We start from the raw sequence: 136,609 nt of genomic DNA on the forward strand, positions 1-136,609 counted from the left end.
AGCTGCCCTGGGCACTGACCACCCTCCTGGTGGGTCTTGCTCTTATGCTCCCCATAGTGTATCCATCATGGGGAGCCAAAGGACCCCTAGAACCAGGCCCAGCCACCCCTAAGCAGCTCCCGTGTGCCCACACTTCAGCCTCCCAGTAGGACTAGAGTCCCCGAAGCGCCCACGGCACAGGCCACTGCCTGCCCACCTCAGCTTCCTCCAGCCAAACCCCCTGGTGCTGCCCCAGGACAGGGCTTCTCTGCCCGAGCAGCGCAGAGACCAGATCCCACAGGCCTTGGGTTTCTGCTAGGAGCCTGCGCTGTGGGCACCACGTCCCCTGGGCCCTGGTCAGAGCCGCCGTGTGGACACCGCACAGACGTGCTCATGCCTCCCCAGCCTCACCCGGTGGCTGCACCCCAGGCCCGGAGCTGGGCAACCCCACGCGCAGGGCCCAGCGCCCCAGGGCAGTGGTGATGGAGGGGACTCCCTGCAGTCCACCACTGGGGCAGTCAGGCCGTTTCGGCTTGTGAGGCCCCTCCCAGATACGTCCGTGTGTCTGACGCCCTGCTTTGGGGTCTGTGTGGGGGGGACACCACACCTGCTTCCCTTCTCTGACCCACATGGGCCCCCGCCAGCACACGAGAGGCAACCTGTGCCCGCCCCAGCCCCTGGAGGGCCAACCTTCTTGAGGGTGGGGACATTATCTCACTGCTGGGTACCCAGAGCTGGGAAGAGGGCTTCCCAAGCAGGTGCCCCAAAAATTGTTGAGAAAGAGAAAAGAGAAAGAAAGAAAGACTATGGACTGAGTCAGCAAGGGCAGCTGCCCCGTGCCGGCAGAGGAGGTGCCTGCTGGGGTGGGCGTGGGGGAGGGGCCTGGCCTGCCCCCACCCCCGGGGGTGGGGAGAACTTGGAGGAGGTGCTTCCATCGCCGCCGTCCTGTGACCCCAGGATGCGCCCTGGCTGGATCTCAGCTCAAGAAGGCAGGTACCATGGGGAGTGGTCCCTGGTCTCCAAGCCCGTGCACCCTGGTCAGGTGTCCAGCTCTGGCCTTCCGTCCAGCCCCCTCATATGGAAGTAATGCTGGGCCCCGTACAAGACCCTAGTTCTTGCTTCAGCTTATGAAATGCCTTCTCTCTGGGTAATACCATGGCGGGCCATGAGTGAGGTTTTGAATTCCAGCTTCAAGAGGAAGTTAAATTAGTCCTAAATCACAGCATGTAAGTTTGTAATAAATTGGATGCCATCTTCTGCCGCCAATTAAAAGAAATGATTGGATTCATTCCTTTGAATTATTTGAATCTCTGTGCACATTGTGCCCTTTAGAGCCTTCAAGTCATGAACAAAGTGTGAGCTTCAACAATAATTAATGCAACTTGAAACAATAAATAAACTTCAAAGCCCTGCAAAACCGCAAAACTTCATCAAAGCAGAGAAGACAAATCTGTTTCCAATTGGGGTCTGAAACCCGACCAGCAGCCCAGGGTCTAATCTTCAGGGGAGGCTTGCGAAACACTTTGGAAGGAGGCCACCCCTGCCCTCCCCGCCTCCACAGTCAGGACACGGCTCAATGCCCAGAAGGACGAGAAGGATGGCTGTCTACTCTGTTCCAAGAAGAGAAATTCCCGCTGCTCAGAGCGGAGGCTGCCCAGCACCCAGCAAGACGCTGCCCAAATGGCCACTTTAGGTAACATCACTCCCTTCTCCAGCTCCAGCCCTTTCCAGCAGCGTGACCTCAGGGCGTCCCTGCTGACCTTGGGCCTCCCTGTGATGCCTTGGAAATGAAAAGCAGATGAGTATAGTAAATCTGCTACAAACGAGTGAGTTCCCTTCCGAGAACACATTAATACGTCCAATGTGTTTGTAAGTCCAGCAAAGTTAGCCCAGGGGCCCAACGGACACAGTTGGCTATGTGGTACTATACTGTAGTGGATTTGGAAGACTTTCCACACAAATAATACATGAAAAAAAAAAGCACGAAAAAATAACAAAAACATTTTTAATCTTACAGCACAGCGCTTTGAGAAGTAGAGTAGTCCAGGACAACAGCGGGCACCCAGGGGCTGGCACCCGTGAACAGGCAAGAAGGGTCACGGACTAGAGGAGGGAGCGGGGGACAGAGCAGCAGATCTGAAGGGTCGTCAGCAGTGGGCACGGAGGGCCAGCCGCAGCGGCACTCACGCCGAAGTCGAAGGCATAGGTTTCAGTCCCTTGCTGTGTTCAACCCTATCTACTGTCTTGAAAAAGTAATCCAGTGATGTCTGGGTAGCAGCGCTTTTTTTCTCGCCATAAATGACACCCTAGCGCTGGGCTGTGTTCTGAACGGCTGCTACAGTCTTCTGTACTCTTCTCCCATTCAGGTTCTATGCCTTAAAAACCAGCAGTGCCTCCTCGGATTCCTTGCCATTTCCTGTGTCCTGAACCTCTTTGGTTCTTCAGTTACTTCTGAAGAACTGAACCAGTTGCTTCTGGACATCCTGCGCTTGAAATAAGGGTCCTGAACCACCCCACGCCACTGCTGTTGTTTGCTCGCCCAGTCGTGTCCGACTCTGCGGCCCCATGGACTGCAGCAGGCCAGCTTCCTCGGTCCTCCACTATCTCCTGGACTTTGATCAAACTCACTTCCATTGAGTCGGTGATGCCATCCAACCATCTCATCCTCTGTCATCCCCTTCTCCTCCTGCCTTCAATCTTTCCCAGCATCAGGGTTTTTTCCAGTGAGTCAGTTCTTTGCATCAGGTGGCCAAAGTATTGGAGTTTCAGCTTCAGCATCAGTCCTTCCAGTGAATATTCAGGATTGAATTCCTTTAGGTTTGACTGGTTTGATCTTGCGGTCCAAAGGACCCTCCAGAATCTTCTCCGGCACCATTGTTCGAAAGCATCAGTTCTTTGGAGTTCAGCCTTTTCTATAGTCCACCCTAACTGCGCAGCTTCTGTACACAGGGCTGTAAAGACACAAAATGCAGCCACTTGTGGGTGACGCACGCACGTGACCGTGAATCCAGACAAGTGAGCTGACTTGCGTGATTGCACGCGCCGACACACATTTGCATCTTCTAAATTTCACAACCTGAAGGCTCATATGTAGGGGACTTACTGTACTCACTAAAAGTTAGTCTGTCAAAAAGATGAGCTCCGTGTTAAAATGTGCAGAGGTGGCTTCCCTGATGGTCTAGTGATTAAAGAATCTGCCTGCCAAAACAGGGAACACGGGTTTGACTCCTGGTCCAAGGAGATGCCGCATGCGTGGAGCACTAACCCCGTGCTCCACAGCTATAGAGCCTGTGCCCAACAAGAGATGCCAGTGTGGTGAGGAGCCCTCAGACTGCAGCAAAGAGCACCCTGCTCACCGCAGCCGGAGACAGCTCACAGCAGCACCCAAGGCCCAGCAGAGCCAAAGCTGAAACGTAAATACATGAGCACGTCTCTTGAAAAGCTTTAACAATTGGTACAGCCTCTAAAAGCAAATAAAATAAGACGCACAGAGGCTGACTGTGAGTGTCCATCACAAGCCTTACTGTGTGCGAGCTAGTCCTCGGCTTCATGAGGCCCCCACTACTCCTGAAAGCATGCACGATCCTTCAAAATGTACCCGCCGATGCTGGCTCACACTTCAGCTCTCTGGGGTCCAGAAGGCTGGAAGCAATCCTTGTTAAAGACCCAAACACCCTGCAGAGTCCTAGGGGCTGGGGGCCAGGGGAAAACAAAGGCTTTCTTGGGAATCTGTTCTTAAGTTTAAGCTCCGGCCAGGAACTCATTCTTTGTCAACGTCTCCACAACACCACCATGTTGAGTCAATTAAGGGAAAAATAGAGTCGCCAGCCCTCTCTGTGGACTGAGCTGATGGGCTGTAGGACGTGACTGTGGCCCTGGACGGTCCATTCCGACCTGTGTGCCTTTGAGGTCATTTGGGCCCATGTTTTTCTGCCAGTTCCCAGCTCAGGAGGCGGCGGGTTGGCTGCAGGAGGCTCCTCCACCTCTAGAGCTGCAGGGCGGCCTCCCCGTGTCTCCTAGGAGAGGAGGAGATGGCCACACTGCCCATCACCTGCTCCCTCGCCTGGTCTGTGATGCCGCCTGCCCAGGTGAGGCAGGCCAGCCCTCTGTGCCCTGTTCTCCTGCAGAAAGGTTGGCAGACCCGAGCCTGCTCCCTACCATCAGTCCACCGTGGCCCGGAGCTTGGGTGAGGCTGGGGCCTCCCACAGGCCCAGCCCTGACGGCTCACCGCTCCCCTGAAGTGTCTGCCGGGTCCCTGCTGTGTGCAGGGCACTCAGCTGCTGTGGGGGCCTTGGGGAGGCGGCTCCTGTTGTGACGTTCTGGAAGCCTAGAGGGGAGGGAAAGTGACATGGAAGTCACTCAGTCGTGTCTGACTCTTTGCGACCCCGCAGACTATAGAGCCCATGGAATTCTCCAGGCCAGGATACTGGAGTGGGTGGCCTTTCCCTTCTCCAGGGGATCTTCCCAACCCGGGGATCGAACCCAGGTCTCCCGCATTGTAGGCGGATTCTTTACCCGCTGAGCCAGGGAAGCCCAGAGAGGAGGGGAGTAAGATGCAGACAGGAGAGAGAGAAGGGCGGGGGCTCCTGGCGGCACCCCGAGGAAGGACGAGGCCCCCCCCAGCCATCGCTGCCTGCGCCCTGCAGAGCCTCTCGTCCTCCCTGGGTCCTCCCTCCCACCCCAGAGCCTCTCCCGACGATCTGGGGCCCGAGAGGCTGCTCCCAAGACCCAGCAGAGCCAAAATTAGAATATAACCCATGAAACCACGGAGGATTCAGGGCCCCTCCCCCAGCATGTGCGCCTTCTCACCAGAGACCACGAAGGGTCAGGCTGCAGCGAACCCTTCCCAGCCGGACCACAAGCCTTAACCAGGTGCCCAGCTGGCCTCCTCTGAAGCCCTTTCTCCTCACACTAAAGGCTGCAGACTCATCACCCGGATGGCTCTCTCCACCCAGATCAGCGTCAGCCAGGCCACCAGGATAAATACAGACCTTCAAGCAGCTGTATTAAAGAAATCAGAAAGAAATGGATGATACTAATGCTAACAGTATGTGTTATTTAATCCCAGGCACCCTCCGCCTACAACAACAGCGAACGTTGTTGCTGAGCTGCCCTGCATCCAGGCCTGGCGCCTTCACACCCGCAGCGCCTGTCTCCGCAGGGCTGGCTCCGGGTGCCCACAGGCCTCCAGGTCAGCCGCTGCACTCTCACCCCGGGTCCCCTGAGTCAGCTTCGATGCTGCACTTGGTCTACATGGCCAGTGGGGGAGACTGTGTCAGAGCAGTCCCTTGTGGGATCAGGGTCGGGGGGACATTCGGGGCCCAGGGCGGGACAGGGGCCATGTGGTCAGGACTGGCGAGGACCCAGACTTTCTGCCCTGGGACCCAGAGTCCCATGTGGGTGGTAGATGCCCAGCTCTGAGGGCAGATGCTGTCCTGGGCCCGGGGAGACCACTTTCCCTGCCCCTGGGGAACACCCGTCATGCCCAGGCCACAGGCCAGCCTCCCGGGGACCCCCACGCACCTTGTCCACCCTCAGGACACTTTCCCTCGGGCCTCGTGCTTGTCCATTGAAAAGGATTGCTCTCCAGGAGCTCCCTGGGAAGCCTCCAGGGGGCTGAGCGACCCGCACCGCCCTCTGACCTGCTGCAGTGTGAGGGGGCGGAGGTGAGGGATGATGGCAAAGACAGAGCAGGCCTGGAGGGTGGGGTGGGGGGTGGACTCGGCCCCCAGGTAACAGGAAATGCTGCCCTCCAGCTTCTCCCCAGGAGGGTGGGCAGTGAGACGGTGGGTCTGAGTGACCAGGGCCCCAGGCAGGGGGCAGGGGCCCCGTCCCGATCACTGGGGAGGATTGTCCTCACCCTGTCCTCTCGGCCACAGCGTGACCCCCAGAGGACTGAGGTCACACAATAGGCCACCTCCCTGGATCTAGAGAGATGGGGGTCGCAGACCAGGGGGCTCCTCCAGTGGCAGACAGACTTCCCCAAACCTTTGTGGCCTTACCTTCAGAAACCCCACCAGGTTCTCATGCTGAAGATCCAAAACCATCCCCTCTGGGTGCTGAAGAACGGCAGCGAGACAGCCCAGAGAGCCAGTCTCCACGGAGGATGAAGTTTGATCACAGGGTTATGGGTGCCTGCCACTGACCACCACACCATCGGGGGCCCACTGTGACCCAGGGGTCATAGCTGAGAAAGCCGCAAGATGCAGACTCCACACAAGGAAGGGCTCTGGGGATCCCAGTGACCAGGGGAGATGGACGTCAGGACCTGGGAGGGGCTGCAGCCAGAGGACCGTGAGTCTCGCAGGAAAGGCCCATTCACCACCGTTCCCATGACCCCATGCTGGTCTGTCTGCCAGCAACTCAGTACAAGGCGGGAAAGGTCCGAGGGAAACACAGTCAGGAGAGCAACTGAGCCATCAGAGCCAGACCCAACAAGATAGAGCAGAGACTTGAGGACCTTGAGAAGAGGATTCAGAACACCTGTGATGACCCATGAAGGCCCCAGTGAGAAAACGGACAAGATCACAGCACACGGGTAGGGTCAGCAGAGACAAAACTCTCAGAAAGGTCCCAAGGAAATGCTAGGAGTCAGCCGCTGCAGGAACAAAGACAGGCTCAGCAGTAGTCGCCACGGCGAAGGAAGAGTCCGCGAGCTAAGGCGGGCTGACATCACAGAGAAAGGAGGACAGGACACCCAGGGGGCCACAGGACAGTCCACCCACAGGTCACCCACAGGACAGTCCAGCAGCGCAGCAAGTGTGCCCCCGGGGCCCCGGGAAGACACGGGAGAGTGGGCAGGGAGGAGAATTTGACGCAACAACCGCTGGGAACTTCCGGAAGTAATGACAGGCACCAAACCACAGAGGCAGGAAGCTCCTGAGGGCGCAGCAGAGAGAGTAAATCCCCCACATCCACACGTAGACACATCCCACGTGAACGGGGGGAGACATAAGGGACAGGGGCTCGCGGTGATCGGAGGCGGGGGTGCTTGCCTCTGCAGGGGCGCAGCCTTCTCTCCAAGACAGTGAAACAGGAGGGGAAGGGAGCTGTACCTGGTGGTCTTCCTCCAAAACAGGGAGCCCAAATCTGATGCCAAAACACTCAGACCAGTCATACTGTAGGGACAGCTACGAAACACCTGGCCCATCTCCCTCGAAGCAGGCCACGTCTGAGAAGCTGTCACGGCCGAGAGAACCAGTGCTGGGTCACCCCGGACAAGGTCCTGGGACGTTTGGTAAACACTGAGGCAGTCTGAAAACACCGTGGACTTTGGAGAATAGTAATACCCAATGTGGCCGGTAGGCAAACACCCCGCACTAGCCCATGTGAGACACTAGCTCAGGGAAGCGGTGCCTGGCCCAGGGATTCTCGGTGCCACCTCAGCAGCTTCCCTGTAACTTCAGAACTATTCTGAAATTAAGTTTCTTTTAAAACAACAGAGAGTGAGTGAGAAAACGGTGGAATATTTTGGCAGAGAAATGAGTGTGCTCAAAAAGAAACACACGGAAATTCTGCAGGTGGAAAGCACAGTAAACAAGAAAGAGGTGAAAGCGTTTTAAGGAGACGCTCCTCCCTGAAGGCACTCTGAGAGTGTGAGGGGGCTGGAGGGGGCCCTGGGTGGGCACTGGGTTGAGGGGGCAGGTGCTAGGGCCCTGGTCCAGCCGTGTGAGGCGCCCCCATCTGGAAATAATCAGGTTAGCTCTCCCTCGGCTGGCATCCAGCTGGGCCCCACATTTTCTGGGCGGCCCCCAGACCCGCTGGCCCACAGGGACCAGAGAGGTCCCTGCCCCCGACGTCACCTGCCCCCTTCAGTCAGGGTTCCCGTGGTTCCCAGGTCAACTCTGGGGAAGCAGCTGCTTCGCCCCTCAGCCCAGGACACGGGCATCCCTCTTGGAGGTTCCGCAGGGCCAGCTGGCCCGGCCACGTCTTGGGCAGAGGCCCATGCCCTGATGACCTCGCAGGCTTCCCCAGCCCCAGCCTCCCGTCCTCAGCCGCCCAGAGCCCGAGGTGCCTGTTCCAGACAGGACTGAGGCAGGGCGCCCAGATGGCACGGCTCCTGGACTGGCCAGCTAGGGTAGGGTGTGAGCTCGTGGGTGCGCCTTCTACAGCCCAGATGAGAGCCCCTGGTGACTGTACCGTCCCCACCTCCCGAGCGTCAGGGGCAAGCAGAGACCCCCGGTTCCGGGTGCATGAGAGCCTCAGTCAGGGGCAGAAACCTCCCACCCACATTCCCCACCCTGCAGCTTGTGGTAAGTCATCGCCCTTGGGTGGCACAGATGCTTCAAGACCAGCCCTGCCCAGGCCAGGCTCCTGACTGTGTGACCCCGGAGAAGTCACTCAGCGTCTCTGGACCCCACTGCTACCAGCAAACCGGAGTGTTTGAACTGAAGAGGCCTGTGGTGACCTCAGGGTCATGAAGAGGAGAGCGGGAGAGGGCCTGGGTCCCCGCGAGGCAGCACCACTACAGACAGCACCTTCGAGGTCACGGAACTTGGAGCCCAGGGCTTTGGGCCGGGTCCCCGCTGGTCATGCCTTGGTTGTGGGAGGCCTGCCCTCGAAAGCTCAGGCGGGGGTCAGTGCCCCCGTGCTGGTCTGGACTCTGTGAGCCCGACACCTGCCTTCAGGAGCAGGCAGCTGGACCCTGGGACGGCTCGGGGTGGCCAGAGCTCGCAAGGCTGGTCACTGTGGGGGCCGCACCCTGGCCCGGGCCCTGCCCTTCCCCTCCCCTGCTGGCCTCTGCACCTGCCCACGGTGAGGGCAACTTGAGGACAGAGGCCCTGGTGACTCTGAGTCTGAATGAGGCAGAAAGGACACGTGGGCGGAGGCTGGCATGCAGAGCCTGAGGAGCTGACGGCTTCAGGGCTGCCAGCAAAGCCAGCAGAGAGAGGCACAATCCAGACGCCAGCCTCCCCGGGACTCAGGAGGAAGGGGGACCCCGCCGGGTCGACACAGACCGAGCTCAGGCTGAGCCTTCCCAGATGGAGGGGCCCATTCAGTTAGAAACGGCCTTGAGGGGGCTTCCAAGGTGGTCCAGGGGTTGAGCGCCCCCTGCCAGCGCAGGGCACAAGACTTCGATCCTGGACTGGGAAGACCCCACGTGCCTCGAAGCACTGAAGTGCGCGCACCACAGCCCCTGAGCCGGTGCTCCGGAGCCTGGCAACCGCTGACCCTGGGGAATGTGGAGCCTGGGCTCCACACTGAAAGCCGGGCACTGCCTCTAGAGGGGAGCCCCGGCTCCTCACAGCTGGAGCTCGCAGAGACCCGGCGCAGCCAAGACAACAACAACAACAACAAGGGGCCCTCCTGGATTTGTTCGGGGGAAGAGGCTGCGAACCGTGCAATTAGAAATGGGAGGCTGCCTTCCTGGCGCGATTTCCCTGACCTGCAGCCGCTTGGGGTGCCAGGTGGCTGGAGGGCTGGTGGGGCGCGGGGCGCGGGGCGCAGAGTAGGGGCCCTCGCACAGCCCAGCCCCCGTCTGGTCGTGTGTGCCCACGTTCGCGTCTCTGAGCGGCCGTCTCCCCAGGAGGAGCAGGGTGGCCCAATCCCCCGGATTGGCCTGTGTGGATGCAGGGCCTGGGCTGACTGAGGCGGCCCTGAGGCCCAGGCGATCTGAGGCCCATCCACACATCCTGCTTCACGCAGGCCAGCTGTGAGCGGGCCAGATGCTGGACACAGCCACACGCCCCACTGACAGTGGGGGGGCGATGCGGCGTGCAAACCACGCCCCGTGCCAGCTGTGGTGCAGGGTGGGCAGGGCGCCAGTGCTGGGGGCAGGATTCCCACGCAGCATTTTTCATCTGATGTCTGGCAGGAGATGGACAATGTGGGCAAGTGAGGCCAGGCCCACCCTCCCGCCTGTGCAGAAAAGAAGGGGAGACAGGCTCGGCAGGTGGGGCTGCCGTGCCCCCGCCCAGGGCCAGAGCAGAGCCCACGAGGCCAGCGCCTCCATGCCGCCCGAGGCCCACGAGCCCTGGTCATGCTGGGCTCGGCCGCCAGCCGCCATGTCCACTCACACCCCTCCCTGGCCTCCAGTCTCCGAGGAGTGTCCTGATAACAGGCTGACTGGCCACGCCAGCAGTGCTCTGTGTGGCGAATTGAGGAGAGGGTGGACTCCCTGCTTGTGGAGGCTGACGAGGGACCAGTGGCTGGGGGTCAGTGGGAGTGTCCCTGGATGCCTCCGTCTCAGCTTCAGCAGAGACCTGCCCCCTGGACCCCCAGGTCTGTGCCCCGATCCCTGGCTTAGAGCTCGCACTTTCCCGACAACCCGAGCTCACACTCTGGTCCTGGCACGCAACCCTTTGACCTGTGTTCACACAGTCACTTCTTTGCGAAACTTTCGAAAGAAAGACGCTCTAAATTTTGGTCAAGGCCACAGCCTCCTTCCTCTCTATGCTGGCCTCCAGGTCACCGCCGGGGGCCCTGGCAGGGCTAAGACCGTGGAGGTGGGGTCGGGAGCACCGGCCATCTGTCAGGGGCCCCGTTTAGCCCAGACACCTTCCTGTCATCCTGGACACAGGCCAGCCATCGTGGGATGGCCGGGAGTCCCAACATGGATCAGCGTTGTTATGAAAAGAAAACCCTGGGTCAAACAAAACATAGGTCACGCCTGGCGTGTCCACCCCTGGAGGCTTTGACACCTGTGTGCTGACTGGAGCTGCCCCCTTGAACCCAGCACGGCTGTGGGCCGTGACTCCTGCCCCCCGGGGGGCAGGTCACTATCACTCCGGGTCCCTGTGGGCCCACCTGGCTGTCAACACTGGCACAGAGGCCTCAGTCTTGGGCGTTGCTGCCCTCTGACTTTGCCCCCTTTGCCCCACTCTTGCCTGGCTGGGTTGGAGGCCCCTGGGTCCCTGTGATGCTCAGGTGGCCTCTGAGAGGCTTTGACTCTGGGAGAGCCTCTGCCAGGGGAACGCGGGGCCTGGGGTCTCCGGGCTGAGCCCTAAAAACTCTCCTGCCTGCTCAGGGGACCCCAAACGGCCTTCTGTTGCCCCTCGATGTGGGGGAAGGATTGCAAGCTCCTGAGAACCCTCCGCCCGCCTCTCCGGGAAGCCAACCAAATGGTTTTCCTGGAAGCAGTTCCCCTCCCAGCCCTCCCTGCTTTCTGGACTCACCCCGAGCCAGAGAAGGAATTCGTCCTTCCTGAGGGGACCTCACAATGGGCCTGGGCTCCCGCAGACACAGCGGCAGGGAGCCCCGGGAAGGCTGCAGGGAGTGGGGGTGCACAGAACCAGTGCGGGACCTGGCGTCCCACCCTCAGCCAGGGGAGCTTATTCTCACTGCTTCCACAGACAGGGCTTTCAGCAGAGACGGCTCTTGAGGGAAACTTCCTGGAGTTTCTAAAGTCTGAGACGTGCTGGATGGATATGAGTGGCCGTGTTCCGGGCCCAGAGGAGATCTGGCTCCTGACCCTAAGGTCCTCACTGTGAGGGTCTGCTGGAGTGGGGTCCCCTGTGAGGGTCGCTGTGTGGGTCTGCTGGAGTGGCGGGCGCAGCCCCTCTCCCCAGGCTGTCTGAGTGGAACAGCCACCCCCGGGGCTGTAGTGAGCCTCTGTGGGGCAATAGGTCACACATCCGCTCTGATCTGGCCCCCAGGTCACCGCCGGGGGCCCTGGCCGGGCTCTGTAAGATCGTGGAGATGGGGGTGGGGGCACTGGCCACCTGCTCAGGACCCCGTTTAGCCCGGACGCCTTCCTGTCATCCTGGACATGGGCCAGCCCCCCCCCGGGACTGCGGGACCCCCCCCCCCAACCACGGCCTGTGTGCACAGGGAGCCTGCAGTGAGTGTGGCCACACTGCGGTGGCTGCACAGAAGTGAGCAGCCGCATGACGGGCACACGTCCAGTCCAGGACGCCGGCCCGAGGGGTCAGCAGCCACAAGAGGAAGGGAAGGAGCCGCTTTCTCAAGACAAACACGGGGAGCCCAGAGGAGCCGAGCCTGTCGACCGGTGAGGCCCCCTCCCCCTGAGGGCACACCTCCCTGGGGCCCAAGCTCCGCCCCCCCGCCCCCTGGGGCACACCTCCCTGGGGCCCAAATCCAGCTCTGGCTCTTCCTGTCTGGCAGCCTCAGGTGGTTATTTCATCTCAAAAGCCATGTCTTCCTCTGTGTGTGTGTTCAATACGTTACCCAGACCTCCACCCCCAGCTCCCTCATGCCCACCACAATAGGTTTGCCTGGAGTCGGGGAAAGGACAGACACAGGGGCCACCCTGGCCCGGGGGTTCTGGGGGTCCTGCCCCCGCCTTCCTGTGGGCCTGGAAGCCAGCACTGAGGCGGGGGCAGGTGGGCCCCAGGCTGAGCAGCTCAGCCCCTGTGGACAGACGCTCCAAATTTCAATAGCAGGACAGTCGACAGAGTAGGCTGGACTCTGCCCAGAGAAGAGTCAAGGCCCACACGTCCCTCGTTCTGAAGCCAAGGAGACTTTCCTGACTGCATAGGCACAGAGCCGCCCTCTGGAGGTCAAACGGAGGGCGTCACCTCAGAGTACGAGGTAACCCACCCACGAGCCCCTTCACTGGAGCCCATCTTGGCTGAGAGACAAGCACACACCTGGGAGGACCCTGAGATAAACCAAGTATCCAAGTGTGGACTCAGAACCGGGCAGAGCAGGAGGACTCTCAGAGGAGACCCAGAAGTGGACCCAGAACCGGGCAGAGATGGAGGGCAGGAAAAACCATAGCCTTGACTAGACGGACCTTTGTTGGCAAAGTAATGTCTCTGCTTTTGAATATGCTGTCTAGCTTGGTCATAACTTTCCTTCCAAGGAGTAAGCGTCTTTTAATTTCATGGCTGCAGTCACCATCTGCTGTGATTTTGGAGCCCCCAAAAATAAAGTCTGACACTGTTTCCCCATCTATTTGCCATGAAGTGATTGGACTGGATGCCATGATCTTTGCTTTCTGAATATTGAGCTTTAAGCCAGCTTTTCCACTCTCCTCTTTCACTTTCATCAAGAGGCTCTTTAGTTCTTCTTCACTTTCTGCCATAAGGGTGGTGTCATCTGCATATCTGAAGTTATTGAAATTCTCCCAGCAATCTCGATTCCAGCTTGTGTTTCATCCAGCCCAGCATTTCTCATGATGTACTCCGGATATAAGTTAAATAACCAGGGTGACAGTATACAGCCTTGAATTACTCCTTTCCCAGTTTGAAACCAGTCTGTTGTTCCATGTCCAGTTCTAACTGTTGCTTCCTGACCTGCATACAGATTTCTCAGGGGGCTGGTGTGATGGTCTGGTATTCCCGTCTCTCTAATAACTTTAGTTCGTTGTGATCCACACAGCCAAGGCTTTAGTGTCGTAAATGAAGCAGAAGTAGACGTTTTTCTGAAATTCTCGTGCAGCTGAATACCCTTCTTTGTCCAGTGCCTACAAAAACGAGCACTCAGTGAACAGAGCAGTAAGGCTTAAAGTCATAGATTATAACCGAGGTGACAGAGAAAGAAAACACAACTTCAAAAATGATCGTCCATGTGTTTGAGGCTAAAGTTCCAGTCATAAATAATTCAGAACGGTTTCCAGTCATAAACGGCGAACCAGGCGTTAGGAAAAGGGTTCTAGTCGCCGATCATAAGTAAGGTGATAGTGGTCTCCTGCCAAAACATACCCCGGTAATGGAGAAAAACCGATGTCCAGTCAAAAGGGCGGCACGGCTGGTAGAGGGAAAGCTTGCCGGTCGTGAACAGTAACTCAGATGACAAAGATTTCCTGTCAAAAGTGTTACCTCAGGTGATAGAGACCGAAGGCCTCCGAGTGTAAATGGAAATGTGATTGAGACCAAAAGTTTTTCAGTGACAACAGCTCCGGTGGCGGACACGAGTCCACTCACAGTGATAACCCAAGTGCTAGAGAAAGCAGGTTTCCGTCATAAATGCGGAGGCAGGGGATGGATGGAAAGGCTATTCAATGATGAACGAAAAATCTCGTGATGGAAAAGGTTTCCTGTTATAAATTATGATGTAGACGTTGGGCAAAGAAAAGCGTTCGGTTGCAAATGATAATTCAGGTCATGAAAAATGTTTCCTAACCACAAATGAAACCAAGCCATGCCCGCGGGGCCACCCAAGATGGGCGGGTCATGGTGGAGAGGCCTGACAGAATGTGGTCCACTGGAGAAGGGAATGGCAAGCCATTTCAGTATTCTTGCCTTGAGAACCCCATGAACAGTATGAAAAGGCAATATGATAGGATACCAAAAGAGGAACTCCCCAGGTCATTAGGTGCCCAATATGCTACTGGAGATCAGTGGAGAAATAACTCCAGAAAGAATGAAGGGATGGAGCCAAAGCAAAAACAATACCCAGCTGTGGATGTGACTGGTGATAGAAGCAAGATCCGATGCTGTAAAGAGCAATATTGCACAGGAACCTGGAATGTCAGGTCCATGAATCAAGGCAAATTGGAAGTGGTCAAACAGGAGATGGCAAGGGTGAATGTCGACATTGTAGGAATCAGCAAACTAAAATGGACTGGGATGGGTGAATTTAACTCAGATGACCATTATATCTACTACTGCAGGCAGGAATCCCTCAGAAGAAATGGAGTAGCCATCATGGTTAACAAGAGAGTCTGAAATGCAGTATTTGGATGCAATCTCAAAAATGACAGAATGATCTCTGTTCATCTCCAAGGCAAACCATTCAGTATCATGGTAATCCAAGTCTATGCCCCAACCAGTAACGCTGAAGAAACTGAAGTTGAATGGTTCTATGAAGACTTACAAGACCTTTTAGAACTAACACCCAAAAAAGATGTCCTTTCATTATAGGGGACTGGAACGCAAAAGTAGGAAGTCAAGAAACACCTAGAGTAACAGGCAAATTTGGCCTTGGAATGAGGAATGAAGCAGGGCAAAGACTAATAGAGTTTTTCCAAGAAAATGCACTGATCATAGCAAACATCCTCTTCCAACAACACAAGAGAAGACTCTACACATGGACATCACCAGATGGTCAACACCGAAATCAGAGTGGTTATGTCTTTGCAGCCAAAGATGGAGAAGCTCTATACAGTCAACAAAAACAAGACCAGGAGCTGACTGTGGCTCAGATCATGAACTCCTTATTGCCAAATTCAGACTCAAATTGAAGAAAGTAGGGAAAACCGCTAGACCATTCAGGTATGACCTAAATCAAATCCCTTATGATTACACAGTGGAAGTGAGAAATAGATTTAAGGTCCTAGATCTGATAGATAGAGTGCCTGATGAACTATGGACTGAGGTTCGTGACATTGTACAGGAGACAGGGATCAAGACCATCCCCGTGGAAAAGAAATGCAAAAAAGCAAAATGGCTGTCTGGGGAGGCCTTACAAATAGCTGTGAAAAGAAGAGAGGCAAAAAGCAAAGGAGGAAAGGAAAGATATAAGCATCTGAATGCAGAGTTTCAAAGAATAGCAAGAAGAGAAAAGAAAGCCTTCTTCAGCAATCAATGCAAAGAAATAGAGGAAAACAACAGAATGGGAAAGACTAGAGATCTCTTCAAGAAAATTAGAGATACCAAGGGAACATTTCATGCAAAGATGGGCTCGATAAAGGATAGAAATGGTCTGGACCTAACAGAAGCAGAAGATATTAAGAAGAGGTGGCAAGAATACATGGAAGAACTGTACAAAAAAGATATTCAAGACCCAGATAATCACGATGGTGTGATCACTCATCTAGAGCCAGACATCCTGGAATGTGAAGTCAAGTGGGCCTTAGAAAGCATCACTACGAACAAAGCTAGTGGAGGTGATGGAATTCCAGTTGAGCTATTTCAAATCCTGAAAGATGATGCTGTGAAAGTGCTGCACTCAATATGCCAGCAAATTTGGAAAACTCAGCAGTGGCCACAGGACTGGAAAAGGTCAGTTTTCATTCCAATCCCAAAGAAAGGCACTGCCAAAGAATGCTGAAACTACCGCACAATTGCACTCATCTCACATGCTAGTAAAGTAATGCTCAAAATTCTCCAAGCCAGGCTTCAGCAATACGTGAACCGTGAACTCCCTGATGTTTTCAAGCTGGTTTTAGAAAAGGCAGAGGAACCAGAGATCAAATTGCCAACATCTGCTGGATCATGGAAAAAGCAAGAGTTCCAGAAAAACATCTACTTCTGCTTCATTGACTATGCCAAAGCCTTTGACTGTGTGGATCACAATAAACTGTGGAAAATTCTGAAAGAGATGGGAATACCAGACCACCTAACCTGCCTCTTGAGAAATCTGTATGCAGGTCAGGAAGCAACAGTTAGAACTGTACATGGAACAACAGACTGGTTCCAAATAGGAAAAGGCTGTATATTGTCACCCTGTTTATTTAACTTCTATGCAGAGTACATCATGAGAAACGCTGGGCTGGAAGAAGCACAAGCTGGAATCAAGATTGCCAGGAGAAATATCAATAACCTCAGATATGCAGATGACACCACCCTTATGGCAGAAAGGGAAGAGGAACTCAAAAGCCTCTTGATGAAAGTGAAAGAGGAGAGTGAAAAAGTTGGCTTAAAGCTCAACATTCAGAAAACGAAGATCATGGCATCCGGTCCCATCACTTCATGGGAAATAGATGGGGAAACAGTGGAAACAGTGTCAGACTTTATTTTTTGGGCTCCAAAGTCCCTGCAGATGGTGACTGCAGCCATGAAATTAAAAGACGCTTACTCCTTGGAAGAAAAGTTATGACCAACCTAGATAGCATATTCAAAAGCAGGGACATTACTTTGCTGACTAAGGTCCGTCTAGTCAAGGCTATGGTTTTTCCAGTAGTCATGTATGGATGTGAGAGTTGGACTGTGAAGAAGGCTGAGTGCCGAAGAATTGATGCTTTTGAACTGTGGTGTTGGAGAAGACTCTTGAGAGTCCCTTGGACTGCAAGGAGATCCAACCAGTCCGTTCTAAAGGAGATCAGCCCTGGGTGTTCTTTGGAGGGAATGATGCTAAAGCTGAAGCTCCAGTACTTTGGCCACCTCATGCGAAGAGTTGACTCACTGGAAAAGACTCTGATGCTGGGAGGGACTGGAGGCAGGAGGAGAAGGGGACGACCGAGGATGAGATGGCTGGATGGCATCATGGACTCTATGGACGTGAGTCTGAGTGAACTCCGGGAGACAGTGATGGACAGGGAGGCCTGGCGTGCTGCGATCCATGGGGTCGTAAAGAGTAGGACACGACTGAGCGCCTGAACTGAACTGAGGGCATCTGTTAAGACTGAGCGCCTGGACTGCACTGAGCTGAATCACCAATGATTAGAGAAAGAAGGACTTCCCATCAGAGGTGGTAACTCAGGTGATTGAAAAGAAGGTGCCAGTCATAAGCTAAAGCTTGGAAGATTTTTAGATGTCAGTGGTATCTCAGTAATAGATAAGGAAGGGTTCCAGTCATAAGTAATGAGTCAAGTAATGGAGAACAAAGATTTCCTGTCATAAATCATAAATTAGTTCATAAAAAAATAAGGTTTCTAGCCATAAGATACCTCAAAGTGTCTCCAGTCACTAATGATAACTCAGCAGATAAGAAACAAAGTTTCCAGTCACCAATTTTACCCAAAAGAGATACCTACAAATAAGGAGGGTCCAGTCACAAATAATAACATGGTCACAGAAAAAAGTGCTTCCATCAAACATGATAATCAAGACATAGAAAAAGAATCCGACTCATAAATGGAATTTTAAGGGAACAACAGAGGATGAGATGGTTGGATGGCATCACCGACTCGATGGACGTGAGTCTGAGCAAGCTCCGGGAGATGGTGATGGACAGGGAGGCCTGGCGGGCTGCAGTCCTTGGGGTTGCAAAGCGTCGGACACGACTGAGCGCCTGAACTGAACTGAACTGAACTGAACTGGTAAGGTCATAAGTTTCCCAGTATCACACGATGACTCAGGAGACAGAGAAAGAGGCTTCACGTCATAAATGAACAGTGAAGTGATGGAGAAGGGAAAACCGCAGTCATGAAGGGTGAAACACACAAGAGAAAGAGGGTGATATAGAGGATTCCCAGTCACAAAGGAAAAGTCAGGTGACAGAAAAGAAAGTTTCCCAGCCGTAAATGATAACTCGGGTGAGAGAGAAAAATTCTGTCATCAATGATGATTCGGGAAATAGAGAGAGAGGGTCTCCAGTCACAAATGGTAACCGTCAACAGTGGTTGACGACAGAAAACTTTCTACGTTTACTTGATTGCGCAGGTGATAAAGAACGATCCAAGCCGTGAAAGATAAACCATGTGATGGAGTGTTTCCAGTTGTGAATAATCACTCAGGTGACACAGAAATCTATCAGGTGAGAGAAAATGAAAGCTTTTCAATCAAAACTTGTAACTCAGGCGATAGGGAAAGAATGCTTCCAGGTTTAGGCCATAATTCATAGGCTAGAAAAGAGGGTTTCACAAATGAGAACTTATAGAGAAAGGTTTCCAGTCATGAGTAATCATTCAGGTGATACAGAGAGAGGTTTCTAGTCCAAGAAGAGAACTGAGGTGATAGAGAAAGATTTCTGGTCACAAATAAGGCGGGAAAGAAGGTTTCCAATAACTAATGATTCAGGTGACAAAGAAAAAGTGTTTCACTCATAAATGATATGTCAGTTGAGAGAAGGAAGCTTTCCAGGCCTAAATGTTGCCAGGTGATAAAAAGACAAGGTAGCTTGTCATAAGTTATGGAGAAAGAAGATTGTTCGGCCATAGATGGTCACTCAGGAGAGAAAAAACTTCAGTCATGAATGGCAATGAGTCAATAGAGAAAGAAGGCTTCTAGTCAGAAATGGCAACCGATATTATAAAAAACCTTCCACCATAAACAACAACTCGGGTCACAGAAGAAGACTTTTCGTCACAAAGGTAACAGGGGTCACGGAGCAGGAAACGTTCCGGCCTTGTGTGGCGACTCAGGTGCCGGGCCAGAAGGTGCCTGTGGGAAATGAGGGTTCGCGCGCCAGAGGACGAAGGGAGCAGTCACAAACGGCAGCTCAGGCAGCAACGCTGAGGCTGCTGCTTGACACTAGCAAGAGAGCAAAGTCTGCCCCAGGACTGGTGGCTCAGGAGGTGGTGGAAGACGGCTGCCAGCCACAGCGTCAACGCCGGGGGCGGGGAGAGAAGGTTCAGCCACGGACGCTGAGCCGGGAGCCGCGCAAGAGCGGCTTCCGACCCCAAGTGGCAACTCCAGGGACTCCGGGCAAAGTTCCCGTCGCAAATGGTCACCCAGGTAACATGAAAGGACTCCAGTCATAACACCCAAGTCGGGTGACACGGAAAGAAGTTTCCTGGTCATAGACCCTAAGTCAGGTGGTCCAGACGGAGGCTCGCCCATCACAGAGGCACGCCGGGTGACGGGGAAGGTCATTTGCAGCCACAAGCAGCCCAGGGGACACGAAATGGAAAGCTTCCTCCCGCTCTGAAGTGACGATTCTCTGGAAGAGAAAACAGTTTCACGTTGTGAATGACGTCAGGGGACAGAGGAAGGAGGTTTGCGGTCAGTAATCAGGACTCGGGCGACTGGGGAGGAAGTCTCCTCGTCCTAACCTATGGTGAAGGCCACAGGAGACAGGCTTCCAACAGCAGAGCCGACGGCCTCAGCAGGACGGCCCGGGGCACGCGGTTGCAGGGACTGCCAGGGCGAGCGCCACAGCTCTGGACCGTAAGGAGTTAGGGTCAGAAATCAGAGCTCAGGGGATGGAAAACCCCTCTCCCCACCCGAAAGGACGCTTCAGCCGGGAGCCGGGCTGCCGCGGGGACAGGAGCCCCCTCCCCGGGAGCGGCCCCCTCGCTGGGGCGAAGAAGCTGCCAGGCGGGAGCCACAGCCTCCGCAGCAGGGCCTCCGCGGTTGTCGGCTCTCCGGGGGCCTTTCCGCCCCGCGTCGCCTCCATGCCGGGCAGAGGGGCTGTAGCTCAGCACGTGTTTCCTCCGTGGCATGACCCTGACGCTCACCCTTGCGGTCCCTGTCACCTCGGCCTCCGGGTTGTCCTGCCGGGGACGGTTGCTCCGTCGGGCCGTGTCCTCGGCCTCTCTCATAGGTGCCCCTGCCCGCGGAGGGGTCAGACCTGAGGCCTGTGTGCTGGGCTGGGGACTCAGAAGCCGGGCAGGCAGCACCACACCCCTGGGCGTCCCAGGCTGGCACTCTGGCCCCTTTCCCGCCCGTGCCCACCCAGAAGCCTGCCCCCGTGGGAGGACAGCGTGCCCCCATCCTGAACCCAGGGCCCAGCCGTGGGTACCTCGGGCTTTCAGCCATGGCCCAGAAAGTGCCCACAAGCCTGTGCCCGCCTCTGGTTGGGGGCCCAGGTGCGACCCCTCCTCCTACCAGGCCCAGCCCCAACCCAGAGTGAGCTGGCACCGGGGCAGCGGTCAGAAGAGCCACGCCCCACCACTGCCAGGCATGCGTGCTCAGACCTCCGTGGGGCATGGACGCCTGCTGCTGTGTGGGCGGGCCTACCAGGCCGGGGCGGGGACGCAGCCAGGCGGCTGCCTCTGCGGACCACTCCTCTGCCCCGAGGCCCCTCCTGTCCATCCCACAGAGCAGCGCTGCCCCCTGGTGTCCGTGGATGGCAGCATCAGACACCCCCCCCCACTCTGGGAAAGGGCCTGGAGGACGGGCCACCCCTCAGATTCGAGGTGCAGGCCTCGCCCACCCGCCCCCAGCCTTCTCAGGGCTGCCCCTCTGGGCTGCCCCCTCACTCATCTGTCCGCCCCTGTACATGGCCCCGCCCTGGGCATCCCCTCCCAGACCCTCTCTTCCCATCAGGACACTGGGCTCCTCAGCAGCAACCGTGGAGCATGGAGCACCCCCCGTGTGCACAGACCTCTCTTCTCACACTATTTCAGGGTCTTGAGGAAACCACAGAGCCGGGCCCTGGCCCCCAAGGCCGTGCTCGCTCTAGCCCTGGACCTGACCAGAGCCGAGGCTGGCTGATGGCCCAGGGGTGGAACCCTGGGTCCCCCACCCCAGCCTGGCCCCGACCCAGGCTGCACGACCACGTGCAGACAGCGCACCTCCACCCCGACGGGTTAAGACAGGCTGAAGTTATGTCATCGTGTGAGTGACTTAAAACTCAAAGCATTTGGAGTGTTAAGAGAATCAATATGAGAAAATTTTGGAAAAAGATTTTTAATACTTAAAAAATTTTAAGACAAAAGGTAACATACTCTTAAAAATGTTTTATAAAACAGTGATATGAAATTTATTTTAGCACGAGATAAAAGCAAAGCAAGGTTCTGTGGAATACACCAGTTATTGGCCAATTCACTTTAAATCTGTTATTGGGAATCTTCGTTTAAGCCGTGACTAACGTCCCTCAACAAACGTCTCACCGGGAAATGTCGCCATGAGGCCGGCCACACTGGTCCCCAGGGAGGCAGCCCCGTCAGCTGCCCCTCCCTGACAAGCAGAGCTGCTGTACCTGCTACCAAGAAGTGCACTGCCCTTAAACTTTTCTCTCGATTCCTGTAACACAGGGACAGGCCCCTATTCACCGCATGCTCTGCAGGACGAGCGCACTAACCAGGACGAGCTTGCAGCAGGAAGCAAATGCTGCCTCGTCTTGAGCAACGTGCACTTTTTTTTAATGCTGTGATTATATTTTTCTTTAAGGCAATGCAGTTTCTCTTTTGTTTCTATAAAACTTACATTAATTATCTTTTTAAATAAAATGTCAGCATTTTGGGTCCAATCAACCAGAAGCAGGATAGAATCAGGACATCTAGACAGTTCTTTATAAAGAGACACTGAGCTCAGATGATCGTCTTTCAAAACAGAAAACAGGCTGTTTTGTCTTCGGACACGCACTTAAAGCACATGAACGCAACACACTTCTTGAGCAACACCGTGTAAGCACAACACGCTTCTTGAATCACACCAGCCTGCAGGTCTCAGCCGTGGCCTCAGCTGTCCTGGGGCAGCCGCTGCTTTGAGGAAGCGACGGCGCCTTCCCGCGGTGTGCTCAGCGAGGACGGGGGTGCCAGGTCATGCGCACGATGAGAGCTTCTTTCTCTCCTCAAACTGCTTCTCCACAGCCAGAGACAGGGCGTGGAGGAAGCCCTCGACGGTGACCGTGGGGGCCTAGGGATACACGGTATCGCGGCGGTCTGCCCTCGGGGTGGGGGTGGTCTGGCAGCACCCGCCTCCAGGGCACAAGCACTCTGAGGTGGCAGGGAGGCCCTGGGCGTGAGCTTTCCACACACCAGTGAGGTGAGCAGACACACGCCAGCCCTCCACTGCCCCTGGGCCCGTCACTTCAGAAATACGGGAGGCGGCAGAAACCCCAGGGTGGCAGGTGGGACGCTCCTCGAGGCCAGCCCTGCAGACAGCGCGGGCAGCAGGGGCCCGGGGCCCAGGCACTCACCTGGACGTACAGCGCGTGGGCCAGGGTGGCAGGCCAGCCCTGCGGGCAGCACGGGCAGCGGGGCCGGGGCCCAGGCACTCACCTGGACGTACAGCGCGTGGGCCAGAAAAGGGAGCTTCCTCAGGACGCGGCCGCTCAGGCCCTCGCTCTTCCTGTGAACATGACCACACTGCTGTCAGCTCCACAAGGACCGCGGTGCACTTCAGGACGAGCCCCTGATCTCTCCCCAGAGCCCCTCGGGGGGTGGGCAGTCTCCCGCACGCCTCAGCTACTGCTCCGGGAGGGGCACGGTCCCGACACCACCCATGGCCTCGGCCGGGGCACCGTGAGGTGGGTACAGGCCGGCTCACACCTCTGAATTCTTGCACAAGTCTGCGCTGCTGCCCTCTGTCCCGCCTTGACCACTGTAACTAAGTCTCCCCAATGCCCCGCCAGCGTGTCTGGCCCTTGGCGTCTGCCCCACAGCCCACCTGAGGCCCTCACACAGTGGACGCGGCCTCCCTGACCTCCCCAGTTTATCCAGAGTCCAGCTGTCCTCAGAGGCTCTGCTCTGCTTCCCGGCTCGATCCCCGGGGGCCACCCCGGGGCTCAGGCAGGTGTGCCGGTGACCCTCCAGTGTGCCGTGGCTCTCAGCAGCCAGGCAGCGGGGTCACACACTGTCCTTCCCACAGCACCAAGGCCTGGGCCCTGACTGTTTACCTGTTTACTCTGCTCATCAAAGAAAAAGCCTCCACTTTCCTTTCTTGGCCATTTGTAAAAACTCAACAAACGTTGTTTAAGAATCACCGATGCTACAGAGGGCCTTAATCTGAAAGCCTGTCCTGTACTGGCGCAGTGCTTTGCCGGCTGTCCGTGGGCACACGGGGAAGGCAGCTGGCCTCACCCTCCCATCCAGGAGCCCACGGTCGGGGAGGCCGGAGGGCATCTGCTGTGTGGGAGATGCCCTAGGATTCAGCCCCTGCCACCCAACCCACGTCACCACCTCAGGTGCTACTGGCAACGACCACCCCTGTGGCCAAAGGGAACGGGCTTCTCTAGGCTGTAGAAGTGAGGTCACCTCAGAATGGGAGAGAATGCTTGCAAGTGAAGCAAGTGACAAGGGATTAAATTTCCAAAACATACAAGCAGCTCATGCAGCTCAATATCAAAAAAACAAACAGCGCAATCCCCAAACGAGTGGAAGATCTAAACAGACCTTTCTCCAAAGAAGACATACACACGGCAAACAGACACACGGAAAGAGGCTCAACATCACTAATCATCAGAGAAATGCAAATCAAAGCTACAGTAAGGCATCACCTCACACTGGTCAGAACAGTGATCATCAAAACGTCTACAAGCAATGAATCCTGGAAAGGGTGTGGAGAGAGGGGACCCCTCCTACGCTATTGGTGGGAATGCCAACTGATACGGCCCCTACGGAGAGCAGCACAGAGGTTCCTTAACAACCTAAAGACAGAGCTACTGTATGAGCCAGCAACCCCACTCCTGGGCAAGCATCTTGAGAAAACCAAAATTCAGGAAATCCACGCAGCGCTGTGTGCACAGCAGCACTACGCACAAGAGCTGAGACACAGAGACGCCCAGATGCCCACCAGCACGTGGACGGGGGAGGGCAGCGCGGCCCAGAGAGCACGCAACGTTACTCTACAGTGAAGAGCGGAAGCGCCATCTTCAGCAACATGGATGGGCCGGGAGGGGAGCACATTAAGTGAGCCAAGACGGACAGACAAAGACGAATACCACACGATACCACTGACACGTGGCATCTAAAAATCGTACCAATTAACTTCCCTACTAAACAGAAACTGACTCAGACTCAGGAAACAAGCTTCTGGTTACCAGAGGGGTATGGGGAAGAGGCATCCGTTGAGAGGCTGGGGTTGACACGCTGCTGTTGAGTCGCTCAGGCGTGTCTGACTCTCTGCGACCCCACGGGCTGCAGTGCGCCAGGCTCCTCCGTCCTCCACCACCCCCCGGAGTCTGCGCAAACTCATGTTCACTGAGTCAGTGGCGCCATCCAGCTCTGTCACCCTCTGCCGCCCCCTTCTCTCTGCTTTCAGTGTCTCCCAGCATCAGGGTCTTTTCCAGTGAGTCAGCCCTTCAACTCTGGATAACATACAAGTTGCTACACATAAAACAGGTGACTGACGAGAATCGGTCACCGTCGGGCATAGGGAACCCTACCCGGTACTCTGTCAAGACCTGTAAAAAAAGAATCTCAAGGAGTAGATACGTGGATGTATAACTGAGTCGCTTTGCTCTACAATATTTATTGCAAATCAACTATATTTCAAAAAAATTTTTAAAAAGAAACAGTGAGGTCAGCACACACCTTGAAATTTCGCTCAGGAGGAGGCTCAACTTGGAGACGTTGTTTTCAACGAAGCCGATCACCTCCAGCTCGCGGAGGGTCAGCAGCTGCTGGCGAGGGTATACGATCTGGCACTGCGGGACAGACGGTGGGGCAGCAGGAGCATCGGGTCAGTGATCCCCCTGCGCTCAAGCTGCAGACCCAGCAACTGCAGGGTTCAATGTAGGGTGGCGGGTGCAGGCTGAGTGACACCTCCTTCCACACCAGAACCCGCCATTGTAAGCTATGCCAACAAGTCAAGAACCCACAGGAAAGTTAATGTGTTCTCAGAAAAGCAAGAAAAAACTCAAGGCACCCTCATTAGCTCCTCCAGGCAGGAGAGGTAAATCCTGAAGATGGCCGCTGCTGAGGGCGGCCCGACGTACTGCCTGATGTCAGCCCTGTCCACGAAGGCCACGTCGATCCTCTCTGTGATATTGGACGTGGTCAGGATCACCACGTTGGAGTGCCTGCGGGCAGAGGGCGGGCCCAGTCACCCCGGGCCACAGGGCCTCGCCCCCCCGCCCTGACACACGCATTGAGAGGACAGACTGGCGCCAGGGCCCAGGCGTTCAGCCAGCTTCGCACCCTGTGCCTGCCCCCCGCCCGCCAGGCCTTCTGAGGCCCTGCTTCTCGCGCTCCACCTGACGCCCCTCCTGCCAGGCTCCGGCTGCGACAGCGCGGAGCCCCCGGCTCTCTCTGCATGCTCCCCACCTATGGACAGCTCTCGCAGCCCCGGCTGGACCCCCCCGCCCCCTTCACTGCGGTGGAGCCCTCACTCCGCACAGCGTCCCTGAGCCCCCGCGCCGACACTGGCCTGCCTGGGCACGGCCACACCCGCGCGTCACTCTCATTGCCCCGACAGCCGTGGCGCCGAGCTGCGCGATTCACCCTGAGGACTAGCGGCCCTCCCCTCCGGCTCCCAAACTCCCCAGAGGCCCCATCATCCAGTCTGCTCACCCCCGGGCCGGCACGGAGCGGGAGGGGCACCCTGGGGAGCGCGCCGCCTGGCCTGCTGGGCTCGAGTCCCGGGGACGAGGCAGGGCTGCCCCGGGCCCGCAGGCAGCTCTGTGGCCGGGGAGCACCTGGACGGCTGCCCCCTGACCGACCCCTGTCCTGTGACCACAGGGAGCCAGTCCTCTACGGGGTGAGCAGGGCTGAGCCAGGTGAGGGAGGCACACGGGGCCCAGAGTCTGGGCAGAGGCTGGTGAGCGTGGAGTGCACACGGGGCCCCACACACAGCTGGCAGCACGTGCCAGGATCCGGCTCTTCACAAACGGTCACTGGAACAGGCCTGCATCGCGCGAGCCGAGGGAGGTGAGAGAGACCGCAGAGACAAGTCTCCACTCCTCCCAGAGCGGCCCCTTTTCTGAGCAGAGGGTCCTTCTCCCCACACCAAAGCTTTCCTGTGCATTGTTGACACTTCGGTAACGAAAAGAGTGCGCAATCTGTAAAAAGCTTATGTGACACACGCTGCTTCAAACATAGAAAAAACAGAGTCCACACCCAATGCCAGACGCATTCTGAGCTAGAAGAGCTGAGGGTGAGGCCGGGGGTGTGCGTGTGCAGGGGTACCTCTTAATCTGATCGATTTGGGTCAAGACGGCATTGACGACACGGATAGCGTCCGAAGGCTCGGTGCCTGCCCTGCACGCGTTCCGGGCGGCGGTCAGGCTTTCCACCTGTGGGCGCAGAGCGACGGGGTGGTCAGCTGGGTGGGCGCGGGGCGTGTGGACACTGCACGGAGGGCCTGAGAGGCCCCGGGGCCAGGCCTGCAGGACACAGCCTTCGGGGGCTGGACAAGCACGGGCTGGCGGCGCCGGCAACGCCAAAGGCCACCCAGTCCCGCGCCTCCTCTGCTCACAGTGCGGCGTCTGAACACACCCACCTCATCGATCAGCACGAACACCAGAGCATCCTTGTCATCAATCAAGTCCTGAATCTTCTGGAACATCCTAGTCACCAGCTTGCCACTCTGGAAGTGAAACACTCCTCACTGTCAGCTCGCGTGCTTCAAGCTGCCTGGTGCACGCATGCGTCCAGTCTCCACCTGGCTGCGCTGACCCCAGGGGCCCCCACAAGCCCGCCGTCTCCTGACTGCCCCTTGGAAAACTCCCTGAATCAGAGAAGCCGGTCTGCAGGGAACCTGGAGGCCTGCCCTCCTGGCGTCATGGGCAGGGCCATGCGCGCACCTCAGCCCCTTTCCCCCCTTTCCTGCCCCGGCGGTCCTGGGTGGGCTGGGTCTCGGGTGCAAATCGGCCAGGCGAACCTCGACAGGCACTCCTGTCCCCGTCCACCGTCCGCCAGGGGCACCGTCCGACATGGGGCCTGCAGCAGAGCCTTCCAGAACCGAGGGGCAGCTGTGACATCACCCAGCCTGAGTGCCTCAGTTCACAGCTGGCAAACAAGGCTTAAGCTGAGGGTGCAGTCCCATCAGAAGGTGACCCCTCCCTCCTCAGGTAACACTGAATGCCCCATGCCCCAGCCCGGGTCTGGAGGTGACAAGCAGAGGGTCCTCTCAGGCCTCAGGTGGTTTCCAGGTTATCACTAAGCTCTGGAACTTTCCTCTGACCACACAGAGTCCATGTTCACGTTCCTATTTCATCTATTTCTTTCCTAAAGCTTTTGGAGGAAAGAGTTTGCCTAACCTACCAGACAAGTTTTCAACTGCATGGTGGACAATCCAGAGAATTGGATTAGCATAAATACTTACCTCTGAAAACCACTTAGAAAAGAGGCTGTGGCTGTTTATCTCAATTAACTGGCCATATCGGTACCTAAGATGGTTTAAAAAAAAGAGGGAGAGCAATCGTTACAAGTCATCCCACAACATCCCCAGGGGCAACCACCTCTGTCTCTATAATGCAACGCTGCTCAAGGGCCCAGCAGGCTGAGAGTGACTGCTCTGCTCCTGCCGACCCAGGACGAGGTGCCCGCAAGCTGCACACTGACAGCTATGAGCAATCTAACACGACGCGCCAGCAGCGACAGTTCCAGCTGGAGCAGACTCAGTGTCTCAAGCTGACGGCGTCTTCACTTCAACTAGAGCAGGAGAGGGTTTTGCTAAGATGGCGGAGCAGAAGGATGCACGCTCATCTTCTCCTGTGAGAACTCCAAAACTGCAACTCGCTGCTGAGCAACCAACAACAGGAGAATGTTGGATCCCACCAAAAAAAGATGCCCCACATCTAAGGCAGAGAAGCCCCAACAAGATGGTAGGAGGGGCAAAAATCACATTTGGAATCAAACCCCATATCTGCCAGAGATGCTCAGAGGGCGCAAATAAAACCTTGTGCACACAGGATCCTGGGACCCCACAGAGGCTGAGCCAGACCTCCTGTGAGTGTCTGAGCGTCTCCTGCAGAGACGGGGGGACGGCAGTGGCCGCCGCGGGCGTGGGGGCTCTGCCTGCAGCAGACCTGGGAGGCGCGGCGTGTGGCCTAGGCCCTCGTGGAGGAGATTGCCATCATCTCCATCATGGAGCCACTGAGCAGACGACCCACAAACTGCAGAACAATTATACCAAAGAAGTTCTCGCTCTGTTACAAACATTCCACGGCACACAACAGATGTGCCAACCTGGGGATCTGGCAAGGGGACTGAGAACCCCCAGGGAATTTGACTTTAGAGGCCAGTGGGGTTTGATTCCAGAATTTCCACAGGACTGGGGAGACAGACTCTTGGAGGGCACAAACAAAACCTTGTGTGCACCAGGACCCAGGAGAAAGGAGCACTGACCCCACATGAGACTGAGCCAGACTTGCCTGTGAGGGCAAGAGATGGGAACACCAGACCAGCTGACCCGCCTCCCGAGAAGTCTGTATGCAGCTCAAGAAGCAAGCTAGAAACGGACGTGAAACAACGGGCCGGTTCTACACTGGGCAAGGAGTGCATCAAGGCTGTATACTGTCACCCTGCTTATTTAACTTCTACGCCGAATATATCATGCGAAATGCCAGACTGGATGAAGCATAAGCTGGAATCAAGATTGCAGGGAGAAATATCAATAACCTCAGATATGCAGATGACACCACCCTTGCAGCAGAAAGCGAAGAGGAATCAAAGAGCCTCTTGATGAAAGTGAAAAAGGAGAGTGAAAAAGCTGGCTTAAAACTCAACATTCAAAAAATGAAGATCATGGCATCTGGTCCCATCACTTAATGGCAGATAGAAGGGGAAATGATGGAAACCGTGACAGACTTTACTTCCTTGGGTTCCAGAATCACTGAGGACAGTGACTGCAGCCATGAAATTAAAAGACACTTGCTCCTCAGAAGAAAAGCTATGACCAACCTAGACAGCATATTAAAAAGCAGAGACATTATTTTGCCGACAAAGGTCCATCTAGTCAAACTACGGCTTTTCCAGTAGTCACGTATGGATGTGAGAGTTGGATCATAAAGAAAGTTGAGCACCAAAGAAATTGATGCTTTTGAATTGTGGTCTTAGAAAAGACTCTTGAGAGTCCCTTGGACTGCAAGGAGATCAAACCAGTTAATCCTAAAGGAGATCAGTCCTGAACATTCACTGGAAGGACTGATGCTGAAGCTGAAGCTCCAATACTTTGGCCACCTGATGTGAAGAACTGATTCACTAGGAAAGACCCTGATGCTGGGAGAGACTGAAGGCAGAAGGAGAAGGGGACGACAGAGGGTGAGATGGTTGGATGGCATCACCGACTCAATGGACAAGAGTTTGAGCAGGCTCTTGAGAGTTGGTGATGGAGGGAAGCCTGGCGTGCTGCAGTCCAGGGGGTCGCAGAGTCGGACACGACTGAGCGGCTGAACTGAAGACTTGATGCTTTTCTGGTTGCTTAGCCGCTCAGTGTCTGACTCTGCGACCCCTTGGACTACAGCCCACCAGGCTCCTCTGTTCATCGAATTTCCCAGGCAGGAATACTGGACTGGGCTAGCATTTCCTTCACCAATAGTTAAAATAACTAGTTAAATACAATTAATTCTTAATACTGTTTTTAGTCTACTTATAATTTAGACCATTACCTGTATTAACATGGCAAACAAATCAAAACATAAGCATCAAAAGTCTTTTGCCCACAGTTGAACATTTTTTTCTCCTTCCACAAAACCCAAAGGAATGTGAGAATTTGTTTTCCAGAACAAAATCACTTCCCTCAAACCTGGAGCCCTGGAAAGCTCCAAGGGAACCGGGACACTCGCTGTCTGAAATCCAGCACTGACACCCCATCTATCATGGAGTCAGCGAGGGCTCTGGATGCACTTAGTTCTGATTAGAATCAAACAGGAAACGGCCAGCAGAGAAGCCACCTCCCAGATCCTTTTCACAGTTTCTTTCATGTTGAGAGTCCACAGAAGAAAAATAATTACTTTAAAAAGTATCACTGACTTTCCAGTTGAAAAACATCATTTAGTAATGTTGTTTACACAAAAGAAAAAGGGGGAGATAGACAACCTAGTGAATATAGATCGGGTGGAATATCACAAAATTAATCATAACGCATTTTGACTGTTAAGGAAAGTGGACTTCAGTTAATAAAGCAAAAAGGCTTGATGAGGCTTCTTCTTGCCACAAAACAAATACCAATTTCCATATCTTTGTACTGGAAAACGTCACATTTCTTGTAACAACACCTTCACTTTCCAGTGTTTCAGAAAACTGCCCTCGGAGATTACCAAACACACGTGTTTCATTATGTCAAGATAAAGGCCAAGATACCGAGCATAAAACAAAGGGCTAAAACAGAGCAACTTCCCTACTTTTAAGACAGTTTTGAAAAGAAAACAGATTTAAAAGTAAATCTCACAGGATTTCCTCTTCTGAAGTCATACTAGGCTGAAAGGGTGATTTACCTTCTGCCTTAACCAACTAGAAAGCTAGACAAAACAGAGAAACAAGGTCTGAGAAGGGCACCAGACAACACCATCGGGGACTGCAACCTGGAGGCGGGCAAGGGGCAAGCGTGACAGCCTGATCTCCTGCCTGGAGTGACACTGGAGGGGACCCAGGAGAAGAGGCCAGGGTACTGAGCTGAGGAGACGGAGGCCAGAGTTCAAGCAGCTGAGGTGTCTGGAGGCCACAGAGCAGGGCAGGGTTCCAGGGAAGAAGGAGATGCCGGAGGGAAGCCTGGCGAGCGTCACGGGGCAGCAGTGTGTGAGGAGGGAGCCCAGTGCTGGAGGGCTCGAGACCCAGGGCCGAGGGGCGAGAGTGCTCGCTGCTGATTCAGGGGCTCAACCGAGACCCCAGAAGGGTCCTCCCGAGGGTGAAGTCTAGACCACACTGAGACCACTCTTGAAAAAGCTTATAAACAGACCTCAAAAGGATCACACCAAACGCAAGTACCCAAACCCCTGTCAGAATAAAACCCAGCGGTCGTTAAAGACAAGCAAGAGACCCCAGTCACTTCACATCACTGTGTCCACGTTCAACAATCACCTGGCACGCCAAGAAGCAGCAACATGTGACCCATAACCAGACCCAAATGGCAACGAGGATGGAATTGGTAGACAGAGCTTACAAGCATAAACAGAACTGAACAATCTTCAGACAAGAAAACCATTCTCAGAGATGGGAATTTCGCTGAACAGAAGTAAAAGTAGACCAGATACTGCAGGAAACCATCCACAGTGAAACTCAGGAAAGTTTTAAAACTCGAGAAAAGATGACAGAGCACACGAGTGGCCTGCGGGTCAGCAGGAGACAGCCCCACAGGCGACGGGCGGGGGCGGGGCCCCACGGGCGGGGGCGGGGCCCCACGGGCGGGGCGGGGCCCCACGGGCGGGGGCGGGGCCCCACGGGCGGGGGCGGGGCCCCACGGGCGGGGGCGGGGCCCCACGGGCGGGGGCGGGGCCCCACGGGCGGGGGCGGGGCCCCACGGGCGGGGGCGGGGCCCCACGGGCGGGGGCGGGGCCCCACGGGCGGGGGCGGGGCCCCACGGGCGGGGGCGGGGCAGGGGAACCAGCCGAAGAGCCGGTGCCCAAGGAGTCTCCAAACGCAGGGGAGCCCTAAATCCCCAAATGGCCCACACTCAACAGAATGAGCTACCAACACATATGCTGTAAGACGGAAGAGCTTTGGAAAACATTACGGTGAGTGAACAGAGCCAATCAGAAAAGACTACTAAATACTGCCTAATTTCAATTACATGAAATGCCCGGAGTAAACAAATGTGGTGGAACCACAGATCCATGAATGGACTACACTCAAAAGTGGCAGACAAACCCAGCGCTAGGCCTGGATGGCAGACAGGTGGTCCACACAGACACCAAGCCAGCACGGACGGTCGGCCCAACGCGAGCAGACGCTGCCCCAAGTGTGCACAGGCGGGCACCACGAGAGACCCCGTGCCGGTCACAGGGTGAGTCTCAGCACATGTAAGGAGACTGGGATCAGAGCTCAAGACTATGTGAGCACAGAAGGATCCGTTACATTACGCTGAGACACCTACTATTCACGCGAGATGATTTAAAAATAGAAGCAGCTCCTCATCATTACAGCCGAAACAGGGCAAGCCCGCCTCCGCGGCTCCTCTCTCCAATCACCAAAGTTACCTGCTCGAGAGTCTGATGGTCAATTTCTGGGCTAAAGCTTTACACAGCGACGTTTTTCCAGTTCCTGGAGGACCTGTAACAAAATGCAAACAAATAAGCGTAAGTTTGTGCTGTAACAGATTTTTTGAAACAGTAGTTGCATTATTCACAGGATATAACATAAGGAACAGACTGTAACGCTATAAATGTTATCATCACATGAATCGCTTAAGTTACTGAAAATCTGTTGACAATGTAAATGCTGGAAAACATCACCAGGAGCTTCTTGGCCCGTAATCCACTCTGATTTCTTGATTCGATCCCTGGGTCAGGAAGATCCGCTAGAGAAGGAAATGGCACCCCACTCCAGTATTCTTCCCTGGAGAACCCCATGGACGGAGGAGCCTGGCGGGCTACAGCCCACGGGGTCGCAAAGAGTCGGACCCGACTGAGCGATTTCACTTTCACTTTTCACTGAAACCCTCCCTGTCCCTACATGTCTTCTATGAAATCCATTGATTATGAAAATCCACCTTTCAAAGGTCAAACAAGCCTTTCCTGATAACCACCAGGAGCTCAAGGAACTGGCGCAGCATCTGACAGGAGCGGAGGACACTGATGTGAGAGCACAAACGCACCCAGCAGAAAACGATGACATTCAATTCTGACCTTCTGTGTTTTCCATAATTCACAAGTAAATATATAACCGATTCTAACTGGAAACACTGTATTGCACCTTGTGATTACCTTCTCTGACTCTAGTATTAGAAAATTTGCCAAGACACCCTAAAGACACCGTTTTCATAAAACTGAACACAAGTCTACAGTCTTCATTGTATAAGGAAGCTAATCACTCTTTTAATTATAGCTCTTACCTCACTATAATTTGGGCTTTCTCTCAATTCTTTTTCTCTCCTGGGATAGTAACAATAACAACACCACCCCCAGTATTCTCTTCCGAGAACTAGACAGAGTTCTGTGAAGTGTGGGCTTTTGCGGTTTTTTACCCATCAAGAGAAGCTCCAAGGATACTGTGAAGAAATACAAGGCAACTGCTATCCTGAGAAACCCATAACCAGTGGGGAAACAAGGCAGATATTGGGAAAGCTGAATAACAGCATAAAACGTCACAAGGGATGATCAGGTGGCTGCCCTATGAAGGGTCAAGTAACCAACGCGCACAGAGCATGCTCACGCCTGGCTTCACAGAGGACGACGTTCCTGGCCCCACTGGGAAGGAGGAGCTGTAACTCTTCGCAGGGCAAAGGCAGGAAGAAAAGCCTGACTCCACGCAATTTTATTTTGTCAAACGAAACCAAAGCGCTCACCATGAAGCAGCACCACCCGGTTCCAGGTGACGAGGTTGCTGTCGACATTCTTGTCTGAAAACAGCAGGGCCGTCGTCACATAGTCGAGGAGCTGCATGAGGAGAGGGAAGGGGGAAGCTAAGTCCTCGGCAGAGCAAAGGCTAGGCTGAAAGTGCCCTGAGTGAGCAGAAGGAAGGAGAGTCTTCAGAGCCGCCAGGCACACTCAGGCTCTCACCTCAGCAGATACCTCAAAATCTACGAGGACCAGTGCTGGGTGTGACCGTTACAAGGATAAAAGGAAAACTGAAGATCACTTAACTGAGGGCTACACAGAGTCAGTGAGCTCCTTCCTCCAGGACACAGCACTGGACAAGCTGTGTTTGCTAAAAGAACAGCTGGGGCTCCCAGGGGAGCCGGGGTGGGTGACGGGGGTGGTGGGGACGGACCTTCTGGCATCCTCCCCTCCCTCATCTGTGTGCAGGACTCTTCCCCTGAAGGGGGCTCAGATACGGTGGTACTCGCTCAGATCGCCCACCTGCTCTGCCCCTTGGCACTGCCTTCTCAGCCCACAGGTTCCTAAGAGTGTGACCCCAGTGCCAGTGGGTTCACTTTTGAACCCTCCCCCTTCTCCCGAGGGGAACCCCCCAGAGTACAGCTCCACTCAGAGCAAGCCCAGAGCAGACGCCCAGGACCGAAGACAGACTCCCAGGGCACGGGCTGCTGGCAGGCAGCGCTCCTAGAAGCCCATGTGGGATGAGAGGTGCTGGAGAGAACACAAGAATGAGTCACCTGAAACATGGAAGCCTCTCAGGAAAAAGCATAACTCACGTGAGATTTGACTTCCGTGTCATACACCAGGCTGTCCCAAAGCCCATGGAATTCAGCTGAGAGAAAAAGACAAAACCAGATGTTAGGAAAGCAAGCCTTGTACCTACTGGTTATGTTCACCCTGAGCCACTGACATCCTCAACTGCTCCAGACGTGGCAAGCTACAATCCTGGTTACAGAGAAGCTAAACTTTCAAAGTCATTTCTAAGCGAAAGACGTGGAATAGGCGGCAGTCACACGTGGCTTTGGGCAGAGAACGAACCTCCTGTGGACCTGCGCGTGGACCCAGCACTGCCCTGAACCCACCACTCTCCCACAGGCCAGCGCTCTGGCGGGGCCGCGGGGCAGGTGGAGTCTAGCTTTGAAGACGTCAGGCCTAACGTGGCTTAGATGTGGGATTCAGCCTGCTAGATCCCATTGGCACAGAGAAGTACAGAGAGGGTGGGAGGAAGGAGTGGTCCCGCAAGACCGGCCGACTGGGCAGGAAAGAAGAGCGCCAGCGTCCTCCTCAACTAGCACTGGCTTTGAGATCCATCCAAGTAGCCTCACACTGGGAATTTCTACTTTTCTCTCCTGTGATATACCTCCTAACAGTTGAAATGCCCTAAAACTCCGCACAACAGACACGATATCTGGAGCCTGAGGTATGCGCTGCCCCCTGCCCTCCCGCGGCCGGCGTGGGCCACCTACTGCTATGGTTGCAGATACCTGCAGGCAGGACCCAGTGATTTGCTGCAATTATGTTTTCTGTCTCTTCCTCCAGATTTTCACTGCTGGGGCCATCCTCATTCAGCTGGAAGATGTGAAGTGCAATATTGCACGCGCTCAAATCAATGGGCTGTGATGAGAAAGGAAATCAAATAAATCTATACAACACACTATCAAAACAGCAAATGCATGTTCTCGGGCCACAGGTTAACTGTTTCTTAGCTCTGAGAATTAAGTTACCTGTGGATCTTTAGCCTTTAATTCTGTGTCAACAATAGACACAGACTGCACATTTCTGGTGAGAAAAGGCTCGTCAAACTCAGACCAGGTGTAATCACCAAACACAATGTTATGCCTGTTGAGTAGCTTTCTAACACTCAGCTTTATATCCTCTTTCTTTGCAGTGCTAGGAACACAAAACACATAAAATCAGATCTGAGTTTAAAAAAAAACCTAACATCTTAAGAAAGATTGATTAAAAACAGAACAGACCATAGTGGGGGAAATGCACCCATGGGGAGGGCTGGCGAGGGCCTGCCCGGAGTGATCCTGTGCCGACTAGGTGCTGGCGGTAACTGCAGGCTGTATGACCCAGGGAAGCTGCCCAAGGACTCTGCCCAGGCCCCTCAGAGGCAGGGGGTGAAGGCGGAGTCGGTGCCACCTGGGCTGCTGGTCAGCAAGCTGGAACTGCTGCCTAGGTGCCAGCCCCACAGCTGGGAAACAGCAGCAAGTCGGGGGGGGGAATGAACGCCCACAGCTGGGGGCCCCACAGGTGTTTCCCGGGCTGGGGTCCGCCCTCAGCCCCTGCCCCCCGCGCTTCTCTGCCTCCCCGAGGGCCCAGGCCCTCCAGCGGCCCCTGCGGCGGTGTCCGCTCCCCAGAGCGCCCGGCCCCCGTGGAGACCCGCCGCCGCCAGCACCTCCGGGGCCCATCGTCCCGAGGGCCTGGCCGGGGAGAGGGGATGGTGGGCGAGGGTGAGGGCGCAGGGGCGTTTCCCAAAACTGAGTCTGCGGGGCCGGCTTCCCCGGGCTCGGCGGGGCCTGAGGCCGGGGTCTGGGCCGACCCTGTCAGGCGGGTCTGCCCGGGGCGGGGTCCCGTCAGCTCGGACCCCGCCAGGGCTGGGCGGAGGCCGGGCTCACCTGCCGCTCCGCTGGTGCACCTCCACGTGGACCGTGGGCGCCTCGGCCACGCAGGGCAACGCCTGCTTCAGGTCTCCCACAGCTTCGTCCATGTCGGCGCCGCCGCTGGAAGCCGCGCGGAGCCGGCCGTCCCTTCGCCGCCGCCGCCTCGCGCAGCGCCGCGCCACCTCAGCCCGCCCGGGCCCTCAGGCGGCGCCCCGCGCGCTTCAAACCTGCCGCGCGCGGCGCGCCACCCCCGCACCCGGAAGCGCCGGCGCCAAAGGGCGCGTCACTTCCGGCCGCCGCAGCCGCTTCCGGCGCGGCCCGGCGAGCTCCGCGGGCGAGGCGGGCGGCGGGCCGGGGCCGGCGCGCGGCGGCCGCGCTCCAGGCGGGGTCGCTGCTGCCCTGGGCGCTGCCGCCATGGGCAAGAAGCACAAGAAGCACAAGGCCGAATGGCGCTCGTCGTACGAGGGTGAGGCGGCGGCGCGCTTTGTGACGCCGGGCGGGTGTTCGCGGCGGCGGGGGCCCGGGCTCGAGGGCGGGGACGCGGGCGCGCTCCCCGGGCCCCGGGGGCGCGGCTCTCAGGCGCCCGCCCCGCTGTCGCCGCGCCCTGGAGGAAAGCGTGGAGCATCCCTTTTCTTTGGCCGTGTTTCCTGAGTCTCTCCCCGCCTGCGCGCTGTCCTCCCGGTGTCAGGGACCCCGCACCGGGGGGCTGCGGCAGGGCGGGAAGGGCGCGACCCGGGACCCGGAGCTAGCGGGCCGGGATTGGGCTCCGGGGCCCCAGGCGTGGTCTGGTTCCTCCGACAGTGGCCTGGAGACCCGCCTGTCGTCCGGTGGAGGATAACTGGGCGGGGAGGGGAAGGACCCCCCCCCTGCTACCGTCCTTTGCACTCACCGCCGTCTTTCTCTGATGGTTCTGGCAGTGCCCTGCTCGCCTCAGCTCGGCCTGTCCTCCCACCTTCCCGGACCTCAGTGACCTCCCGGTGCCCCCTCACCTGGGGCCGAGGTGCCGCCGGCTGGGTAGCAGTGTGCGCTGCTGAGCGGCCTCCCCAGGCTCGCACGGTGAAGGCCGCCTCTGTGTCCACAGGCTATGCAGACAAGCCCTTGGAGAAGCCCCTGAAGCTGGTCCTCAAAGTTGGAGGAAGCGAAGTGACGGAGCTCTCGGGGTCCGGCCACGACTCCAGTTACTATGATGACAGGTCAGACCACGAGCGGGAGAGACACAAGGAGAAGAAGAAGAAGAAGAAGAAAAAGTCGGAGAAGGAGAAGCGCCTTGACGGTGAAGAAAGGCGGAAGCGCAAGGTGGGCGAGGGCAGCCCGAGGCCCCTGGGGCAGAGGCGGACGGGGCCAGGGCTGCTGGGCTTGGGCTGGGGTGTCCTCTCTGGCGGAGCGCGCCCCGCAGGGTCAGGGCCTCCCGTTTCTCGTCTCGCCCGGCCCCTGTGGAGGGTCTCTGAAAGGGTGGGGTCTGCAGTGAGAAGGGTCCCGGAAGAGGCTTTTCGCTCTCAGCGCCCCTTAGAGACAGGAGGTCTGTTGAAGACCACCTCACTGCCCTCGCTGCCTTGGCCCTGCCTCGCAGGAGGAGAAGAAGCGGAAGCGGGAGAGGGAGCACTGCGACACGGAGGGGGAGACCGACGACTTTGACCCCGGGAAGAAGGTGGAGGTGGACCCGCCCCCCGACCGGCCGGTGCGGGCCTGCCGGACGCAGCCAGGCGAGTGGCGGCATTCGGGGTGTCCTGGAGCTGGGGGGCTTGTCGTGGGGAGCAGCGGTGGCTTTCTGCCCTTGGGCTTGGGGAGACGCCTAGGATGGAAGGAGCCACGCCGTCCGTTCCCAGGCCTCACAGAGGAGCTGGGCCAGCCTGAGTGTCTTGCTGCTCGCTTTGAGCTTCTAGAGCAGGGCTTGGCCTGCTGCGGCTCCTGGCCTCTTAGCGCGAGAGTCCCAAGAAGGTCCTCGGAGATGGGAGGAGGCGAGCGCTGGCGTCAGTCGTTTGGGTCCTTAGATCCCTAGGAGCTGTGCTGGCTTCAGGCGCGGAAACTTGGAAAGCTCTGGCTCCCTCTGATCTGCGTGGGGAGTCCCCTCTGGTCTCAGACTGTCAGGCACCTCTCGGGGGAGGCACGCTGGCTCTGACTGGAGGTCTGACCACCTCTGATTTGCTGGGGGAGCAGGGAGACATTGTCTTGCGGCCATGGAGGTGGTGTTTGCTGGTAGCCACACTCCCAGGGAGCAGTGAGACATGGGGCCACTGGGCCTCCTGTGGGGGAGACAGGTCGGCACAGGGCAGCAGCTGCTCAGCTGGATGTGGCTGTGGAATGCCTGCGGCTGCTGGTGAGTCACTTCAGCCGTGTCCGACTCTGTGCGACCCCATAGACGGCAGCTCACCAGGCTCCCCTGTCCCTGGGATTCTCCAGGCAAGAACACTGGAGTGGGTTGCCATTTCCTTCTCTAGTGCATGGAAGTGAAAAGCGAAAGTGAAGTTGCTCAGTCACGTCCGACTGTTAGTAACCCCATGGACTACAGCCCACCAGGCTCCTCCATCCATGGGATTTTCCAGGCAGTGGAATGCCTGCGGTTGCTAGTAATCACTCAGCTTGTTCACACTGCCTGTTGAGTGCCCTCCCCTGTGTGCCTGGAAAGCCTGTGGTCAGATGAGGTTTCCTTGGGCCTCTCCTGGTCTTGCTCAACAGCGTTGCCCTGGTGACCAGAGTGACCCCAAGGACCCTGGTTCCTTGGTTGAGAAGAGCATTTATAACCCCAGATCTGAGGCTCTGGGTGCAGCCTCAGGGACACAGTGGGGAAGACCATATACATACGTACTCTTGTGGAGGGAAACCTAACTGATTGCTGTGTTCACGTTCCCTGGAAACAGTGCTTTCATGCTGTGCATCCAGAGATGTAGTTAATAGTCGGAGTCCTCACAAGAACACCCGTTTTATCCCCATTTTACTAGTGAGCAGAGGCATGAGCAGAGAATACAGATAGAATGCTATCAGGGCATTCGTTGGCGACTTCTGCTCAAAGTCTTGATTGCATCATCTTAGCTTGTCTGGAACATCCTAGGCCCAGGAGCGGTGCAGGCTGGGGACAGGGTGGCACGTGACAGCACGTCTTGGTTGTCTCGGAGCGGCGGGGTTGGGGGCTGCTGCTGGGTCCTGCCCCTTTCCCTGGCGGGGTTGGGGGCTGCTGCTGGGTCCTGCCCCTTTCTCCAGCGGTGTTGGGGGCTGCTGCTGGGTCCTGCCCCTTTCCCTGGCGGGGTTGGGGGCTGCTGCTGGGTCCTGCCCCTTTCTCCAGCGGTGTTGGGGGCTGCTGCTGGGTCCTGCCCCTTTCTCCAGCGGTGTTGGGGGCTGCTGCTGGGTCCTGCCCCTTTCTCCGGCGGGGTTGGGGGGCTGCTGCTGGGTCCTGCCCCTTTCTCCGGCGGGGTTGGGGGCTGCTGCTGGGTCCTGCCCCTGTCTCCGGCGGGGTTGGGGGCTGCTGCTGGGTTCTGCCCCTGTCTCTGGCGGGGTTGGGGGCTGCTGCTGGGTCCTGCCCCTTTCCCTGGCGGGGTTGGGGGCTGCTGCTGGGTCCTGCCCCTTTCTCCAGCGGTGTTGGGGGCTGCTGCTGGGTCCTGCCCCTTTCTCCAGCGGTGTTGGGGGCTGCTGCTGGGTCCTGCCCCTTTCTCCGGCGGGGTTGGGGGGCTGCTGCTGGGTCCTGCCCCTTTCCCTGGCGGGGTTGGGGGCTGCTGCTGGGTCCTGCCCCTTTCCCTGGCGGGGTTGGGGGGCTGCTGCTGGGTCCTGCCCCTTTCTCCGGCGGGGTTGGGGGCTGCTGCTGGGTCCTGCCCCTGTCTCCGGCGGGGTTGGGGGCTGCTGCTGGGTCCTGCCCCTGTCTCCGGCGGGGTTGGGGGCTGCTGCTGGGTTCTGCCCCTGTCTCTGGCGGGGTTGGGGGCTGCTGCTGGGTCCTGCCCCTTTCTCTGGCTGCACTGAGTGGGGACCACGTGTGGGTTTGCTCACCTTCTCATCTGCTCGTGTGAGCCTGGAACAGGAAATAGAAGGATAAGGGCCACAAAATTGGCGTTTTCTTTATGGTGAAGCGTTAGCAAAACGCTTTTGTTTAATTTTCCTTTCTCCGTTTTTAAATCGGCAGCTGAAAACGAGACCACGCCGATTCAGCAGCTGCTGGAGCACTTCCTCCGCCAGCTGCAGAGGTAAACGGTGCTTCCGAGGGGCTCCTGCTGGGGCGTCCGAGCTCTTCTCTGCGTGCTCTTGCTTCACGGGGGTGGGCATGCCTGTGGGAGCAGGGCTCAGCGTTCCAAGAATCTCAAGTCAGCACCAGGGATCAAACGCCAGAGGGTGGGGTCATGGCAGGACCCAGGACGGTAGTTTTGGAGTTTTTAGTGTGTCTAAAGTACCACAACCTGAAAGAGCATGCCGCTGCTAAGTCACTTCAGTCATGTCCGACTCTGTGCGACCGCATAGACGGCAGCCCACCAGGCTCCCCAGTCCCTGGGATTCTTCAGGCAAGAACACTGGAGTGGGCTGCCATTTCCTTCTCCAGTGCATGAAAGTGAAAAGTGAAAGTGAAGTTGCTGAGTCATATCCGACTCTTAGCGACCCCATGGACTGCGGCCCACCAGGCTCCTCTGTCCATAGGATTTTCCAGGCAAGAGTACTGGAGCATAAATTTTGTTAATTTTAAGAAGCAACCTTAGATTTTGGTTAATTGCATCAGATTTTTTACTGTGAGGTGTTTTGTTCAAACACTCAGGTCTTAGGGTTTTCCCAGTTTAAATAATGATATTTGTGTTTTCAGAAAAGATCCTCATGGATTTTTCGCTTTTCCTGTCACGGATGCAATCGCTCCCGGGTACTCGATGATAATAAAGCACCCGATGGACTTCGGCACCATGAGAGACAAGATCGCAGCCAACGGGTACCAGTCAGTCACGGAGTTCAAGGTAGAGCATCTCACGACCGTAGCCAGCAAGCACCCGTCAGTCTTGGAGCTCAGGCTAGACTGGCGCCTCTCCTGGAGCCGTCACCAGGGAGCTCCGTGTGCGTTCACGCACAGCAGCCTTCATGAGGCTTCGGTTGCTGGCAGTCGCAAGCTTTGTGGGTGTTTCTGTGTTGGGTTGGTGTTTTGCAAATACAGGGGTCAGTTGTGACTTTCTCCATGTTTTGGTCTAAAAGTTAGCCTGCGTCTTGTGTGTTAGTAGACATTTGTTCTTAAGTTACTGTTTTGGCGTAAACGGACATGTTGGGTCCAGCGAAGGTGTGTTTGATTTGAACTGCAATGTAATTTTTCTAATGTAATTAACTGGGAGTTTAGATTTTTTAGGATCATGGTTTTTTTGTCTCCTGAGCACTCTATTGCTGACTCTCTGTCTTTTCAGCGCTGGCTGTGAAAGGTGAGAGCTGCTTTTTGGCATTCAGATTCAGGGGAAGATCAAAGCAGATGTTTGTCAGTGTTGACAGTAATGCCGTTTAGAAAAAGTCGTTGCGTTTCTTTCTTAGGTTCTGTTCACTTTGGCCAAGCTTGGCTTTCCTATTTTTGCTTACTGGAGAACTCACTGAAAGTGTTGGCCGGCCTGTGACTGAAGGGTGGGTGGGAGAAAAGGAAAGTTTTCCTGGCAAGTTCGGGCAGGCGGTCTCCTGCGTCTGTGTCCTGACGTGCGCCCAGCCACCTGTGGGCCCAGTCTCGTCAGTCGCCCAGTGACAAAGCTGAGATGTGAAGAGTGCCACCCTGCCCCCGTCGTGACCTGAGCCTGTCACAGTCGAGGCCTGCGACGTGGGCTTTGTGGCCTCAGCCCAGCCCTAGGAGCGCTGGCCTGGCGAGGGAAGGGCTCCCGGTGGCACGCACCGCCTTAACAGTCGTTGCCATCCTGAGGCTAACTCCCTGTCCTGGTGCCCTGAGTAGTCTGGCTGGGGTGACAGCACCGATGTCTCAGGCCGTTTACCTTTGATGTAAGTTGCTCACTTATTTTAGGGGAAGGTGTGTTTCTAATGGTACCAGAGTAACCATCTGTAGGCAGAATTCCAAATTCTGTGAAAAGCTTCAGAGAGAGACGGCGTGCCCACCTCTCAGTTTATCCCTCTGCTTTGCTTGAAAGAACTGGTTGTTGGTTCTTGTTCCTGTTAATGTCTGAGTTCCTTCCAAGGAGAGGGAAGGGGGCAGGTCAGGAAAGAAGCGGAGGAACCAGCATTTTACCCCCGTGAAGTGTGTGTGCTGCGTCCAGAAAGGATGACGCAGTTTGACAAGCTTCTCATTCAAGTGTTCTTGTGCGAGTGAACACTAACGAACAGTTATGAGAATTTCTCAAAGTTTTAAAAAATGATTCTTGAATTACTCAGCCGTAAAAAAGAGTGAAGTATTATTTCGCTTTTGTAGCAACATTTGTAGCAACTTGGATGAAATTAGAGGTTATACTGAGTGAAGTGAGTCAGGCAAGTGTTATATGGTGTCACTTACATGGGGAATCTAAACGGCGATGCAAATGAACTTGTCGACACAACAGAGAACAGAGGGCTGGCTGCTGGAAGGGCAGGGCTGGGGGCGAGCAGATCAGGGCTTCAGCAAGAACAGACACAAACTGCTACGTGCAGGCACTTACTGTGTGGAACAGGGAAGTATACTTAGTATCTTATAATAAACTGTGACTGAAAATGAGCTGAAAAGTTGTCCATAGATTAAAGGAAAGGTCTTCTTTAGAGCGGACAGCCGTGTCTGCTCTCCAGGGTGTCCAGCGCCTCCTTTGGCGGCTTCGGCAGGAAGCTCGAGTCTGCTGGTGTCTGTGTGGCTCCACATCCGGGGAACTGTCTCCTTTCCAGGCAGACTTCAAGCTGATGTGCGACAATGCGATGACGTACAACAGGCCGGACACCGTGTACTACAAGCTGGCCAAAAAGATCCTGCACGCCGGCTTCAAGATGATGAGCAAAGTGAGGGCCTCCAGTGGTGGGCGCGGGGCTGCGGCTGGGCACCACGCTGCTGCCGCCGCTGCGGCTCTCACACCCGAACGGAGGCTCACAGCGAATGCCGTGCTCCGTCCACGCCCCCCGGCCTCACGGGCCCTCTGCTCTAGGGAGCCCCAGCCAGCCGCCCTTGCGAGCACGCCCCTCCTCCAGACACGCCCCCTCTCTGCTACTGCCCGTGGCCATGTCCCCAGCAGGCTCGGGGCGGAGCTGCAGACGCGTGGGTCTCGCTGGCTTGCGGCCTGCCTCATGGGTTCGGCGTGTGTGGCTGCCTCCCGGAGCCCAGCACCCCGTCTTCAGCCCCGGGGCCCCCCTCTGTCCCGAGAGCCAGGCTGCATGTGCCACGTGTTAGGACCAGGGCCGGCCTCACCAGCCTCGGGGACGCGCCCCGCCCCCGGAGGGTTAGCCGCCAGGCCGGGCGAGGCTGCGGCCGCCCCCCCGCCTCGCTTCGTCGGTGCTGTGGCCGGAGGGAGAGGTCAAGCCTGCGGCTCTGTGCTTTCTGGTTCCAGGAGCGGCTCTTAGCTCTGAAGCGCAGCATGTCGTTTATGCAGGACATGGATTTCTCTCAGCAGGCGGCTCTTCTGGGCAACGAAGACACGGCTGCCGAGGAGCCTGCCCCCGAGGTCGTGCCCGTGCACATAGAGACGGCCAAGAAGTCCAAGCGGCCAAGTAGAGAAGTCATCAGGTAGAGCCGCCCACCCGCCTGGCCCTGCGGGCGCCGATGCCCTCGCTGCTGGCGGGCGCCGCATCCCAGCTCGTCTCGCTCAAGGCAGCTGGGACGGAGGCTGCACCCTATGTTCACACAGAAGCAGCCCCCCTCCCTGCCCACTCGAGAGTGCAGTGGCTCGTGGTGGTGGTCCCCATCCTGCCAAGACTGTCAGGAGGCCTGGGCCCTGGGGTCGGTCGCGAGGGGTGCAGTTCTCCACTCTGGCCCCCCCTCCCCACGTGCTGGTGCAGCGACAGGTCCTGTAGGGAGTCATGGCCACCCCTGCGGGTCTCGGGGGCACGGGCTGAGCCACCTTCGCCGGCCATGCTCACACTCGGTCCCGGGTGTGGCTCGCCAGGCCCGCTGCCTGGCCGCTGCTGCTACCGTGTCCTGTGAATTCTCACTGGCCCTCCACTCCCGAGGGGCCCCTCATGCAGGACGTGTGCCGGTGGTCAGGGCTCCGCATCCCCGGCTCGGGGGCTCCGTGGTGCCATCGTAGGTGACAGCTCGGGTCAGGGCGGGCAAGGGCCTGCGTCTGGGCTCCTGCAGCTGGGGCCCTAGCTGTGAGGGGGCTTCCTGTGGACTTGGGACCCCAGAGGGCTCCCCCCACACTCATTGGAGGGGTTCCACCACTCTGCTTCTAGAGCCTTCCACGAGGAGACCCCCTCCCTCGGGTGCTGGCAGCTGCCCCTCTTTCCTCTGCCATCTCGGGGCACTCTGGGGCCTGGGGGCTGCTCATAGCCCGGGCTCACGGCCAGCGCCCCGACCCTGCACGGAGTTGCTGCTGCTGTTGGTCCAGTGCCTGAGCGACGCTGTTGGCAGTGAGGCCCTGTCGCCCTAGGGTGACCAGAAGCCGGGGCTGAGACCCAGGGCCCTCGGCTCGGCTGGCGTCCACGCACCGTAGCCCGCGGAGGGTCAGGCGCGTGTGCCCCCCGCCACACCCTCTGCCACTGCGGGTGGGCCTCCGGGAGGGCAGGCCTGACTCGCGCGTGTCCCCGCCTCACAGCTGTGTGTTCGAGCCGGAGGGGAATGCCTGCAGCCTGACGGACAGCACTGCGGAGGAGCACGTGCTGGCGCTGGTGGAGCACGCGGCCGACGAGGCCCGGGACAGGATAAGCCGGCTGGTGCCCGGCGGCAAGGTAGCGCCCCCACGGGGCGGCTGTCCCCTGCCAGGCGCTGGCCTGTGGGTATGACCGAGCATCAGCGGTCGTCGTGAGTATCTGGCCGGAGCGCTGCCGTGTCCTGGTGCCGTTGTCGCTGGGGGGTTAGCGCCTCGTCCCCAGGGCTGCCGCAGCCCTCTGGCCACCTCCTGGGAGCCGGGGTGGCGTGTGTTGTGCAGGTTGCCAGCCAGCAGAGGGTTGCGCTCTGTCTCCAGGCCGAGGCCAAGCCCGCCCTGCCTCTCCTCGGCGTTGCGTCCTCTCCGTGTTTTCGGGGTCTGTGCCTGTGCAGTCTCCACGGGTCTGACCAGGCGTGAACCGGTCCTCAGGGCCCGCCCTGCTCTGCACACCTCCTCTCTGACACAGGAGGCATCCGGTAGGCTTGGCAGGAATCACATGGGCCAGTGGCTTCAGATTTCCTGGTGATTGTTAGCGAGAACACAAGCAAAGTTAACCCTGGTGTTTTGTTTGACCCGGGGTGTCTAATGTTCTATTTTTACAAAATGTATGTGGAAACCTAGTTGAACTTTCTATTTATACTAAGGCTGCAGAGGTTTCGCGTAAAGAACCGTGAAGTGGTCGCGGTTGGGATGTGTCGGGTTATACGAGACACACCACGTTTTACGCCACCTGTTTCCTGCTGGTTGCACGCGCCTGCTGTAAGGTGTGAAGTCCCCGTGTGGTCACGTGGCAGCTCTGTGTGTCGAGCCTGGTGTATGCCGTGGTGGCTCCTCAGCCCCGGAGTCAGCGCTTCCGCAGTGAGCACTGACTCCTCACAGACAAGGGCGCCCCGTCCTGTCTGGGCCCGGGCGCACAGAGAGCTGGGACGGCCACATCTGTCCGTGCGTCCGTCTGTGCAGCCTGCCCTGACTCAGTTCACCAAAGGCCATACGTCCACACCGAGACCTCAGGTCTGCCCACACCTGAGGGTCCTCTGCTCCTTGCGGGCTCGAGGCTGCAGTGAGGAGCCCTGCCGTCCCCCATGCCCCATCCCTGGGCTCCCCTGCACCGGTGCACGCGGCTGCCCCCAGCCTGCAAAGCGGCCCAGCTCCTGAGGCCTCTGGTCTCCTTGGCCAGGCTCTGCCCCAGCTCGCGTTGGTCAGGCTTCCAGCTCCTGGAAAAAGCGGTTTCTGGGGAGTGTCGTGTGTCTTTGAAGCTCCTAGTCGTGCGGGTCCTGGGAGCTCGGCTCAGGAGCTCCTCTGTGGCACACGTGTGCCCAGGGTCGTATGCTCACGGCACGAGGCGTGTCTGTGGTCTCGGGGGGCGGGGAGCTCTGTGGTTGTTCAGGGTTTACTCAGGACAGGCCATCCTCAGAGGCCACGGTTCTCCTGGCCCCTCAAGGGCGCCCTGCTTTGGGGGAGCCCTGGGCGGGGCCTGGAGGCCGCAGGGGGTTGGTGGCGTGGGGGCCCTGGAGGCCGCAGGGGGTGGGGCCGTGGGCACTCAGGCTGTTCTCTTGCAGATGGGCTACTTGAAGAAGAATGGGGATGGAAGTCTGCTCTACAGCGTGGTCAACACGGCCGGGCTGGATGCCGACGGTGCGTGCCCGCCCCCCGCCCCACGCCCCATCCTGTCTGCTGACCGGCCCCGTCCCTGACCTCCACGCCTTGGTGACATGTAGATGGGGCATGGCCCATCGCCCACGTGGCAGGATGCAGTGTAGTCAGGGGTCCTCTGTGGGTGCGGAGGGCAGGAGCTGGCCACTTTAACCGTCAGCTGGAGTAAATCGTAGCGTTTTCGATAAAAGAGAACAGGCAAGCTGGTTCCGCTCTGAGCGCGAGATTGAGGTTCTGATGGGGACGTGGAGACCTGTCAGGCCCCAGTCCCCGTGGGAACCATCCACAGGCCTGTCAGGAGGCGGAGGCAGCCGTGCTGCCCCTGTAGCACGTGGCCTGAGGCCTGAGGTGGGATCCGTGGCATGAGTTGGGGTTGTGTTGCCGCGCGGTGGGCTGATCGCTGGCTTTCCACTCTGAAGCCGCGGGCAGCCAGGGTTTCAGGGTGCTGCTGGCTGTGTAGACCTGAATTCAGATGGTTCCAGGGGCCCCCAGGCTGTGCTCCCACATGCCCCCGCTGCTGCATGCGGCTGGGGCCCGCCTGTTCACGAGCCTGGTCCCCTTGCAGAGGAGGAGACCCACCCGGTGGACCTGAGCTCACTGTCCAGCAAGCTGCTGCCTGGCTTCACCACGCTGGGCTTCCGGGAGGAGCGGAGGAGCCGAGGTGAGGCACCACCCCCGACCCAGCGGCTGCTGCGTCAGGCCCAGCTCTGGGTCTGATCACGCTCGGGGGCGTCCCGGGAGGGGCAGGAGCTGGAGCCCAGAGGGCAGGACCCGCCTCTGCGTCGGCCAGTGTGGGGGCTCCTCCCCACGCTCAGCTGCCCTGCGCGTGCTGGTGGTCCAGTGACGCCACTTAAAGTGCCTCCAACAAAGTCACTATTCCTCCACTCGGGGGCCATGACGCTGTAGGCAGCGGACAGACGCCCTGCCTGGAGGCTCCTGAGAACTCGGTGCGGGGAGCACGTGGGCTCTGTGTGGGGCCTCCGTGGTCCCTGGAGACGTGGCGTGCACATGGCCCGTGCGTGTGAGTCCCTCACGTCGGCCCCTGCACCCCCCCCCAGTCACCTTCCTCTCCAGCGCCAGCACCGCGCTCTCCACACACAACAACTCCGTGTTTGGCGACTTGAAGGCTGACGAGGTGGAGCTGCTGTACTCGGCCTACGGAGATGAGACGGGCGTGCAGTGTGCGCTGAGGTGGGTGGGCTGGCCAGCATCTGTGGCAGGCTGCAGGCCGTGGTGGTGCTCAGTAAGATGACTGGCCTCTGCTGGTGGCCTCGAAGCTCAGGTAACTGGACCAGGTTTTTAAGGGGATGACGATCCAGGCCAGAGCCTGCAAGAGCCTGGTGTGACCCACCGTGCTCCAGGAAAACCAAGGTCATGGCCGTCCAGGGGCTCTTGTGCCCGTGTGTCGGCTCAGGCTGCCAAGACCAGGTGTCTGCAACAGCACCCGCGTCTTGGAGGCAGGATCCAAGCTCCTCCTGAGGCCTGGCTGCTGGGTGCAGAGGCTGCCCTCCTCAGCTCCTCCCCCGAGTCCTCCCCAGCGTCTCCCTCCCCTGCAATGTCCTCCCCCAGCTTCACTCTGCATCTCGAGCTCCTTTGCTGTGGAGACACTGAGGGCCACTATGAAGGCTTCATTTTTAACTGAATTCCCTCTAAGGCCCCCGTCTCCGTGTACAGCTGTGTTTGAGGGGCAGGGGGTCAGGGCCTCAGCGTGTGATGTTGGGGGCATAGTTCAGCCCCAGTTGTGACAGGTGTGGTACTACAGTTAGTGATCTGGTATTGCACCTGTGGACTGGGGTTTGTATTTTTTCATTCCTGAGAGGAAAGAGGACCGTTCCTTTAGAATTTACTCTCTTATGTGGGGACTGTGACAGCTGTGCTGGTTGGTGAGAAATGGAGTTTGCTCACGTCAGATCTTTGTCTCACTCCAAAAACAGCGTGGAGTGTGTTTGAAGAACACGGAGGGATCCGTTAGCCTCCAATACAGTGAACGAGTAGCTGACCCCGACGTCTGTGCGAGAAAAGAAATAGAGGAGGGAAACCAAGAGGGAGGCGTGATGGTGGAGGGTGGCCTCCCAGGAGGTGGCCCTGTATCGTCCTGCCCCGGCACTCGGCTCTGGGGCCCGCTGCCCTTGGTCCAGGCAGCTGGACGCTGGGTGCAGAGTCCAGGCAGCCAGACGCTAGGTACAGAGTCCAGGCAGCTGGATGCCGGGTGCAGAGTCCAGGCAGCCAGACACTAGGTACGGAGTCCAGGCAGCCGGACACTGGGCATGGAGTCCAGGCAGCCGCCCTTGGTCCAGGCAGCGACGCTGGGTGCGGAGCCCGGGCAGCCAGACGCTAGGTACGGAGTCCAGGCAGCCAGACGCTAGGTACGGAGTCCAGGCAGCCAGACGCTGGGTACGGAGTCTAGGCAGCTGGACGCTGGGCATGAAGTCCAGGCAGCCGCCCTTGGTCCAGGCAGCCGCCCTTGGTCCAGGCAGCGACGCTGGGTGCGGAGTCAGGCCCATGGCCGTGTGAAGGCCTTGCCCTCAGGACTCCTTCAGGCCTGGCTGTGCTGCTTGGACTGTGGGCTCTGCTCCCAGCTTCTGTTCTCAGAGTGTGGCCTCTGTTTTAAGCTCGCTAGCATGGTTTGGGATTTTCTCACTTTCTCATGGTCCTGGATGGCCCCAGCGGTGCTCCCAGCCCACCCAGCGTGGGGCCCTCCCTGTGATTTCTCCTTCACTCCCTTGTGTCCCGGAACCCAAAACAGGCGGGGGCGCCCTCATAAAGTGGGCGTGAGGGCTTAGGTGTGCAGACGCCTTGCTCTCCGCTTTGCCTTCCCTTTGTTTCTTGTTTTGGGGTCACTGTTGTCCACCTTCCACCTGCCCCGTCTGGACCTCGGGGGTGGGCAGCTTCGGGGTGGGGGGTGCGGAACGCAGGTCCCAGCGGCCCTCACGGCCCCTCCAGCTTGCAGGAGTTCGTGAAGGATGCCGGGAGCTACAGCAAGAAGCTGGTGGACGACCTGCTGGACCAGATCACGGGTGGGGACCACTCACGGATGCTCTTCCGGCTGAGGCAGGTAGGCGCCAGCAGGGAGTGTGCGCGAGCAGGCAGTGTGCGCGAGCAGGCAGTGTGCGCGAGCAGGGAGTGTGCGCGAGCAGGCAGTGTGCGCGAGCAGGGAGTGTGCGCGAGCAGGGAGTGTGCGCGAGCAGGGAGTGTGCGCGAGCAGGCAGTGTGCGCGAGCAGGGAGTGTGCGCCAGCAGGGAGTGTACGTGAGCAGGGAGTGTGTGCGAGCAGGGAGTGTGTGTGAGCAGGGAGTGTGCGCCAGCAGGGAGTGTACGTGAGCAGGGAGTGTACGCCAGCAGGGAGTGTATGTGAGCAGGGAGTGTGTGCGAGCAGGGAGTGTACGCCAGCAGGGAGTATGTGCGAGCAGGGAGTGTGTGTGAGCAGGGAGTGTGCGTGAGCAGGGAGTGTGTGCGAGCAGGGAGTGTGTGCGAGCAGGGAGTGTACGCCAGCAGGGAGTGTGTGCGAGCAGGGAGTGTGTGTGAGCAGGGAGTGTACGTGAGCAGGGAGTGTGTGCGAGCAGGGAGTGTGTGCGAGCAGGGAGTGTGTGCGAGCAGGGAGTGTACGCCAGCAGGGAGTGTACGCCAGCAGGGAGTGTGCGCCAGCAGGGAGTGTGCGCGAGCAGGGAGTGTGCGCGAGCAGGGAGTGTGTGTGAGGTGGCCTGGAGCTGCTCCTCCCCGCGGGTCAGCTGCCTTCCAGGGAAACCTAAGGAGGACGCCCTCGTCAGGCACACGTTCTCTGTCCCTTTTTAGACCTGCCTTTGTTCATCAGCTGTCACCTTCCATCGTCCTGAAAAGTGTCCTTTTACCTTAAAGGACCTTTTTATTTATCTGGAAACTGTGTTTTACTTTCATATTTGAAACTTGTCTTCCTGGTGTGGACACCTAGATCGATGTCTTAGCCTCTTTGTGGAGTGATGTCTGACTCACCTGTGGCTGAGGAAGTGTCTGCAGTCACTTGTATTTTTATTTTCCATTTGTAGTATGTCTTTTTTTGGTCAGGATCAGGATTGGCAAACTTTGGCCTGTGAGCTAACAGTGTTTTTTTTACAGATTTTGAGTGTTTTAGAAAGTAGAAATGGAGAGCATGCCACACCCTGTGCGTGACCACAGAGCCTCGAATGTTCCCTCTCCAGCCATTTTGAGTTTCTTTTTGTACACAGTGCTAGAGGAACAGTTCAGTTTCATTTCTTCACCTGTAACGTTGCAGTTTTTCCAGCACTACTTACTGAATAGACTGTCTTCTTGCGTTGGAAGAGTTAATGTTGTTAAAATGATCACATACTCCAAGGCAATCCATAGATATAGTGCAGTCCCTATCAAAACATCAGTGGCATTTTTCAGAAAGCTGGGACAAATGATTTTAAAGTTTACACAGAGGCACAGTAGATGAGAGAGAGCCCAGGGACATCACTCATGCAGATTTCAGCTGTGCTGCTGAGCTGCGGGAATCCAAGCAGCGCAGTGCTGGCACTGAACTGGCTGCATAGACAGGTGGAGGATGGAGAGCCCGGAAGGAGAGCCAGGCGCGTGCGGCCAGCTCAGGACAGAGGCGGCCAGAGCACTCTGGTCGCATTAGTGAGCGTGAGCTGCTCAGGGCGGCACAGCTTCAGGCCATTGGTGCTTGTCTGTGCTGCGTCTCACTCCGCGACCCCGTGGGCACAGCCCGCTAGGCTCCTCTGTCCTCCAGTGTCCCCTGGAGTTTGCTCAGACTCACTTCCCCTTGAGTCGGTGATGCCATCCAACCATCTCCTCTGCTGGTCTCAGCACCACCCCCACCCACTCCCCTGCCGCCCGCCGGGTCAGCAGTCCTCCAGGTGAAGCCCCAGCCCAGCGTCTGACTGCCCTCTGTTTCCCACCCCCGGGGCTGCGGGTGCAGCCTGGGGGCTCTCGCGCCTTCATGGTCGTCTTGTCCCAGGTGGTCTCGTGGGTGCCCAGCCCGCCGGGGGTCTCAGCTGGTCTTGTGTGGCAGGCGCTGCGGCAGCCTCGCTCTGGCTGTGGCCTGTGAGGCCTGCTCGGGTCGCAGGCGGGCTTGTCCCACCTCGTGGGTGAGTGGGAGGGTGAGCATATGTGCTTCTGGGTGCAGCTCCTGCGAGGTTGGCTTCTGTCTGTGATTCTTTGTAGAGGAGAAGCGTTCCGATGAAGCCTCCGGATGAAGTGAAGGTGGGTTCCATGGACAAGTTACAGACAGTAAAAGCCTAGTGGTTCAGGTCCCCGTGAGGATGTTGCGTGTGGCCTTTGAGACGGCGCCAGTGAGAGGAGCTTCAGTCCCTTTGCTGAGGAGGAAAGTGAGATGGTCCGACGTGACCTGGCCTGAGGGTGTGCAGCCGGCAGGGGCTCCTCCTGGGAGTGGGCTCGCTGGTGGGCGAGGGCGGTCAGCAGGGACAGCCCAGGGCCTCGCCAGCCCCCAAGGACACGGTCCACTGTGGTCTCTGCCCCGCCCTGCAGTGACCTGGGGCACGTTTGGCCCCAGCTCTGAAACTGCCTGTATGGGCAGCAGCCCTGGGACTGGGCCGAGCTGTGGGGGTCACCAGCCTCCCTGATGGGGCCTTGCGGGGCAGAGGTCAGGGCAGGTCAGGTGCCCGTCAGCCAGGCCCTTGACTGACGGAGATTGGAGAGGGTGCCAGCCGAGGGCGCGTGTCTCCCCGCGTGTGCAGGGCAGCCAGGCATCTGCTTGGTCTCTGTCTGGGCTTTGCAACACGTGTGTTGTTAGGTGCCGGCCCCACACGGCCTGCGAGGATCTGGGGCGGGCTGCAGCCGCCTGAGCCCCCCACCCCCATCCCGACCCCGACTGGCCCACAGCAGGGCCCCTGCAGGTCAGCCCAGAGGAGGCAAGGACCTGCAATGCTGTCTGTCGAGTTCCTGAAGGAGCCTGGCCTCGAGTCCCGGGCGTCTCCCCGGAGACCCCCCAGCATCTGCGGGTCTCTCTCCAGTCCCCCTCGCGCCCATGGGTCCCCAGGGACCAGTGCCCTTCCCAGCTGCTCCAGGTGGAGGCATGCCCTGGGGAGCTCAGGCCCTGTGGTCCCCAGGCTGTGGCACGGTCCCCTGTCTGTGGGCTCCTCGCACGCCCAGGGCACAGCCGCCCAGCCTCTGTCCCCTGGGTGGTGGGTGGGCACCAGCTCGCTGCCTCCCCTCCGTCTCACATGGCTTGTCTCCCGCAGGCTGGGGACCCTCTCGGGGATGGCAGCTCCACGCTGGACTTCATGGCCATGAAGCCCTACTCGGATGTCTCACTGGACATCTCTGTGCTCGGCTGTCTAGGTAGGTTGTGCCGGGCACCGTGCTGTGCCTGTTTCCGGGAGGGTGGCCCAGCCCATGGGCCCTCGAATGACGACCCCACCCCCAGCCCCTGTCCTCAGGACGCCCCAGCCACCCAGCCCCCAGTCCTCAGGACCCCCCAGCCACCTAGCCCCTGTTCTCAGGATCCTCCCCCAACCCCCAGTCCTCAGGACCTCCCCCACCCCACCCCCTGTCCTCAGGACCCCCTCCACCCAGCCCCTTGTTCTCAGGACCCCCCCACCCCTTGTCCTCAGGACCCCCTCCACCCAGCCCCAGTCCTCAGGACCCCCCACCCCCACCCAGCCCCTTGTTCCCAGGACCTGCCCACCACCCAGCCCCTGTCCTCAGGACCCGCCCACCCCACCCCCTGTTCTCAGGATCCTCCCCCACCTTGTCCCCAGGACCCCGAGTGGCTCCCGGCAGGGCTCGCCGGGCGCGCTCTGACCTCTGCCCATCCCTGGGTCCCCTGGCCGTCTGGGCAGCGGGAGCTCCTGCCGTGGCCGCTGCTGCTGCATGGGCCTGGTCGCCGCCCTCACGGCGCGTGCCCCTAGGAGGGTCCTCTGCCCTTGTTGGCCCTGTGTGTGGGCCCTCCCTGCCGGCCCCTTCAGACCTGCTGACACGTGGAGTCTGCTGGCGGTCATGCTCGTGGCTTGTCCCAGCGGACAGACCAGGGCCCTCTGGGGGCCGTGCTGGGGGAGGGGGTGCTGCGGGAGCCAGGGCAAGTTTGCAGAGCCCTGTTCCCGCGGAGCCCCCGGCAGCAAGCGTGGCCTCTGTCACCCGCTGCCAGGCGCGTCCCCAGGCCCTGGGAGGAAAGCAGGTGGGGGCCCGGCGGGTCCTCTGTCCCTCGGTGCACCGAGGGCAGCCCGCCGCCTGCTGGCTCCCCTCCCGCCGAGTCCGCCGTCTTCTCCTCTGTCTCAGGGGGCGGGCTGTCACCAGCCCTGTTTCCTCTGCCAGGTCTGTTCTTGGGCTGCGTCTCTTTGCTGGGCCCGGGGCCGGGGGTTTATCTTGAACGTGGGGAGTCTGACTGCAGTTTGTCCCACGCTCACCTGGGCCTGATTCAGCCCATCTTCCTCGGGGCATATATTCTCCGCTGGCCTCCAGCCGGGGCGGACATGGCCCTGCGGGCACCGATTGTTGACCCCCAGCTTTCCTGCGTCCTCCCCCCTCCTCGCGTCACGTGTCCTTTCCCTTCTGAGGGTGCGGTGGGTCCCGCTCGCTGCCCCTGCTTCTTGGTTGCGATGTCCCCAGGGCTGAGCCTCCCTGCTTCTTGCCCGCCATGCGGGTGCTGCCTGACGCCTGTGCGGAGCCCCGTATGGCATTCTCCTGGCCTCCTCAGGGTGGGAAGCCGCTTGGCGCAGGGGAGCGTGGCCCCGCCAGTGTGGGGAGGGTCCTGCCGGGCCGTCGGGGGGTGCGGCCGGTCATCCGGCGTGCGTCGCTCCCTGCTGCACGGCGCCTCACGCGGCGCGAGCCCAGCTGGGCAGTGGTGGCCGAGCCGGGCTCAGCCCTGTCTCCGTGTCCACAGGGAAGGTAAAGAAGGAGCTGGACCCCGAGGATGGGCACCTGAGCCTGGACGAGACGACGAAGCTCCTTCAGGACCTGCAGGAGGCGCAGGCGGAGCGCGGAGGCTCGCGGCCCTCGTCCAACCTCAGCTCGCTGTCCAACACCTCTGACCGGGACCAGCACCACCTGGGTAAGGCCCGCCGCGCGGCTGCGTGGGTGCCTCAGGGGGGTTGGGGGGCCGGGGGCCAGCAGGCTGGGCCAGGCCCAGGGGTGCTGCAGGCCCCTACAGGGACTCTGGTCAGGCAGCTGCACTGGGGAGGGGTTTGGCGTGGAAGTCAGTCTTGTGAACCCGGGGGCTTGGCCTGAAAATGCCGGGTCCATGTTGGGAAGAGCCCCAGCCGGTCGTGTCCGAGCCGTGGACCCCATAGTGTCATCGCAGAGGGAACGCAGGCTTCTTCCTGCTTCTGCTCCTGAAGCAGCGTGGGTGGCACTGTGCTCCTGCCCGGCCTCGTCGGGGTCATGGAGCCTCGGGGGGGGTGCACAGGACAGACCTCAGGGCCCTTGGTGGAGGGGCGTACAGGACGGACCTTGGGGCCCGTGGTCGTAGTGGAGGCCACAGGACCTCAGGGCCCTCAGTGGGGCGTACAGGACGGACCTTGGGGCCGTGGTCGTAGTGGAGGCCACAGGACCTCAGGGCCCTCAGTGGGGCGTACAGGACGGACCTTGGGCCCTTGGTCGTAGTGGAGGCCACAGGACCTCAGGGCCCTCAGTGGGGCGTACAGGACGGACCTTGGGGCCCTTGGTCGTAGTGGAGGCCACAGGACCTCAGGGCCCTCAGTGGGGCGTACAGGACGGACCTTGGGGCCCTTGGTCGTAGTGGAGGCCACAGGACCTCAGGGCCCTCAGTGGGGCGTACAGGACGGACCTTGGGCCCTTGGTCGTAGTGGAGGCCACAGGACCTCAGGGCCCTCAGTGGGGCGTACAGGACAGAGGCCCGTGGTCGTAGGGAGCCACAGGACCTCAGGGCCCTCAGTGGGCGTACAGGACGGACCTCACCCTCCCTGGTGGTGGTGGGGGGGAATGGGACAGACCATGTGGTCCTCGGTGGGAGGGCACGGGCCCTCGGTGGGAGGGTCACGGGCCCCTGGTGGGGGGCACGGAACAGACCTTGGGGCCCTGGTGGAGGTGGAGGCCACAGGACCTCGGGGCCCCTTCAGTTGTGTCATCTCTCTCTGGAGCTGACTGTGGCTCAGATCATGAACTCCTTATTGCCAAATTCAGACTTAAATTGAAGAAAGTAGGGAAAACCTAGATCATTCAGGTATGACCTAAATAAAATCCCTTACGATTATACAGTGGAAGTGAGAAATAGATTTAAGGGACTAGATCTGATAGACAGAGTGCCTGATGAACTATGGATGGAGGTTTTGACATTGTACAGAGACAGGGATCAAGACCATCCCCATGGAAAAGAATGCAAAAAAGCAAAATGGCTGTCTGGGAGGCCTTACAAATAGCTGTGAAGAAAGAGAAAAAGCAAAAGAGAAAAGGAAAGATATAGCCATGCTGAATGCAGGAGTTCCAAAGAATAGCAAGGAGAGATAAGAAAGCCTTCCTCAGTGATCAATGCAAAGAAATAGAGGAAAACAAAGAATGGGAAAGACTAGAGATCTCTTCAGAGAAAATTAGAGATACCAAGGAACATTTGCCAAAGATGGGCTCAATAAAGGACAGAAATGCGTACTGGACCTAACAGAAGCAGAAGATATTAAAAAGAGGTGGCAAGAATATGCACAGAGAACTGTACAAAAAGATCTTGACCAGATAATCATGATGGGTGATCACTCACTAGAGCCAGACATCCTGGAATGTGAAGTCAAGTGGGCCTTAGAAAGCATCACTACGAAACAAAGCTAGTGGAGGTGATGGAATTCCAGTTGAGTTTCAAATCCTGAAAGATGATGCTGTGAAAGTGCTGCACTCAATATGCCAGCAAATTTGGAAAACTCAGCAGTGGCCACAGGACTGGAAAAGGTCAGTTTTCATTCCAATCCCAAAGAAAGGCAATGCCAAAATGCTCAAACTACCACACAATTGCACTCATCTCACACGCTAGTAAAGTAATGCTCAAAATTCTCCAAGCCAGGCTTCAGCAATACGTGAACGTGAACTTCCAGATGTTCAAGCTGGTTTTAGAAAAGGCAGAGGAACCAGAGATCAAATTGCCAACATCCACTGGATCATGAAAAAAGCAGAGTTCCAGAAAAACATCTATTTCTGCTTTATTGACTATGCCAAAGCCTTTGACTGTGTGGATCACAATAAACTGTGGAAATTCTGAAGAGATGGAATACCAGAACCTGACCTGCCTCTTGAGAAATCTGTATGCAGGTCAGGAAGCAACAGTTAGAACTTAGAACGTTTCCAAATGGTGAGTACAGTCAATGACCTGCATAGTGTCAATATTCCCATCTCTTCAAGAATTTTCCACAGTTATTGTGATCCACACAGTCAAAGGCTTTGGCATAGTCAATAAAGCAGAAATAGATGTTTTTCTGGAACTCTCTTGCTTTTTCGATGATCCAGCATATGTTGGCAATTTGATCTCTGGTTCCTCTGCCTTTTCTAAAATCCAGCTTGAACATCTGGAATTTCACTGTTCACGTACTGCTGAAGCCTTGGCTTGGAGAATTTTGAGCATTACTTAACCAGCGTGTGAGATGAGTACCATTGTGCAGTAATTTGAGCATTCTTTGCATTGCTTTTCTTTGGGATTGGAATGAAAACTGCCCTTTTCCAGTCCTGTGGCCACTGCTGAGTTTTCCAAATTTGCTGGCATAATTGAGTGCAGCACTTTTACAACATCATCTTTCAGGATTTGAAATAGTTCAACTGGAATTCCATCACCTTCACTTCTTTGTTTGTAGTGATGCTTTCTAATGGCCCACTTGACTTCACATTCCACGATGTCTGGCTCTAGGTGAGTGATCATACATTCGTGATTATCTTGGTTGTGAAGCTCTTTTTGTACAGTTCTCTTGCGTATTCTTGCCACCTTCTTAATATCTTCTGCTTCTGTTAGGTCCGTACCATTTTCTGTCCTTTATCGAGCCCATCTTTGCATGTTCCTTGGTATCTCTAATTTTCTGAAGAGATCTCTCATCTTTCCCATTCTGTTGTTTTCCTCTATTACTTTGCCATTGATCTCTGAGGAAGGCTTTCTTTTCTCTCCTTGCTATTCTTTGGAACTCTGCATTCAGATGCTTATATCTTTCCTTTTCTCCTTTGCCTTTTGCTTCTCTTCTTTTCACAGCTATTTGTAAGGCCTCCCTCAGACAGCCATTTTGCTTTTTTGCATTTCTTTTCCATGGGGATGGTCTTGATCCCTGTCTCCTGTACAATGTCACAAACCTCCATCCATAGTTCATCAGACACTCTATCTATCAGATCTAGTCCCTTAAATCTATTTCTCACTTCCACTGTATAATCATAAGGGATTTGATTTAGGTCATACCTGAATGGTCTAGTGGTTTTCCCTACTTTCTTCAATTTAAGTCTGAATTTGGCAATAAGGAGTTCATGATGTGAGCCACAGTCAGCTCCTGGTCTTGTTTTTGTTGACTGTATAGAGCTTCTCCATCTTTTGGCTGCAGAGAATATAATCAGTCTGATTTCCGTGTTGAGCATCTGGTGATGTCCATGTGTAGAGTCTTCTCTTGTGTTGTTGTAAGAGGGTGTTTGCTATGACCAGCACGTTTTCTTGGAAAAACTCTATTAGCCTTTCCCCTGCTTCATTCCGCATTCCCAGGCCAAATTTGCCTGTTACTCCAGGTGTTTCTTGACTTCCTACTTTTGCATTCCTGTCCCCTATAATGAAAAGGACATCTTTTTTGGGTGTTAGTTCTAAAAGGTCTTGTAGGTCTTCATAAAACCGTTCAACTTTAGAAATCAGTGAACTAAAATGGGCTGGAATGGGAAAATTTAACTCAGATGACCATTGTATCTACCACTGTGGGCAGGAATCCCTTAGGAAAAATGGAGTAGCCCTCACAGCCAACTAAAGAGTCTGAAATGCAGTACTTGGGTGCAATCTCAAAAACGACAGAATGATGTCTGTTCATTTCCAAGGCAAAGCCTTCGCTATCACAGTAATCCAAGTCTGTGCCCTGACCAGTAAAGCTGAAGAAGCTAAAGTTGAACAGTTCTATGAAGACCTTCTAGAACTAACATCCAAACAAGATGTCCCTTCCATTATAAGGGACTGGAATGCAAAAGTAGGAAGTCAAGAAATACCTGGAATAACAGACAAATTTGGCCTTGGAGTACCAAATGAAGCAAGGCAGAGGCTAACAGAGTTTTGCCAAGAGAACGCACTGGTCATAGGAAACACCCTCTTCCAACAACACAAGAGACAACTCTACACATGGACATCACCAGATGGTCAACACTGAAATCAGAGTGATTATATTCTTTGCAGCCAAAGATGGAGAAGCTCTATACAGTCAGCAAAAACAAGACCGGGAGCTGATTGTGGTTCAGGTAATGAACTCCTTATTGCAAAATTCAGACTTGAATTGAAGAAAGTAGGGAAAACCACTAGACCATTCAGGGATGACCTAAATCAAACCCCTTATGGTTACACAGTGGAAGTCACACATGCATTCAAGGGCCTAGATCTGATCGACAGAGTCCCTGAAGAACTATGGACAGAGGTTCATGACACTGTACAGGAGGCAGAGATCAAGACCATCTTCAAGAAAAAGAAATACAAAAAAGCAAAATGGCTGTCTGAGGAGGCCTTACAAACAGCTGAAAAAAGAAGAGAAGCGAAAGGCAAAGGAGAAAAGGAAAGATACACCCATCTGAATGCAGGGTTCCAGAGGATAGCAAGGAGAGATGAGAAAGCCTTCCTCAGTGACCAGTGCAAAGAAAGAGAGGAAAACAACAGAATGCCGAAAGACTAGAGGTCTCTTCAAGAAAATTAGAGATAGCCAGGGAGCATTTCATGCAAAGATGGGCAAAATAAAGGACAGAAATGGTCTGGACCTAACAGAAGCAGAAGATATTAAGAAGAGGTGGCAAGTATACACAGAAGAACGATACAACAAAGATCTTCATGACCCAGATAATCACGATGGTGTGATCCATCACCTAGAGCCAGACATCCTGGAATGTGAAGTCAAGTGAGCCTTAGGATGCATCCATATAAGCAAAGCTAGTGGAAGTGATGGAATCCCAGTGGAGCTATTTCAAATCCTGAAAGATGATGCTGTGAAAGTGCTGCACTCAATATGCCAACAAATTTGGAAAACTCAGCAGTGGCCACAGGACTGGAAAAGGTCAGCTTTCATTCCAATCCCAAAGAAAGGCAATGCCAAAGAATGTTCAAACTACCGCACAATTGTACTCATTTCACACACTAGCAAGGTAATGCTCAAAATTCTCCAACCCAGGCTTCAACAGTACGTGAACTGAGAACTTCCAGATGTTCAAGCTGGATTTAGAAAAGGCAGAGGAACCAAATTGCCAACATCCGTTGGATCATCAAGAAAGCAAGAAAGTTCCAGAAAAACATCTACTTCTGCTTTATTGAGTATGCCAAAGCCTTTGACTGTGTGGATCACAACAAACTGGAAAATTCTTAAAGAGATGGGAAAGCAGACCACCTTATTTAACTTATATGCAGAATACATCATGCAAAATGCTGTGCTGTATGAAGCCCAAGCTGGAGTCAAGATTGCCGGGAGAAATATCAATAACGTCAGATATGCAGATGACACCACCCTTCTGGGAGACAGTGAAGAAGAACTAAAGAGCCTCTTAATGAAAGTGAGAGAGGAGAGTTGGCCTAAAACTCAACATTCAGAAAACTAAGATCATGGCATCCAGCCCCATCACTTCAAGGCAAATAGATGGGGAAACAGTGGAAACAGTGACAGACTTTATTTTCCTGGGCTCCCAAATCACTGCAGATGGTGACTGCAGCCATGAAATTAAAAGATGCTCCTTTGAAGAAAAGCTATGACCAGTCTAGACAGCATATTAAAAAGCAGACATTACTTTGGCAAGAAAGGTCCCTATAGTCAAGGCTGTGGTTTTCCCAGGGGTCGTGTATGGACGTGAGAGCTGCACTATAAAGAAAGTTGAGCCCCAGAGAACTGATGCTTGTGACCTGTGGTGTCGGAGAAGACTCTTGAGAGTCCCTCGGACTGCAAGGAGCTCAAACAAGTCCATCCTGAAGGAAATCAGTCCTGAATATTCATTGGAAGGACTGATGCTGAAGCTGAAACTCCAATATTTTGGCCACCTGATGAGAAGAACTGACTCATTTGGGAAAGACCCTGATGCTGGGAAAGATTGAAGGCAGGAGGAGAAGGGGATGACAGAGGATGAGATGGTTGGATGGCATCACCGACTCAATCGACATGAATTTGAGCAAGCTCTGGGAGTTGGTGATGGACAGGGAGGCCTGGCGGGCTGCAGTCCATGGGGTCGCAAAGAGTCGGACACGACGGAGCAGCTGAACTGAACTGAATGTGTATAGACGGTGGATATGATAAAAGGCCTGTGGAAGCTTCCTGATGGGAGGGACTGGTTGTGGGGGAATCTGGGTCTTGCTCTGATGTGCTGGGCCATGCTCAGTAAATCTTTAATCCAATTTTCTGTTGATGGGTGGGGCTGTGTTCCCTCCCAGTAGTTTGGCCTGAGGCCAGAGCACGGTAGGGGGAAAGGCAGCAACCTCCCACAGAATGGCTTAGGCCAGCACTGCTGTACTGCGCCCCGACCCCGCAGGGGACACTGTCGCCCCACGCCTCCGCCCGAGGCTCCTGGACACTCCCGGGCAGGCCTGCCTCAGGCTCTGTGGGGTCGCTGCTGCTCCCTCCTGGGTCCTGTGCACCAGCTGCTGCCTGTGCCCCCAAAGTCTGTCTCCCCAGTGCTGGGGAAGTTCTGTACTCAGACCCCACTGGCCTCCAAAGTCGAATTCCCTGGGGGTTCTCAGTCCCCTTGCCGGATCCCCAGGTTGGCAAATCTCTTGTGTGCCCTGGAACGTTTGTAACAGCGCGAGAACTTCTTTGGCATAATTGTTCTGCAGTTTGTGGGTCGTCTGCTCAGTGGCTCCGTGATGGAGATGATGGCAGTCTCCTCCACGAGGGCCTAGGCCACACGCCGCGCCTCCCAGGTCTGCTGCAGGCAGAGCCCCCATGCCCGCGGTGGCCACTGCCATCCCCCCATCTCTGCAGGAGACGCTCAGACACTCACAGGAGGTCTGGCTCAGCCTCTGTGGGGTCCCAGGATCCCGTGTGCACAAGATTTTGTTTGAGCCCTCCCAGCATTTCTGGTGGGTATGGGGTTTCATTCTAAATGCGAGTTCGCCCCTCCTATCAACTTGTTGTGGCTTCTCCTTTGCCCTCGGACGGGCTCACATTCTCCTGCTGATGGTTGGTCAGTGGTTAGTTGCAATCTTGGAGTTCTTGCGGGAGAAGATGAGTACATGTCCTTCCACTCCGCCATTAAGATTCAGCTCAGCAAATTTGGAAAACTTAGCAGTGGCCACAGGACTGGAAAAGGTCAGTTTTCATTCCAATCCCAAAGAAAGCAACACCAAAGAATGCTCAAACTACCGCACAATTGCACTCATCTCACATGCTAGTAAAGTAATGCTCAAAATTCTCCAAGCCAGGCTTCAGCAATACGTGAACCGTGAACTTCCAGATGTTCAAGCTGGTTTTAGAAAAGGCAGAGGAAACAGATCAAATTACCAACATCCATTGGATCATCGAAAAAGCAAGAGAGTTCCAGAAAAACATCCACTTCTGCTTCATGGACTACGCTAAAGCCTTCGACTGTGTGGATCACGACGAACTGTGAAAAGGAAAACCAGACCCCCTGACCTGCCTTGAGAAATCTGTACGCAGGTCAGGAAGCAGCAGTGAGAACTGGACATGGAACAACAGACTGGTTCCAAATAGAGAAAGGAGTGTGTCAAGGCCGGATATTGTCACCCTGCTTGTTTAACTTATATGCAGGGTACATCATGCAAAATGCCGGACTGGATAAAGCACAAGCTGGAACCAAGATTGCTGAGAGAAATATCAGAAATGCAGACCTCAGATATGCAGATGACACCACCCTTATGGCAGAAAGTGAAGAGGAACTAAAGAGCCTCTTGATGAAAGTGAAAGAGGAGAGTGAAAAAGTTGGCTTAAAGCTCAACATTCAGAAAACTAAGATCATGGCATCCAGTCCCATCACTTCATGGGAAATAGAAGGTGAAACAATGGAAACAATGACAGACTTTATTTTGGGGGCTCCAAAATCACTGCAGATGGTGACCGCAGCCATGAAATTAAAAGATGCTTGTTCCTTGCAAGAAAAGCTATAACCAACCAAGATAGCATATTAAAAAGCAGAGACATTACTTTGGCAAGAAAGGTCCCTATAGTCAAAGCTATGGTTTTTCCAGTAGTCGTGTATGGATGTGAGAGTTGGACCATAAAAAAAGCTGAGCACCAGAGAACTGATGCTTTTGAACTGTGGTGTTGGAGAAGACTCTTGAGAGTCCCTTGGACTGCAAGGAGATCCAACCAGTCAATCCTAAAAGAAATCAGTCCTGAATATTCATTGGAGGGACTGATGCTGAAGCTGAAGCTCCAATACTTTGGCCACCTGATGCAAAGGGCTGACTTATTGGAAAAGACCCTGATGCTGGGAAAAATTGAAGGCAGGAGGAGAAGGGGATGACAGGATGAGATGGTTGGATGGCATCACTGATTCATGGACATGAGTTTGGGTAAACTCCAGGAGTTGGTGATGGACAGGGAGGCCGGGTGTGCTGCAGTCCACGGGGTTGCAAAGAGTCGGACACGACTGAGCGACTGGACTGAACTGAAGTGGGTGCTGCAGCTGGACTTTGTTCCAGGCACAGAAGGCTCTGGGGGTGACAGGGTTGCACTTGGGCTGCTCTGAGAACACGCAGCTGGGGCCCAAAGGGGCTGCAGCGTCGTGTGTCCCCCCGGGACCAAGTGTGTCCGTGGGGACGACCTGTTTCACGCCTCCTCTCGGGAGAGCCAGACCCAGCCTCTCCTGCCCCTCCCCCTCCGCTCCTGTCCCTGGACAGAGTGGCCCCCAAGCTCAGAACTTGCCTGGCCTGGCTTCTTGGTGACGCTGGGGAGGACTGGTCCTCTGAAGGGCTTCCCACAGCGCCCCTGCCCCACCCTGGGCCATTCCCACCAGGGAGCTGGGTCATGGCTGGGCCAGGAGCGATTCAAACGCTTAATTCTGTAAGTAAATTCCACAGCTCAGCACCCGAGTAGGTAATTTTATCTTAGCGCCTTCTTAAATTTCATCAAATAACTTTCAAGGGTGTGGAAAGCCAGAGGTGTGTGCACAGCAGAAGCCAAGCCATGTCTGCCAAAGTGCAGGGACGTGGTGCCCCGTTCAGAGGGATTTTCAGTCTTAAGCACTTTTTATTGGTTTTCATCAGGCAGTTTAAGGTCCAAGAGAAAGTACACGAAGGCGCGGAAGTGGGGAGCTGGCTGGCCTGCTGCCTCGGCGGGCAGATCAAAGGCCTCATGCCCTGCGGAGCCGGGAGGAGATGCGGGTTCTCCCTGGAGCTGCCCCCCTGACCCCGCTCCCCACCAAAGTGAGGTGAAGTGCGTGCTCAATCATGTCCGACGCTTCGTGACCCAGTGGCCTGCAGCCCGCCTGGCTGCTCTGTCCCTGGGATTCTCCAGTACTGGAGCCGTTGCCCTCTCCTCCAGGGGATCTTCCCGACCCAGGGATCGAACCCGCGTCTTCTATCTCCTGCCTGGGCAGGTGGGTTCTTTACCGGCTGGGCCCCGAGAAAGCCCGTCTGCTCCCCTAACTTCCTGCCTTTTCTCCTGGCGTCTCCCAGTGCCAGCCGGGTATGTGGGGGACACTGTCCCGGCTCTGCCCTGAGGTATCCAGATTTTTCAGGAAGCCAGCACCCCTGTGTCTGCGGGGCAGAACGATGACCTGCCCACCTCCTCCGGGGCTGCCCAGAGCCACCGTGCGGGAGTGCCATATGAATCATGAAGCCCCGTGTAAACAGATCATTTTTCCTGTAACCTATCTTCCCTTCTGAGAATTAAAAAACCTTCTCAGTAAACCCAAGACAGGACAACCCCCCACAAAACAGGGGTGTGAAACACCCTCAGCTCCCACAGAGCTGCCAGGCCCCTGATGCAAGAACCCGGGTGAGGGGATGCTGAAAAGGCCGCTCTGAGTCCCCTGGCCTCAGGGAACCTGGGTGCCAGCCTGAAGTGGAGCTCCCGAGGCAGCCTCCTCCTGGGGGTCCCTGCGCTAGGACTGGCCCGTGTCCTCTGCTCCATCGCTTCCCAGCGCCCCTGGCTGTCCCTCCATGCAGAGAGGAGGTCCGGCCCCTCCGCCCTCTGCTGCTCCGGGAACCAGGTCCTGAACGCCTTCCCCGAAGCGCTCCCCCGAGCCGCACGCAGGGCAGTGCTCTGGACATTGCGAGCCTCTGTTCTCCACCCACATGCAGCCCTGCGGTCGCACCGGCACCCCTTCCCAGGCGTCTCCAGGCCCCCGGGGACCAGTCTATCTTGCCTACACCCGCCTGAGCCCCTGCAGTGAAGACCAGCAACCCCCCGAGTGCGGGCGAGGAGCCTGCCACAGGCCGCTGGCGAGACGCAAGACAGGAAAGGAGACGTCGGCTCACGGGGCGACCAGCCCCCCGTGCGTCCGTCCTGAGCAGTGAGAAGTCATGTGATTATACACCCGACGTCCAGCGACGCAGCCCTCCACAGCAGCTGTGCTGGTATCGGCTCCAGAGTGGGGGAAACCCCAACACCCACCGCAGGGCCCCGGGTCGGGTCGGCTGCCCAGCCTGGCCCAGCACGCCGCTCCGAGATCTCAGGACGGACGCACGGGAGGTGCTGGGACAGTTCGGTGTCCCAGGGCGGGGCTGGTCACACGAGTCCACACGGGGGACAGGATGACGTCGCCCTCCAGCCACACGCTCCACCGGGCAGGGCCCCGGTCCCGGCCTGCGTCACGTGGACACTGACCCAGGGCAGAGCCGCACGCTCTCTGCTGTGCTGAGTCTCACGGGCAGAGGCTGCCCCTTCCGGGGCCTGTGACCTGAGGCAGGGGGATGACCCTGGACAGGGCGGGCCCTGAGTGAATTAGAGGGTCCTCGTCAGGGTCCGGGAGGGAAATGGGGCCTCGGAAGCAGAGGCTGGACTCAGGGAACTTGAGGGCGAGGGCAGGGCCCGAGGGTCATCTCGCCCTCTCTCTCCGCTGAGACCCACTTGGGTCCTGGCCACAGCCTTGGCCGTCCCACACCGTGGCCACAGATCTGAGGGTGCCTGGGTCGGGGGGCAGGTACCATGCACCAGGTGTGCCGTCCAGTGGGCACAGGCCGGTGCTGGGCACGCCACTGTGGCCCGTCCTGGGCTGCCCTCCAGAGCTGGCCGCCCGTGCCCTCGGGGCCGCGGCGCCTCCAAGGCCAGCGGCAGTGCTCACAGGACAGAACCTGCTGCTCGTGAAGGACAGCCTGCTCATCGTCTGAACCCCCGGCCAGGCCCCCGGCCACGCTCCCGGGGGGGTTGGAGTCTCTGGGATCCCCTTTCCTCCCTCCGCCCAGCTCCACCCTCTGCACCATTGTGGGAACTCCTCACAGACTAGGGGTGATGGTCCATGGCCGGCCCTGCAGACACCCCGCCAGCTCCCCACGGGGTCCCCAGTGTCCAGCCATGCACATGCTTTCGTAAGCTTCGCAGTTGGGTTTATGTGTAATTGGGAGTTGGGGGGGGTCTCCGCTCGCCCCTTCGGTGACAAATGACACAGCAGGATTTGTCTCCCAGCATAGAATCCACAGAGGAGCTAGAGATCAAGCCGCCAACAGCCATTAGATCCTGAAGAAAGCAAGGGAGCTCCAGGAAAACATCTGCTTCACTGACTGCATTAAAACAACCTGGGAAATTCTTACAGAGATGGGAATACCAGACTGCCGGGGGCCAGCGTGAGGAACTCCGCCCATGGCAAAGGTCATGAGGAAGGAGGCTTGGCATATGCAAAGGCGTGATCAAGCCTCAGGAAACCCCGTTTCCGAGCATCTAACCCCAAAACCAGAGTCTGTTTTATGCTCTCCCCATAACCGTTTCTCTCGGAGAAGGAGTAAACGTGCAGCTCCAAGGCAATAAAAATTCCTGGGCGTGACAAGAGTGTTTCAGCTTATGGACTCCTCTGAAGGTTATCTAGCCCGCCTGTATAGGTTCGTCCGGCCACATGTGATTGTTTACAGCCTCCCAACCTGAGAGGCACAAGATGTTTTAGACTTATTAAAGGCAAATTCTTTGGGGGAGTTAGAAATTATTAGTATAGTGGGTTGGTTAGGAATTATATTTGGTGAAGGGTTTTTCATTTGTTGTGCCAATAATTGCTGCTAATTCCCTGCTCTGGGTGGGACAAGGATGTCTCAGGTCAAACCTCTCTGCTGACAGACTAGCTTGTGTGACGGGATTATCCATACTCCTGCCACATGATTGTTTACTACCTCTCAACCATAAACAGCACAGAGAGTTTTGGAGTATTTGGAGAGTCTTCATTAGCATAGGGCTTTTTCTTCTTGTTGAATCAATGATTGCCGCCAGGCCTCCATATCCTTAGGCACCTGGGAATATATTAATCAGTATATTTGGACTATAGAAAAGGAAATATAGTAGTTTTTGATGTTAGCAACACTAGACTTTTTGAGTTAATGGATTTTCTCTTTTGTAATAGATCACTGTGCTTATAAATCGCTGTGTCCTTGCTACGTAAAAATGTAACTTTATCATATCTTAAGACTAAATAGATCTTAAGGGGAGCATTGGTGAAAGGATTTTCATTTGTTGGGCTGATGTTTGCTGCTAAATCTCTATGTTCCCTACCCTCATAATGAATATAACTAACATATAGGAGAAATAAGTACTAATCTTTAAGCATATAGGAGAAATAAGTATTAACCTTTAAGACTAATCATGTTAACCTTGGGTTAAATAAATCCCTTTCTTGATTGTAACTCACTACACCCTCACCCTATAGGAATGTAACTTTATTTGGAAGGTGGTGCCTGGTTTAAGAAAAAACACCCTTGGAAGAAATAAGTTTTTTGGTTATCAGAAAGAAAGGATCATAAAATGTCAGCAGGCCTCATGGCTATAAGATGATGTAAAATCCCTAAGACCTTTTTTAAACATTTATGTGAAGCACCTGATTTTGATAAAGGTCAGGACTGCTGACTCCCGCGTGACTCTGTATTCATCCCTATGTGTAACAAAAGGTATATAAGCAAACCTCAAAATAAAGAAATCGGATCAGTTTCCGGAAAGACTGATTCCCCCGTGTTGCCTCTTTCCTGCTCCCGTTCTTCTGGCTGAATTCCCATCTGGAGCACGGATGCTATTCCACGTAATCCAAGTTATTCAGCCTCTTTTTCTCCACTGATCTTCCTACTACACTATCCATTTCTAATCTCTCTATGTCTGTGATTAAATATGTATTTTTCCAAAGACGCCAACTCCGTCCCCACCTTCGAATCACCCTGGATCCACCGGGGCTGGACCCCGGCACCAGACCACCTTATCTGTCTCCTGAGAAACCAGTATGCAGGTCAAGAAGCAACAGTTAGAACCAGACATGGAACAACAGACTGGTTCAAAATTGGGAAAGGAGTATGACAAGGCTGTATATTGTCATTCTGTTTACTTAACTTCTATGCAGAGTACATCATGTGAAATGCCGGACTGGATGAATCACAACCTGGAATCAAGATTGCCGGGAGAAATATCAACAACCTCAGACTGCAGATGACACCACTCTAACGGCAGAAAGTGGAGAGGGACTAGCAAGCCTCTTGATGAAGGTGAAAGAGAAGGGTGAAAAGGCCGATCTGAAACTCAGTAATAAAGAAATTGAGATCACGGCATCCGGTCCCGTCACTTTATGGCAAATAGAAAGGGAAAAAGTGGAAGCAGTAACAGACTTTATTTTCTGGGCTCCAAACTCACTGTGAACGGTGACTGCAGCCACGAAGTTAAAAGACACTTACTCCTTGGAAGGAAAGCTATGACCAACTTAGCCAGCATATTAAAAAGCAGAGACGTCACTTTGCCAACAAACTATGATTTTTTCCAGTTGTCATGTATGGATGTGAGAGTTGGACCATAAAAATGGCTGACTGCTGTAGAATTGACGCTTTTGAACTGTGGTGTTGGAGAAGACTCTTGAGAGTGCCCTGGCCTGCAAAGAGATCAACCCAGTCAATCCTTACGGAAATGTTCACTGAAAAGACTGATGCTGAAGCTCCAGTACTGGCCCCCTGATGCCAAGAGCTAGCTCGCTGGAAAAGACCGGCGGGCAGGAGGAAAAAAGGGCGGCAGAGAACGAGACGGCTGGATGGCTTCTCCCATTCAATGGAGATGAGTTTGAGCAAAGTCCGGAGGTGGTGAAGAACAAGGAAGCCTGGTGTGCTGGAGTCCATGGAGTCGCAAACAGTCGGACATGACTGTGACTGAACCACAGAATTCCTTGTTTAGAAACGTCCCGGTGTGAAGTGTGACACCCATCCACCGCCTTCTGGAAGTTCTGGAATCGGATTTTGTATTTTGTCATAAGCCAACAATATGAAATCTTTCTGAGAACACCTTTGTGTTTCACGACGCAGACACTAGCGCCACCGTCAGCTTTCCGGAGACAGAGCAGCGTCCGTGGGGCAGTGCAGACCTTGTTCGGGAGACGGATGGTTTCCATTCACATTAGGGAGTCTCCCTACCTCCGGCTTCCCCTGCGGCTCAGCCAGCCTGGTACTCATCACACAACCTGCTTCTCCTCCTCCTTTTAAAACTGTTTTCCATGTTGGTTTCTAGTCGCTGAGAACACACTTCCCAAGGCTACGCCCAGTCCCCCACTGGCGGAAACAAGCCAGCTTGAGACCTCGCAGTGCTCACAGGGTGAACTTCCAGGAGAGCCACCCACGGTCCCAAGGGTTACCAGCGGGGCAGACCGGAGCAAGCGGGATGGGCACGAAACTCCGCCGGTGACGGAGGGAGAACGGGGGCCTCTTTAAGTGCTATGGCCACGAAGAAAAGTAATTTCTGACCAAGTTTTGTTAAGTTATGAAATATTAACCATTTGTTCAGCCATTCAGTGTTTGGGGAACTCAGGTGTATCATTTGTGCAAGCCTCCCAAGACCCAGAAGCTTCCTCTTTCTACTCGAACATCCTGCAAGCGTCTGGGTTCGGGTGAGACGTCATTAGGGTCACTGCTTTGAACCGTGCCCCTGGGCCTGGGTCTCTGTGGCTGGGCCGGAAGGTGAGGCCCCTGCTCCTCCTGGGGTTGTGAGCCTCTGGGCTGGCCCTCTGACCCGTCTTTGTGGCGCTTGTAGAGGGCAGGGCGGCTCTGGGTGTAAAGAGAGCCACCAATGTGTGCCAGGAGCCTGCAGGTGGTGACCCAGGGAACCCGCGGCTCCATTTCTCCCCTTCCTTTGCCGTACCCATGGGATGGGTGATCAACAGAGACCTGGTCTGGGGATTTCTGTTTATGGCGAGGACCATGGGAGATCCCGCAGAGAAAGTACAGCCTGGAGCCAAGGAGACAAGCCCGCAAGGCAAGTGCTGCGGCTGCCGCTGCCCGCTGCCCGCCGCCCGCTGCAGGCTGACCACCGCCCGCCGCCCGCTGCCCACCGCCCGCCGCCCGCCGCCCGCCGCCCGCTGCAGGCTGACCACCGCCCGCCGCCCGCTGCCCACCGCCCGCCGCCCGCTGCCCGCTGCCCACCGCCCGCTGCCCACCGCCCGCCGCCCGCCGCCCGCCGCCCGCTGCAGGCTGACCACCGCCCGCCGCCCGCCGCCCGCGCCGGGGAAGGCTCCAGGAACTCCCCTGCGGAATGGTCAGGATGCATCTGCGCCCCCTCGGTTTCCCCAGGCCCGCCAGGCAGGGGCGGTGGTCCATTCTCTCCTTCGCACAAAGTTACGCATTCGCTGCCATGAGCCCCTTCTGGACCCCAGAGCATCCCTCGCTGCACGGTCACGGCCCGCGTGTTAAAGCAACCAACCCGAAGAACCTGCTCCCCCGGGACGCCGAACACACCAGGCCCCCCCACCCCCACCCCGCCCAGGGACCCTGCGTTCTGGTCCCCTCCCTCGGTACCACAGAGCCTTTCCACTGTGCGACCCCTCGCGCGACCCCTGCACCCTGGGCGGGCTGGCGGCGCGGGGCTGCGGAGACCGCCCGGGAGCAGCCGCGCGGAGGGGTCCAGGTCCTCGTCGTACCTGGGCGCGAGCACAGGGGCCACGGCCGCGGCCCGAGGGCACGCAGGGGGCCGGGCTGCGGGCCTCCGCGACCCCGCCCCTTCCTCCGCCGGCCCCGCCCCTTCCTCCGCCCGGACCCCTGCTCCTCCGCGCGATGCCGCGCGCGCCCAGGTGCCGGGCGGTGCGCGCCCTTCTGCGGGCCAGCTACCGGCAGGTGCTGCCCCTGGCCGCCTTCGTGCGGCGCCTGCGGCCCCAGGGCCGCCGGCTTGCGCGGCGCGGCGACCCGGCGGCCTTCCGCGCGCTCGTGGCGCAGTGCTTGGTGTGCGTGCCCTGGGACGCGCAGCCGCCCCCTGCCGCCCCGTCCTTCCGCCAGGTGGGCCGTCCCCGGGGAGCCTGGGCGGGCCCGGCGGGGTGATGGCGGGGCGGTGGGAGGGGACGTCCCCGTGTCCCCCGCGACGCACGGATTGTCCCCGCAGGTGTCCTGCCTGAAGGAGCTGGTGGCCAGAGTCGTGCAGAGGCTCTGCGAGCGCGGCGCGAGGAACGTGCTGGCCTTTGGCTTCACGCTGCTGGCCGGGGCCCGCGGCGGGCCGCCCGTGGCCTTCACGACCAGCGTGCGCAGCTACCTGCCCAACACGGTCACCGACACGCTGCGCGGCAGCGGCGCCTGGGGGCTGCTGCTGCGCCGCGTGGGCGACGACGTGCTCACCCACCTGCTCTCGCGCTGCGCGCTCTACCTGCTGGTGCCCCCTACCTGCGCCTACCAGGTGTGTGGGCCGCCGCTCTACGACCTCCGCGCCGCCGCCGCTCCTCGGCCCACGCGGCGAGTGCGCGGGACCCGCGCGGGCTTCGGACTCCCGCGCCCGGCCTCGTCGAACGGCGGCCACGGGGAGGCCGGCGCACTCCTGGAGGCGCGGGCCCAGCGCGCGAGGCGGCGTCGGGGCAGCGCGCGAGGACGACTGCCTCCAGCCAAGAGGCCCAGGCGCGGCCTGGAGCCCGGGCGGGATCTCCGGGGGCAGGCGGCCCGCGGCCCGCCCCGCGTGGTGACACCTACCCGAGGCGCTGTGGAAGCCGAGTCTCGGGAGGGCAACGTGCCCGGGCCCTGCCGCCCCTTTCTGGGCGGCGAGCGGGGTGTCAGCTCCGCGTCCTGGCGGCTGTCACCCCCAGAGGGCGAGCCGGGCGCCGCAGCGTGCGCTGAGACCAAGCGGTTCCTCTACTGCTCCGGAGGCGGCGAACAGCTGCGCCGCTCCTTCCTGCTCTGCTCCCTGCCTCCGAGCCTGGCCGGGGCGCGGACCCTCGTGGAAGCCATCTTTCTGGACTCGAAGCCCGGGCAGCCAGGGGCTCCCCGCCGGCCGCGCCGCCTGCCCGCGCGCTACTGGCAGATGCGGCCCCTGTTCCGGAAGCTGCTTGGGAACCACGCGCGGTGCCCCTACGGCGCGCTGCTCAGGGCGCACTGCCCGCTGCCGGCCTCTGCGACCCCGGCGGGGCCAGGCCAGCAGAAGCGCCCTGACGCGGGCGGCTGCCCCTCGGAGAGGCCGGCGGCTGCTCCCGAGGGCGAGGCGAGCTCGGGGCGCCTGGTCCAGCTGCTCCGCCAGCACAGCAGCCCCTGGCAGGTGTACGGCCTCCTGCGGGCCTGTCTTCGCCGCCTGGTGCCCGCCGGCCTCTGGGGCTCCCGGCACAACGAGCGGCGCTTCCTGCGGAACGTGAAGAAGCTCCTCTCCCTGGGGAAGCACGGCAAGCTCTCGCAGCGGGAGCTCACGTGGAGGATGAAGGTGCAGGACTGCGCGTGGCTGCGGGCGAGCCCAGGTGAGGCTTCGGGGGGGGGGGGGGTGCTTCTCGATAGCTCCCCATCTCCGCTCTCGGCCTCTGACCCTCTCTCCCACCCAACTTGCAGGCATACCGGACTTCATGGAGGTTCTGGGCCTGGGAAGGGGCAGTGGAGGGGGGACTGGAGGGCAGGGCCGCACCTGCAGGTGGGACACCTGGAGCCCCGGGGGGCGTGGCTTCGGTGGTTCATCTTCTGTTTCTGACCTCAAGGTTAGCTGCCTTGAATGATGCCCCCGATAGGAGTGGAGCTGGGCTGAGAACCCTCGTGGGTGGGGCTGGGAGGTAAGGCTCGGGGTTCCCCAGCCGGCTCTGGTCAGCCGTCTGCAGACCCAGTGAGTTCTCCTGTGTGTCCACCAGGCCAGGGCCACTGGCGGCCGGCGTGGGAGGACTGTGTCCTTGACCGAGGCCCCGGGCTGGGCGGGCACAGAGGGGAGAGCCGGCTGCCAGCCGGGTCCCAGGACAGTGGGCAGCTGCTGGGGTGCAATGGGACTTTCTGTGAAGCTGGGCCTTTGGGGCCCCTCCCTGTGTGGTGGTCTGGGTGTGATGTGGGGCCCCTCCCACGCAGCCACCGCCCGCCATGTGTGCAGTGCAGAGCCAGGAGCGGCAGGGCCAGCCCCTTCCGTGCGCTCCCCGGTCTGACCCCTAAAGTCCTGAGAGCTTGACACCCAGAGCTGGAGCCAGGTTTGGCCCCCTCGTTAACTCATGAGTCAGCTTTGCTCACGAGTGTCTGCTGCTGCTGCTGCTAAGTCACTTCCGCCGTGTCCGACTCTGTGCAGCCCCAGAGACGGCAGCCCACCAGGCTCCCGCGTCCCTGGGATTCTCCAGGCAGGAACGCTGGAGTGGGTTGCCACCATGAGTGTCTAGCGACTCTCTTTACCCTAAAGTCTGTTTCCCTGCCTCCCCACTCGCCAGTGTTTACTGCTGACGCTGTTTGCCCTTATCTGGGTTTTACCTTCAGCCTCTCCTGTCCTGTGAGCACGCGTAGTGTAGGTGCCATATCGCGGCCCTGAGCCAACCTTCTACGCGTCTGTCCGATCCCGTCTGACCGTCTGTGTGGCTTCCCTGGCCTTACACTTCTCTGTGCTGACCTGGTCTGGGCGCGTCTTTCTCATCTTCCCAATTTGCCGCTCTTCCTGCGCTCTTATTCCATTTCCTGGTGTGCACTTTTTCACGCGTGTGTGGGTGTCTCGTCTAGAACTAGCTTTGTGTTCTCCGTTGCCCTCAGGGTGGCTCTCTTCCAGCCGTAGCCTCGCGTGTTGGGATCGGATCACAGCTGAACTGTCTCCGGCTCAGCCAGCCCTGCTCTCACTGGCCCCTCGCAGTCGGTGTAGGCGTGGCTTCACCCCCTCCTCTTTCCTTCACTGGCTACTCACCGTCCTGCCCCAGACCGCCTCCAGGCCCCCTTCCTTGTCCTCTGACCCGGTTTCTGCCAGTGAGGCCCTGGCTCTGTTGGCGCTGAGGCCCCTGTGGCACAGCGTAAACCACAGAGGCCCGCGGGGCATGTGTCCGGAGCCGGCAGCGTTGGGCATTCCTCAGCACTCGGGGCCGCCTCTACGTGCCCCTCGTGTTCAGCCTGCAAACCCCCGGGCATTTCCAGCCCCTGCGGCCCAGTGGTGATGCCTGAAACTGCAGCGCAGCCCCCCTGATCGCCCCCCCCCCCCGGCGCCAACAGCAGCCCCGGCTCCCCTAGTCTGCGTGCGCAGTGACAAGTGCTGGGGCTCTGGGTCCACGCTGTCCGGCAGGAACATACGTGAGCGCCATGACTCATTCAGAATTTTCCAGTAGCCGCAAGAGGAAAAAGAAAGGGGAACCTCATTTAAAAACATTTTCTATCAAAGTGCAGCGATCCGGTAGCATCGCTTTAGCCCGTGATCTGGGGAGGCTCCTTGCCTAGTTACCCGCCTTCTCTGCCCCCTGCTCCTAGTCGCTGTGGACTTGGAGGCCGTGGGCAACCATCCCGGCCTGCGGGGGGCTGCGTGGAGGGCGAGCACCGGCTTCTCTCCCCCCAGGGGCTTGCCGCGTGCCCGCCGCAGAGCACCGCCGGCGCGAGGCCGTCCTGGGCCGCTTCCTGCGCTGGCTGATGGGCGCCTACGTGGTGGAGCTGCTCAGGGGCTTCTTCTACGTCACGGAGACCACGTTCCAGAAGAACCGGCTCTTTTTCTTCCGGAAGCGCGTCTGGAGCCAGTTGCAGCGCCTGGGCGTCAGGTACGCGGGGGGGACACCCGCGCCTGCACGCACGGACCCGCCTGTCTGCGCCGGCCGCCGGGGGCACTGGGGGCACCGTGAAGCAGGCCGCCCAGGGGCTGAGTGCCCGCGCGGCAGCCACGAGCTCTGTCCCCTCCTGCTGTCTGTGTCCTCTGTGAAGGCCTGGGTGGCTGTCAGTGGACGGGGACCCAGCCGGGACGGGTTGGGGAGCTGCCTGAGACAAGAGCTGGGCCTTTCCAGGCGTTCCGCGAGAGATCTTGGCTGAGCGTCTGGGCGAGGGAGGTGCTCTGGGTCAGGCGTGGAGCCGAGGTCCCCGAGTCAGGAGCTAAGTGGGGGTCCCCAAGCACGTGGGCCGGGGTCCCTGAATCAGGAGCAGATCAGGGGTCCCTGAGTACATGGGCTTGGGTCCCTGAGTCAGGAGTGGATCGGGGTCCCTGAGCACGTGGGCCGGGGCCCGTGTCCTCTGGCATCTGGGGAGCCTCTTGAGGCCCTTACCGTGGGTCTGAATGAAGGCACCCCATTCAAGCATCTCCTGGCATGTAAACTGAAGTGGGCAGCCCGGCTCTTCTTGTGGGGCCCCTGTGGCCTGTCCGCCGCCTGGTGGACGCTCGAGTCCCGCCACAGGCTTCCTTCGGGGCCACCAGCCCAGGGAGCATACTCCCTGCAATGGCCAAGAGGTGGGAGGACCCCTGCCCATCCCTGTGGATGGTTTTGGGGTGAAGGCTGAAGCTTATGGATGACAAGGAACCGGCTGGTCCGTGGGGAGACGATTCTGCTCCTCCCAGGGGTTCCACCAAGCACCCCCTGCCTGTTCCAGGAGGAGAACGTGGGGTCCCTGCCCACCAGCCTCCTTCAGACCCCAGAAGTACCTGCTGGCCAAGCTGCCCACACCCACTCCAGACCCCAGGGTCTCCCCAGCGAGCCATCCTGTCCAGTTCTGGTCTGAGCTCTGTCCACCGGGAACCGGGCATGCCGGTCATGAGCTTTGCCCACTGCATGGGCACGGGCACCCACCAGGCTGACCTGCCCTGGCTGCCTGCGGGCACCTCTGTTTCAGACAACACTTAGAGCGTGTGCGGCTTCGAGAACTGTCAGAAGCAGAGGTCAGGCAGCACCAGGAGGCCAGGCTGGCCCTGCTGACGTCCAGGCTCCGTTTCGTCCCCAAGCCCGGCGGGCTGCGGCCCATCGTGAACGTGGGCTGTGTCGAGGGCGCCCCAGCGCCGCCCAGAGACAAGAAGGTCGCTGCTCACGTTGTTCTGGGCCAAGCGCGTTGAAACCCAGGCCCAGTGGCTGTGCCCAAAGTCCCGGGGTGTCTGGGGGCTGCAGTGAGGTCCTGGGGAGCCAGGGGGCATGGCCAGAGGACTCCTGGGTCCAGAGAAGGAGCTCCCAGTGAGGCCTGTCCTGCAGGGTGCCAGCCGGGCTCCGAGACCCCTCTGTGCCCCCCTGTCTCCTGGAATCCCCCAGGGGGCCATTGTGCTCTCAGGATGCTGGGCAGAGGGGTATGTGACTCTGTTACCAGCCTGCCGGGGTCCCCAGGACCTCACCCCTGTGCTTGGCCCCTGTGACTGTCCCCCAACACCGCCCCCCCCCCGCCACCCCTGCGTCACCAGCAGCTCCTGCCCCTTCCAGAGCCCCCTGGAGTGATTGGGGTGATTCTACCATTAGTGACAAAGAGAAGCCGTCACTGCTGGTGGGGGCTTGTCCATGAGCAGTGACGCATGGCTCACCCGCTGTGGGGGTGTCCCCCAAGAGGCAGCATCCCTTTTGCTGGGTGGGGGGACCAGGCGAGGGGAGGGACCCAGGGTTTGGCTGCTTGCCTTTTCCACAAGTGGTATCCGTGATCCCAGGATGGGTCCCTGGGGAGACCTGGGGTCTGAAGTGGGTGTGGACAGCTTGGCCATATGGTCTTTCTGGGGTCTGAGGGGGGCTGGTGGGCAGGGGGCAGCAGAGAGCAGGGACCTGTCCCTTGTCCCTGGGGGCTGTCTGACCCCGAGTCCCCTTGGGGATGGCCCCTGGGGGCTGTCTGACCCTTGGTGTCCCCTTGGGGACGGCCCCTGGGGCTGTTTGACCCTTGGTGTTCCCTTGGGGACGGCCCCTGGGGGCTGTCTGACCCTTGGTGTCCCCTTGGGGATGGCCCCTGGGGCTGTTTGACCCTTGGTGTTCCCTTGGGGATGGCCCCTGGGGGCTGTCTGACCCTTGGTGTCCCCTTGGGGATGGCCCCTGGGGCTGTCTGACCCTTGGTGTCCCCTTGGGGATGGCCCCTGGGGCTGTTGACCTTTGGTGTTCCCTTGGGGACGGCCTCTGGGGGCTGTCTGACCCTTGATGTCCCCTTGGGGACGGTCCCTGGAGCTGTCTGACCCTTGGTGTCCCCTTGGGGACGGTCCCTGGGGCTGTCCGACCCCGAGTCCCCTTGGGGACGGCACCTGGGGGCTGTCTGACCCTTGGTGTCCCCTTGGGGATGGCCCCTGGGGCTGTCTGACCCTTGGTGTCCCCTTGGGGATGGCCCCTGGGGCTGTCTGACCCCGAGTCCCCTTGGCCATAGTTGCTCTGGCGACACTCCCGTCTGGGCTGGGCCCGCAGGTGCAGCATCTCAGCTCGCGGGTCAAGACGCTGTTCGCGGTGCTGAACTACGAGCGAGCTCGGCGTCCCGGCCTCCTGGGGGCCTCGGTGCTGGGCATGGACGACATCCACAGGGCCTGGCGGGCCTTCGTGCTGCCCCTGAGGGCCCGGGGCCCAGCCCCTCCGCTCTACTTCGTCAAGGTGGGTGCCCATTCCCACCCCTATGGAGAGAACCAGGGCTGCAGGTGACCCTGTGGGTCTGGCCCAGCTGATGTGGGAAGTGACCGCCTCCTACAGCCCCGTGTGTGCCAGGATGGGTCACCCCTGGTGGAGTCACGTCCATGTTAAACGTGACTCTCAGCTTCTGTGAGCTGCAAGACAGGGGCCCAGCTCCCGGGGCAGAGGCTCTGTGCCTCTGGAGTACTCTGGGAGTGCACCCCACTTCCCCGGGGCTCCTGCCCTCCCTCCAGGGAAGGAGACACCTGCTCGGACCCTGGGCGGGTTGCCCTGTGTTGTGCCCTGGTCGTCCAGGATGCCAGCCTGCAGCTCAGAGAGGGCATGCAGGCCAGTCCGAGAGGTGCTCAGAGTCCAGGGTGTGGGGAGTCTCAGAGAGAGCCCCCAGGGGGCAGGGATGGGGGTACAGGGTCTGCCCATCCCTCATGTTCGATTCACCCCAGTACTGGCTGATGGCAGGTCAGGACAAGCCAGACCCAAAACTCGGGGTTAGGGGTGAACGTGTTCTCAGGCCCCCTGTTCCCACATAGGCGGACGTGGTGGGGGCCTACGATGCCCTCCCCCAGGACAGGCTGGCAGAGGTGATTGCCAACGTGCTGCAGCCGCAGGAGAATACGTACTGCGTGCGCCACTGCGCCGTGGTCCGCACTGCGCGCGGGCGCATGTGGAAATCTTTCAAGAGACACGTAAGACCCACGGGGCCTGTGCAGTGCCGGGGGCGTGGCCTGCGGGGGCGGGGGGCACACGCTCAGCACTGTGGAGCCGTGAGGACCACTCTTGCTGGTACTCCCATCCGGTCCGCCCCTGCCCTAGGCCTGAGTGCACGTGAGTGGGGGACCCTGGCGGCAGCAGAGCCACGCGGGTGTCCCGAGGTGTCCCCATGGCCACAGAGCAGCACCGTGTGTGCCCCGGGGCGGGGCCGGGGGCGGGGGCGGGGCGGGGGGCGTCCTTCAGCAACTCCGAGGCTGCGCCGCCTTCTGCACGCACGTGCGTCATGGGGTGGGCGGCGGGGCTGCTTCTCCCCCCAGCGATGGGGGCCTCAGGCCAGGAAGGGCTGGAAGAGGACGCGGGCGCTGGGTGGACCCCGAGGCCGTGGGGGCTCCTAGCGCTTGTCTCCTGCCCAGAGCAGCGTGTGTACCCGGAGACAGACGTGGGTGGACTCCCGGGAAGCGCTGGGGAGGGCGCACAGGAAACCTGGGCCCAGGCACCGCTAAGCGTGTTTGTGAGTCCAGGGAGTGTGATGCAGGGAGCTTGGGGGGATCTTGGATGTGTGGCACGGGTGGGACAGCACCCAGAGGACGCCCCCTGGCCCCCCAGGCCTCCTCCTCCGACAGGCAGCAGGCTCACCTGTCTCTAACCTTGTGATATGAAGCAAGCATGCTCTCCCTCCGGTCCAGTTTCGGGGGTCTGGGGCCCCGTGTGGCGGCCTCCGATGCTACCGGGTGAGGCCCAGCCTTCCGCCGGGTGGGCGTCTGCTGGTTCATGCCTGGATGTGGATCCAGGCGGTTGCCAGCAGCCCTGTGAGGCGCTGTTTGTGGAGACAAACCCTTGTCCCAAATCCTGTGGGGCGGATCCCAGGCTTGTGTCATTTTAGGAGACATCACCCAAGAGGTGCCAGGTGTGGTCCCGTGGGCCTCAGAGGGTCCAGCGGGCGGTGTTGGGGGCCCGGAAGGGCAGGGCTGCAGCCTGCAGCCAGGCCACAAGGTGGGACCACACAGGCCCGTCTCTGGGACCAGGTCCAGGGGACCGGACTCTGGGCACCTTGAGTGTCAGTCGCCCGGCTGGCACGTCCTCTGGGAGCACTGGGGGCGCCCGTCCAGTCTCCCCACGTGGGACCGTCTGCCTCCTTTGCTGTCTGAGGGGGCACGCCCACGTTCTTGGGACAAGCCTCTGGGCTCTCCTGGGTGCTGTCTCAGCCTACCCTGCCTTTGCCCTTGCAAGTGGAGGCTCCGTGAACAGATGCTTTTCACTTTGACGGACCCAGCTTCTCTGCCTGAAGCCGTGTTGCGCTTGCGCGGCCCGCCTGCTGTCCGCCTGACCCCTGCTCTGGAAGGATGTTTGTTATCCCAGCTGCCGCATTCAGGCGGGGCCAGTTTATTGTAATTAATTAATTAGGCTGCCCCAGATCTTAGTTCCAGCATGGGGAATGAGTCCCTGGCCAGGGACCGAACACGGGCCGCTGCTTTGGGAGCTTGGCGTCCTAGCCACTGGGCCGCAGGGAAGTCCTTGGGGCCTGTTTTGAACCAGCTTGTGCGCCGATGCTGTGATGTGCCCGTCTCTCCTCCAGTCTGGACTCCGGCAGGCCTGTCTTCTGGTTCACGCGTCTGCCCTTCTCTGTCTCTAGTTTTAAACGCGTCTAGCCAGCCCTTAAGCTGGGCAGCCTGTCTTTCAGGTTTGGAAATCCATGGTGGTTTTTCTCTCAGGTTCCCGGTCTCTGGTTGACTGCCTCAGCTTTGCCTGTTGTGTGAGCAGTGTTATCTTGACGGATTTTAAAAATTCCAGAAACTGGCGCCTCCCCGGCCCGCAGGCAGTCTCCTCCTGTGTCTGCCTGTCGTGTGAGAGGTTTTGGTCACACCTGGGCCTGTTTTTCCACAAAGCGCAGACTTTGAACGGGAGCCGTAACGGGTGGGCTTATGAGTCCTCCTGGCGGGTGGTGTCTCCCCAACAGTGGCGCTGTGACCTGAGTCCTGCAAGGGTTTCTTGCGGACAGCGTGGCGTCTGGCCTGCCCCACTCCCCCTTCCCCGGTGTCCGCTGCAAGGGGCCCCCAGGCCCAGCCCCCTGGCTGCTAGGACTGTGTGCTCAGCTCAGCGTGGCTCCTGGGGTGCCTGAGTGAGGGTCCTTGCTCTGCAAGCCCCCCCGAGACGCCGTCAGTCCTGGCTGCTTCAGTTCAGTCCAGTCCCTCAGTCGTGTCCGACTCTTTGCGACCCCATGGACGGCAGCACGCCAGGCCTCCCTGTCCATCACCAACTCCCAGAGTTCACCCAGCCAGGCCTCCCTGTCCATCACCAGCTCCCGGAGTTCACCCAAACTCGTCCTTGCTGCTTAGTGGCCCTGAACCCCACAGTCTTTCTGCTCAGTGGATCCCGGCCTTGGGGAGAGGTCAGGGGGGAGGTGGGATGCACCCTGAAAACCAAGACCCCAGCCCGTCTGTGTCCATACCTCCCCGGCGCCCCCGGCGGCCTGGCGTTTTCTGCCTGGTCACCGTGCCCGTGGCCAGCCCCCCAGACTCTGACCGCTGTCCTGAACACCATGCTGTCGGGGGCGGGGTGTCCACCCACTTCACCCTGTCCTCGGCCGGCAGGTGTCCACCTTCTCGGACTTTCAGCCGTACCTGAGGCAGCTCGTGGAGCATCTGCAGGTGACGGGCTCGCTGAGGGACGCCGTGGTCATCGAGCAGGTGGGTGTGGGCGCCCACACCCCGAGGGCTGGCCGGTGCAGACGCGCCCCTGCCTTAGGACACCTCCTCCCGCTCCCAGGCCTCCCGCACCCCCGCCGTCCGTGGCCCCTCTGCACTTTGCTGCCCATCTTCTCCCTCTGTTTTGGCCTTGAGGCCACAAGAAGCTGCATCCACCTCCTCCAGGAGGGCAGAGGGCTTGCCCCGCAGACCTGCCCCTGACTGAGCCCTGTGGGGACGCACTTCCTGTGTGAGCGGGTTCCCCAGCGGGGCCTGGGCCCTCGGGGCTCCCTGCCGCCTCCCTGGGTGTGGGCCCATTCCCCTGGGCCACTTGCCGGCCCAGAGTGGCGTCCACTCCAGCCTAGCACCCGCCTGCCTCTGCAGAGCTGCTCCCTGAACGAGCCTGGCAGCAGCCTCTTCAACCTCTTCCTGCACCTGGTCCGCAGCCACGTCATCAGGATCGGGGGCAGGTAGGTCTGGGCCCCGCCTGCCCGCTCAGCGCCTGCTCAGCACCCCAGCCCCATGGCCAGGGCAGCAGCACACGGCCCTCCACTTATGGGACGTGCTCGGGGTCAGAGGGCAGCTGGGGGTTCTCTTAACGTGTGTGAAAGCACATCTGCTCTGGTGGCACCCGTGTGAGACCCCTCTGGGTCCAGGGGGCTTCGGGCTCGTGGCCTCGGCTGTTAGAGGTCAGTCTAGACCCTGGGGCCTTCTCAGGGGTCGTGAATGTGCTCCAGGCTCAGGGGACTTTCTGCTTAAAGGATGTGCCTTCGTTATCATTATGTTCCGAGTAACTACAATGCTCCCGGCAAGGCAGTTCCGGTAAAATATAAAATAGCACAGACCCCTGGGGAGGCGCAGTGCCTGCTGCGCAGCAGGGGCGAGTTCGCACGCGAGCACAGGTCTGCACACGCGCGGAAATGGCACCAGGCGGAGGAGATCCTTCTCTTCGGGAAAGGCCTGGAGCCTGACTCCTCCCCAGGGCCACCACCCCTCGTGGAGCGGGGTCGTGCTCCGTGTGGCAGGGCTTCGTGGGGGGTGTGACAAGCGTGTTGATTCGCGTCCCCAGGTGGGAGCGGTGCGCGCACACCTGTGTGTCTGCGCGTGTGTGTGTAGATGTGAACGTGAGGCTCGCCGTGGCCAGCCCCCCTGCTGACCGCGTCCTGCCCCCCAGGTCCTACATCCAGTGTCAGGGGATTCCCCAGGGCTCCATCCTGTCCACCCTGCTCTGCAGCTTCTGCTACGGGGACATGGAGAACAAGCTCTTCCCCGGAGTCCAGCAGGACGGGTACGGCCCCCGGGCCAGCGGGCGCGACCCCGTGGCAAAGGGCATGGCGCCATGGCGGTGGGCGTGCCCCTGTGTTGGTGGGCGTGGCCCCCATGGCGGAGGGTACACCGCTGTGCGGGCAGGCGCAGGCCCCGTGCTGGCGGGTGTGGCCCCGTGGCGGAGGGTACACACCCGTGTTGGTGGGCGCAGGCCCCGTGGCGGCGGGCGCGGCCTTGTTGGGGCCCCTGTTTCCGGTCTTGGGTGCAGAGGGTGCTACACGCGGCTGGGAGGCGGTGCTCAGCAGGCCTCGAGCAGGGAGTGAGCGTGGCTTGCCCCGTGGCCAGGGCGTGTCGGCGGCACTGAACCCGTCTGCTCCCAGCCCGACTGCTGGGACTGCTGGGCCCTGCTCGTCCCGGCCGGAGCCGGATCCCACGGACACTGGTCTGTGGTTGGCTCTCTGGAGAAGATCACTTTATCCGCGTCCGGCTGAACTCAGACATTACACCTGGCACCGTTCACCGGCCCCGGGAGGACGCCGGGGGCGCATGGCGTGTGTGGGCGTGTGGCGGTGTGTCAGGGTCTGCCCTCACCCTGGGCTCTCTCCATGCCCAGGGTGCTTCTGCGCCTGGTGGACGACTTCCTGCTGGTCACCCCTCACCTAACTCGGGCCACAGACTTCCTCAGGTGAGGTCCCCCGTGTGTGCGTCTCTGCACGCGCCTCCCAGCTCGTGTCCTGCAGGCGTGTGAACAAGGTCCTCCTGTGTGTCCCCGCACCTCTGGGGAGCGTCCTGCGGCGCGGTCCCAGGGCTCCAAGAGCCTGGCGTATGGTCCCAGCGTCCACTCACGTTTCAGGGCTGGCCTTGGGGCGCCCCTGCTCCCCTCCTCTGCCACCGGCCACCCTGGGCCCTGATCACAAGCAGCAGGTCGCTCCACAGAGCCAGGCCGTGTCCAGCCTTCCGTGGGGGCCCGCGGTCCCAGCCCACCCTCCGTGGCCCGCCTGCCTCTCTGGGTGCTGGGTACGCTGCCCAGCGCCCCCGAGACACCCAGTGTGGCCCTGTCCGTCCGGCGCTCACACGGCGCCCGGCCACAGGACCCTGGTGCGTGGCGTGCCCGAGTACGGATGCCAGGTGAACCTGCGGAAGACGGTGGTGAACTTCCCCGTGGAGCCTGGGGCCCTGGGCGGCGTGGCGCCCCTGCAGCTGCCGGCCCACTGCCTGTTCCCCTGGTGTGGCCTGCTGCTGGACACTCGCACCCTGGAGGTGCATGGTGACCACTCCAGGTGAGTGACGGGCCCGGGGCCCTGGGGAGTCAGAAGCTACACGGTGGGCGGCGGGAACTGGCTTTCCGAGTCAGCGGTTTTCCGAACGTTTTTCATGAAAGGGAACCACGTAGTGGACTCGGGCGCAAGCGTGTTCCCGGGGAGGTGTGTGGCCGTGACCCGGAGAGGCAGGACCTGCCGGACATGAGCCCCAGGTCTCACTGGGCTCTGGGGTTCATGGTCCCCTCTGGTCCGTCAGGGATGGGGCTTCAGGGCACGTGTTCGGCTCTGTTGGTCCCTCGCCGGCCGATCCCTCCTGCGGCCTCTCCGGGCCGTGTGGATGCGTCTGCGCCCCTAGCACCATGTGGTCACCCTCTGTGCTCAGCGTCTCTTCCTGGGCCCCCGTCCCCGTGGGTTAGGGCCCGTGCTCAGCGTCTCTTCCTGGGCCCCCATCCCCGTGGGTTAGGGCCCGTGCTCAGCGTCTCTTCCTGGGCCCCCGTCCCCGTGGGTTAGGGCCCGTGTGCTCAGCGTCTCTGCGTCTCTTCCTGGCCCCCGTCCCCGTGGGTTAGGGCCCGTGCTCAGCATCTCTTCCTGGGCCCCCGTCCCCGTGGGTTAGGGCCTGTGCTCAGCGTCTCTTCCTGGGCCCCCGTCCCCGTGGGTTAGGGCCCGTGTGCTCAGCGTCTCTGCGTCTCTTCCTGTCCCCTGAACCTGTAGGTTAGGGCCCGTGCTCAGCGTCTCTTCCTGGGCCCCCGTCCCCGTGGGTTAGGGCCCGTGTGCTCAGCGTCTCTGCGTCTCTTCCTGGCCCCCGTCCCCGTGGGTTAGGGCCCGTGCTCAGCGTCTCTTCCTGTCCCCTGAACCTGTAGGTTAGGGCCCGTGCTCAGCGTCTCTTCCTGGGCCCCCGTCCCCGTGGGTTAGGGCCCGTGTGCTCAGCGTCTCTGCGTCTCTTCCTGTCCCCTGAACCTGTAGGTTAGGGCCCGTGCTCAGCGTCTCTTCCTGGGCCCCCGTCCCCGTGGGTTAGGGCCCGTGTGCTCAGCGTCTCTGCGTCTCTTCCTGGCCCCCGTCCCCGTGGGTTAGGGCCCGTGTGCTCAGCGTCTCTGCGTCTCTTCCTGGGCCCCGTCCCCATCGGGTTAGGGCCCCCCTTACGCGCTCATTTGACCTCAGTCGTCTTCTCAAGGGCCTTGTCCCCGAACGGCCGCGGGGGCGGGCTCACCCTGTGAATTTGGGGATGCGATTGAGCCCCTGGCGGCCCTCTGCCCCCGCCTCACCCTGGGATGGTGCAGCGAGCCCCAGGCTTTGCACAGACGTGGAGGGCTGAGGAGCTGTGTGGCTGCAAGCGTGTCCTCTGCTCTGTGAGGAGCGAGCAGTCTCGGGGCGCTGCTGGATGGGGCTACCCTGTCCTGCGCTGCTAGCCCAGTCCTGCTGGGGGGCTGGGGGCTGCCCCCAGGCGCTCCCTGGGAAGACGCGGGGCGGACGCTTGCCGTCCGCGGTTCCGTGTGTCCACCTGCTGCTCCCGACACCCCCTGCGTGTCCACGCACCGACTGCGCCGGCGAGTCATGACCCGCCCACTGGCCTGTCTGGGTGCCTGTGAAGCTGTGACCGTGTGGGGGACAGGTAGCCTTCCTGGCCGATCAGTGTAGCCGAGGGGCGGGACATCTAGGTGTGGGTCAGTGCTGGGTGGACACACTTGCTTCCCCGGACCCCACCCTGTCTCACAGTTACGCCCGGACGTCCATCAGAGCGAGTCTCACCTTCACCCAGGGCTTCAAGCCCGGGAGGAACATGCGTCGCAAGCTGTTGGCGGTCCTGCAGCTCAAGTGCCACGGGCTCTTCCTGGACCTGCAGGTTGGGGGGCAGGGCCGCGGGGCGTGGGGGCAGCTGGCCCCCATGTGTTGTATTTCCTGGGGGAGTGGGTGGGCAGGGGCATACTTGTGTGTGAAAGGACGTTGGTCATCACATACATGTACATGTGACCGAGCGTGTGGGTGTGCACGTGTGCCTGTGTGTGAAAGGACATTGGTCACCACATACATGTACATGTGACCGAGCATGTGGGTGTGCATGTGTGCCTGTGTGTGAAAGGACATTGGCCGCCACACACATGAGCGTGTGGGTGTGCACGTGTGCCTGTGTGTGAAAGGACATTGGCCGCCACACACATGAGCGTGTGGGTGTGCACGTGTGCCTGTGTGTGAAAGGACATTGGCCGCCACACACATGAGCGTGTGGGTGTGCACGTGTGCCTGTGTGTGAAAGGACATTGGTCGCCACACACATGAGCGTGTGGGTGTGTACGTGTGCCTGTGTGTGAAAGGACATTGGCCGCCACACACATGAGCGTGTGGGTGTGCACGTGTGCCTGTGTGTGAAAGGGCATTGGTCGCCACACGCGTGTATGCGTGACCGAGCGTGTGGGGGTGGATGTTTGTGCAGCTGTGTGCATGTCCGTGCCCACAGCGCTCACCCCGCTGTCCTCGCCGTGTCCCTGCTCGTCCCCTTGGGCTGGGCCTTTGTGGCCCTTGCTTGTCCCCCTGGGGCCTGAACCGTCGTCCTGCCAGGCTCCCGCCCTCTCCCTTCCCACGGGCCTGGCCGCCTCTGAGGGCCCCTGGGGACCTGGTGGGTTTCCCCAGAGAGGCCACCGGGTTCTTCCCGGGGCGACCCTTTTTCCTGCTCCGCTCGATGGGGCCATAAAGCAAACTCAGGAACGCAAAGCGAGAGGTGCCGCCAGCGTTTTCCTCTCTTTTCTTTCTGAAGGTGAACAGCCTCCAGACGGTTTTCACAAACGTGTACAAGATATTCCTGCTGCAGGCCTACAGGTGCGTCTGGTGGAGGATGGGGCCTCAGCCACAGTGCCGCACTCGCCCGGGACCTGGGGGACACGCTGTTCCCCAGTGCGATGAGGCAGCCCCTGTGTCCTTGTCCACCCTGGGAACGCTGCTCTGTCCCCAGGGAGTACTCAGGGGTCTCATCAACAGGGGGAGGGCTGCAGGGCGGGGCAGGGCGGGGCAGGGAGCAGAGATCAGTGTCTGCGGTGGCCCCCAGCCCTCAGGTGCCCCCAGGAGGGGCAGCGGGAAGCCGCACCAATCGGCACAGACCAGCTTCCGGAACATTCCCCGCCCTGGGGCCATGCCACCCGCCAGGTGCTGAGCTGGGGCGCAGGCGGCTGACTGTGGGGTCCGGGGCTCGGCCTGCGTGGTCTCCGTGGAGCCCCTCGCGGGCAGCCTGGGGGCGTGTCCTGACGGGGCCGCCGCCCCCAGGTTCCACGCCTGCGTGCTGCAGCTGCCCTTCAGCCAGCCGGTCGGGAGCAGCCCCGCGTTCTTCCTCCAGGTCATCATGGACACGGCGTCCCGCGGCTACACCCTCCTGAAAGCCAGGAACGCAGGTGCTTGGGCGCCCGGGGCTGAGGGCCTGCGGGGGCGGGGACTTGGGCTGCAAGTCACCCACACCCGCCGGCAGGAGACGGGGCAGGAGACGGGGCCAGGGCGCCCCTACCTTGCTGGCGGCTCAGGCCCTCCACTGGCCTGTCGTCCGCTGCCAGCCTGGAGTGGCCGGGCACCTAGGCACCAGCTGGGGATCCTCCCCTGCGTGCCCCGCCTGCTCGCGGGCAGCCCTCCTGTCTCGGTGCCCTGGGCATTGGGTCAGCCAGGCCAGCGGGCAGCAGGAGGCCCTGGGCCGCCCTTGCCCACGCTGGGGAGGAGCCTGCTGAGGGACCCCCATGTGCTTTGGGGTCACCAGCCCTCAGCTCGGCCTTCCTGGGGCATCCCCGTGCCCGCCCCCACGGCCTCGGCCAGGGCCCTGAGGACCCGTCCGAGGTCCCAGCTGTGCGGCCTGTGAGGCTTGTGCAGACTTACCGTCACCGTCCTTGTTCGTGGAGGTTTCTTGGAGAAGTTGAAGGAAACATCTGTTGTCAGAATTCTCTGGGCTCCTATCGGGGTGGCGCCTGGGGCGAAAGCGCTGGTTTTCCGCCCCCAACATTGTTCCACAAGCGCACTGAGGGCTCTCCGCCTGGAGGCCCCGGTCTCCCGAGCACGGCGTCGGGCAGGGCCTCAGTCATGCGTGTCCCCAGGGGCGTCGTTGGGGGCCAGGGGCGCCTCCGGCCTGTTCCCGTCTGAAGCGGCACACTGGCTGTGTCTCCACGCCTTCCTGCACAAGCTGGCTCGCCACCGCGCCACCTACAACCGCCTGCTGGGGGCTCTCCGGATAGGTGGGTGTGGGTGGACACAAGGCGGCCCCTTCGGGCAGGTGGGTGGGCCCAGGAGTTTCCACGAGCCGGGGTCACAGCCCCGCCCCGCCCAGGGCACACCCAGCCGGGTCACGCTGCCTCTCACGGCCCTTCTCGGGGCCTCCTCCCCGAGGCATCTGCCCACCAGCCCCCTACCTGTGTCCCCTCGGGCACTGCCCAGCTGCCCCCGTGGCTCCGGGCGTGATGGGTTGTCTCCCCTTGCTGAGGCTCCCACCCCCCAGCCCGCCGGCACACAGCCGGCCCAGCGTGGGTGCCCGCGTGGCCTCAGTGGTGTCCCTGGTGAGCAGCGGTCTCTGGCGCCCCCCGAAAGGGGCTCTGAGTGCATCCCCCGCTCCACAGCCCAAGCTCGGCTGCGCCGGCAGCTCCCAGGGCCCACACGTGCTGCCCTGGAGGCGGCGGCCAGCCCCGCCGTGACCGCAGACTTCAAGACCATCTTGGACTGACCGTCAGCCCTGCCCACAGCCAGGGGTGGGCTCTGGAGCCCATGGGAGGGGCCCGCTCCACGGCGAAGCCTGGGCCCCCCCGAGAGCCCTGGGGAGGGGCCCGCTCCACGGCGAAGCCTGGGCCCCCCCAAGAGCCCTGGGGAGGGGCCCGCTCCACGGCGAAGCCTGGGCCCCCCCGAGAGCCCTGGGGAGGGGCCCGCTGCCCTGTGCCCCTCCAGAGACCATGCATCTCCAGTAGCTGACCGCCAGGCCCGGCAAGACGTGCGGGAGAGCCTGGCAGGGTGGTCGGGCATCGGAACAGGGAGTTGGGGGGTTGTCACCCCTCTCCCCTGCCCTGGAGTGAGGACACGTCTGTCCAACGGCTCGGGGGGTCTCGGGGGCTGAGTGGGCCCTGCCTGCTGCTGACAGTGCGCCTGCGCCCCGCCCGGCCCTTGGTCCATGCCTTTCCCCCCACGCGCTGAGCTCGAAGTCCAGCCTGCTGGGCCTTCCCCGCAGTCAGCTGCTGGGGGCCCCGCCCTCACCCCTGGCCCCACCATCCCCACGCCTGCCTGCCCCTCCACCTCCGCGGGCACCTGGTCCCCGCCCGGCCCTTGGTCCATGCCTTTCCCTCCACCCGCTGAGCTCGAAGTCCAGCCTGCTGGGTCTTCCCTGCAGTCAGCTGGTGGGATCCCCGCCCTCACCCCTGGCCCCGCCGTCCCCCACGCCTGCCTGCCCTCCCCGCCTCCATGGGTACCTGGTCCCCGCTCAGCACTGGGCCGGGGTCATCTGCGCCTCTTCCTACCCCCCACCCCCCTATCACCGCAGCAGAGGAGGCCAGCGAGCCTCCGCCTGCCGTCTCCACAGCTTGTTGCCATTTTTCTCTGGATGGTTGTATTAAAAGGCGTGTCCGTCAGTACCAGGTTCTGTGGTTATAAACACGCACACCCCAGGGGTGTCAGATGCTCCCGGGTCCCTGGCCTGGCAGGAGTTGGAGGGGGGTATCCTGGGGGCAGGGTGTGGTGGGAGGGGCCAGGGGGCCGGAGAGGACGCCCCTGTGGGCTGGCCCAGCACCCACCCTGCCTGCAGCGGCCTGGCCGTGCCCTATGCACACTCGGGAGACGGTGGACACGAAGATTCTGAGGTCTAGGATCCCCGATCTTGCCCGTCCCTTCACAGCAGGCCCCGGACTTCTTGTCTTTCCAGAGGGCCCGTGGAGTGGACAGTGTGGGCTGGGAACATGGGGTCCAGGCATGGGCCCGGCCCTCCCCCAGGGTGCTTGTCCCCCACCTGTCCCCACGAGCTGGACCTGGGCAGGCGGACGGGCTCGGGTGGCCGTGCCTGTGTGTCCACGTGGGCTGCCCCCTGACCCCCGGGTGACCCTGTCTCCTTGTGACTCCGGGGTCTCCATTGCTCACGTGCCGTTCTGTCCACTGAGCTGGACTTGGGCGGAGAAGCAGCACAGGCCTGGGCCGGGGAGTGCGGAGAAGGGCGCTGCTCGGGTCCCCGAGGGTGAGACCTCTGGGGCCACGCGAGGCTCGAGGCCAAGGGTTGTGCTTTGGGGGCCACATGGAGGGCCTGGGCAGACAGGTGGCCTTGAGGTCGTGGAGAGGTGTGGCGAGCCCCTAACCTGGTGGTGGCTAGCTGTCCCAGAGAGCTTGTCCCAGGAGGGCTGGGGCTCAGAGGTGAGGGGCAGCTTTCAACCTGAGCCCTCTGATGGGGGGCAGGGTGTGAACCACACAGCTGCTGGGTCCCTGGTCCCCTGGTGGGGGGTGAGCCACACAGCTGCTGGGTCCGTGGTCTGGGGGTGGACCGCACAGCTGCTGGGTCCCTGGTCTGCGGGGTGGACCACACTGGCTCAGTAGGTCTGGGCCTGTGAATCTGGAAGTGCCGCACGCTGCTGAGGCTGCTCTGAGGGGTGGGGAGGTTGGAGGCTGCCTTGGGGACCGTCCCCCTTGCAGTGGCCCTGGGGCAGAGCCTTCAGTGGCCGTGGGGCCAGGGTCAGGGTCAGGGTGCTGGAGGTGGGTCAGGGAGAGGTCGTGAGCATGCGGCTCAGCCAGCAGGAAGAGGGGTGTGAGGTTATGGAGGGGCCTATGAGAGTGGGGCTCCTCTCCTCAGTGCCCTGTCGGAGGCCTCTATGTCCCCCTGGGCCCAGGTCTGTGGGGCACCCTCCCCCCCGGAGAATCCATCGTCGGGAGCTGCTGGTGTTCATCAGGACAGCGGGCCTGGCCTGCCCTGCTCTGTACTTGCCCTTAGACCCCTGCGGGCGTGAGAACAGGAGGGGCAGCTCGGTGTGCCACCTGGGGCAGCTGGCCGCCTTGCGCCCTGTGCCTGGCACAAGCTCACCCTGATGACAGTGGCCGATTCCTGAGGCTCCCTTCCGGGGTGTCGCTGGCGGGGCCGCGCACTGAGGCAGGGGCGGGCAAGTGGACCTTGGTCGGGGTTGCCGTGGGAGCGGCCCACTGCCGCTGAGCGCGGTGCCCAGCGCCGGCCGGCTGCTGCAGGCTGCGTCTGAGTGACCAGGTTGGTGTGTGCATTTATGATGGACCCGAATCCAGACACACATCAGAAACAGCAAGGGACTGGCCCCACCCACCCGCCTGGCGGTGCCCCCTCTGGGGAGGACTTACCGCTGCTCAGGGTGCCAGGTGCTTCGGGCAGGGGGAAGGTGACCAGGCCCTCACAGCTGTGTCCCGCTGACCCCCAGCGTCCCCTGCGGGCTCCCTGCGCCCCGGATGACTTTCTGGCCTTTCCATAAAGGCCAGTCATCACTCAGCTTTCCAGCGTCCCCAGGCCTCTAAAACTGTCTACTAAGTGCATTTTATCCCGATTTTACTCGCAATCACTTGTATTTTTCCTGAAGTGTAGATCTTGGAAAGGGCATATGTTCTCGTCGGGCTCAACCAAGACCTCATTCTGATTTATCATTTTTAAAATCACCACGCAGTTCCTCAGAGTGAAACATGAAAATGATGGAATTCTGAGAAACGAAAGAAGTCTAGTTTTCCAGGCTTCCCTAGATCTAAAGGGCTTCCCTGGTGGCCCAGAGGGTAAAGAACCTGCCTGCGATGTGGGAGACCTGGATTCAGTCCTTGGGTTGGAAGGTCTCCTGGAGAAGGGGACGGCTACCCACTCCAGTATGCTTGTCTGGAGAATGCCATGGACAGAGGGGCCTGGCAGGCTACAGTTCATGGTGCCGGAAAGAGTTGCACACCCATGGATCAACTTTCACTTCACCAGCTCTAAACTGCACGTGAAGAAGATACTCACGTGCCCCCAGGTCTGTGTGCCGCCGGGAGTCACGGTGAGAAGCGAGTGAGGAGGAGGCAGGAGAGAGCAGGGGACAGGCCCCACCCGGGGCCCCTGCCCCCGCTCACCGCCGTAACCCTGCCGCGTGCTGGTGCCTGGCCCTGGCATGCTCACTTGTGAAGGTTAGTGTGGGGCAGGGGGCTTCCCAGAAGCCTCAGCTCGGAGCCCTCCGAATGCTGGTGGGAGGCAAGGTGGTGACCCCCAAGCGTGCACAGGGACCTGGTGAACCCCAGAGCCCGAGAGCCCGTCCTGGACGTGGCGGAGGCACATCGCAGTGGTTAGCGATCATCAGCTGGCCTGGTGGTGGGACGTGATCTGGACCCGCCTCCCGGGCGGGCTAGTGTGAGCCTGGGGTCCCCGCACGCAGAGGAGGGGGCTGAGGCAGACGCCGTGTTGGTGTTTCCACGGGGGTGAAGTGCAGGCCCCGCCCACCCCATGCGGCTTAGGGCTCACTCCGGGGCAAACTTGCGCTGACCCAGCTTTAATACCCACTACTCTTAGGCAGGCGGCAGTGACCGGCCCTGTTTCCTGGGGTCCGAGGGCCCCAGCGCCGTGCTGGCCTCCCACGGGGCCATGTTGGAGGGCCTGGTTCAGCACCACGGACAGCACTCGCCTGCCTGGGGCTGGGCGCAGAGGGCCGGGTGCCCAACACGACGCCGAGGACAGGCAGGGTCTCCCGAAGCCCACCTGTGTGTCCAGGGCCCCTCAGGACTGTCCCCGGCTGGTGGAGGAGGGCCAGAGCACAGGGGAGTGGGGGAGGCGAGCGGGCCCGGAAAGGGCAGGTCTTGTCTGAGGCTGCTGGGATGGGGGCTTGGTGCAGGGAGGGACCCACGTTCGGGAAGGAGACTGGCCTTCCTCCCCTGCAGAGAATGGAGACCTGCGTGACGATCGGCCTTCCCTTCCCTCGACTTGAAAGTCTCGAAAGAGTAAAGGGCAGTGCGTCTGAGCTAAGTCTGCGAAGAGCCAGCCTCACAGCTAGCATCTCGGTGCCCCGGCTCCCTGGCCTTCGGGGAGGGGGGAGCAGCCCGTGCTTCCAGGACGATTCTCTGTGCACCAGGTGCCCCAAGGTCCCCATCACGCACACCCAGGATAGACCCTCCCTGGGACCAGGGCTCAGGTAGAGAGAGGTGCTTCTGTGGGGCCGGGCCTCCATCCCAGCCCTGTGGCCTTCCTTGCAGATGGCCCTGCCTCACGCTGTCCATCTGGTGTGGGGTGCGGGTGGGCCTTCCCAGATGCCCTTCCCCTTCCCACCAGCGTTTTGCCCGTGGACTCAGGGCATGGCCTCCCCGAGGGCCCCATGCAGAACCGCCGGCCACAGGGCCCAGGAGGCGGACAGCGGACTTGGCCCTTTTGGAGAGGAGCGTGGACTGACGTGGGAGCCAGGCAGCGCCGTGAGCGGGTCCAGAGGGCACGACGGCGTCGGGAATAACGACCAGGGCCCTCGGGGCTGAGTGTGCGTGTATTGGCGCCGCCCCAGCTGTGGCACAGGCAGGCCCCCCCCGCCACCCTGGCCCCGTGCCTAGCAGGCCCTAGCAGGCCCTGCCACCCCGCGGCTTCGGGCGTCCATCCTGCGGCGGGTCCCGCGTCTTCTCTCTGCACCGGGCAAGCAGCTGGCCCAGCGCCACCACCGGGACCCACAGGGTGGGCAGGAAGGACAGGAGCGCACAGGCGGCCAGCACCCAGCCCGGGTAGGGCTTCTCCTGCCGCGAGGGGAACCGCTCCTGCAGGACACGAGGCCTGAGGGGGACACCCGGGACGCTCCCTGCGTGGAGGAGGCTGGCCCTCGGCCCCAGGGGCCGTGAGCGTGGGGGGCGGCTCAGCCCGTTGCCTCCTCTGTCAGGGCCCCCAGGGTGGGTGGAGGGAAAGGGACGTGGCCAGGGCCGCTCCCTGATTGGGCACCTGGGCAGCTGACGTTTCGGGGACTCGGCTGGGCAAGCCACCCGTGGGGTTAGGCTCCGAGAGGCAGGCCAGGGAGCTGGGGTGCTGCGTCCTGGAGAGAGCCACCCTGGGCCACCCGAAGGGCCGCACGGTCCTGGGGCTGACCGCTGGGCCCAGTCAGGCTCCGTGCTCCCTCCGTGAGGGGAGCACCACCCACCAGATCCCAGGCCCGTGGTGACTAACTGGGCGGGAGCCCCCAGGAGATGGCGCCATTCCTCCTAGGCCTGCCTGGCCGTGTGGGGCAGCTGCTTTCTGGGGAGATTTTAGAACCGGCTGCGTCCACACCCCGGAGAAAGGGCGGCTCTGAGCTTGCAGATGGAAGGCAGGCTGGTGGAGCTCACGGGCTCAGCGTGCAGCCTGGGGCCAAGAGTCCAGGCCACACCCTGCGCTCTGGCTGGCTCGGTGGCAGGTCCCGTCTGAGACTGGCTGGGCGTCTGCAGAGCTGGCCCCATGGCACGTGGAGTGTGTGGCCTGAAGCCCCATCCCCGGGGGAGAGGCAGCAGGGGCCCGCAGGGTCACCAGAGTGTGGAACCTGCACCTGCCCTCCCTCTGCTGAGTGAGGCCCTCGCCCGAGGTCAGCCCCAAGGTCACTGGGGCTGCCGGAGTCAGCACTGATGCCCCAGGGGACATCAAGGGCCAGGGACCTGGCATCTCAGGGAAAAAGCAGCCCACGTGGGCCCCGGGGCACAGATGTCCCTGGTGGGCACCGGGGGTGGGTCAGGCTGGGTCTTGGGTTCCAGGGTCATCCCCCGACCCAAAGGACTTACGTATCTGGGGTTCCAGGCCTTGTAGTGTGGTGGCGAGCTGGCTAGGAGGGCAATGTAGGCCACGAAGATGGTCAGCAGCAGCAGGGGGCTCACGACCTTCCAGGTTGCCCGCCAGTAGAAGCCGGGCCGCCTCCCGGTCATCCAGGCTACGTCGTCGCAGAACCTGCCGCAGAGCTTGGGCTCGGGCTCGGGCCCCGTCCACTTGGCTGGCAGCCTTTGTCCACCAGGATGTGGCCCAAGGGACTGTCCCCACCTCCACTCTGACCTCCATCCCCTGTCTTCCCAAGTGGCTCCTGGACGAGGTGGCCGTCTGGGTTCTGGTGAGGACTCGCCCCGCCCCCAGGTCAATGGATGGGAAAGGCCCAAGTGGTCACTGAGCCCAGCCCAGGGAGCAGCAGGACCTGTGGGTCTGGCCCCGGTCAGGGGGCTCCAGCTCTGTGAGCGCAGAGAAGCCCCCACCAGCTGTGGGGGGGCCGTGACACCTGACCGGGGTCCCAGGGCAGGAAGAGAGGCCCAGGGTGTGCAGCGGCCACCACACACACGGGAGGGGGTTGCAGCCGCTCCGGACCCCGCCCCGGGCCTCCTGCCTGTCCCCGCCCCTCCCAGCTCCCCTCCGCAGGCCGCCTGAGGGTCCCCTTCTGAGACCGCGTGGCCCCGAGTCCAGGGGTGCACTGTCCTCCACACCACTGCTGTATCTGCGGGCGTGTCCCTGGGGACAAGCCCTCTGTCCCTCTGCCTCCCAGGAGCTCTTAGAACAAAGGTCGGGGTCACAACCTCTAGGGTCCCCATCTGGCAGGGTGGCAGGTGTGAGTGAGGTGTGGGTGTGGCTGTGCCTCGGGCCCGGGTGGGTGCCGGTGGTGGAGCGCTGCAGGGCCTCCTCGGAGGCCGCCAGGGGAGGCTAGCTCGTGGTGCTTTGGGCAGGCCCTCCTGCCCTGGGGTCCTCCTGTGCTTGGACGCCAGGAGCTCCCGCAGGAGGCTGGAGACCACCATTTAGTCACTGGCCTCCACATAGCTGGGTGGTGGTGCCAGGCTGTGCCTGTGGACAGGCTCGCTGGGGGGACCTCAGATGGCCCGTGTCGCCCACCACTGCCTGAGGCCCACGCAGGGACCGGGGGATGCTGGGAACAAACGCGCGGGCTGGGTGGCTGACTCACCGTTTCATCCCGTAAACATAAACGACCCCGATCACCTCGAAGAACGCCAGGAGGATCAGGTTCAGGGCCGCGGCGTACTGGTCGAAGATCTCCAGCCAGTAGCTCCCCGACCGCAGCGTGAAGCAGGTGGCCATGAGGAAGCACAGCAGGCAGGCCAGGCCTGGACACGGCCCGTCAGGCGTCTCCGGAGGCCCCCCGTGTGCCTGGCACCCCGGCCTGGAGGACACCCTCGGGGGCCGTGTGGGACACAGAGCCCGCCCGTGCTCCCTGGCCCTCGGGGGGTCAGCCCGAGCTGCGGGGACCAGCCCTCGAGTCCCCGTGGGGGATGCTCATCTGATGTCCAGCAAGGAGGCCTGGCTGCACACTCACCCGTCAGCACCTCCTTGGGGACCCTCCTGGGCATGACTCCCAGGTCCAGGAGCGGCGTGATGATGCTTTCCATGTTTCCGAACATGGACGACAAGCCCAGGCTAAACAGCATCGCAAAGAAGAGCACGGCCCAGACCGGCGCGCCGGGCATGTGGAGCACAGCCTCCGTGAAGACGATGAAGGCCAGGCCCGTGCCCGAGGCACTCTGCAACACAGCGCACGTGGGCCAGCACGCCCCCGGGACACACGCACGGGCCAGCACGCCCCCCCCCCGGGACACACGCGTGTGCCAGCATGCCCCCAGGACACACGCGTGTGCCAGCACGCCCCCCTGGGACACACGCGTGTGCCAGCACGCCCCCCGGGACACACGCGTGTGCCAGCACGCCCCCGGGACACACGCGTGGGCCAGCATGACACCGGGACACACGCGTGTGCCAGCACGCCCCCCGGAACACAACGCGTGTGCCAGCACGCCCCCCTGGGACACACGCGTGTGCCAGCACGCCCCCGGGACACACGCGTGTGCCAGCACGCCCCCCAGGACACACGCGTGTGCCAGCACGCCCCCCCGGGACACACGCGTGGGCTAGCACGCCCCCCCGGGACACACGCGTGGGCTAGCACGCCCCCCCCCCGGGACACACGCGTGCCAGCAGGGCCCACACCAGGACGCACACCCGCCCTCATGCTCCCTGCTGGAAGGCCAGGGCGCCCTCCTGGGTCAGGCAGAGGTGACCCTGCCCCGTTTGGGCCGTGTTACCACATACAAATCACCCTCGGTGGGGGACACGCGGCCCTGGGCCTGGGGCTCAGGAGCCCATTCAGCAGCTGCCCACAGGGGCCTGCCCGCCCCCAGCCGCTGTCCCTGCCCCACGTCGGCCGGCCGTGGCCTGGCTCCGGGGCTGTGCTCCCGCCCCTCTCCCTGGGCTCTGGGCAGCGCCAAGGCCCGCTCTCCCTGCCCGGACCCCGCCTGCAGAGCAGGGCCTGTCAGAGGTGCTGCGTTTAGGCCCCAGGGCTCACCCCAACCCCTGGTCAATGCCTGCAGCCACCTGCAGCCCCGCCATGGCCCCTGCGTACCTTGTCCAGGAAGTCCTCCAGGCGGCAGGCCTCCAGGGGGAGCCCGGCCACCTGTGCCGGCTGTGAGGCGTTCAGACGCACCAGGGCCGCAGTGTAGGTGTCCCTGGACACGCTCTGCTCGGGCAGGTCGAAGGCGTTGATGAGGTGGAGGATGTTTCTGCGGGGGTGGGGAGGCTGGGTGAGCGGCCCCGGAGGGGTGGGCTCTGGGGGGCGCCTGGGGTCTCGTGCACACGTGGGGGACACAGGCTGTCTGGCCCCTAGGGCCAGGGAACAAACAGGCCATGCATCCTCCTGCCCCCTGGCCTGTGGGCTCTGATCTCCCCAGCGGGGGTGGTCTCAAGCTCCTCACACCTCCACGTCCGTCTCAGGGCTCACGGCTCAGATGCCGTGGGGGCGTCTGTGTTGGCCGATTCTGTTTGCTAGAACGTGCTTGTCTCCTCACCCCGCAGAGTCCCAAAGCCTTTTGCAAAGGTGTCTGGGGTGGCCGACGAGCCTGTTCCTGCCAGGCCTGGGGCGCTCTGCCCCCAGGGCCGTGGACGAGCCCAGAGGCTGGCTAGGGCCGTGGCTTTCTCGAGTGTGTGCGTTCCGTCTGTGATTTTGCTGTCAGCGCTGTCTAGTGACCCCAGCACAGCGAGAAGGCGGTGACGCCGCCCGAGGTGCGGCCGTGGGGGAGCCCCATGGTGGCCGCTCTGCGGTTTTGTTCTCTGGGTGTCTGGGGGGAGCGGCGGGAAGAGCTGGCCCTTGGGGGTACGCTGCTCCCCGGGTGCGGCCACTGCGGCCTCTTGGGGTGCCCGAGCCACGCACGTGCTCTGCTGTGCCTGGGGTGTGGGCGGCTGCCCTTCCTCACCCGTGTGGCCGGCGGGGTCATGGCAGGCAACCCCTGTGCCTTGCTGACACTGCCGACGAGGCCGTCGTCCACGAGCTGCCCTGGACCTCCAGCAGCAGGTGGAGGGCGAGCTTGTGCCCCTCTGGTGGGTCCCACCCGGGAACCTGCGTCGGGAGGCCACCAGGCCATCCGTCCCACTCAGTGACTTCCCCCGTGGGGCCGTCCTCACTGGGCCGGCTCCTGGACTGTGGTGAGAAATGACTGCGGCCTGGGCGACTGGAAGCCGCAGGACGTGTCACCTCCTAGCTCTGGAGCAGGGAGTCCAGGACGAGGCGTGGGCAGGGCTGGGGTCCCCCGCGGCCCAGGGGAAGGGCCCTGGCTGTGCCTGCGCTTGCGGCTGCCTCCCTGCAGCCCCTGCCGCCTCCTCCGTTTCTGCGTGTGCCCCCCCTCCCGTCAGGATACCGACCGTTGGACGGGGGCCCACCCCGTCCACAGCTCCCTCATCAGAACCTGCTTCCCGGCCAAGACCCAACCTCCAGCTCCGTCCCGCCCCGGTTCCAGGCGGACCGGCCCCCTCCCCGACTCCTCAGCGCCCGAGGGCCCCCGCTCACCGGTCCAGGCACTGCCCGTGGTCGCTGGCTGCCTTAAACCCCAAGACAGAAAAGACAGCGACGGACGCGTAGAGGGACGTCATGCTGTTCACCAGCGCGATGCTCACCGCGTCCCGCCGGCAGTTGTTCCTGGGCAGTCGCGCGTGGCCTCAGGGCCCCGGGGAGGCCTGGGGCAGGGCGCCCCTCCCGGGTCTGGCGCCTCTCAGAGCCCTCCCCACAACCCCCGCCCGGGACCCCAACTCAAGGCTGCTGCTGGCGCCAACCCTCAGGGCCCCTCTCCTCTGTGGCCTCGGGCGGGAGTGAGCTGGGGGCCCTGGGTGTGGGTGCCTGGTCTCCAGATGAGAAACGCACAGTAGTGACTGCCGTGCAAGAGCGGAGGCAGAAGCTCAGCAGGCCCCCGCTCCCCGCGCGCCCGCTGCCCCCACGGACCCACGCGGCGGCTGCTCTCAGCACATCATCACTCATGCCGTGTGTTTATGACCCGTGGTCGCGCTCGGGCGGCGTGGGGAGGCGGGCGCCCGGGCGTCTGTTCTCGGTGCCCGGGAGGCTGACACGGGCTGCATTTCTGCTTTTACGGCCACGTGAGTCACAGGGGCAGCCCCCGGTTATGGCCTTGTTCTGGCCCTGATGACCCCAGTTCCCTTCCGGCAGCTGCTCTGGAACTTGCTGCAAGCTGCTTCAGAGTGCCGCAGCCTCCCAGCCCTCGGGGTGACTCAGTGATTGCTGGAACCCCGAGAGCTTGTGCTTATCAGAGGCTCGCACCGGTTGACCCCGCGTTCCAGGAAGGATGTCACAGCAAGCTGCTCGGCGTGTCCTCAACAGCACGGCCCTTGGCCGCAGCCCCAGCCTACCTGGGCGGGTTGTAGCTAGCGAAAGCGATGTGTCCTCCAAAGGCCAGGGACAGGGAGAAGAATATCTGGGTGGCCGCGTCCAGCCACACCCGGGGGTTCTGCAGGACCCGCAGCTGGAGGGGGACGGGGACCCGTGGTCCACAGACAGGCCCCCCAGCCCGGTGCCTCCTGGTCCAGACAGTGCCCAGCGCCCCCGGGACGCTCCCACGAGCCGTGTGCCCACCCAGGCTCCGAGACAGCTTGGGACCACGCGTGAGGAGCGTGCACACTGACACGGCCAGTCTGGGCTCCCCGCTTTTGACTCGGAATGCCCCCGGGCCCATCCACAGGAGGACGGCCCTCTCAGGGCTGGGAGTCAGATCTGAGGGGTGTTCAGCTCCCTGCAGGCTGAGGGTTTTGAGGACTCGCGGGCCGGGCGGGACCCCCTGCACACAGACCTGGTGTTCCCACTGGGGACCCACAGACCCCACCCACCAGGGGGCCTGGCCTGGGAGACAGGGGCTGAGCTGTGCAGCCCCTGGCGCTCCAGAGGCTGTGGAATGGCCCCGTGGTCCTCTCCTGGCGGGCTCGTGTTCCCGGACAAGCCCCTCAGAGATGTGGGGTCTGGGACCCTGCAGGGGACACCAAGGTCCCCAGCAGGCCTCTCCCCCGCACCATTTCACACGCCCCCACATCCCAGGCCGCATTCTCCTCTGCTCCCCACTCTCCGAACCTGACCCCTGAGACGCCGGGCCGCCCTGCCCTGTGGCCGTCTCTCTGCTCCCGTGGCTGAGGGGGCCCCAGCTTATGTTTCCTGAGCCTGGGCCTGTGAGGGAGCTCGGGCGTGGGGCCCACTTACGTCAGGGGTGAACAGGTAGGTCAGTCCTTGCATCGCTCCGGGCAGCGTGAGCCCTCTGACCAGGAAGGCCGTGAGGACCAGGTAAGGGAACAGGGCCGTGAAGTAAATCGCCTGAAAAGGCCGGTCGTTAGCCTCCTCTGCATCCACTCGAGTCGGCGGGGCACGGGAGCGGCCTCCGGCCACTGCTGGGTCGTGGGGTCTGACTGGAGACGGCGGGCTGCGGGCCCCAGTCACGCTTGGGGGTTGGGCTGCCCTGAGGCTCACAAGTGGGTTCTGCCGCGGTGGGCAGTGGCCTCCCTCTGGTCCACAGGCCCCTCCTCCTCCTACCCTGAGGCCCCAGAGGGCCTCTGCATGGGGTCTGTGGGGCACACACCTGCCCACACGCTCTCCCCCAGCAGGACCAGTCCCCAGTTCTTTCAGGGCTGGGGAAGGGTCTGCACACATGGCGTCTGCCAAACATTCAATCAGCAAATGGGGACCCTTCCCTCCTGAGCCCCAGACCCCAAATGCAGACACGGTGGGGCCACCTGGGGCATCTTCAGGGACGTTCGTGCAGGACTATTTGGGTTTCTGGCTGGTTGGTTGGGTCTGAAATTCCAGTCCCCTCGAGCTTGGAGCCCCTTGCCAGAGAGTGATTATCACCCTCACACGTTAACCAAAGTCAAGTGCAGGAGCTCACACGCACTCGGACCTGCAGACCCTCCACAGCCACCGTCGGGAGGCCCCACAGGACGCACGGCGTATAGTCACAGTTGTTGAAATCACGCCAAATGTAAAAAGTACCGGACTTATCCAAGCCCGGGAGGAAGAGGGGTGGGAAGCTGGAGCTGGGTGCAGTTTGAAAGGCGAACTTGGGAGGCACAGACTCAGGCCCCCCTGGTCCTTTCTGTGTGGAAACGAGGTGACTCTCAGTATTTTTTCTCATTGCCTCAGTCTCTTTAAAAGATAATGCAGGGTTTAAAACAAAACTGCTGAGAATGCGGGCGTTCCCTAGGCTGAGATTCACCTCGCTCAGTGCCGGGGCCTGGGTTCAGTCCCTGATCGGGGACCTAAGATCCCACAGGCTGAGTGGTGTGGCCAAGAAAAAAAAAAGTGCCGAGGCTGCACTTGCTGTTTATGACACTGTAGTAAAAGGTGCGATGACAGCGTGGTCACTGAGGGGAGAAGGGCGATGCCGAGGGATTCTGCTGTGGCCTGGCGCAGCGTTGCTGGGAGACAGCGTGGGCTGCAGCCCCAAATCCAACCACCGAGTTACAGCCACCGAGCAAAGGACGTCGAGCGGCATCCCAAACAGCTCGGAGAGAGAGAGGAGCGGGAACAAAGAGCAGAGGGGACGAGCAGAAGATGAATGCAGGGTGCCGGGCCGCACCCAGCCCTATCGCCAGCACGGAGAGAGAGTGGAGCGGGAACAAAGAGCAGAGGGGACGAGCAGAAGATGAATGCAGGGTGCCGGGCCGCACCCAGCCCTATCGCCAGCACGGTCAGTGTCGACGCTCCAAGCACCCCAAAGGAAGAAGGCAGGGACCGTCACACTGGGTGAAAAGCAAGACCCAGCTGCGTGCGGCCCACCAGAATCACACTATAACACTAAGACCCAAACAGACAGAAAGAAAAAGAGCTGGGAAAAAAGTTAATTTAGTCAAAGAAGCTGAAATGGCTGTTCTAACATCAGAGAGGATTTCAGAGCAGACTGTCCCCGAGCCGAGGTGGTTCACCTCACGGTGAGAGGAGCCCAGCTCTCCAGGGACACGGACGGAACCCCTGAGCCCCAGAGGCCGAGGAGTTGGAAGTGAGGAGGGGCCCTCGGGGGCCGGGGGTTCTGGGGCAGGGCTGCTGCAGGCTCACCTTCCCGGTGGTCTCGATGCCCCTGATGACGCACAGGTACACGACAGCCCAGGAGACCGCCAGGCAGAGCAGCAGCCGCCACTGGACCGGGCCGCCATCGCTGATGTCGGCCGAGACGTTCAGGGTCCGCCGGTACCAGAAGTAGCTCACGGGGCTGCTGTCCCGGCACTCCTGCTCGAGGCCTGGACCCAGCAGGGCCCGCACAGGTGGGCCATGGGCCACAGGGACCTGGCAGGACCCCGCCACCCTGGGAGTGGGCCCGGGGGTCTGGCTGCCGGGGGCCTCTGCAGCTGCCCAGCCTGTCTGGCAGGTGCCTAGCACAAGCTGGCACAGGGGGCCCTCGGGGACAGAGGCCCACCCGGGGTCATGAGCACACTTGAAAACGGTGAGTACTCCCCACGCCTGAGGTCCCTGCAGAGGGCATGCACCCTGGGCTGGAGAGGGGTCCCCCTGAAGACCTAATTCAGGGGGATGAGCAGCCCAACCGCGCGCTTTTCATCACCAGGTGTGTGAGCAGCTGCAAGGGCCTGGGTGCTACTTGGTGAGGGGGCCCCAGGGTCCACAGCAAATGGGCAAGCGCGGGGTAGCAGGACCCAGCTCCGGGGAGCCGGCTACACTGGGCGTCTCTCCCGACAGCAGTACCTGTGCGGTTGAGGTCGAGCGGGCAGGCGCTCCAAGGCAGCGGGTGCTGGAAGGAGTTGAGGAGGTACCAGAGCACCCAGGTCAGGACCGTGTTGTAGTACAGGCTGACCAGGAAGGACACGGTGAAGCAGCCCAGCCCTGTGGGCACCGGGCACGGTCAGCGCCTCCCTGGGCAGCCCGATGGACCCCCTCGCACCCAGCCCGTGTCTCTGCTCCCCGCATCAGGCTGAGGCCCCTGCTGCCCGCCCGCTCCAGCACCCTCCTGGCTGGGCCTCAGCGGCCGGTCTGCCAGCCTCGGTCCGCTTGTAGGTGGGCCTTTGGGCAGCCCGAAGCCACCAGGCGGGCCACAGGCCTGCCAGCGACGCTGGGGCTGTCTGCGGCAGAGCCCACCTCACGGGCTCTCGGGGAACCAGGGCTGCCCTCTGCCCAGCCTCCCCAGGTGCCACAAGGTCCCGGGTCGCGTGCGCTCAGGGCCCCGCGTGCACGGACTGGGCACCATGGGCCAGCAAGCTGCTGCTCTGGGGCGGACCCCTGGCTCTGCTGTCACACTTGATTCCTGCCTTGGGGACCTGCGTGCCCGGGACCCCTGCACCTTCCGTTCCGAACCGCCGGGCGTGCACTGGCGTGACGAGCGAACACCCAGCAAACACGCGTCGCACGCGTAGACACAGCCCCGCCCCCACCCCACAGAGCAGCTGCAGGCGGGGAGCACGGGGGCCACGTACCCACGCCACCCAGGTAGGGCGAGATGGCCGTCCACACCCCGACGCTGCCCCTGCGCAGGCGCTGGCCAACGGCGAGCTCAATGTGGAACAGCGGGATGCCCTCGAAGGCCAGGGCAACGACGTAGGGGATGAGGAAGGCACCTGCAGAGACGCGGCCATCAGTGGGCCCTGCCCTCTGCCCGGCCCAGCCTTGGCAAAGGTGACGCAGGGCGCTGGGGGGGATGAGGAGAAGCACTCGTGGCCGCCAAGGGAGACAGCCCTGGCGTCGGGGATGTGCTTGCTAAAGCCGTGGTCCCCCACCCTCCGGGGCTGCGTGGCTCCCACCCTCTGGGGCTGTGTGGGGTTCCCACTGACATGTGGGCTGAGATGCTTTCTCACTGGGGCCCTGACACCCCTGGTTCCCAGGCTCCTGGGACGGGGAGCTGGTCTGCTCACAGTAAGGCCTTGCAGGAGGTGGTCACCGGAGGTCCCCCAAGCTGCGCCCTGGGTTAGGGCCGGAAGCCCCTCCCGACCCTTCACCCCTGCTCAGATGCTAGGGTGCTCACAGCAGGATGGGCCTGGGTGCCGGGCCCCTCGGACAGAGCTGCCTCTCAGCAAGAACCCAAGGGCAGGCAGGCAGACACAGCGGCTCCCTTCTGCACCACGTGGATGGCGCGGGTCCCGGCAGGTGGGGGGGAGCCGGGCGTCCCTGAGCCCGCAGGCCTGCTGGGGAGACACAGGTCCCCGCAGGATGCTCCCGCAGTGCTGGGAGGGAGACTGGGTGCCCAGAGGCGGAATCGGCCCTGTGTGTGCTTTGGGGGTCTCGGCCGCGCATCCTCTGTCCAGACCCTGGAAACCCGCCTGCCCTGGGCCGGCGCGTGCGGCTGCTTCAGCGCTGCCTGGCTGCCCGCAGCTGCTGCCCGCACGGATCCAGGGGACGCCAGGGAGCAGCACAGACCATCAGGCCCCACCCAGCAGCACGGGCTGCTGTGGGCACGGCTCTCCCCACCATCCACGGGAAGCTTGGGTTCAGCTTCCAGGAGCCGCTCCCAGGAACCAAGGCCCCGCGCTCTTCACCAGCACAGCCTCGTGATGGCTTTTTGTATCACTGTCCGAAGTGTGGACACAGGGTCACAGCCCTGGGGGAGCCAGTGGCCACAGAGCTCTCGGGCCACGTGGGCCTGACGGGACGCCAGGGCCAGCATGTGGGCAGACGGCGCGTCTCAGTATCTCCCGTGTAGCAGCAAGACGGCAGAGTGCGTTAGAGAGTCAAGCTCCAGGTAGAGGCCCCAGAGGCCCCAGGACGGCCTCCCAGGAGCGGGAGGGCCCCTGCAGGCAGGGCTTGCAGCGGGGGCTGTGGCCAGAAGTCACCAGGGACCCGGGGTCCAGGTCGCGGATGGAGGCGCCCTCCTGAGGCACGCCCGGGCCCTAGGACGCACACCTTTTGGCATGGTGAAGGCAGGCCTGGAACGGCCGCACGCCCAGGGCCCGAGCCCCACACGTTTGAGCCACCATCTGGAAAGGGTGAGCCCTCCAGGCTGACTGACCCTTGGCCCCCTTCCCCCATCCCTACCCGGTCTGAGGGGGAGGCCCCAGCTGGACAGGGTCCAGGTGGAGGCCTTAGGGGCCGGCTGAAGGCAGCGTGAGAGGGTCTGGCTCCAGGGGAGGTCTGGGGAGGGGGGACGGACAGGGAGGGGAGGGACAGGGGCCCTGGCCTGTGGCTGAGTCTCCCAGCTCTGGGGAGAGGAGGACAGGAGGTGCTTCTGTGACCCGGTGCTGAGCAGCATCCAGCCTGTGCGCCAGGCTCATTTCAGCCCCAACACGACCCCCGTGGGGACAGGGGCCCAGATCACAGGCCCGGCTGGGGTGCTGGGGGCCTGGCTCGGGGGCTCTGCGTCCGGGGGGCACTCGCCCCCTCATGCTAACTCCAGGAGGAGCCGGTGGGGGTGGCACGGGACAGGCTTGTTTCTGCTGGACTGCAAGGCAGGAGGAGAGCTGTTGCCCGGATCCGAGACGCTGCACTGAACTGAGAGGAGCGTGTCTGGTCCTGTCCTGGCTCGGCCTCCGAGCTCCCTCGGAGTGTCAGGGGATCGGGCAAGGGGCACAGCTTGACGTCCTTCAGCCTCAACCAGTTGACCCTGCAGGCTGGGAGCTGGAGGGGCAGGGTGACCCCACACCTGGGACTCCCAGGCTGAGAGTCACCAGCCAGCAGCCCAGGGTCCCGTCAAGTGTGCCTGCCTGGCGGAGCCACAGGAGGGGCCCTGGTGGGGGACCCCGCCTCTGCATTGCCCCCGGACGGCATTCCTGGGTCGCACCCTTCATGGTGAACCTGTAGACCTGAGTGTTTTCCCGAGCCGTTCCTGCGAATCGCTGAGTCTTAAGAGGGCTTGTGGGACCCCTTGAGTTTGTAAAGAATCGGAAGAAGCCACGGTACCCTGGGGACCTGCTACCTCAGATGCCAATCTGGGGGGGCGTCTTGTGGGGCCGCCCTTAGCCTGTGCAGGCAGGGTGGGGTTAGGTTCTGGGGCACCCAGTCGGCGTCCACTGAGAACCAGAGCCCCGGTCAGTGTGGGGAAAGCCTCGCACGTTCGGTGCTCCAGCCCTGAGAGCGGAAGGCCACAGCAGAGCCGGTGACAAGGAGCACACAGTCATCAGATGGCCAGCCGCTGTGTACCGTCCCCTGCGGGCGGGTCTGGGCGGAGCCTGGGGGGTGCGGGGCGTGGCAGCACCGAATGGCCCAGTAAGAAAAGATGCCTCTGGTCAGAACAGCGGCAAGGGCCGGTGGGCTGTGATCTTGAGGAAAGAGCCGCAGGAGGATGGAGGGAGAGGGGCACACGGGGTAGGGGGGGACCTGCTTCCCAAGCCCGTGGAGCCTGCAGGGGCCAGGCCTGACACCCCACTGGACCCCCGGCCCGACCCCTGGCCGGCGCGCCGCGGCTGCAGTCCGTGCAGGAAGGCGGCAGCAGAGTTTAAAGGAAGAGCCGAGAGGCTCGCTCTGCTGGACCCCGGGGCTCCACACTGAACCGGAGTCCACAGACCTCCAGGGCAGCGCGGGAACTGGGGCCTCTGCAGCTCCCTGGGGGCCCCCGGCCCCAGCCTGGGTGGGAGCCCTGCGCTCAGCAGCTGGGTCAGCACCGGGCACTGTGCTTCCGCCTCCTCTGCTCGTTGCGGAGTGGAGTGTACGTGATGCCCCGGACGGCCCCGCGGACCGTCTGCTCAGCTCTGCGATGACGCTGCCTCCCTCCACAACGTGGAGGCGCAGTCCTGACGTCGGGGGGTTGCGGGTGCGAACCAGGCGATGCCCTGTCTGCGTGTCACCTCTGCCTGCGTGTCTCAGGGTCTCCAGAGGTGGTCAGAGCAGACGGAGAAGGGCCTCTCGCCGCGTGAGAAGCTTGTTTCGTGGCATTTGGTCGAGAGCTTCCAGCCCGGGAAAGCTGGATCCTGGCCCCTACAGGCGTGTCTCGGAGCCCCGGGCACGGTGGGTGGCGCCCGCAGCCTCGCTGTCTGGATGGAGGCGGAGGCGGTGTCCACGGGGAGGGGCCCTGGGCCCCGCTCCGGCCGCTCTGGGCAGCGGGTCAGGCTGTGGGCAGTGCTGGGCTCGCAGGTGGCAGAGCCCCGTGCGTGGAGGGTCTCCGAGGCCCTGGCTGGGACGACAGGCTCTGGGGGCTCTGGGCGCCCTGCTTCAGGTCCGTGCCAGTGCTCCGGGGAGCTCCATGCTTTCCACGCCGCGCTCACGGAGGTGCGGCCGCCCCCCGCCCCAGACCCACGAGGCTCTGGCGCCAGGGCAGCCGTTAGAGAGGAGTGTCCGGCCATTTGCCTGCATGTTCAGATTTTCCCACCTGCCCCAGGTCTCATCGTCAGGGAAAAGAGGCCTCAACGACGCCGTGTCTGGATGACCAGGAGGCTTGGTGGGCGGTGCTTATGTGGACTCTGCCTTCTGTGTTGACCCCCTGCCCCCTCATTTTGGGTGGAGAACAGGCAGCCTCTGCCCTTGAACAGGAAGGACCCCTCCCCAACCCCCTGACCGGAAGACGGGCTGAGTTCTCACCACCTTGGCCCCATCTCTGAGGAGGGAGGCCAGAGCCGCTACCCTGCAGGGGACACTCGACCAGCGCCTGCCTCGGCCGGGAGCTCTGCGGGCGCTGGGAAGCGCAGGCCTCGGGGAAGCCTCAGGTCAGACACCACAATAGGGTGACCCTATCCGGGAAGCCCCCCCCCCAGCCTGGGGACACAGCAAACCACGTCCCGCGTCTGTCCCCCGAGGGAGGCCGTCCACCCGGCCTGTGCCTCTTGTCCCCAACACCAGGCGTGACACCAACAGCCGCGGGCCATTGAGCGAGGCGCCCCGCCCAGCGGCTCCGTGTAGGAGCCTGGGTACCCATCTCAGCTCCGCATGTGGCTGCGGCCCCCTGGCCGCCCTCTGAGGTCTGGTCAGTGAGGACACAGCGCAGGCGAGGGGGGCCCGGAGCTCTGACCCCGGCGGAGCCTGGGCGGGCGGCCTGCTGCGCTGTCACCGGCTGGGCCCTGGGGGACAGATCCCTGGGGGTGGGAGCTCCCACACCCCGGCGGCCGCGGCGGGGCACGCCCGGCAGGCTCACCTCCACCGTACGTCTGGCACAGGTATGGGAACCGCCAGAGGTTGCCCAGGCCCACGGCGAAGCCCACGCAGCTCAGCAGGTACTGGAGCTTGCTGTCCCACGCTGGCCGCGCCTCCCCGCCGCCATCCGCAGGAGGGTCGGGCCCCGGGGTGCCCGCCATGCCTGCCACGGCCCGGAGCCTCCGCCGCAGCAGGAAGTCGCCAGCCTGCTGCCCTGCGAGTGTGCTTTCTTGTGATTTAAAGGAAAACCAGTGGAGCTGGTTAGTCGGTAACAGCCCCCTCCAACCACGTGCCCGTCCCGACCCTGGACCCGCCCCCGCCCGCCCCTGCCCGACGCCTGTGGCCGCCACCTCCGCTGCGAGAGCCTCAGGGGTTCCAAGGCTGCGGCCCATTTACCTGTTCCATAGACCTTGTTCACTTTCAATAAACTTTCCGGAAAAACTGCTGGCGCACGTGTGGCTGTGAGGAGCAGTTCCGAATGCCCACGGGGCCCCACCTGGCACCCTGCAGTTACCTACCAGCATCGCGGCTGACGCAGCGGACACGGCCATCCCCAAAGGGGCCCCGTCCCTCGTGTGGCCGCACCCCTGACGGCCTGCTTCTGCTCTCCCTCCCCGTAGAGGGACCTTGTGTAAGCAGTGTGAGCTGGGCTACGGGCCTTGGTCTCTGGAGACCCGCCTGGCAGGCAGTTACATGGCCCGTGGGGCGCTGTGTCCACCATGCGCTGACCGGGATGGCCGTGAGGAAGAGCTGCAGTGGACGTTTGCAGCGGGATTCTGCGTGGACGTGGGTGAAAGCCAGGCTAGCACCAGGACAGCTGCCATGTCTGCTTTTAAGCCAGTTATTTCCCAAAGACGTCCAGACCCTCAGATGGTCTGAATGTGACCTTTCCAGCTGGCTCCCGGTGCTCCCCTTCCATCTGGCTAGAGTGCTCCGCTTCCAGCTGGCTCCCAGTGCTCCCCTTCCATCTGACTCAAGTGCTCCCCTTCCATCTGGCTCCCAGTGCTCCCCTTCCGTCTAGCTCCCGGTGCTCCTCTTCCATCTGGCTCTGAGTGCTCCCCTTCCGTCTGGCTAGAGTTCTCCGCTTCCAGCTGGCTCCCAGTGCTCCCCTTCCATCTGACTCAAGTGCTCCCCTTCCATCTGGCTCCCAGTGCTCCCCTTCCATCTAGCTCCCGGTGCTCCCTTCCAGCTGTCTCTCAGTGCTCCCCTTCCATCTGACTCCTGGTGCTCCCCTTCCGTCTGGCTCTGAGTGCTCCCCTTCCATCTAGCTCCTGGTGCTCCCTTCCAGCTGGCTCCCGGTGATCCTCTGCGGAGGATGTGCAGATGAGTTCCAGAAGACCACCCCACTCCTGGCATTCGCCAGCCCCTAGCCCAGGAATCCTTGCCAATGTGAGCCCACTGTGCGCTGTGGTGGGATGGTGACCTGCGTCCCCAAGGGGTTCCCTGGGAGGGTGGCAGGGTGGAGCGACACCAGGCATGGGGAGGGGCATGGCCAGGCTTGGGGGGTGTGTGAGCCCTTCCCTCAGCTCGGGTCCCCTCCTGTCTGGGGGCTGGAGCGGTGACGAGCCAACACGGTGGGTTCAGCTGAGACCTCCCCCTGGGGGCTCCCTGGACCCTTTCCCCCACTGCCCAGCTGATGCCTCCACCAGGACAGGACCGGGCCCCTTATCCGTAATCTGACTTTCCTCAGACACTCCTCTCTCAGCCGGGTTGCATGGTCCCGCTGAGGAAGGGCGACTCAGATGGAAAGGCGTGGGAGAAGGAAGACAGGTGGTGAGGCCCAGCCTCTTCCTGTGCCCCCGCCCAGGCGCCTCACCAGCAGCCCCCACGTGAGGGCACTTCACCGGGAGCCTGGGGCAATGGTGGGGGCGGGGGCCCTCCATGGACACAGCAGACCTGCAGTCCTGCACCGGCCCCTCAAGGCTGGGGCTCGTCTGTCTCTCATTTAGACAACACTTAGGCCAAGATTATGAAAGACAGTGATTTATTCAGACAGGTACACACGACACCCACAAAACCCAAATTTCTAACAATCTGCAAAACATCAAGTCTGTGAAAGAACCCCTCACCAAGAAACAAGGGTGGCCCAGCCCCACCCAGGTCACGTCTGGGAGTGTCTCCCCTCCGTGTACCCCGGGGGCAGGGGTGGGATGGGCTGTATCCAAGGGGTCCTGAGCAGTTTTCCCAACAGGGTCAGACAGCTCTGGGAGTACAGGAGGTGGATCCCAGGGTGCTGGCCAGGACTCTCCCACCCACCACTCGGCTCTCTGGTCCTGCCTGGAGAATCCTCGGAAAGTCCAGTTTAACATAAACTTGCAGATTCTTGCGTGGAAAGTGGAGGTGACTGGTTCTTGGAAACAAACACCCAAGTTCACGTGACTTCGGATAAGGTTGGATGTGGCATCCCGTCCCCGTGGGAGGGAGGTGCTGACGCCGGATTCACTGAGCAGCAGCAGCTGGACAGTCCCCCTGCCCTCACAGTCCCTGACGTCGCTCAGGACGCACAGGCACTCCTCCACCTCGGTGGCCAAGGCTGAGTTATCCTACAACCCGTCTTTTCAACATCTGGCCAAATATTCATGCAGTTAATGTCCTCTCAAGGACATACCAAGTGTGAGGGGGCGTCTGCCTTAAGTCACCCAAGCTGAGTTTTGTTTAACTGCTCATCTATTGCTGGCAGCCAGATGTAGGGATTAAGCAGATCAGCCTTCACGACACCCGGGTGTGGCCAAGACTGTCGGACGGGTGGGGCCCCACTGGGCTGGCCAAGTTCTGTCAAGCTCACTGGCCTCTTCTGGACGGGCCTGAGAAGGCTGCTCCTGGTCACGGGGTGAAAGCCCCAACCTCACCGCAAGAATCCCAAGGTCGGAGGGGACCTCGAGAGGAAAGGGCAGAGGCACCAAGACTGGGTCCCAGGGGCGGAGATGAGTGGGACGTGCGCAGCAGGCCCCACCCCCGGGGCGGCTGACCCTCTGGGGGTGGGGTGGAGGAGGACCACCCGTCAGCTCCCCAGGCCCTACTGGCAGTCGTGTGTGCTGCAAGGCAACAAGTGTGTGTGCAAGCAAAGCCACAGGCATGCATGCACACACGTGTACACACACCGCTGTGCACACACACATAAGCATGAGCACACATGCACAATACATATGCATGCACGCTGGAACACACACGTGCAAATATACTCACATGCTGGCTCTTGTATATACCTGCCCACACATGTGCTTACATGCACACACACACACCCATGTGCACACACACGTGTGTAACCACACCAGGAGGATGTCCCTTGTTATGCACACATGCTTACACACACCCACACATGTACACACTTGCACACGTATGTACACGCACACATGCACACACGCATGCGGGGACATGCCCACACACGGCAGATACACTCTCACACTTGCACATGCATGGTGCACACATATGCACACAGGCACACTCACATGAGCAACACCCCCCCCCACGTGTACACACTCCCACACATGCACCCTCACGTAATACACACACGTGCACACCCATGCAGCCTACTTCCTCCTCGGACACCACCCCCCCGCCGCGGGCTGGGCTGCCTAGGACCACAGGCCACCATTCACTGAGGCCGCGGACGGCGAGCTGACGAGCGCCCGCTGGTCCCCTGGCCTCTGGAAGTGGTTCCTGATGAGCTTGTAGATGGCGAAGCCGGGGATGACCAGGCAGGGGACCCCAGCAACAAGGACCACCACAGCGTACACCCAGCCTGGGTACTTGATTTCCTTGGATTTGGGAAATTCCTCCTGGAGAGAGAGTGGCCTTGGGTGAGCAAACCAGGCAGCCATGGTCTCACTCGGGGCAGCGTGCCTGCCCCTCGTGATTCGCCCCTGCCTCTGAGGGAGGGGGAGCCTGCCCCCACCCTCCCACCCTGGAGGCCCAGGACTCACATAGGCTGGGTCCCAGATGTTGTACGTCAGCTCCTCCCTGACCTCGATCACGAAGAAGAACAGGAAGATGGCAAGCATCAGCAGGGGGCTCACCACTCGCCATGTGACCTGCCAGAAGATGTTGGGCTTGTGGCCGATCATGAACTCGATGTCCCTGTTGAACCTGGAATCAGAGGCCGAGGGACCATTAGTCCCCAGAAGGCAGAGGGCGGCAGCGTCTCCACTCCTGGGGAGACGGACTCTCCCCTGAGATGCTGCACTCTGACCTCTCACGTCCTCCTTGGCAGACACGCCTTCTCCAGGAATCCCCGCCATCCCGCGGGGCTACTGCCAGGCTAGACGTGTGGACTCTCGTCAGAGGCCGTGTCCTCCCCGGCCCCAGGCTGACCCTGATGTGCAGGGCAGATCGGAGCTGCTGGGGGCCGAGGAGGGGGGCTGTCCGGCTCCCTGCCTCAGTCTCCTCGGCAGGGCAGCGGCTCTGACCCCGGGCAGCCTCACCAGCACCCTTGGTGGTGCAGCGCTGGGGGTCTTAACAGGGCCCCCTGCATGGGCTTCCGCTTTGCTCTCAATTGATTTCACCAGATCGTTTATGGAGCGGTGGTGAGTCCAGCTCCTATTAAGAACACTGTGCCAATCTGTGATGCCCTGAATGACTGGCCAAGGGACGGCTGACCCTGCCACACTTGTCTGCCTGTCTTTGCCTGAGCCGCTGTCTGGCAGAGGAGCCCTGCTCAGACCCCTGGGGGCAGGCCCGGCACTGCAGGACACCAGCTCCCCCCCTCCTCCAGGCAGGGTCCTGGGGAAGCCCCATCCACCCACAGCAAACGCCTGTGCACCGTCCTGCCTCCTCCCATTCGCCCTGAGACTGGGCTGCCCCCTGCTGCTGCTGCCAGCGCCCTTCCCCAGGCCTGGGGGCATCTGGACGCTGCAGAGGGCGGGGCCCGCACCCCCTTGCGAGCTCCACGGCCTCCCCGTTGCCCTCCAGGCTCAGGCCACCCCCACCCCACGCCGGACAGAAGAGACAGCTGCGCGGCCCTGCGCACCCCCGACCGCGGGGCTTCCCGCCCCCGGCCCCTACCTGTCCACGCCGTACACGTAGACCACGGAGACCATCTCGAAGAAGGCGATGACGAGCAGGGGGATGGAGCCCGCGTAGCTGTCCAGGAGCGACAGCCAGTACTGGCCGGAGTTCAGTGTGAAAATGAAGGCGATGAGGTACGTGCCCAGGCAGATGAGGCCTGCGGCAGCAGAGAGGGGGGTGCCGTCTCGGGCGTCTGCCTCACGCCTGCCGCAGCCTCCCCAGCCTCCCTCTGGCCGCTGCGCCATGGCCCCGCCCACAGGCTCACGGGCCCCGCCCACACCACCCACAGACCCCGCCCACAAGCCCATAGGCCCCGCCCACCTGTAAGCAGCTCCTTGGGCCACTTCTTGGGGATGATGTTGAGGTCCTGCAGGGGCACGACCACACCCTCCATGTTGCCGAACATGGACGACAGGCCCAGGCAGAAGAGCATGATGAAGAAGAGGACGGACCAGAGGGGCGCCACCGGCATCTTGGTGATGGCCTCAGTGAAGACGATGAAGGCCAGCCCGGTGCCCTCCACGCCCTGCAGGGTGGCAGGCGCGTCAGCCAGGGCCGTCCGAGGCGCCCACTGCCCGGTCTGGCCCTGACCCTGGACGGCTCTGCACCCGCCCGGCCGGCACCCACGCAGTTGTGGCTGACGCGGGCCATTCTGTGGCGTGACTGCAGCTCTTGGCGTTTAGCTCCAGGTGTATTTAAAAGGCTGAACTGGTTACATCGCTGCGAAGTTGACCACATTGTCCAGCGGTGGCCGGGGCCCCATGCAGCCCAGACAGAAACACTGGGCAGATGGGCGTGGACCGCCATCCGGTTGCCGGTGGATGCCCCCACCCCACCCACAGCCGAGGCCATCACACAAACTGACTTCAGCGGGCCCGAGCGAGACCCTGAAACAGACCCCTGGATGTGCGCCCACCCGTGCTCAGAGCGGCCTGCGGGGCAGGCAGCGCCATGAAAGCGCTTGTGGGTGCGTAAGGACGGCACTCTGCATGGAGCAGCCCACGCAGGTGAGTGAGGCCTCGGGCACTGGGCCCCTTTCTCGAGGCTCAGGGTTCCCGGGGGTTGAACCTCCGCAGAGCACCCTGAGCTCGGAGGGGCTGAATGAGGAGCCAGTGGATCTGGCGGGATCCCGCAGGGGACGGCATCTGCACGCATTCCTGGGACACAAGGACTCCGAGGGCCATGGGGAGGTTGCAGGGGGTTGTCGCAGCGCTGTGGGGCCGACATCACAGAGGAGCAGTCTGGGAGGCAGTCTGGGAGAGCATCACAGAGGAGCAGTCTGGGAGTCTTGGGAGAGCAGAAGCCCGTCAGCACTGCCCAGGGCTGGGGGCGGGCGTTTCCGGCTGACGGAAGACTACCAGGGGTGCAGGAGGCATAAACCGACTAACCCCCCACAAACTGAGCTTCCAGGCGAGAGCTGGCACCTTGAGACGGTCGCTTTTTAAAAGGAAGGGGGATTGAGACGCGCGGTCCCTGTGACGTTCCCCAGGGAGAGCCTAGTGGGGAGGACCCTCTGCTGCGGCCACTCCTGGAAGGATGTGCTGTCCCTGGAGAAGCAGTGCCAGGCCCTCAAAAATGCTCAACACGCCCCCGAAATGGTGTGTGGCTCCCAATGAGAGAGCTGCAAAGCTAAGATCAGTAGACGCGGCCCACGAGCAATCACGGCAGCTGTCGCTCGGCCTGGGGGCTGGCACTCGAGCTGGTGCGCGTCAGGGAGGGACTCCCGGGAGCCTGATGGCCACCAGTGACTTCAGAAGGACAGTGACGATGACTCTGACCTTTGTGTAGGAGAAATTACGGTAAAAACGGACCAGGGGGTGTTTCTGTGTGTTTGACGTGAGGCCACGGGAGAGGTCAGGCCCACAGAAGGCGCCTCATGGCCTCACATGCGGGGCTCACGGCCCAGGAGATGCTGGTGCCCTAGGGCAGTGCCTGGACCCCGCGGGGCAGGATAGCCAGGGTGGGCAGCCGTGCGGCCGAACCGGCCTCCCAGGGGAGGCTCGGTGTCCCCCGAGGTGCCCGCTGCCCTGGCCCTACCTGCGAGAGGAAGGTGTCCATGTCGCAGGCCTGGAACCGGAGCTCGGCGTAGGCCGCGGGGTCGGAGGCGTTGCAGCGCTGCTGCACCTCAGCGAAGTTCTCCTGCGTCACGTTGCCTTCGGGCAGGTCGAACCCGTTGATGAGCGTCAGGATGTTCCTGGAGGAAAGAGCGAGGCTGACACCCGTCCGGGGGGGCTCCTGGGAGGCGGAGGCGGGGACGAGGCCGCTGCGGCTGCCGGGGCGCCCGCGGGCCACTCACATGCGGAAGCAGTCGTCGTAGCGTTCGGTGGCTCGGAAGCCGATGATGGAGTAGACCACGGTGGCCGCGTACACGGACGTGAAGCCGTTGATCACAGACACGATGACCGAGTCCATCTCGCAGTTGTTGCTGTGGACGGAAGTGGCATCGATGAGCACAGCCCAGGGGGTGCGGTGTCCACACGGCCAGCCCGCGCTGGCACAGGAGGTCAGAGCTGCGTCTTGTGCCAGCCGGACAGGCTGAGCCACCGCTGGGCAGGGAGGGGGGAGGGCTTGCCGAGCACCAGGTGACGGCCCCCATGCCCGCTGCAGCCTGCAGGCCCCTCGGTGCCCCCATGCCCTGGGGACCCTGGAGCTGGGGCTGAAGACCCTGGTGTTCAGGTCCCCGCTTGGCCAGCGTCTGCTCTGGGCTCAGGAGGTGGCTCATCAGCCCTACTCACGCAGGATGGCCTGGACCTTCCAACCACCAGCCACAGAGGCCGCGAAGAGGTGGCCTGGGCCGGGTGCCCCCACCCCAGGCCTGGATGCCTCCCTCCCTTTCCTTACCCCCTCCCTGACCCCACAAATGCTGGCCCCCAGCCCACCCCAGGCCTTCATGGCTGAGGACACCCCATCTCCACCTCGACACCTAAAGCCTCCCTCAGCTTGGTGCATGACCCCTGACCTCCCACCCGCCTTTCAGGCGCCTCTGTCAAGAACTCCCAGGGAAATGCAAATCAGACCCCAGTGAGGGCCAACGCAGGGGGACACAGGTTCGATCCCTGGTCTGGGAAGATCCTGCGGGCTGCAGAGCAACCAAGCCTGTGGGCCACAAGAGAAGACACTGTTCGCTGCAGCTGGAGAACGTGAGCGTGAGGTCGCTCAGTCGTGTCCGGCTCTTTGCGACCCCGTGGCCTGTAGCCTACCAGGCTCCTCTGTCCGTGGGATTTTCCAGGCAATAGTCCTGGAGTGGATTGCCATTTCCTTCTCCAAGGAATCTTCCCAACCCAGGGATTGAACCCGAGTCTCCCACATCGTAGACAGACGCTTTACCGTCTGCGATCTTAGCCAAAAGGCCGTAACTGGAGAAAGCCGACACAAAGCAAGGAAGACCCAGGGCAGGCCAAAAAAAAAAAAAAAAAATTGCTACTAAAAAACAAACACGAAGCTCAGTGAGCTGCCACACCCTCCCCTGTGGCCGGAACCCAAACGTCTGAGAGTGACAGGCGTGGGCGAGGGTGGGGAGGACCCAGCACTCCCACACACCCTACAGGGGCTGCAGCGGGGAAGCGGCTCCTCAGACGGTTAGACCTGCAGCCGCCACGAGGCCCAAGGGCCCCCCGCCTCAGGGCACACGCACGGGGGCACAGACAGGTGCTCACGGAGCTGGAGCACAGACGTCTCAGCAGCCAGAGAGCTGGCACGGCCCAGCGAGGCCCGTCTGCAGGCCAAGGACAAGCTGGCCCCGGGAGAGAGATGGACACGCAGGCCAAGGCACGGGGGGGGCGGGGGCCAGCTGCAGCCGCTCCCCACAGCTCCTGAGAACGCCTTCAGCTGGGAGCCGGCCTGCCTGCCTCTAGCCCCACGGCCCACGATCCGGGAGACTCGGAGCCGCAGCTCTGGCGAGCGCCCACCCCACTCCAGCCTCGCAGCTGGTCCAACGGGGAGACCGAGGCTCCGTGCACCCGGCGCCTGGAGGAGCAGCCCCCCGCCCCCGGGGCCCACGCCCGACGCACTCACTGGACAGGGTTGTAGCTGGAGAAGGAGATGAGGCCCCCGAAGGCCAGGGAGAAGGAGTAGAACACTTGGGCCCCTGCGTCCAGCCAGGCAGCCGGCTTGGCCAGCTCCGAGACCTGCACAGACAGAGGCCCTCAGCCGCGCACCACGGGGTGGGGGGGCCCAGGCGGGGTGGCCAAGGTGGGGACAGGAGCCGGGAGGCTAGGGGCAGCTGAGGCCACCTAGCAGAGGCCGGAGGGAAAATGACCCTAAGGCCCTCTGCCCTGAGCCACACGCGGGCTGGCACGCACTGCCCTCACAGGCCCGGCCGGTGTCCAGGGACCAGCAGGGTCGCGGAGCCCAGGGGTGGGCAGGCAGCCTAGACTCACGTTGGGCGTGAAGAGGAAGACGATGCCGCTGGTGGCTCCCTTCAGCGTCAGGCCCCGGATGAGAAAGATGGTCAGGACGACGTAGGGCAGCGTGGACGTGATGTACACGGCCTGGGGGAGGCAGCAGCTGTGGGCTGGGGGCCCACCGCGAGGAGGAGGGCTGAGCCCGGGACCGTGCCCCCTCCTCCCACACCCTGGGCCCCACCTCCCCCTCTGGTCTCCCTGTCCTCTCGTGACCACGGTCACCGTTCAGCTCCCGCCACCCAGACGGGCGCCACAGTTGCTCCTGCCTGCAGCTTCTGAAGCGTGTGTTTGGGACTGTCTGGTCCAGCACTGAGTCTGGGGCGCTGCCCAGACAGGTGGCGGGCAGGGCCGGACCCTCAGAGCTGCTAAAGGGCCCCCCGGTCCCCTGGAGCGCCCACAGCCCCGCACCTTCCCGGTGGTCTCGATGCCCCGGATGGTGCAGACGTAGAGCACGCTCCAGGCGCACGTCAGGGCCAGCAGGATCCACCACTGCACGGAGCCCGAGTCGTCAATGGAGGTGGAGATGTTGAGGGTCTCGCGGTACCAGAAGTAGTCCACGGAGGAGCTGCGGGCACACTCCTCCACGTAACCTGGCACAGCACCACACCAGTGAGGGCCACGGAGAGCGTGGGCCCAGGACGCTGACAGACGCCAGGACGCACTGCACACGTGCACACATGTGTGCACACCCACAGGGACACATGTAGCAGACAGCATCACAATGTACTTACACATGTGTGCACACCCACACTCAGCAGACAGCACGCACCACATACACGTGTGCACGCCCACAGAGACACACCCTACAGCATGCACAACACACTTGTACATGTGCGCACACACATGCACACTTCTGTGAACGTGTGTGCACATGAACATGCTTGCAGACACACGTACGCATGCACACACCAAACAGACTTGCACGTACATTCACGTGCAGACCCGTGCACACACTCGTGCACACAGGGAGCGTGAGCACCGGGCTCTCACTACCCAGGCAGGCACAGACCCAGGGCTTAGCTGGGAGTCAGTGCCCTGGCGACGGTGCTCAGTCATTCAGGAGGTCACCAGTTTTTGGGGGGGTCTCACGCCAGAGCCCACACTGGGGGGCTCTGTTCAGCCTAGCATCCCAGGGCCCTGGTTGCCCCCCTGGGCTCAGGGACCCCAGTGAGACCCTGCCAAGGCGGGAGCGGTCTAATCCTGGCAGACCCTCCCACCCCACCCTGCCCACACCCCCTGCAGGGCCCTGGGTGCAGCAGGGAGGCCATGCCCCTTTCTAGGCTCGCGTTTTTGCTAAACTTGGGTGACAACCACGTGGATGTTAGAGATTCAGGCGTTGCTGCTCACGGGCCAGCTCCGCCCCCACCAGCCCGCCGAGGGCTCACCTGTCTGGTTGGCATTGAGCGGGCACTGGCTCCAAGGCAGGGGTTCCTGGAAGGAGTTGAAGAAATACCACATGACCCAGGCGATGATGGTGTTGTAGTAGAGGCCCACCATGAAGGACACGAACATGGACGCGATGCCTGGGGGGAGAGAGGACGCCAGTGCAGGGGCGGGGGTCACTGCTGGGGCGGGGGTCACTGCTGGGATGGGGGTCACTGCTGAAGTGGGGTTCACTGCTAGGGTGAGGGCAATGCTGGAGTGGGGGTCACTGTTGGAGGCGGGGGGTCACTTCTAGGATGGGGGGTCACTGTTGAGGCGGGGGGTCACTTCTAGGATGGGGGGGTCACTGTTGAGGCGGGGGGTCACTGCTGGGATGGGGGTCACTGCTGAAGTGGGGTTCACTGCTAGGGTGAGGGCAATGCTGGAGTGGAGGTCACTGCTAGAGGCAGAGGTCACTTCTAGGATGGGGGTCACTGCGGGAGGGGGGCTCACTGCTGGGTAGGGCACCATGGCTGGGATGGGGGCTTTGCTGGAGTATGAGGGTGCCGGGGTGGGGATAACAGCTAGGCTGTGCAGTCACTGCTGGGGTAGGGGATCACTGCTGGGATGGGGGTGCTGGTTGCTGGAAGGGGGTCACTGTGGAATGAAGGGTCAGTGCTGGAGTGAGGGCAATCTCTGGGGGGCCCTCCTGGCCCCCTGAGTGTGAGTGAACACAAGAGTCCCGAACCTCAGGAAGGCGCCCTCCAAGTCCCTGCTCTGGGCAGGAAGTGGGGGGCTCTGCTCTCCCCCTGTATCTGCCCTGCTGGGCCCTGCGTTCCCCAGAGACCCAGGACAGCCTCTCCAGCCCACACCCCCCCAAGAGAGTCTACGGAAGGGGTGGGAACAGCCTCAGGGTGGGAGCTGTGGAGCCCGGGGCCGCGTCCTCCCTGAAAGGTAAAGCGAAGAGGGGGCAGCGTGTGCTGCCAGCCTGGACCCCAGGCTGAGCCTGGGCACGGACGCACCTAAGCCCTTGAGGGCCGGGTGGATGGCGCTCCAGACGCCCACGCTGCCCTTGCGCAGCCGCTGCCCGATGGCGAACTCCAGGTACAGCAGCGGGATCCCCTCCAGGACCAGCAGGACGAGGAACGGGATCATGAATGCTCCTGCGGGCGCGCGGGGGCGTGGTCAGGGCGGTCACGTGACCGAGGACACCGCCCTTGACCACGCCCTCACGGTCATCGAGTTGTTTGCGCCTTCTCCTCGCGCCTTCTCCCCGAGGTGGCTGGCTCCTCCGCGGTCCCCACAGGACGCTGCCTGCCCCCCAGTCCCTGGAGCGCTAGGACGGTGTCTGTGTGTGGGAGGAGGCCAGGGAGGGGCACGCGCCGGGTGACGAGCCCCGTGGGGGTGTGGACCCTGGCATCCTCACTCGAAGGTGAGGAAGGGGTAAAGGCCAGGAGCTCAGAAGCCGGCCCAGACCCCGTGCAGAAAGGGGTCTGCATCTGAGCCCTGGGGACCCTGCTCTGGGCCAGGGAGCAGCTGGACCTGGGGTCTGTGTCTGCCCTCGCTGATGGGTCCCAGGGCCTGGCCCGGCCCCGAGCAGGGGCCCCGTGAACACCTGCCTTCAGGGTGCACGTGGGCCCACCATCCCAGACCCCCGAAGGGGTGAGCCCCCTCCTGCTGCTCCATCCTCCGCCCCGGCCCGTGGTTTTACCAGCCGCCTGGGCTCCTCCCCCTGACCCGGGCTCTGGGGGAACCAAGGGGGAGGCAGCCAGTCCAGTGCACCCGGCCTGGCCCGGTGCTAAGCCGGGTGCAGTCCTGCCGCCGTTACCAAAGGTCGCCAGCTCTAGTCTGCAGGCAGCTCGGGAGCTGAAACTGGCCGAAAAGGAGTGGAAACACTTGCTTCAGGGCTTAAGAGTGGATTCAGGTCCAGTCTGAGAGGGCCTCGTGGTCGGGCTCCCTGGTTACCGGGACCACCAGCACTGGCCTGGGACGCCCACCCTGAGGTCCCCCTCTCTGTTCCGGGGTCCCATGTGGCCTGCCATGGGCTAAGGTCACCCCCCTCTGTCCCGGGGTCTGTCGCAGCCTGCCGAGGAGTGAGGTCTCCACTCTGTCCTGGGGTCCCACGTGGCCTGCCACAGGCTGAGGTTCTCCCCTCTGTCTCGGGGTCCCACATGGCCTGCCACGGGCTAAGGTCACCCCCTCTGTCCCGGGGTCCAGTGCAGCTTGCCAAGGAGTGAGGTCCCCCGCTCTGTCCCGGGGTCCGGCATGGCCTGCCGCAGGCTGGGGTCCCCCCCTCTGTCCCGGGGTCCCACGTGGCCTGCCACGGGCTAAGGTCACCCCATCTGTCCCGGGGTCTGGCGCAGCCTGCCGAGGAGTGAGGTCCCCCGCTCTATCCCAGGGTCCCGCGTGGCCTGCTGCAGGCTGAGGTCACCCCTCTGTCCTGGGGTCCTGCATGGCCTGCCTCGGGCTGAGGTCCCCCGATCCCAGGGTTCCTTGTGGCCTGCCGCAGGCTGAAGTCCCCCCTCTGTCCTGGGGTCCCGCGTGGCCTGCCTCGGGCTGCGGTCCCCCAATCCCAGAGTCCCGCATGGCCTGCCACAGTCTGAGGTCCCCCCGCTGTCCCGGGGTCCCGCATGGCCTGCCGAGGAGTGAGGTCCCCCCTCTGTCCTGGGGTCTGGCGTGGCCTGCCACAGGCTGAGGTCTCCCCTCACCCCAGTTCGTGCAGCCCCGTCTCCCTGCACTCCTCTGCGCACCTCCCCTCGTCCTCCCCGCCCCACCTCCACCTCCCGACACACACGTTCTCTGCACCCCCTCAAACGGCTTAGACCCTTCCCTTGTGCCTGCTTCTCTCCCGGATGCCGGCAGGGCTGCAGCCTTCCCACACTGGCCTCCTGGGCAGTGTGGGTGTCAGACCTGAGCTCGAGGCCCCCACTGGCATGGCACTGTGTATACATGTGTGTACATGTGTGTGCCTCGATGTGTACGTGCGTGTGCCATCCGCACACGTGTGTGTGTCCATGTGTATGTGAATGAGTGTGTATGTGAGCACGTGGGTGCCTCCACATGTATCCAGACACTCGGTGTACCTGTGACACGTGTGTACGAGTAGGCATGCATGTCCTTGTGTACGTATGGCGCGCATGGATGTGCACATGTAAGAGTGAGTGTGTGTAGGTGTGTTTGAGTGTGTCCATGTGTACTCTTGTGCCTGAGCGTGCGTGTGCGTGTGTGTGTGGAAGGGGACCTGGAGCACGTGGTCGGGGGCTCCCAGCCTCTGCGCCCGGCTCCCCGCTTGCCTCCTGGGCTAATCCCTCGGCCTTTTCTCTCTCTCCTCCTCCACCTGCCTCCCGGGTGCCCTCTCGCTGAGGGCCCAGGCCCCAGGGCCAGCGGCACTTTCTCCCACCCGTGGACCACCCTCGGTCCCCATGCCAGGAAGCTGCAGGGCCACTGGCTGCATGCCTGGCCCCGACCTGGGGCTCCGGGCGTAAGCTTCTTCCATGGCTGGTGCTGTGTGGAGCGGGGGGTGGTGTGCAGAGGGTCAGGGGGCGAGGGTGTGGGCTGGGACGCAAGGAAAGGCACCAGGAAGGGGCCCCCCCAGGCTGGACCCCTCGACAGAGGAGAGCCAGCAGCCTGGGGTCTGGGGCTCGGCCAGCTGCGGGCTCAGCGCCCGTCCGTCTGTCTGTGGAGGTAAAGGTGAAGTAACACTTCCCTCTCTGAGGTTCTCAGGAGCTGGATTTGAAAACCTGTGGGGCAAAACCACCAGGAAGAAAACAAGCTCCCCATCCCATCCCTTCCTCTCATGATGCCACTTTTACCCCTGGACTCCCTGCCCTTCCACTACCGTTGGGGAACTCCTATTCATCCTTGAAAACCCCACTCAGACAGCCTCTCCTCCAGGAAGCCTCCCCTGCTCCCCGTGGTCCTGGCACCTACACCAGCCCCCCAGCCACCCCCACAAGCTCCTCCAGGACCAGAGGCTCTCAGCTGCTACAGAGGTGGGGAGGGTGGGGCCAGGGCACACCCACCACAGCCCCCAGAGGTGGCAGGGCCCAGTGAGCCCTCCATCCCCACATGGTGGGGCCCGCCTGGCGGGCACCCCCGGCCCTGGCAGCACCGACTGGAGGCCCCTTGCGCTCCTCAGGGATGGGCAGCTCTTGGCTCCCTTTGTGGGTTGGGTCTTCTGTCTGTGAACTGACCCCTCTGCTTCGGGGCTGGGAATGGGGGTGTCAAACAGAGGGGCAGGGCGGCCTGCAGGTCTTAGGAAGCAGGAAAGACACAGAGTGCCCAGCACCTGGCGGTTCCAAAGGTCCCGGGAGACAAGAGTGGAGGCCGTCAGCCCCGAGGACGGACGCGCATGCAGAGAGACGCGGGGATGGGAGGGTGGACACGCCCTGCAAGGAGCAGGGGTTCCAGGGACTCAGGAAGTGAGGTGGGGGAGGGGAGCGGGGCGAGGGCCTCGAGAACCCCCGGGCACAGGTCAAGCCCACAGGGCGCAGGGTCAGGTGGGGCACCTCTCTGTCTGGGGGTCTCCCAGGAGTGCCCGGCTTTTGTGACCACAGACCCTCAGCCGCTTCCAGGAGGGAAGCCCAGTGGAAACGGAGGCTGCTGCCGCCCCTCCCCCTGCCCCGCAGCATCCAGAGCGGACAGGAGCCGAGGGGGCCTTGCTCCCATGGGCGGGCTCCCGGGGACACTGCCCGCTTCCCCAGACACCCTGGAGGGCCGCGGGTCCCTATTCCACTTCCCCGAAGTGCAGGGGAGGACCGCCGCCTGCCCTCGCCCGTGGCCTCCCCGGCACCCCCGCCCCACTGCCCTTGGTCAGGACTCAGGGCCGCTAGGCTGTGGAGCCGGCCCTAGGGGGCGGGGGGCAAAGCCGCGTGGCAGGTCCTGCCTCCCCTGGTTCTCCCTGCTAGCTGCTGGGGCCCGGTCCTTGCAGGTCTGTGGGGGCCCAGCCGGCCTCCAGGTAACAGGCACCAGGTTCCCCCGCACCAGGGGACTCCAGAGCCTGTGGCGCTGCTCTGAGGGCATGGAGGTGGAGAGGAGGCCCGAGCCTGGCCCAGCGTCTAGAGTCACGACCCCTGGGCCCTGTGCTTCCGAGGGCCCTGCTCGGCGGGGTCCCCAGGGTGGCACCCAGCCTGTGTGCGCCTGCAGGCCCTCTGGATGGTCAGAGGGTCGCCATGCTGGGGAGGACAGAGCCGGGCGGGGAGTGGAGGCGCCCCCGGGTGGCACCCCTCCTGGCGCTCGGGAGGGAAGGGTGGGGCTCAGGGGACGGAGAGCTGAGCCAGCAGCTGGCCTGCAGGCCCCAGCCTTGTGGTCAGAGGGCAGACCGCAGCGTGCACAGTGTCCGCCTGCTGACTGGACTCACAAGTGAGTGTGCAGACCCCAGCACGACAGCCCGACGGGTCGCTCACCCAGGGACACGGGAAGGAAGGCGCGTGCAGGCCTGGAGCGGGGCCCAGCGAGGGGCACAGAGGACGAGGAGGACATCCCTGGTCCGTGGGGGGCCGGGTGCGGGAGCCACGGGAGGGCCCCACCTCCCTGAGCCCAGGGAGGCAGCAGCCGGCCCTCCTCAAACCCAAGCAAGCTGAGACGTACCCTCTGTCCCGCCCCCAGGCCCATCCTCGTCCGCCTCCGCCTCCGGGAGCAAACCTGCCTTTAGGGGCCAGCTCCTTCAGCCTCACAGGCCCCGCCGCCCGCCCGGAGCAGACCCTTGGGGAGCGCAGATGCCAGTGGAGCGCGGGAGGGCGGCCGGCCTGCGGTCGGCAGGCGGCGGGCACAGCGCTTGCTCACCGGGCTCCCACCCCATAGTTGGGGTCACGCAACATGCACACAGCTGCTCACAGCTACACTCACAGCAAACGCCACAAATGCTGCTGACAGTCAAGCCTAAACTGTGGGTCTTCACTGTGGCTCTCTCTCCTTTTCTGTATAGACTTTCCCCCCCATAATATAAAGTTAAAAATAAAGCAAAAGATCACTCACTTTTTGAATTACCCAAAACTCCTGGAAATAATTGGAGACTAACTAAGCGTTTGCCAAATCAGAATGGATGGGCAGGTGTGGGAGGCCCCCTAGGACCCTTGCTGGCGGGTTCCTCAAGCCACACAGCTGCTCCCCGCTCCACGGCCGGGGCTTCGGGAATGGGAGTGTCACCCTGATGAGTCAGCAGCCACCCCCGCCTTGGCCTCAGGGATGGTCTCCTGGGCATGGAGGGTGGGCTACTGGGCTCCCAGCCCACAAGGTGGCCCAGAGGACAGTGGACGGGCCTCCTGAGGGATGGGGGTGAGGGGGTGGGGTCCTGACCCACGGCGGGGCTGTGGTGTCCCCCTCCCCCAAGTTTGGGGGCAGTATCCAGCCAGCAGCGTCCTCCCAGCTGCCCCCAGGCTCCCAGTCAGGGTGCACCCGGCCTCCTGGGGGTCTGAGCTCGTGGTGTCTGCTCCAGTCAACCCTGGGAAGACCCCTAAGCTGCTTCTAGCATGTTCCCCCCGGGAGTCCCTCCCCAGCTCTGGGGTCAAGCCCCCTCTTCTCAGGGGCCAGCGATGGGCCTTCACCCACCAGCGGGGTCAACCTGGAGCGGCTGCCAAGTCCCATGAGCAGCGGAGCAGCCAGGCCCTCCTCCTGGTGCCCGAGGCAGGGACCCTTCCCCAGGACAGCCCCCAGGGAGTTGTGACAGCAAGTTGCCGAGGAAGGGCCAGCGGCCTCCCTGAGGGCCCCCTGGGCACAGGCTGTGACTCAGGCTGGGGCCCCCACCTCCTGGGCTCGGCGGGCCCCAGCCCCAGAGGTGACAGCCTCAGCCCAGGAAGCGCCAGCTAGCCCAGAGGTTCCGATGACACACCCTCCCTGCCAGGCGGCTGAGCCCTTGGCGATTCAGGGGGGCCGCCAGGGGTACCCAGGACAGCCCCTTCCACCTGCTTCTCCGGAGGACACGCGCGTCACAGAGCCACAGGGGCCCGCAGTTTCTCCATATGAGAACTGCCTTGTGCTGCCCAAGGCGGGGGTCAAGAGCCCCCAGAGCCAGGAGCATCCCCAGGCCTCCTCCCTGCGTCCAGCTCCCTGGGCCGGCGGGGGGCCATAGGGGGCCATGGTGTGACCTCTGTCTCTGCAGCCCCCACACACCCGGAAGGTAGGTGGAGGGACGGGGCCATGGGGACCCAGATCCAGACCCTGCCTGGGTCAGAGCAGGTCCGGGGTCAAGGCAGGGCTCCTGGGTCCTGGAGGGCCTGGCCTACCCCACCCCACAAGACCCGGGACGCGCGGGGCCCGGGCACCGGGGCCCAGGAGGCCACAGAGGATGCCCCTGCCAGCCCGTGCTCTGGGCGGGGCCCCCAGCCCCGGGGGGGCTGCGGCCGCGGGGCCGTCCTGCCCGCCCGCCGCCCGCCGCCCGCCGCCGCCCGCCGCCCGCCGCCCGCCCACCTCCGCCGTGGCTCTGGCACAGGTAAGGAAAACGCCACACGTTGCCCAGGCCCACGCAGAAGCCCACACAGGTCAGCATGTACTGGGCCTTGTTGTCCCACTTGGGCCGCGAGCTGCTCTCCTCCTGCTCGATGCGCTCCAGCTCGCCCAGCGACGGGATCCGGGCCTCCAGGCCAGGGTTGGGCAGCGCCAGCCTCACCATGGTGGTCCGGGCGGGTCCGCGAGCTCAGCGAGTGGCCACCGGCCAGAGCCCCGGGGCTTTATAGGAAACCTTTGGCACCTCACCCCAGCACCTGGGCTGAAAGGAAGTGTCAGCAGATCCCAAGGGCGAGGCCGCCAGACTGTTAATGCCTTATCTGCAGAGGCGCCTGGACCCTCCACCGGCGGGCGGCCGTCAGCTCCGCCCCTGTGCAAACGGGACCCATCGGCTCAGGTGAGCCTGGCCCCCACCGCTCCCTGCCCGCACCAAGCCCTCGGGGGGCAGAGACACCCGACAGTAAGATGCTGCCTGGCTCTGCAGGACGCAGGAGCCTGCCCGCCACACCTCCCCTCACGGGATGGTGGACCTCCCCTCATGGGATGCTCCGGGGCAGAGGCCCCAGATGGTCAGACGGCAGACGCTGCCTGGCCGCTCTGGGCTCTGAGCCGCTCCTCAGGGAGCGTGGCTTCAGCTGGGGGTCCTCCAGGAGGGGCCCTCGTCCCTGTGGGGTCCCCCCCAGGGGCTCAGAGCCATCACCCTGACATCTCCCGTCCCCCATCCTCCAGGAGGTGGGGCTTCTGTCCCTTCACTAGGAGCCTGAGCTGGGCACTGGATCAGGCCGGGAGGCTCGGGGGCCATCTGCGCGTCCAGAGAGCTGGGTGACCCTCTCGGGTGGCCATGGGGGTCGTGGGAAGGTGGCTCCACCTAGCCTCCCAGCTGGGGCCACAAGAGGAGGCCCCACGGGGGCTCCATCGAAGCCAGCCCTGGGCCAGCCCTGCTGCCTACCCCCACGCCACTTCATGGATCACACTGACATTCCCGGAATAGCTCATCCAGGGAGGGCGGGTGGGGGTCACGGGAAGGAGGGGTCAGGACCCTGACCTTTGCCCCCAGGATGGGGGAGGCGAGTCTGAGGAGCGTGGAGGCCCGAAGAAAGAGACCAGATACGCTCCCAGGGACATCTGGTTCCTGCGACAGACGCAGACTGCAGGGCTGGGCCGGCGGGGGAGACAGAGAGAGAGTGAGAGAGAGACAGAGAGAGACAGAGATGGAGGGAGAGACAGACAGACACCCAGAGGCAGAGAGGGAGAGAGAAGCGCAGATGGGGACAGGGTCAGAGCCATTGGCAGGAGGCAGGGTGCAGGCCCCCCACGCTCCAGGCACTGGAGCCTCCACCAGCTCCTGAGACTCGAAGGCCGAGGGCCTCTGGGCCCGCTCACCTCGCCCCCCTGCAGCCGAGGCGCCTCCTGCTTGTCCCGGAGCCGGCCCACCCCGAAGCAGGCGCCGGCGCCGGCCCCGGCCCACGCCCCCGACGGCGCCCCGGGGGCAGGACTCCGGGCTCAGTCCTTCGGCTTGCGGCTTGCGTCCTCCGGCCTGTATCCGCTCACCTCTCCTCGGCTCTTCACTCACGTTTGCCCCAACGACTTTTATCACAAAACAAACACGCGCTCGATAAGGAAAGCCAGAGGCTTCACGCCAGGAGCTTCTCCTTATTCTGCACAGTTTCCTGAGCGTGAGTGATACAGACTCACCCGTGACGTGGAAACGTGCATGATTTTCACTTAACATTCTGTCTTGAGAGTGTTCCTTTCATTAAATTAAACATTTTTAAGCTTAAAATTAGATTTATTTTACTGTTTGTGCTTTGTGAAATTTTCCTTTCAAACACTGCTTCTGACAGGGAGCGTCCCACGTGGCCTGTCTGCTGTGTTCACTGCTGCCAAAGCGTCCCCCGACACGGCGCGCCTGCCGTCTGCAGCCTGTCCCCTTGTAGCTGCTGCTGAGGTGTGCCCATGAACAGGCCCAACCCCCGGGCCAGGAGCCACAGCTACCAGAGCCCCCGCCCCTCAGACTCCGCGCTCCTCAGCAGGAGACGACCGCGAGGAGGACGCACCAGCGCCGGAGCGAGGCCCATGGCCGGCCTCGGGGACCCAGAGCAGCCAGTAATAAATAAACACATTATTCAAAAAGAGAGAGAGCATCCCCACTCCCAGAGGCCCTGCCCCTCCCCAGCACCGTCTGTCTGTCCATCCCTCTGTTGTTCTGACGGCACAGCTGGGTCTGCTCCCAGGCTCAGTGAGGCCCCTGGGCCTTCGCACCATCGCCCAGCCGTCTCCCAGCAGGAAGGGCCTGTTCTGTCCACTCATCCACCTTCCCGCTGCAGGACAGCCCCGAAGCCCCTGCCCACCTCCTGGTGCCCTTGGGGAGGTACTCGCAGGCAGACGGCACCTCCCGGGCACCATGGGGCCCGGCCGCAGAAGATGCTGGCAGACTGCGTTCAAGGGGACCGAGCCCTAACCTCCCAGCCGGCTGCTAATGCTCCGCACACACAGCCACCGCTGGCCTTTGTGCCCTTGGCCACGGGGGCCCTGTTGGCCCAAAGCGTGTGCTGGCTTTGACCTGCGACACCGCCGTCCTCCCGTGAAGCCCGTCCGGGGTGCTGGCCCCCCCTCTTCCCTCCAGGATGCGGCCCTGCTCTCTGGGTCCTGGGACTCCATGAGCCTCTTCCCTCGCACTCGGGGCACCGAGGATGAAAGCCCTGCCTACCGTGCTGCCCCACCTGCCCGCCTTTAAAGGACCTTTGCCCCTCAAGTTCGTGAAGACATCCTCATGTTTAGTCCGGGAGCGTTCAGGTTGTTAAGTCAGTAACCCTCGAGGAGTTGTCAAGTGTTGCCTAAGGCAGACTTCAATCGGCCAGGAGTCCTTCCTGGGGGAGGGGGTGGCTGGGCACCGTTGCTCAAGGAAAAAAAGAAAGTGAAGTCGCTCAGTCATGCCCGACTCTTTGCGACCCCATGGATAGTAGCCTGCACCAAGCTCCTCTGTCCATGAGTTTCAAGGCAAGAGTACTGGCGTGGGTTGCCATTTCCTTCACCAGGGGATCTTCCTGGCCCAGGGATCGAACCTGGGTCTCCCGCATCGTGGACAGAGCTTAACCGTCTGAGGCATCAGCTCAGAGTGCCTGCCTTTCCTGCCTCCTGCAGGGCCGGCTTGGCCACAGGCGTCCACGCCTGCTGTCTCTTTCTCCCCTTACGCTCTGTTCCTGCAGTCTTTGTGTCTGTCTTCTCCAGGACTCACAGCCTTTATCTCTGAAGCATTATCACAGGTCTCATACCTACCGGCCGTGTTCTTTAAGGACACATACGTTGTGGAGCAAGCTTGTAAGTCTCCACAGAAAAGCTGCTGGAATTGTGATTCAAGTGCATTCAATCTATAGTGCAGTTTCAGTGGGATCTTACCCGTACAGGGTTTTTCAGACCGTGAATGCAGCGCATCTCTCCATTATGTAGGTCTGTTTTCTCTCGATACTGTTTCATAGTTTTTTTTTTATTTTTATTTTTTTTCAGCTACACCTCGTGGCTTACAGGGTCTTTAGTTCCCTTACCCGGGCTTGAACTGCACCCTCAGCAGTAAAGTGCAGACTCCTAACCACTGGACCACCCCGTTTTATTGTGTGCGTGCATGTGTGCGTGGGTGTGCGTGCGTGCGTGCATGCGTGTGCGTGCGTGCGCGTGCGTGCGTGCATGCGTGTGCGTGCATGTGTGCGTGTGCGCGTGTGTGTGTGTGCGTGCGTGTGCGCGTGCGTGCGTGCGTGTGTGTGTGTGTGTAGGACGTGGAGGTCTTCCATCACATTTCTTCTTGCATCTGACATTTTTGGACGCTCTTATGAATAATACTGTTCTTAATGTTTATCTTCTCACTGTACACTGCTAACACACATAACAACACAATTCTCCTCCTCTGTCGTCCCCTTCTCCTCCTGCCTTCAAGCTTTCCCAGCAGCAGGGTCTCTTCTAATGAGTTAGCTCTTTGCATCAGGTGGCCCAAGTATTGGAGCTTCAGCATCAGACCTTCCAGTGAATATTCAGGGTTGATTTCCTTTAGGATTAACTGGTTTGATCTCCTTGCTGCCCAAAGGACTCTCAAGAGTCTTCTCCAACACCACAGTTCAAAAGCAACAATTCTTCAGCGCTCAGCTTTCTTTGCAGTCCAGCTCTCACATCCATACATGACCACAAGAAAAACCACAGCTTTGACTGGACGGACCTTTGTCAGCAAAGCGACGCCTCTGCTTCTTAACACACTGTCTAGGTTTGCCGTGGCTTTCCTCCCAAGGAGCAGGCGTCGTTTAATTTCACGGCTGCAGTCGCTGTCTGCAGGGGTTTTGGAGCCAAGAAACGAAGTCTGTTATAGCTTCTTCTTTTCCCCTTTCTATTTGCCGTGAAGCGATGGGACCAGCTGCCGTGCTCTTCGTCTCTTGAGGGTCGAGTTTTAAGCCAGCTTCTCCACTGCCCTCTTTCACTTTCGTCAGTAAGCTCTTTGGTTCCTCTTCACTTCCTTCCATTAGAGTGCTATCATCCGCATATCTGAGGTTGCTGGTATTTCTTGCAGCAGTCTTGATTCCAGCTTGTGCTTCATCCAGCCTGGCATTTTGCATAATGTACTCTGCAAATAAGTTAAATAAGCAGGGTGGCATTATACAGCTTGACGTACTCCTTTCCCAATTTTGAACCAGTCCAGCTGTTCCATGTCTGGTTCTCACTGTTGCTTCTTGTCCTGCATACAGGTTTCTCAGGAGACAGATAAGGTGGTCTGGTATTCCCATCTGTTTAAGAATTTTCCACAGTTTGTTGTGATCCACATAGTCAAAGGCTTTATCTTTGCCTTTGACTTTTTAAAAATATAGTTGAAACGGACCAGATGGCTTATTGAAGCATTTATAAGTGGAGTCCATCCTTGATTAATTTTGCTTTTTTTTTTTCCTATCAGATTTTATCTCAGTAGGGCTGACAGCCAGCTTCATATTTTTCTCAGACTCCTGTTAAGAGGTTGCCCCAGACTTCAAACCCTCAGAAAATGAGCCGTGTGGTGCTGCTTCCCTGGGCCGGTGCAGATGGTGGCCCTAGGCCCAGACAGCAGGGCCAGGACAAAAAAAGAGCACGGGTGACTCCTGTCCCCCGGCTACCCCGGCTGAGCCCGCCTCCAGGACCGGAGGCGGGTGGGGCCCCACGGCCCGCTGGTGTTCCAGCCGGCCACCCGTGCCTCCCGATGCTCGGTGCTCTGGAACGGCTGGCCACAGGGCCCGAGGTACTGAGTCGCGGCCTCAGGGCCCAGGGACCTCCGATGCTTCTCCATGCTGTCCCCCACCTCACCCCGGCCCCGGGCTGGAGCCTTGAGCCCCCAGCAGAGCTCCCTGGGTTCGCGCCAGCCTCCCCCTATTCGCCCCCCGCCCCAACCTGAGACCCTCTCCCTCTGTGTCCGTGTTTGCTCTGCCTCAGTCTCCTCTCGGGGAAGATGGAGCCAGGTCAGCGCGGGAGAGGGAGGGACAGAGAACGGTCCTGTGCCTGGTGACTGGTGACAGCCAGCACGCTCCCCCGCGCCTGCCGGAAGGGCCCCGCCCCGCGCCCTGCTCCCTGGGACTCGCAGGCGCACCCCAGGCCCAGTGGGGCTCCGCTCTCCCCAGCCCCGCCGGCCAGAGGCCAGAGTCCCCTGGAGCCCCACTCCCGCCTGCGCCTGTTTGTTTACCGCTGGCTTATCTAGAGAACTGATTGTGACCAGCCTGGGTCTTTGAGGAAACAACCCCAGATAAGCAGGGAGGACGCAGCGCGGCTCTGCCTTCCTCCTGGTAACAGCCGCCCTCGCAGCCTGGCGGGGAGCAGTGGTGGGCGGCCCAGGCCCACCCCCTGAGCCCTCCCACCTGCTTTGTGTGGCTGGAAAGAGCAGATGAGGCATTAGCCGAATGCTCTAAAGAAGTCTTGTCAGGTCGATAGTAAACGCGCACATTTATATTTTTATAACGTGATTATTGCAGCGGAAACGTGCAATGTAATTTGGAAAATGCAGGACAATTTCAAGACCTGGGTAAAAAGCATTCATGACGTCACCATCATAAATTGTTTTCAAAGCTAACTTATCACTTTTCTTCTGACGTGTATGTGTGTACACGTGTGGGTATACACACACAGTAGGTATATTATAATCAGGCTCAGACAGTAAAGAATCTGCCCACAATCTGGGAGACCTGGGTTCAATCCCTGGGTTGGGGAGATCCCCTGGAGGAGGAAATGGCAACCCACTCCAGTATTCTTGCCTGGAGAAACCCCCTTTACACAGGAGCCTGGCGGGCTACAGTCCGTGGGGTCGCAGAGAATCAGACCTGCTGAGCGACTGGGCACATGGCACACATACAGTAATCACCGTTTTGTATTTCTCAGTTAGCACACTGGGATCCCACACTGCAAACTCACTCTGCCCAGAAGCCCCCGAGTGCGGACATATGAGAAGGTTTAGTACACATTTTTCTACCGTTGGGCAGTTCTGATGCGCCAGCTTTCAGCTATTGTTAATCTCGCTGCAGTAAGCATCTTTGTTCAAAACCACCTCCCCCCATCTTGGAATCCTGGGACAGATTTTTCTAGAAGTGACTTGTCAGCTTGAAGGGTATGAAAATTTCTTTCTGGAAAGACCTCCGCACAGCAGTGTGGGTCTCCCTTGCCTTTGTGAATCAGGAGTTGGTGCCTCGCAGGGTCCATTTGTGTGTCTGAGTCCTGGCTGATCAACATTTTTCATGTCTCTTTGCTATTGGAGGGTTTTCATCATGCTAAACTAAAACAATAAATAGTCATTTTTTACTCAAGGCAGCAAAGGGTTGCCACTCCGGCTGCAAGAGCAAGGTGAACTTGCTGAGCTGGGGGCAAGTGGGAAGCCAGGGAGAGGACCGTCTTTTTATAGGAAGATGGGGAGGTGGGCGGGGCTTTAACACAAGTAGCCCATTGGAGGAGGCTGGGGCTTCTCATCCCCACAACTTCTCATCCAGTTATCCCGTGTCCGAGGTTAAGGGCAGCAGCCTAGAGGAGCTACCCCAGCTCGAGGCCAGGGGCGGCGGCCGGGAAGAGCGACCCCATGTCCAAGGAGTGGTGGCTGCTCGGGCGCCCGAGGGCCTAGAGGAACTATTCCATGTTCAAGGTAGGGAGGGGCGGCGGTGAGGAGATACCTCTCATCCAAGGTAAGGAGCAGCTGCGCTTTGCTGGAGCAGCCGTGAAGAGATACCCTACGCCCAAGTTAAGAGAAACCCAAGTAAGACGGTAGATGTTTCAGGAGGGCAGACACACTGAAACCATGCTCACAGAAAACTAGTCAATCTAATCACACTAGGAGCACAGCCCTGTCTAACTCAATGAAACTAAGCCATGCCGTGTGGGGCCACCCAAGACGGGCGGGTGATGGTGGAGAGGCCTGACAGAATGCGGTCCACTGGAGAAGGGAACGGCAAGCCACTTCAGTATCCTTGCCTTGAGAACCCCATAAACAGTATGAAAAGGCAAAGAGATAGGACACTGAAAGAGGAGCTCCCCAGGTCAGTAGGTGCCCAATATGCTACCGGAGATCAGTGGAGAAATAACTGCAGAAAGAATGAAGGGGTGGAGCCAAAGCAAAAGCAATACCCAGCTGTGGATGTGACTGGTGATAGAAGCAAGGTCTGATGCTGTAAAGAGCAATATTGCATAGGAACCTGGAATGTCAGGTCCATGAATCAAGGCAAATTGGAAGTGGTCAAATAGGAGATGGCAAGGGTGAACGTCGACATTCTAGGAATCAGCGAACTAAGATGGACTGGAATGGGTGAATTTAACTCAGATGACCATTATATCTACTACTGCGGGCAGGAATCCCTCAGAAGAAATGGAGTAGCCATCATGGTCAACAAAAGAGTCTGAAATGCAGTACTTGGATGCAATCTCAAAAACGGCAGAATGATCTCTGTTCATCTCCAAGGCAAACCATTCAGTATCACGGTAAACCAAGTCTATGCCCCAACCAGTAACGCTGAAGAAGCTGAAGTTAAATGGTTCTATGAAGACCTACAAAACCTTTTAGACCTAACACCCAAAAATTTCCTTTTCATTATAGGGATTGGAATGCAAAAGTAGGAAGTCAAGAAACACCTGGAGTAACAGGCAAATTTGGTCTTGGAATGAGGAATGAAGCAGGGGAAAGGCTAATAGAGTTTTGCCAAGAAAATGCACTGGTCATAGCAAACACCCTCTTCCAACAACACAAGAGAAGACTCTCCACATGGACATCACCAGATGGTCAACACCGAAATCAGACTGATTATATTCTTTGCAGCCAAAGATGGAGAAGCTCTATACAGTCAACAAAAACAAGACCAGGAGCTGACTGTGGCTCACATCATGAACTCCTTATTACCAAATTCAGACTCAAATTGAAGAAAGTAGGGAAAACCGCTAGACCATTCAGGTATGACCTAAATCAAATCCCTTATGATTACACAGTGGAAGTGAGAAATAGATTTAAGGTCCTAGATCTGATAGATAGAGTGCCTGATGAACTATGGACTGAGGTTCGTGACATTGTACAGGAGACAAGGATCAAGACCATCCCCGTGGAAAAGAAATGCAAAAAAGCAAAATGGCTGTCTGGGGAGGCCTTACAAATAGCTGTGAAAAGAAGAGAGGCAAAAAGCAAAGGAGGAAAGGAAAGATATAAGCATCTGAATGCAGAGTTCCAAAGAATAGCAAGAAGAGATAAGAAAGCCTTCTTCAGTGATCAATGCAAAGAAATAGAGGGAAACAACAGAATGGGAAAGATTAGAGATCTCTTCAAGAAAATTAGAGATACCAAGGGAACATTTCATGCAAAGATGGGCTCAATAAGGACAGAAATGGTCTGGACCTAACAGAAGCAGAAGATATTAAGAAGAGGTGGCAAGAATACACAGAAGAAGTGTACAAAAAATATCTTCAAGACCAAGATAATCATGATGGTGTGATTACTCACCTAGAGCCAGACATCCTGGAATGTGAAGTCAAGTGGGCCTTAGAAAGCATCACTACGAACAAAGCTAGTGGAGGTGATGGAATTCCAGTTGAGCTGTTTCAAATCCTGAAAGATGATGCTGTGAAAGTGCTGCACTCAATATGCCAGCAAATTTGGAAAACTCAGCAGTGGCTACAGTACTGGAAAAGGTCAGTTTTCACTCCAACCCCAAAGAAAGGCAATGCCAAAGAATGCTCAAACTACCGCACAATTGCACTCATCTCACACGCTAGTAAAGTAATGCTCAAAATTCTCCAAGCCAGGCTTCAGCAATACTTGAACCGTGAACTCCCTGACGTTCAAGCTGGTTTTAGAAAAGGCAGAGGAACCAGAGATCAGATTGCCAACATCCACTGGGTCATGGAAAAAGCAAGAGAGTTCCAGAAAACATCTATTTCTGCTTTATTGACTATGCCAAAGCCTTTGGCTGTGTGGATCACAATCAACTGTGGAAAATTCTGAGAGAGATGGGAATACCAGACCACCTGACCTGCCTCTTGAGAAATCTGTATGCAGGTCAGGAAGCAACAGTTAGAACTGGACATGGAACAACAGACTGGTTCCAAATAGGAAAAGGAGTGCGTCAAGGCTGTATATTGTCACCCTGTTTATTTAACTTCTATGCAGAGTACATCATGAGAAATGCTGGACTGGAAGAAGCACAAGCTGGAATCAAGATTGCCAGGAGAAATATCAATCACCTCAGATATGCAGATGACACCACCCTTATGGCAGAAAGTGAAGAGGAACTCAGAAGCCTCTTGATGGAAGTGAAAGAGGAGAGTGAAAAAGTTGGCTTAAAGCTCAACATTCAGAAAACGAAGATCATGGCATCCGGTCCCATCACTTCATGGGAAATAGATGGGGAAACAGTGGAAACAGTGTCAGATTTTATTTTGGGGGGTTCCAAAATCACTGCAGATGGTGACTGCAGCCATTAAATTAAAAGACGCTTACTCCTTGGAAGGAAAGTTATGACCAACCTAGATAGTATATTCAAGAGCAGAGACATTACTTTGCCAACTAAGGTCCGTGTAGTCAAGGCTATGGTTTTTCCCGTGGTCATGTATGGATGTGAGGGCTGGACTGTGAAGAAAGCTGAGCACCGAAGAATTGATGCTTTTGAACTGTGGTGTTGGAGAAGACTCTTGAGGGTCCCTTGGACTGCAAGGAGGTCCAACCAGTCCATTCTGAAGGAGATCAACCCTGGGATTTCTTTGGAAGGAATGATGCTAAAGCTGAAGCTCCAGTACTTTGACCACCTCATGCGAAGAGTTGACTCATTGGAAAAGACTCTGATGCTGGGAGGGATTGGGGGCAGGAGGAGAAGGGGACGACCGAGGATGCGATGGCTGGATGGCATCACTGACTTGATGGATGTGAGTCTGAGTGAACTCCGGGAGTTGGTGATGAACAGGGAGGCCTGGCGTGCTGCAATTCCTGGGGTCGCAAAGAGTCGGACACAACTGAGCGACTGAACTGAACCGATTGGGGCTTCTCATTGGCTGAGCTGTTGCCAGGCGGGAGAGGGGCTTCTCATTGGCTGGCTTCTCATCGGCTGAGCTGTCGCCAGGCGGGAGAGGCTCTTTTCTCCTCCTGCTGGTGATGGTGCGGTGGTGCACCTTCCAGCCTGGATGCAGGCAACCGCTTCCTGCCGGCGGCTGTACCCAATGCGTCCCTCCTCCCTGCTGCCCAGGGTCCCTCCAGGCTCCCCAGCTGCCTGTCCCTCCACCGGGGACAAGGACTCCACCAGCCTCTCCTAGGCGCTGGGCTGCAGGAGCCTCCAAGGGTCTGGCCAGGGGGTCGGGCCGGTCAGTGGCAGCCCCATCCGCGGGTGAGGAGGTCGCAGCCTTCATCTGCGGCCCAGAGAAACAGGGCAGATGGTGGGCACAGGGGTCCTGGGGTTCCTGGC

At 60.4% G+C, this 136,609-nt stretch overlaps 5 protein-coding genes across 6 annotated transcripts; 2 read left to right on the top strand and 3 right to left on the bottom strand.

Moving 5' to 3' along the window:
- On the bottom strand, positions 21,043–36,478 carry TRIP13 (thyroid hormone receptor interactor 13). The gene is made up of 13 exons (XM_018065640.1): positions 36,129–36,478; positions 35,232–35,397; positions 34,992–35,121; positions 34,284–34,339; positions 33,477–33,567; positions 32,170–32,242; positions 27,357–27,420; positions 26,532–26,618; positions 26,219–26,325; positions 24,960–25,113; positions 24,626–24,738; positions 22,373–22,442; positions 21,043–22,007 (listed from the first exon to the last, which is right to left on the bottom strand). Exons 1-13 carry the CDS (start codon positions 36,218–36,220, stop codon positions 21,912–21,914), a joined length of 1,299 nt encoding a protein of 432 aa, XP_017921129.1. The 5' UTR covers positions 36,221–36,478; the 3' UTR covers positions 21,043–21,911.
- On the top strand, positions 36,424–54,645 carry BRD9 (bromodomain containing 9). The gene is made up of 15 exons (XM_018065483.1): positions 36,424–36,579; positions 37,195–37,409; positions 37,684–37,816; positions 40,222–40,282; positions 40,888–41,032; positions 42,903–43,013; positions 43,556–43,731; positions 44,759–44,891; positions 46,369–46,444; positions 47,028–47,123; positions 47,521–47,653; positions 49,406–49,517; positions 51,625–51,663; positions 52,662–52,761; positions 54,302–54,645. Exons 1-15 carry the CDS (start codon positions 36,528–36,530, stop codon positions 54,643–54,645), a joined length of 1,926 nt encoding a protein of 641 aa, XP_017920972.1. The 5' UTR covers positions 36,424–36,527.
- TERT (telomerase reverse transcriptase) lies at positions 70,706–88,872 on the top strand. The gene is made up of 16 exons (XM_018065773.1): positions 70,706–70,924; positions 71,028–72,354; positions 74,385–74,580; positions 75,638–75,818; positions 77,161–77,340; positions 77,904–78,059; positions 80,676–80,771; positions 81,153–81,238; positions 81,943–82,056; positions 82,648–82,719; positions 83,126–83,314; positions 85,010–85,136; positions 86,046–86,107; positions 86,549–86,673; positions 87,358–87,495; positions 87,874–88,872. The coding sequence occupies exons 1-16, from the start codon at positions 70,706–70,708 to the stop codon at positions 87,975–87,977; spliced, it is 3,372 nt and encodes a 1,123-aa protein (XP_017921262.1). The 3' UTR covers positions 87,978–88,872.
- On the bottom strand, positions 92,704–107,730 carry SLC6A18 (solute carrier family 6 member 18). 2 transcript variants are annotated; one of them, XM_018065736.1, is made up of 12 exons: positions 107,486–107,730; positions 102,909–103,049; positions 102,184–102,321; positions 101,542–101,723; positions 99,697–99,807; positions 98,859–98,971; positions 98,008–98,136; positions 96,571–96,727; positions 95,491–95,695; positions 95,122–95,281; positions 93,968–94,130; positions 92,704–92,983 (listed from the first exon to the last, which is right to left on the bottom strand). In XM_018065736.1, exons 1-12 carry the CDS (start codon positions 107,643–107,645, stop codon positions 92,792–92,794), a joined length of 1,851 nt encoding a protein of 616 aa, XP_017921225.1. In that variant the 5' UTR covers positions 107,646–107,730; the 3' UTR covers positions 92,704–92,791. The 2 variants fall into 2 exon arrangements, with proteins under 2 accessions (XP_017921225.1, XP_017921226.1); XM_018065737.1 differs by lacking the exon at positions 98,008–98,136.
- Positions 109,448–125,987, bottom strand: SLC6A19 (solute carrier family 6 member 19). Its single transcript, XM_018065735.1, has 12 exons — positions 125,661–125,987; positions 119,276–119,416; positions 118,277–118,414; positions 117,300–117,481; positions 116,868–116,978; positions 116,503–116,615; positions 114,785–114,913; positions 114,526–114,682; positions 112,810–113,014; positions 112,486–112,645; positions 111,408–111,570; positions 109,448–111,263 (listed from the first exon to the last, which is right to left on the bottom strand). The coding sequence occupies exons 1-12, from the start codon at positions 125,860–125,862 to the stop codon at positions 111,060–111,062; spliced, it is 1,905 nt and encodes a 634-aa protein (XP_017921224.1). The 5' UTR covers positions 125,863–125,987; the 3' UTR covers positions 109,448–111,059.

Source organism: Capra hircus, chromosome 20 (genome assembly GCF_001704415.2).
Source record: "Capra hircus breed San Clemente chromosome 20, ASM170441v1, whole genome shotgun sequence".
NCBI lineage: Eukaryota > Metazoa > Chordata > Mammalia > Artiodactyla > Bovidae > Capra > Capra hircus.

What these genes read in the sequence shown, in the direction of transcription:
- SLC6A19 (XM_018065735.1), bottom strand. Translation starts at nt 125,862, where the DNA reads ATGGTGAGGCTGGCGCTGCCCAACCCTGGCCTGGAGGCCCGGATCCCG. An exon ending in GCATCGAGACCACCGGGAAG is followed by an intron (nt 116,979 to 117,299) that starts GTGCGGGGCTGT and finishes TGCCTCCCCCAG; the next exon opens with GCCGTGTACATCACGTCCAC. An exon ending in TCCAGCTACAACCCTGTCCA is followed by an intron (nt 114,914 to 116,502) that starts GTGAGTGCGTCG and finishes TTCCGTCCACAG; the next exon opens with CAACAACTGCGAGATGGACT.
- SLC6A18 (XM_018065736.1), bottom strand. Translation starts at nt 107,645, where the DNA reads ATGGCGGGCACCCCGGGGCCCGACCCTCCTGCGGATGGCGGCGGGGAG. An exon ending in CCCCAAGGAGGTGCTGACGG is followed by an intron (nt 95,282 to 95,490) that starts GTGAGTGTGCAG and finishes GGCCGTGTCCAG; the next exon opens with GCCTGGCCTGCCTGCTGTGC. An exon ending in AGGCCTGGAACCCCAGATAC is followed by an intron (nt 92,984 to 93,967) that starts GTAAGTCCTTTG and finishes CGTGTCCTGCAG; the next exon opens with GAGCGGTTCCCCTCGCGGCA.
- BRD9 (XM_018065483.1), top strand. Translation starts at nt 36,528, where the DNA reads ATGGGCAAGAAGCACAAGAAGCACAAGGCCGAATGGCGCTCGTCGTAC. An exon ending in TTCCTCCGCCAGCTGCAGAG is followed by an intron (nt 40,283 to 40,887) that starts GTAAACGGTGCT and finishes TTGTGTTTTCAG; the next exon opens with AAAAGATCCTCATGGATTTT. An exon ending in GGCCGGGCTGGATGCCGACG is followed by an intron (nt 46,445 to 47,027) that starts GTGCGTGCCCGC and finishes GTCCCCTTGCAG; the next exon opens with AGGAGGAGACCCACCCGGTG.
- TERT (XM_018065773.1), top strand. Translation starts at nt 70,706, where the DNA reads ATGCCGCGCGCGCCCAGGTGCCGGGCGGTGCGCGCCCTTCTGCGGGCC. An exon ending in GTGGCTGCGGGCGAGCCCAG is followed by an intron (nt 72,355 to 74,384) that starts GTGAGGCTTCGG and finishes CTCTCCCCCCAG; the next exon opens with GGGCTTGCCGCGTGCCCGCC. An exon ending in TTGCAGCGCCTGGGCGTCAG is followed by an intron (nt 74,581 to 75,637) that starts GTACGCGGGGGG and finishes CCTCTGTTTCAG; the next exon opens with ACAACACTTAGAGCGTGTGC.
- TRIP13 (XM_018065640.1), bottom strand. Translation starts at nt 36,220, where the DNA reads ATGGACGAAGCTGTGGGAGACCTGAAGCAGGCGTTGCCCTGCGTGGCC. An exon ending in GTGCACCAGCGGAGCGGCAG is followed by an intron (nt 35,398 to 36,128) that starts GTGAGCCCGGCC and finishes TTGTGTTCCTAG; the next exon opens with CACTGCAAAGAAAGAGGATA. An exon ending in GCCTGGAGGAGCTAATGAGG is followed by an intron (nt 24,739 to 24,959) that starts GTGCCTTGAGTT and finishes TCTGTCCCGCAG; the next exon opens with TGCCAGATCGTATACCCTCG.